Source organism: Callithrix jacchus, chromosome 10 (genome assembly GCF_049354715.1).
Source record: "Callithrix jacchus isolate 240 chromosome 10, calJac240_pri, whole genome shotgun sequence".
In the NCBI taxonomy this organism is placed as follows: Eukaryota; Metazoa; Chordata; class Mammalia; order Primates; family Cebidae; genus Callithrix; species Callithrix jacchus.
The window spans coordinates 35,462,094-35,606,272 of record NC_133511.1 but is presented as its reverse complement, the minus strand read 5'-3'; the positions used below and the strand labels follow the sequence as shown (position 1 = coordinate 35,606,272).

Genomic DNA, 144,179 nt, shown 5'->3' with positions numbered 1-144,179 from the left:
TTGTCCTGTGAGCAGCTGGAAGGCAGGTCCCAGAGAGCACCCTAGTGGGAAGTTATGGCATAGCTGATGTGGTGGTGGTGGGACCTTAGTTGTGGAATGTGGCAGTGAGGGAAGACTCGGGCATCAGCAGGTGAGAAGGAGGCAGCAAGGGCTGTGTGCAGCCCAGCCCCAGAGCCTGCTGTGGCCTCACAGCAGCTGTACTTGGAGGAATCAGGCCCCCGCAGCTGTGGGCTCTTGCTCACTGGGTGGTGAGAGGCAGAACTTCACACAGAATGAAAGGCCAGGCCCCGCCCAGCCTTGGGGGAGCTGCCTCCATGGGGAGTGAGGCTGGGAAGAGAGAAGGGGTCTCAGATGTCTCAGGCTCTCTCTGTGGGTGACACAAAAAGCCCTCACAGAACCTCTTGGTTGCAGGAGGTGGCGATTTCCTTAGTATTTTATCCTGAAGCACCAATAAATTAGAGTGAAGCCCCTAATATCTCAATGTGAAGATCCCATTAAAATGATAAATGGCCTCTCCTGCTCTCATTAGTTTATAACCCAGATAGAAGAGGCAGATGTGACCATCTCCTAAGAGCAAAACTCCAGGCCAGAAAAATAGCCCCAGAGACAGACATTGGGAGCCATGAATCTGGGTCCAGAGGGCCAAGAGTGCTCAAGGCTGGCGGCAGCACCACGGGCCAGGCTGATGAAGTGCATTGCAGAAGCAGAGGCCTGGGTTTTGGAGGTCCACATCCTCTCTCATTCTTATCCTCAGCAGCTGAGATCCCTGCAGAGCCATGGGATTGGCTCTGCCCCATATTTGGCTGGTGACTTTCTGCTGGCCAACCCTTTCTGTGAGCTTTATTTTCTTTAATTTGTAGGATGCCATCCTTCTCAGAGGGGCTGCAGATGGATTAATCCTTCCAAAATCATAAAGGGTTCCACACTGTAAGGTGTATAAGGGTCAGTCCTAGGCTTGACTGATTGGAAATTAAGATGTTGGGGTGGATTGAAGTGTACAGAGAGGGGCAAGGGAGGGGCACAGCCTTGGGATCAGTGGCAGAAGATGGAGCTGTGCGCCTGTGTTCACTTGATCTTGGAGTTGCTGGGTCTGTGATGCAGTTGTGCTGCTCCTGTTCCTGCCTCAGTGGGCCCTGGAGAGAGGGCCTGGCCCTGTGCTGTTCCCACCACACAGGGAATGTGTGGCTGTTCCAGCTTGGGGTATCCCAGGCAAATATCAGAGATGGTGCTTCTATGACCCTGCCCTCCCTGCCCTCCGTGAAACAAAGCATTGGTCCCTTGATGCACTGTCTTCTTTAGAACCACAGGAGGCACTCATCAGCCTCCACAATGTGGTCTGTGCACATGTGGAATTTTGCTTTCTAGTGTGACACAGTCACTGGTACTGGACTAACCCTCCAGCATCAATCAGCAGGTGGCACAGAAGAGTAAACGTAGAGGAGACGCATGCAGTGAGCCCACTGTCACCCCAACATCACCGTGGCTTTCTGCCTCCTGGCCACAGCAAAGGGCAGTGGGAAGCAGAGCAGCAGGCAGACTTGAAGCCTCGCTGAGCCCCGGAGCTGAGCTCAGAGCAGAGTTGCAGCCACAGAGGCAGGCAGGCAGGGCCTGTGGGTACATGGTGGGCGAGGGCAGATGTTCGCATGGATTCTACATGTCCATGCCCTCATTTCAGGGCTGGCTGCACATGTGCAGGCTCAAACTCCATCGTCTTATGGAGAGGGCCTCTGCAGCTGAGAGTTGAGAAGCAGGGCTGGAAGACATGGGAAGCCCGTTCAGGGTGGCATGCCTTGGAGTTCTACTCCTTCCCCATGTGCCTTGCCCTACAATTCTTCTCATTTGCATCCTTTGTAATATAACAAGCTCATAAACATAAGCACTTCCCTGACTTCTGTAAGCTGCTCTAGCAAATTAATCAAACCCAAGGAGGGAGTCATAAGTACCCAATTTATAGTAGCCCATCAGAAGCCCAGGTAAAACAACCTGGGTCTTGTGACTGGCATCTGAAGTGGAGGATGATCTTGTGGGGCTGAGCCTCCAAGCTGTGAAATCAGATGCTATCTCCAGGTAGATAGTGTCAGAATTGAATTGAATTGCAGGAAACTCAGTTATGTCTGCTGTGGAATCTGTAGAATCACTTGGTGGGGAAACTCCCCACACATCTTGGTGACAGGAGGTCACAGAAATATTGCATGTTGATTGTTGAGTGAGGGAATGGGAAAAGCACACTTTGGTCATCTTCTCCCTGTCTCTCCTTAGAGGGTTTATCAGCTGTATGCCCATCTCCTAGCAGCTTCTGTGTCTTTTCTCCTTCCAATGTTCTGCGCCCTCCTCTTCCCTCCCTCACTGAGATGTAAACAAGCTGCCTCATGTTTGACTTGTTGGAAGCCTGGGGCTTGACCTCAGATATTTATCATCTCAGGATGTGTGCAGCACACAGTTCTCTACCCTGACACTGTTTTTTTTTCTTACTTTGTTAAACAACATGATTTTCAGGCATTGCTGAAAATAATTGACTTTCAAAAAAATATCAAGACTCAGCTTAGATCTGGATTTTGCAATGCATTTATTACTTCATATATCTTCTGCTTATTCTCATGTGAAATTGAATTCCAGGTGCTAATTAATTCTGCCAAGGCTTTCTTCCCTTTCTAGATAACTTGCAGTGTTTGGAGAGCTAACTGCATGGTGTCCAAACTGTTTTGTCAAATGTCAGCCCCTTTATTGTCTTTGGTCCGTAAAACAAGCCCATGGTCTTTTATTTAATTTCCAAGTCTGGTTTGGGGGATGAGCAATGACCCTGATGGTCCCTCTAAGGTTGCATGTGTCGCTCTGAAGAAATGCTATGGCACCAGTGCCAGTCAGAGCAACACAGCCCAGCCCACACCCCCGCCGGCCCTGTCCATAGCCTCTCTGTCTCAAAGGCGGTGGTGAAGCCAACTTTCACCTGAGGAGCAGATGCAAGGGCGGCCAGCTGCCAGGGGGAGAGGGCATGGGGCCAGGCCAGGCCCATGGGCTCTGACAGCAGCCAGGATGAAGGGCTGTTGCATCCAGCAGAGCAGGGCAAGGTCCTGCCCCTGTGGCCACACTGCCCGGTGCCAATCTCCTTTCATTACCCACTTTCTGTGAGATCCTGGGGAAGTCCTTCCCCTCACACAGCCTCCAGCTACCTCATCTGTGAACGTCTGGACAAGGATGGCCTGATCACTGTGGGTGGGATCGCTTTGTGGGGGGAATCACTGTGGGCGGGATCACTGTGGGTGGGATCACTGTGGGCATGATCACTGTGGGGGTCAAACAAGCTGAGGCCGCAGATGTCTGCGAGCCATGTGGGGGCAGCACCATGAGGTCCACAGTAGTGGGGAATATCTGTCTGCCTTGCCCTGCTGTGTCCGCACTTAAACTGAATTGGCACCTGGGGGACCATGGCCTGCAGGACACTGTGGATGAGTTGACCGGTCCTGGGGCTGCAGGGATAGTCCTTCCATTGCCAGGGCTATCACAGCAGGGAGATGCGGCGTTAGGGGACATCCAGAGTGCTGTTTGTGAATGCTCCTTGAATGCACATGTTGTGGTCAAATGAGAGAATTTATTTCTGTGAATGAATGAAAGAGGGTGTTGGAATGATAAGAGGTGTACACAAGCAGCCACTAGCTAAACTGTGCGAAATTTATGAATGTCTAATACAGAAAGGATCACCAACTGGAAAAAAAATCACGCACTCCTCTAGTGAGAGCAAAGAATTGCTAGGCTACGGCACATGATGAGGCTTGGTGGGTCAGTGATGAGCTTTCAGTTTGGAGGATGACTTGGGTACATTAGAGACAAAATAAATCAGTACAACGCTCACTTTGTTGTGACACCTTGTCACACTGCCTACCTATTTTATCTGCAAGACAACCTCATGAACTGGGCATTATTATGTATATTGTTGAGCCCAAAATGCTGAGCCTGAGAGATGGGTTGATTATCAAAAGTCCCTCTGCTCTTGGACAACTAGAACTGCGAAGTTTGAGACAAGCCATGGTGAGAAGTGTTCCCTAAGTCAGGGAGAAGAGGCTACCTCCCAGACACAAGCCCTTAGCAAGGCAGGATTCAGGAAGTCGACAGCAGTGGTTCTGAAGGCAAAGCCGGTGCATTCTGACCCTGGACACAAGGTGGCTTTTGCTCTGCAGGATTGTGGGCAAGCTCATCCCCAGGTGTGGATGACTTTGGGAAGAGCGTCTACTGGCCTGTGTTTGAGTCAGGAAGAGAAATGCAAGGATTAAATTTACCTTGCATTTAAAATAAATTTACCAGTATTGCTACCAAGTAACATTGTGAAATCTCGTAGACCCAAGTGAGGTACCAGTGTTCACTGATGCTCACAAAGACTGACAATACATTTATTATCTCGTCCATGTAACTGTCAGAAGTGAATGTTTGCATATTCAACAACTACCCTAGACCTCAGACATAGCCATGAAGTGTCTACAGCAAGCTGAGACCAATGGCACCATGAATCTGGGGACTTGGTCTCTGCAGCAGGCTGGGCACAGCCTCAGGACTCCAGCATGCAGAATCCGATGGCAGAGGCTGGGTGAGGGCAATGCACAGCACACACTGTTGGGACACACTGACCTCTTCTGCAACCCCACTAGACCTTGGAAGACTGTGAGGGGATAACTGAAAGGAAAGCACTGAACTCAATGGACGTAAGAAAAGCTGCCTCAAATGGTTTTGTGACTAAGGCAAGTCACACGATCTGTTCTGGGTCTCACGTTCATCATCTTTGCAATAGTAATAAATAATTCCTTGCCTGTATACTCTGATATTGTTCTGATGTTTGAGTGAAACTATGCCTGTAAAAGTGCATTTTGAAAGGAACAGTGTGACACATGTGGAAGAGCACAGTTCTGAAGCTCACTCATTTTCGCCACTGTAGCAACATGAGCGCAGTGGGAGTGGTGTTTTATATCCTTCTGTGGGACTGTGAGCTCAGGGATAAGGCAAAAGGTCCTGATCCCCAGGCAGAGAGCTCTGGGGGACAAGGTCAGGGAGGAGAGGGCAGGCACAGGTGCTCTCAGGGTGACGTGTGGTTCTGGAGAGCCCAGTCAAAGCGGGGAGACTGCAGGAGCCACATTTGGGCATGTGGATGCTCTGGGTCTTATGGCTTGATACCTGAGCCAATCAGCCAATATGTGTTATTACAAGTATGTGTTTATTAACACGTATTTCAGAAACACCCTCTCCCTAAACTAGAGAGGACCTGTGGGAGGTGTCCTTTCTTCCTTTGGATTTTACAATGACACACCAGAAAGAGTGAAGGAAAACTCTCTAATCTGCAGCAGAGCCAGAATCTTCAAAGGTGAGGAACAACTGGGCCAGTCAGACCAGGATCTTATCCAGGAGTCATATCTGTCATTTTATCTAAATGAGGGCAAGCAAGATGGGAAAGATCTTGTATGTCTTTTGCTTCTAAAAGTAAAGGCAATGAGTGTTCCAGCAATACATCCTGAGCAAAATTTACTTTTTTTTGCTTGTTTGTTGTACTTGTTGTACAAAATACTTGTTTTTTAATTTAATAATTTTTTTTAATTTAATAATTGTACAAAAATACTTGTTTGTTGTACAAAAGTTCTGTAAAAGCTTGGATGTCATAGACATTCTTTAGATTGAGACAAGTAGTAATAATTGTAACTATTGCTGGGGTCATTGCTGGGGTCTGGCCACAGGGGTGGCGGCTAGCATCATCACATGTATTCTGTGTTAAGCGTAACGTGGACTGTTGGTGTGTTGATGAAGCAGAATTTATGCAGTTTTCCCCCTTCCAAGGCACTGTCATCCCTTGAAAGACTTCTCACTCAACCCTGTATGGAAAGAAACTTTGGAGAAATCTTGAAGAATGAAGAGTTGCCCAGGGTTGAGCAGCAGATTCTTAGAGAAGGCAGTCCGTATTATCCGTCTAATGCTGTGAACATCACCACAAAATTTAGCATCTTAAGACATCACACATTTATCTCAGTTTCTGTGGGTCAGGAATCCAGGCCAAGCTGGGCTGAGTCCTCTGATTCTGGCCCTGGAACAATTCTGCAAACAAGGTGTAAGCCACTTTGACTGAATTAAGTCAAGGTAACTTGTCTGAATTCAGAGACATTCAGATTGCTAGTAAAGCACTTTTCCGAGAGAGTCTGCAAGGGAATTGAATCAACAGACAGTGTATTAGCCAGGGTTCTCTAGAAAGGCAGAACCAGTAGGATATCAATATCTAGTTACAGACAGAATTTATGAGAGAAGAGATTTATTAGGGGAACTGGATCACGTGATTATGAAGGCTGTAATGTCCCACAATAAGCTATGTGCAAGCTGCAGACCCAGGGAAACCCATACATAACTCTCAGTCCCAGGCTCCATGTCTGGAAACCAGGAGGGGTGGTGGGGACCAGGGGATCATTCTGGGGTCAGTTCTAAGGTCCATAGGCCAGAGAGCTTGGAGTTCTGATGTCCAAGGGCAGAAGAAAGGTGTCCTCACTCTAGCAAAGAGAGCAGGATAATTACCTTTCCTCTGTCTTTTCCTTTAGGATTCTTTCCAGGTGATTGGACAGGACCTACCCACATTCAGGCCATCTTCCCCACTCAGTCAACAGACGCACACAGCAGTCTCCTCTGGAAACAGCCTTAGGCACACCCAGGAATAATGCTTTACCAGTGCGTTAGGTATTTCTTAATCCAGTCAAGGTGACACCGCAAATTAACCACCACATTGAGTAAAAACTAATTGCCCTCACCAATGTGGGCTGGCATCACCCATAAAACATAACAGAAGGCTGGGGAAGGGTGGATCTGTTCCCTGAGCTGAGACATGCGTCTACTCTCTCCTGCCATCATAGGGGCTCCTGGTTCTCATGCCTCTGGCTGCTGACTGGTCTACACCGTGGGCTTTCCTGGGTCTCCAGCTTGCAGAGGACAGGTCATGGGGCTGACTCCTCAGCCTCTGTAACCACAATTTCCATAATGAATCCCTTTCTTATGTCCACATACATAAGCTAGCGATTCTCTTTCTCTGGAGAACCCTGGCTAATCCATACCTGAGATCTTGGCTGGGACGGGGCTGTTCCCCCCTCACATGGTGTTGGCAGGACTCAGTTCTCTGTGAGTTATTGTGCTAAGCCCCTGGGCTTCCTGCTAGCTGTGGCTGCAGGGGACCCTCAGTTCCTGGCCACATGGGCAGCTCACAGTGTGGCAGCTAGCATCATACAAGCCGGCAAGGGTGAGTGTCTGCTGTCACCAAAAATATTACAATCTCATGTGATTCAGTCACATTTGTCACAAAATTGGCATCCCCTTGACCCTGAGAGATCCTATTGTCATGGCAAGTTACTCAAGAAGCTAGAATTGCACTAGGCTGTGAATACCAGAAAGCAGGGGTCACTGGGGCCATCCAGAGGCCACCTACTGCAGCCTGCCCACTGTCCCCTAGTGATGCCACCTTCTGGCATCCAGGTCTTTATGTTACCTCCTCCCCTAAGTGTGGGCAGGGCTTGTGGCCAATTCAACAGCCCACAAAATGCCAGTCCTCCAAAGACCACATGAGCTTGGCAGTGGATCTCTCCCCAGTCAAATTTTGAGGTGAGACCTCCAACCATGGTCAACATCTTAACTGAAGGCTCATGAGACCTCCTGAGGAAAAGAACCTGGGTGAGCCCAGATTTCTGCTTCCCAGAAACTGTGAGCTAATGATTGCAAGGAGTTTAAAGCTGGTAAGCTTGTGGAAATGTGCCACACAAAAATGATAGCTGCCATAATTTCTGCCAATGGCAGAAACTGCCCACAAGAGGTTTGGGATGCTGGCAGGATTTCTGCTACCAAGATTCAGAATCTGTACATCTAAACTTCCAGGAGAGACTTAGTGTAGAGATAAACCCTGGAGTCAATGAAAAGAGAACACTGTAGCAAGTCTATGCATAAAGCACTGGCCTATGTGATAAGCCGATTTACAAGTCCACCACGTATTATGTAATATTATAGAATATCCTGCTTTTCTGTGCCTCCTGTTAATCTTTTGTATCTCTAAATGGTGAACTATGCACTTGGCAAAAAGTTCCTGGTGTGCAAATATAAATGCGGAAGGCATGGGTCCAGCCTCTCCTTTCCTTAGAGTTTTCACTATTTATCACCAGACATCAACTAGCTTTGAGTTTGGCACTGGAGATACTGACCTGAGCTGACCTTCTGGGTGTAGTTTTTTTGTTGGGGGTAGCTTTCACCCTAAAAATGGCATTCCTCTAGCAAGGGGTTATGTGTCTTAAATCCTAGTTTTGGCTCAAATCCTGGCTTGCGGCTGTTCTTGGCTGAGGAAAAGTCCTCCTTCGCTGCCTTTGAGATGTTTGTAAAATGTCATGACCCCCCAGCCTGGCCTGTTTACCCTAGGGGGCCTCCCATGGACCGGACATGCTGTGTGCTTTTTACACCTGGCAGGGTTGCTCTTGCAGGCCATGTGAAGTGTTGGGCGATGGAGCCTGGGAGGGAGGGTGTGGGTCCTTATGCTTCCTGCCTAGTGCTCAACAGTTCTCCTTGGGACCCAAGTGGCCCCAGATGTTTTTTGTTTCTTTTTTTTGGGGGGGGTTTCCTGGGACCATCTGGGGAGAGGGAGAAGCTGGGCTCAGACCTCCCTCCTTCCGGGGAGCTGCAGCATCGAGCTTGTGCCGAGGGCTGAGCACAGCAGGAGGAGGTTGTAAGCAGCCAGGGGCCTCCCCCTTGGCATCTGCAGCAGCTAGAGCTCCTGCCAGGCCCTGGCACTCCCTTGCTTCTAGCTGGGATGGCCCTGGCCCTCCACAACCCAGGGCCCTCTCTGGTGACTCAGCACTGGCCACAGGCCCCTTTGCAGGACCTCTTCCTGTGCAGTGCCCAGGGATTGTGGGGAGGGGCCCCAAGGCCTGACCTCCAAAGAGCGAAGCAGAGAGCTCTACAGGGCAGCCCCAGGGACCCTGAACTTGACCCTTCCTGTTTCCCTCAATCTCTGAAGGGCCACGAAAGCAGCTGGTCCAGGAAAAACGAAGTTTTATTTTCATAAATACTCCTGTTCTCACTCACACACTGACCCCACTTCTGACCACAGACAGATGGATGGACAGACGTGAGATGCCCATAGGAGGCCTCAGCAGAGGCCAATGAATGAAGGAGACACACTGAGAACTCTAGGACCCCCAGATCCCCTTGCTGGGACCATAAGCCTCTGGCATTACCCTTGGGCCCCCATAATCCCTCAGGGGGCCCAAAGGCAAAGGGGGACCCCCAGGAGGAGTAGGGGCCGGGTGGGGATCCCACAGCCTGGCCCCGAGGCTGTGACCACAGGGCCAATCCGGAAGAAAAGCAGAGTCAAACAGCACACCAGAGTGCAAACAGCTGGGGGTGTAGGCGTCACCCCAGTCACCAGTTTCTCCCCTTTAGCCCCCTGAGGCCTGCCTGCCCTCAGCCAAGACAGTTGGGCAGCCAACACGTTATGAGCGGCAGCTGGCTGTGCAGCCGTCCACACCCCACACCATCATGTTGCAGCCATCTTCCTTCCAAAAACTTCGACTCCCCAAGAGGCTGCATATTGTCTACTTCCTGGCCCGCACCCGTCTGGCACAGTGCCTAATCATGGCTGGCACTGTTGTCTGGATTGGCATCCTGGTGTACACTGACCCAGCAGGGCTGCACACCTACCTCGCTGCCCAGGTGATAGAACAGAGCCCACTGGGTGAGGGAGCCCTGGCTCCCCTGCCTGTGCCTAGCGGCATGCTGCCTGCCAGCCACCCGACCCTGCCTTCCATCTTCCCACCTGATGCCACTAAGCTACCTGAGAACCAGACGTTGCCAGGCTAGCCACCTGAGCGTGGAGGTCTGGCAGAGCTTGTCCATGACAGCCCAGTCCCAGAGGTAACCTGGGGGACTGAGGATGAGAAACTTTGGAGGAAATTGTCCTTCCGCCACTGGCCGACACTATTCAGCTATTACAACATCACAATGGCCAAGAGGTACATCAGCCTGCTGCCTGTCATCCCAGTTACGCTCCGCCTGAACCCGAGGGAGGCCCTGGAGGGCCGGCACCCTCAGGACAGCCGTAGTGCCCGGACCCCGCCGGGACCTGTGCGGGCTGGGCACTGGGAGGAGGGACCCAAGGGCCCAGGTGGGGTGCAGGCCCACGGAGACATCACGCTTTACAAGGTGGCGGTGCTGGGTCTGGCCGCGGGCATCGTACTGGTGCTGCTGCTACTCTGCCTGTACCGCGTGCTGTGCCCGAGCAACTACGGGCAGCCGGGCGGTGGGCCGGGGCGGTGGAGGCGCGGGGAGCTGCCCTGCGACGACTACGGCTACGCACCACCAAGACAGAGATCGTTCCGCTGGTGCTGCGCAGCCACCTCATGGACATCGAGTGCCTGGCCAGTGATGGCATGCTGCTGGTGAGCTGTTGCCTGGCGGGCCACGTCTGCGTGTGGGACGCGCAGACTGGGGACTGCCTCACGCGCATCCCGCGCCCGGGGCAGCACCGAGACAGTGGCGTGGGCAGCGGGCTTGAGGCTCAGGAGAGCTGGGAACGACTTTCAGATGGTGGGAAGGCTGGCCCAGAGGAGCCTGGGGACAGCCCTCCCCTGAGACACCGCCCCCGGGGCCCTCCGCCGCCTTCCCTCTTCCGGGACCAGCCAGACCTCACCTGCTTAATCGACACCAACTTTTCCGCACAACCGCAGCCCTCAAGAGTCCACTCAGCCCGAGCCCCAGCCCCGGGTGGTCTGTGGCCGCACTCGGGACTCCCCAGGCTATGACTTCAGCCGCCTGGTGCAGCGGGTGTACCAGGAAGAGGGGCTGGTGGCCGTCTGCACTCCAGCCCTGCGCCCACCCTCGCCTGGGCCGGTGCTGCCCCAAGCCCCTGAGGACAAGGGTAGCTTCCCTGAGAAGGGCTCCCCTTCCCTTGCCTGGGCCCCCAGCGTGGAGGGTTCCTTCTGGAGCTTGGAGCTGCAGGGTGGTCTCATCGTAGTGGGGCAGAGCAGCGGCCAGCTGGAGGTGTGGGACGCCATTTAAGGAGTGCTGTGCTGCAGCAGTGAGGAGGTCTTCTCAGGCATCGCCGTTCTGGTCTTCCTGGACAAAAGGATTGTGGCTGCGAGGCTCAACGGTTCCCTTGATTTCTTCTCCTTGGAGACCCACACTGCCCTTAGCCCCCTGCAGTTTAGAGGGACCTCAGGGCAGGGCAGTTCCCCTCCCTCTCCGATATACAGCAGCAGTGACACAGTGGCCTGTCACCTGACCCACACAGTGCCCTGTGCACACCAGAAACCCATCACAGCCTTGAAAGCTGCTGCCGGGTGCTTGGTGACTGGGAGCCAAGACCACACGCTGAGAGTGTTCCGTCTGGAGGATTCGTGCTGCCTCTTCACCCTGCAGGGCCACTCAGGGGCCATCACCACTGTGTACATCGACCAGACCATGGTACTGGCCAGTGGAGGACAAGATGGGGCCATCTGCCTGTGGGATGTACTTACTGGTAGGCGGGTCAGCCACATGTTTGCTCACCGTGGGGATGTCACCTCCCTGACCTGTACCACCTCCTGCAACATCAGCAGTGGCCTGGATGACCTCAGCAGCATCTTGGACTGCAGCATGGGCATCAAGTTCTACTCCATTCAGCAGGACCTTGGCTGTGGTGCAAGCTTAGGTGTCATCTCAGACAATCTGCTGGTGAGCGGTGGCCAGGGCTGTGTCTCCTTTTGGGACCTAAACTAAGGGGACCTGTTACAGACAGTCTACCTAGGGAAGAACAGTGAGGCCCAGCCTGCCCGACAGATCCTGGTGCTGGACAATGCTGCCATTGTCTGCAACTTCGGCAGTGAGCTCAGCCTGGTGTATGTGCCCTCTGTGCTGGAGAAGCTGGACTAAGTGTGGGGCCTCCCTGCCCAGGCAAGGGACTGGGGTGCTGTGTGGGGCCAATGCACTGGACCTGGACTTGGGGGAAGGAGCTGAGTATCTTCTGGCCACTGCCTCCTAACTGTAATAATATTAAACTTTTTTTAAAAACCACACACACAAGAAAATCCTTGAATGGCAAACAGTCAGGCCACGTGTCTAAAAACTGTCCTGTAGCTGCAGCTTCTCCCCTGGGCTGTGGGAGCCCTACGGAACACGGCCTGCATGGGAGTTGTGTCCACAAAGGCAAAGTAAAGGGGTGGAATCATAAAAAAAAAATCACGCACCAGGAAGGATCCCAAAACAGCTTGGCTGGACCCATGTTCTACCTCGTGGGTTTCAGGGCAGTGAGGGCTGGACAGTCACACTCTCATGGCAGCCCAGCAAGGCCCAGTAGAGTAGTGGGTGTGGGATGACAGGGCTTTCAGGGTGGAGCATTCTGATGGGCCAGGGCTCAGCTTAAGCAGGGCTGCTCTGTGGGCCCATATCCACAGGAGTGGCTGTGGCTTCGGCCAAGACCCCTGGGCTTCCTGAGCTTCAGCCAAGACCCCTGGGCTACTTTAGGGAAGATGGACAGTTACCCCTGAGCAGGGCCGTGTGGGGCAAAGCACAATGGTGGTTGTGAAATCCACACATGTGGATTTCTGCTGTAGGAACACCCAGTGCATGTTAAAAGATACGTGCATTTGGAGTGTATATGGGTGTGGCATTGGCTTAGTGGGTTCTCCTTATCTTCTTTTCTCTTTCTCCTCCTGCTTGCTGTGAGCCTGAGGGCAGGACCTGAATTCAGCAGCACCAGAACCCAGGTGGCCTGGCTGTCAAACAAATAGAAAGGAGAGCTGAGTGGCTTTTCCCCTGGTGTCAGCCGAGGGGAGGAGTCCAGTTCTGGAAGCAAAGATGCTGGTCCAGGAGGCATGGGCCTGTGGGGTCCGGGGTCCACCGAGGCGCCGGGCCTGAGGCTGCAGGGTTTGCATTGCTGCCACCCTTCCCTTCTTTCCGGAGACTTTCTGGCAGGCTCTTCCTTCTTTGTCTCATTCTTTCTCTTCTCCCCTTCCCCAAATCCCTCCCTCTGCCTGCTTTCTTCTCAGGAAGAGAACAGGGAGGGGACAGTGGCTCCCTCCTCCCATCACCTCCTCTTCCAGCCTCTCCCTTCTGGTGTTTTCTCCTGTCCTCCACCTTCCCAGTATTCTCCCACCACAGGCCACACTTGTTGATCTCACAGAATAAACCACATGGGTCCAATCGGGCTGCTTCTCTCCTGTGGGGAGGATGTTGTGGCTGGGTGATCTCCCATGGGGAAGAGCCAACTGCTGGGTAGGGGCTAACAGACCAGACGAGTCTGTTTATCCATCTGGTTGGTGCCAGCTGGTGATGCAGGGTCTGCAAAGTATCTCAAGCATTGGTCTTAGGTTTTACAGTAGTGATGTGATCCCCAGGAGCAATGCGGGGAGGTTCAGAATCTTGCAGCCATAGTTTCTCATCTTTTGGCTAATGTGTTAGTCCTACAAAGTCAGTCTACTCCTCAGGCAAGAAGGGTCTTGTTTTGGGAAAGGGCTGTTATTATCTTTCTTTCAAACGATAAACTATAAACTAAGTTCCTCCCAAAAGTAGTTCAGCCTATGCCGAAGAATGAACAAGGACAACTTGGAGGTTACAAGCAAGATGGAGTTGTGGGTCGGATCTCTTTCACTGTCGCAGTTGTAATTTTGCAATGGCAATTTCAGAATTGCTGAGGCCTCAGTCAGTCCTGCACCCAGGTGGTGGTGATAGTGCGGTGGTGTTGGATGTGTGTGGCGGACAGCCTGCATTTCTGTGGAGATGCACAAACTGTCCGAGGAGCCCCAGCTCCTATCACAAAATCCAGACACACCTGCATCTTTCTCAGCCTCCCAACAACCTTGCCTGGTGTTGGGGTGTGGGGGTCTCACCCCTCTCTAAAGCTGATCTCACCCCTCGATTGGGCACCCCCTCTACAGATTTTCTGCCACTCCATCTGCTAAAATGAAAGTTCCACTGGATTCTGCATCTCTTTCCAAGTGTTGTCCTGTTTTCCTCTGCCCTTCACAGAAAGGCTTTCCAAAGCAGCCCTGGGGCTGCCTTTCCTCGCCACCCAATTCTGTCCTTGGCCCAGGCTGCTCTGGGGAGGTGACCACCTCCTGTGTGCCCACACAGGGATCCCTCACATTTTTGTCCTGGATCTAGAGGTCTCAGCCACAGCCAAGGCTGCTCCCAGAACCTTCCATCCCGGGCCTGGGTGCCCCACACCCTGGCCCCTGAAGACCTCCTGGCTGCTTTGTGGCTTCTCAGTCTCTGTGGTTGATGCATCTTCCCCTGCAGACATCAGCAGACCGGAGTTCCCCCAAGGCACTCCTGTCCATACTATCCCTTCTCACACCTTCCTCCTGGATGGCTGCCTGCTTCCTGCCTTCCCAGGCTTTGCAGACCCTGTAGCTGCAGCCCCTCCATTCCTATCCCCAGCTCTTCCTCCAGCTGGGTGCCACACTCTGCTGGCCCAGGTCCAAACACAACCCCCGCCACACCGCACCTTCCCCCAAAATCCTGTTTCTCCCTCACAACACTGCACCCTCCCTGAATAATGTGCCCTCCCCAACAATGCACCCCCACCCCCACAAAGCACCCCCCACACACCACAATGCACCTTTCCCCAACACGCTGCACTCTACTCCCTACAAAATGTACTCTCCCTTCCCACAGCACACCCTCCCCAGCCAGAATGCACCCCCAACACATCGCACCCTCCACCACCACAATGCGCCCTCTTGCCGCGATGCACTCCTTCACCAGCAGCCTCACAATGCAGCCTCCCCCACACCTCATTCTCCCCCACACTCCATTCTCCCCCACACCCTATCCTTCCCCAGTCTCTTCCATTTAAGGTAAATTAACTATTCAGGGTCTTCACCCATTTTGCCACCCATCAGATCCAAGCCTCCTCATGTCTTGTGTGCACCCTGGCAGGAGGACTGAAGGCCCAGCTTCTCTTCCTGTCCCCAGGCCCTGCCCAGCCTATGTGCACCTGCTTCCAGCTTGCCCTTCTCTCTGCTTCCCTTATGCTTAGGACCTTTCTGGTCTAGAAGGACCTGCCCAACCTGCCTTTTCCACGTCTCCATGCCTCTCCATGGTGGCTGCCCTGCCTGCCTTCTCCTCTTCAACCATAGCTCTCCCACTGAGGTCCCACCTGCAATGCTCTTTCCTTGCATTTTGTGAGGTTGCTTCCTTCCCAGCCTTTGGGGGCGTAGCTTGAATGACATGCCACAGGACGGGTTTCTTCTGAACAAGGTCTGCTCTCAGCCTTGCTTCTCAGGGCCACAGCTCCCTGGTTCATCCCCTGGATTTCAGGACAATGCTCTGCCTGCCTGCACACTTAGCGATTGCCGTCCCCCCTCCCCCACAATGAAGCTATGCCAGGAACTCTGCCTCCCCTGCTCCCTCTGTGTCTCTGGCAGCTGACACTGTCCCTGGAGTAAAGCAAGTGGCCCACACCAAATTAACTTATTACGTTCATATTGTATCCATGTCTCTTAGGAAATATTTGACACATTTATCTCATATATACTCAAAGAATGAAGAAACTGAAGGCCAGGGACATGTCATACTACACATTTACAGAGCTCAGAAGGGGCAGCACCAGGACTTAAAGTGAGGTCTGAATTTGGTTCCAGGCACTGAGTACAGCGCAAGAGCTGTTTGTCACTCGAGGGGATAGCAGGCCACTGCAACTTCAACCTGGAACACCCCCTGAGGCTACACTGGGAGGAGTCCGGAGGGTTATTAGTGAGGGCACTGACACCCAAGAAGTTACTGAGCTGCAGCTTTTCTGGTAAAGGCCACTGGGGGAAGCTGAGGGGAACCCTAGAGAATGGGGTCAGCAGCGAGCTGGGTCAGGAGCAAGTGCAGGGGGTGTGACCTGCTTCACAGGCTCTCTTCCTTAGCTTCCCATTCTCATCTTAGTGCAGTCCAGGGACAGAGGCCTCCAAAAACAAAATTCAGAAAAGAAATAACTTTGAAAGTTGTCAAAGATCAGACCCCTTTTGCAGTCTAGGAAACTGGAAGATACAGAAATCAAACTGCCTAAAGTCACAGGAAAAGCAGACTAGCCTCTGCAGTGCCCCTGGGATCTGCCTGTGTTCAGTGTCCCAAGAAGGCTGGACATTTGAAGAGAGGAGCAAAGGGGCCACTGAGGTTTGGCTTGGCCAGCTTCCAGGACACAGTGGACTCCTAATGCTGGGAACGGCTTAAGGGGCTGCTTGTGACTGGGCGAGGTCAGCGTGAACACCCCAAACACCCTCCTCCCTGAGGCCAGCCTGAAGCTCAGTGCAAGTGTGGGACAGTCCTGGACCTCAGGGTGAAGCAAAGAGGAGTGAGGGAAGCAGAGGTGCTGAGAGGAGAATGGGGCTCTTGGGAGCTGAGCAGGGAGACTGGAGAGGGGCCGGCTGGGGCTGCCTGACCTCAAATGCCCTTTTGGCCCCTGACATGCCCAAGTCACCAATCTGATCTTCCTTTTTGGTCCTCTGTCTTGTTCTACCTTCTGGGTAACAAAGACACAATAAAGCAAGTCCAGGACTTCTCAGATGAGTTGAATGATACGTCCTTTGAGATAAATACTCCCTTTTCTTCAGTGTTGTGTTAAATAACCTTTTTATCAAGCTGTCGAATTGGACTCAGCTCCTGTACCAGACCCAACAGGCCAAACCAATATGGAACCATTCATTCTAAGTGAAACTCATGAACCTGGCAGGGTCCTCAGGTGCAGGATGGCTGAGCATCAGGCATTTGCGGCCGCCAGCAGGTTCTAACAAGGCTGGAGCCCTCAGGCCCCACACTGCACTTCCGGCTTCTGCCCTGGACACTGCCTAATCACGCTGCTGGCTGGAGTTCTTTGAACCTGTTCTGGTTCTGAGGGTTGCCCGATTCTAGAATGGTGAACAAAAGCTAATAAAGAACTTTAAACTAAAGTTATTATAGTGCTGTCCTTTGACACCTGCTGCCCCCACAGCCAAGGCTGAGAGACCAAACACAGGGACTGACCCTCACATGTCATTACACGTGGCTCTGTGATTAATGCAGTTGTCACTAGTGATGAGTCATCCAAACAAATGCTTGCACTTCCTAAGTGAAGAGAAAAGGGGTCTCTGGCCCACATGGAAAGCTGCTCGCACTAGGGCAAGTTTGGTGCTAAGAACTTCTGGAGAGAGGAACCAACGGGGCACTGTTCCTGTCCTCTAGGAGCTTGCAGCCCAGGAGGGGACAGGCCCCCAGCTGACTCCTCACCGCGCACTGAGCAAGGGTGGTCCTCAACACAGAACACACAGCCTCAAGGACAGTGCACAGGGAGCATTCCCCCATTGGGGAGTCAGCAATCGGCTCCCTGGTGCCGAAGACCACAGCACCAGGCTCACTCACACGCCTCTCCTGTAGCCCAGGCAGGGAAGAGAGGTCGGGATGTTAGAGGAGTTGGGCACTGTGAGAGATTCAGGATGAGCAGCAGCCACACTTGGGACCCATGCTCAGGGGAGAGGCACTGCCGGGCAAGAAGTCTACAGCCCAGGGGAGGGAGACTGCAGGAAATGTGAGTTATCAAGAGGGCACTTTGTTCCCTCTAGAAGGTACCCCCTGCAGCTATTTTTGGGCTAATGGGAGGCCAGTTTGCCTGCATATCTGGAAGATCTGAGGAGGGAGGGCAGGGCCACCCTGCAGAGTCGCTTGGGCTGATGGATCAGCTGTGAGCCCAGCAGCAGAGAAGCTGCTGTCACCAACACAGAAGCACAAGAAGAGCTGCAAACCGAAGAACACAGGCTCTGGGAACACGGAGATGCCCTTAAACGCGGAGAGGCCCGGGAACATGCCTGCACCTGCTGTGGATCTCTTTTGTTCATTCTCCCTTTAACTCATTTGCCACAGCATTAGAGAAACAAAGGGCAGATCAACTGCAGAACACCTCAGATTGGCCCCAACAGGGCTCCCTACCACCCTGGTGGAGTGTCTGTCAGACAAATTGAATCACTGCCTTCTATTCCTTCATGAATAATGATGGGTTCTCACAGGGAGAGACACAGGGCTCTCTCCAGTCTTCAGGAGCCAGGCCCATGGCAGTTTTTTGCACGCTGTTCTGAGAGCACGCTGTTTCCCTGTTCCTGCCCTTTTTTATGTCCCGTGTGCAAGGCCAGCTGGGGAGGAGCACACAAGATCACAAAAACAAGAGCTAGTAAGGCAGAAAGAAGTAGAAAATGCTCCAGGCAGAGGGCCCAGCACTGCCTGTCCCCAGCACTGCTCATGCATCCAGAGTGCTCTGATTCCAGCCCCAACCTAAGACGACCACAGACAGTGGGAGGCAGAGGTTCTCCTGGTCCTGCACTGTGTGGTTTTAAGTGATGTTCTCATGTGGGCCTCTCTCCTTCCTGGTTGCTAACACACACTCCAGTTAGCAACCAGGCAGCTAGCTCTGTCTTAAATTCCGTCACCCCTGCATCCCAGCACACACTGCTCCACATGCAGATGAATTCATCCCCATGGATGTGGGTAGGTTTTAACTGGGGATTAGCCCCAGTGCTTGGCTCTCCCTCAAGAGCCTGTAAACAGTCTGCCTGGAGGTTCCAGAACCTCCTCTGTCAGCGTCCAACCTCCTAGGAGGTAGCAGAGGCCCCTGGAACTGTAAGGCAAGAGGTGGCCATTCAGTCAGCACAGTGGACGCTGCCGGGCAGGGAACACCTGGTCAGCACTCAGCAATCTCCTACTACTGGAATTATTCCCACACTCCATGGCAACCTCAGGTTGGAGCTGGGCACGCAGATTCTGCCTCTCTGAGGCTCAGTTCCCTCCTTTATAACATGTGTTAAGAAACAGCATTTGGGGAAGACCTCAGGGCAGCCTGGTTGAGACATTCATGGGGTCCAGCCACAGCTCAATTAAGGGTCACGGTGCTTGACACCTGAGTGAGAGAGGAAGGCATCATAGAAAAGTGTGCATTTCCAGAATGTGTCCACAAGCTTGTCAGGACACCTTGATAAAAACCGTCATCTTCCCTGGTGTTGGGCAACTGCAGGCAACATGAGCAGCACTGATGTCACCACCTGGAGCAGCCACACTGGAGTTTCTCCTTGCTGATGAGAGACCTCTCTCCCCTCCTTAGGGTGGTGAGCTTGAGCACACACAGGCTGCCTCTGTGGCGGGAGGTGGCCAGGCTGGGGTGGGCAGTAGAGACTCTCTGAGAACAGGAGATGTCCCCAAATCCGAACTCTGTCACACACTGGCAATGTGAGCTTGGAAAGTGCCTGAACTGCCCTTGGCTCTAGTTTTCTCATCTATAAAATAGGGACAAAACATGTCAGTAAGTAAATTAAATAGAAGACTGCGTGGAAAGGTGATTTTACGGTACAAAGGTCTGGTCTATGTGTAAGCTTTCTTTCAGGCGCATACTTTGGAGTAGAAGTGGTGGGCCATAGGTTAAGTCAAGCTTGTCTAACCCATCGTCCACTGGCCGCAGCAACCAAAGATGGTTTTGAATGTGGCCGAACACAAATCTGTAAACTTTCTTAAAGCATTACGAGATTTCCTTTTTTTTTTTTAAAGCTCATCAACTATTGTTAGCTCATCAGCTATTGTTAGTGTTAGTGCATTTTATGTGTGGCCCAAGACAATTCTTCTTCCAATGTGGCCCAGGGAAACAAAAAAATTGGACACCCCGGGGTTATGTCATTTCAGCTTTAGCGCTGCCCAGTTGCTCCCTCAGGTGGCTGAACCTTTTTGTACTCCAAGCAACAGTGTATGAGAATTCGACTTAAATGTCCAGTAACCTTAAACAATAGACTGTGGCAGATTCTTTAGTGGAATATTTCAAGACAGTGAGAAGTAATTAAATATATGTCCATATAGATGTTGGTCCAAACATCATGGAATGAGAGAGGAAATAAGAGGAGGAAAGAACCAGTGTTGCATCATTTCTTCAGGTTAAAACCCTAGGGAACAGCACAGTAGGTCACACAATGGACACACAGGCCTGGGGAGGATCCTGGCAGTGGGGAGGGTGAGGCTGGTGCAGACTTTCCTTGCACTGTGGCATTTTGTGTCCTGAGCTCTGTGTGTAGGCACACACACTTATAACAATATTCATGTCCCTTTTTCCATGTCTTCAAGATTGCATCATTTTTTTGAAAAGTTAATAAAAATACAGTGTTCTGCACACATATATACTTTCTTATATTTGTACCTTGATCTGTCTCCCTGAATAAAGAGAATGAGGTAAAATTTTCCCTGCCTCATGTCTAAAAGAGAGGTGGGCCCTGGGTGGAAAATTAGACCCTGACCCCTCCTCCTGAGAAGGACAGGGGTCCTGGCTAGGACTTCCGCAGGTGATCACCTTCATGGGATGTGTTCTGGGCTCGGCAAGCCCAGAAAGTATCCAGGGAGCTGCAGCAGGGAAGCTAGCTCTCCCACATGATGACTCTTCACTGGCACACAGCTGGGGAACCTGGAAAGACTGGGGACTTGCACACTCAATTGAAAGGGCAGAGATGGGCCTGCGAGGCTCTCCTGAGAGCAGCTGAATGGGGCCAAAACTGAGAGGTGGAAGATGCCCCAAATGTCACCCAGCACACTGCTTTTCTTTCACAGATGAAGATACTGAGGCCAGTGATCCCTGGGCTGTGGGTGGGACCTTCAGGAGGATGAAACATGACTCTGTGGAATGCAGACACCGTGCTGTCAGGGGGGCTTGCTCCACCTTCTCTCACGGGTTTCACTACCTGCAGGGGAAAGTGCAAGGTTTCCAGTTGTGCTCTCCAGGTCTCTCGCTATCTGTCCCCAGCCTGCTTTCCAGATCCATCACCTGGCTGCCCCCAATTCCCTGCACACGCCTCCTGCTGGCACCCTGAGGCCAGCAGCATGTTCCACCTTCTTACTTCGTGGTGTCCTCTCTCGGCCTATGTCTCATCTCTGCTAGACTTTCACCTGCTGGCACTCAGGGCTACCTTGGCCATGCCCTCTCCAATTCCATCTTCATGATAACCCCATGGATTTTGTAATAATCGTCCTTTATTTTTGCATCTTTAGAGTGTTTGTTTGCTCCTCTGAGCTGCCTTCTGAGGCAAGTGTCTTCATTCACGCTTTACAGATGAGGACACAGCATAGCAGGCTAAAAGCACGTCCTGAGGCTCTGCAGTGAGGCTGTGGCTGAGGCTGTTCTCCTGACTCCTGTTCTAGACATACAGCTTGTCTCTGAAATCATCCCAAGCTTTCGTTTTAGTACATGCCAGTATCACCTTGCTTGTCAGTTATCGGTGCATTTATCTTGCAACTCTTTTTAAAAGCCTTGTGGGCAGTGTGTTAGTCCATTCTCATGCTGCTAATAAAGACATACTCAAGACTGGGTAATTTATAAAGGAAAGAGGTTTAATTGACTCACCGTTTTGCAGGCCTGGAAAGGCCTCAGGAAACTTAAACTCATGACAGAAGGGGAAGCAAACATGTCCTTTTTCACGTAGTGGCAGCAAGAATTACAGAGTGAATGAGGAAAAGCCCTTTATAAAACCATCAGACCTCATGAGAACTCACTCACTATCATGACAACAGCTTGGAGGTAACAGCTTTTATTATTCAATTATGTCCTTCCTATGATATGTGCAGATTACAGGAACTACAATTCAATATGAAACTTGACTGGGGACACAGCCAATCTATATAAGGCAGGAACCAGTTTTTTCTCAGCTTTGCATTCCTTCAGCTCTTCTCAGCATTTGGTTTATAGTTCATGTCTACTACTAAATGTGTTTGCTTACTGATGGGATCTGTGCTCAGCACGTGTGTGTTTATGTGCATGCATAGGTATGCGAGCTCATGTATATATTTGTGTGCACACGTACATGTATAAATGTGTGTGAGCATATGTATCTATGTGTGTGCATATGGGTATGTGCACATGTATGCACATATGTGTGTGTGTGTGCACCCATGTGGGTATGCTGTGTTTGTGTGTGTGTCAGTGTCATAAGCTGGAAAGGGGAAATTCGGAGTGACAAGGCAGAGTGAATGTCTCTAAAATCGAGGACATGTGTTTGCATACAAACAGACACTGGCATTTGGAAGCATTAAGGCTGGTCTTCCTCACTCCTGCCCTCTCCACTCCTGCCTTGATTCTCTCATAAAGGCACCCACATCCACAGCATGGGCCTGCCCCCCTCCCTCTGGGTGTTCCTTAACTCATTTTAAGAGGGCCAAGTTCTTGATAGCTTAAAAGAGTCTCTATTGTCTACGGTGACAGAGATGTCTCCTAAGCAGCAACCGATGGTTGTCATGAAGCCTACTTGGAAGGAGAGGATAGGAGAGAGCTAAGGGTGAGGCCTACAAGCAGCATGCATTTACACCCTCCCACCTGACAGGCTGGGTCTTTCCTTGAAGAGCAGCAGATCTCACTGCTTGGCTGGATCCTTTCGTCAGCATCAGAGAGGTGGGTCCCAGCTGACAAAGTAGCTTCTAGACAGTTAAAAGGCATTGTTTTAATTTTACACCTGTTCCTCTTAAGAAAACAGAGGGCCACATTACTCACAGCACCATGTTACTTCAGCCTACAGGGTCCTGTGGCAAGTGTGTGTCAAGGCAGGAGTTTGGCAAATAGAAAAGCCTTTCCTCAGAGCTTTTGGGGTGGAGGAGCATGGGGCTGAGCAGAAGCTGTGGGGTTGTCCTTCACTTGCTCCTGAGAGCCGCCGTCCTGTCCCCAAAGACAGAGACCAGGTCCTGAAGGCGGGAAGCATATTACTCTACTTTTACTTCTTACAGGGCACTGTGGTGATGGCTTTAAATGCATTATCTCATAAATTCTTAGAACATTATTTATACAATTGGTACAATTAAACTATTTCTAAAGCTAAGGAAACTGAGGTTTAGAGTGACAGTGATTTTACTGGGTGGTCTAGCTAATAAACTGCAGCATGAGAACTCAAACCCAGGTCTGCAGGAATTCAATAATGTGTGCTGCAGTCATGCATTGCTTCGGGCAATAATTATGGGCTGCCCAGTTAAACTAAGAGGCAGAGCTGAGCTCACTGACTGTAGGACATACGGCTCACCACCACAAGTTGGGAGAACAGGATCTTGTGTTGGCTCCAAGTAAATATCATACACATCTGTTGACTCACAGGACTTGTGCCGCCAGGAGTCCCTGCAGAGGATGCATGCCCTTCTCTGTTTATAAGATCCTGACAGGAACATTTGCTGCGGCAGAAGGAGCAGGCCCTCAGCAAACCCAGATATTGCCAAGTGTCTGCCCAGGAGAGAACTGGTGCAGAGGGCCCCAGCTGTGCATCAGGTCTCCTGAGAGCACCGAGGCCGATGTCTGAAGACAGAGATTTAGGTGAGCACGAGAGAACAAGTCAGAAAGTGAGCAGACCTCTTCCTCCCACATCAATCCTTTTCCATTACAGTCTGGGATCCTTTCAAGACCAGGGGCAAGATTGTGGCCTCTCTGTGAAGCTGAGCAGTGGCTCCTTGTCTGCAAGTGCCCTGAGGAGAGTAAGAGAAGCCCCAGGCTGGGCCTCGGCTATGCGGGAGTGTGACAGATGCCTGGAAGAAGGTGCTTCCCCTGGCAGAATCTGGCTCTGGTTTCCTGCTTTAGACTCTCTTCTGTGAGGTTAAATCTTCAGCACTGCTGAACAAGGCTGGCTGTCAGACAGATCCCATTCTCAGGCCATAAGCCAGTGGAGGCTCTGGGGGCTTAGACAAATACATGATCCAGGTACTTTGGGTGTGGCGTTTTAAATATGTGTGCAAGAGCAGGCCAGGTTCTGCAAAGATTAGAGAGACCTGGCATTATTCACCAGCAGCAAAATGAGGCACACAAGAAAGGAGGAAGGAGCTTCATTATCTCCATCAGACAATGCAAAATCCTCCATGAAAGTCACCAGTATTTCCCTCAATGTCATCCTGCTTCCCAAAAGCTGACAGTCTAAAACCGCAGAGTGACTCAGACCTGATCTGAGTTTCTTCAGGCCTGGGGCTTCCTAAGAGCAACAGGTAGGTCCTGCCTCTGGCCAGACCCAGGCCCCAGGCTGCAGGGAACAGGAGAAATGTAGTTCAAGAAGCAAGGAAGCCAGGAGCTACCAGTTAAGGTCGCTCTGTGGCCTGAAAACCAGGCCATTTCTCCGTCATGGAATAAGAACCAGTGTGAGGATCACAGAATCGTGGACGTTGGAAGTGGAAGGAACCCAGGCTCAGCTCCCTGTGGATCTGGAGTCAGAAGATCCAATTTCAAGTCTCTTACCAGTGGGTGACTCTGGCTGCATCTGAGCCTCTTTGTCTCCACCTGCATAGTGGGTATATGGCGCCTTCTTACAGCCCCACTGTGAGGATTAAGGCAAGCGCATGGCCAGGTCATCCAGAGCTCCTGGCACGTGGTGGATGGCTGATGCATGCTAGCTTTCATCACTGCTGTCTGTGAAGAGCGACTGCCTACGCAGTCACATGCTTCATTTGGAGCAGATTTCAGTCAGCTCGGGTAATCAGAAGGAAAACATTTCCATCGGGAGGCATTATTCTAGATGGGCCTGCTCTGTGTGCAGCCCTAGGAGCTCACCCCTGCTCACAGCTGAATCCCCGGCTCATGCTTGGATCCGCTACAGGGAAGCCTGGGGAGCTAGGGGTATGTGGGGAGTATGGGGAAGTTACTGTGGAAAAGTAACAATATCAATAGATAATGTTCACTAAGCATCTGCTAGATACAAGGTATTTTTTTTCTGTGTTTGTCCTACATGTGGAGACTATGCAGTAGCACAATTATTATTCTCATTTCACCGATGGAGAGTGAGGCCTGGAGTATGGGTTATGGGCAGCAGATCTGGGGTTCAGCCCCGGGCATCCAGGCCATAGAGCCTGAGCCCTGAGCCCTGCCCTGCACTGCATGTGATCTCCCCTACATGCTGCCTACTTGGGGCTGATAGGATTCTTAATAATGGGATCTTTCTATAGAAAACAGGGAGCTGAAAGACCAATGGGACATGATGAGGCAAGAGGCCAGGTAGCAGGGCCCGGAGGTGTCAGAAGGGTCTGGAGACAGAGAACAAGTGAAAGGGGAAAGGTAAAGGGACAGAGGCTTGTGGGAGCATGTGGGGGGCTTGGGTTGGACAGAGAGGGATACAGAGAGAAAGGTCTCATTGCATTTTACCTTTAAGCAGTAGAAGAGTGTTTACTGGGATGATCATTGAAGAAATTTGTCTGGCTAAGTCTCGGACAAAGCTCTGGGATCATCAGTTCCTGAAGCCATCAAAGCCCAATGTGAGTGGCTGTGTTAGGTCCTCAGAGTCAGTGCATTGAGCAATGCCTTGACAGAGAGGCAAAGGAAGCAGGTTACAGCTCTGGATCCACCTGCAGGGTCTTCCTAAAGATGCTGGTGCTTTTTAAAATTAGCTTTAGGCAAATAACTATAAGAAATGAAGCAATGAGGGGGAATAAACCTTATGAAACTGGCAGTGGCTCTTTGACCATGCAGCCTCCAGGACCTCAGCATGTCTGGGAGTGCTGGGATGAGCCACAGCATTTTCCACTGTCTGCCAGTGGTCACCCCAGGTCATGCCAGGAGCTGGAATGGCCCCGCAGGAAATACCAGGAGAGTCACTTTCTCACAAGCCAGAGAAAGACTGGAACATCGTGTTTTGCAGTCTAGAATTTGGGGGTAGAATTTCATCTTAGCCTTCTCAGACAAAAGACAATTTATTCTTTCTTTTAAACATTTTATAAAGAGAAATCAGATGATCTTCCCTCTGTAGTATCACATCCCTTGTAATTAAATAGCGGTTCTGTTTGCATTGACTTCCTTTGGCTGTTGTCTTTTAAAAACAGAGTGCAAATAAAGGAGGATCACTCTTAGAGCCAAAATTTATGGGCTGCAGGACTTATTGAAGTTTTCATAGGACTTTCTGAACCTTAATTCTTTCATCTGTAAAATTTGAGTCTCCAGAGGGAGATTCAAAGGCAGGAAAGAAAAAAGCTACGGTAAGTTCTCTGAGGGTCAAAGTCACATCTTACCTGTTCTTTTCTCTAGAGCACGTGCATAGTGACTGGCACGTGCTGTGTGCTATCTAAGTATTTGCTGAGTTGAATTGAATTAATCCACTGGGACAGAGGGAAGAGGGAGAGAGAAGTAGAGAGAAAACTGGAGAAAGAGGTGAAGATAGAGGTAGAGGGAAGGGAGAGACACCAGGGGGAAGAGCATCTAAGTGGAGTGGAGGCCAACTGAAAAAAGGTAGAGAAGGATGAAAGGGGAGGATAAGAGTGAAGAGAGTGGGTGATAGAGAGAGGAAGGAAAGGAGGAGGAGAAAGGGGGGAGGAGGGTGGACAAAGCGATTTATTCCGGGACTGCTGTGGGTCCTAGTGAAGGCAGTCCAGGAATGGAATAGACTCACAGATCTGGAGCTGCTGTCAGAGCCAGGGCAGTCATTCAGGCTTCCTAGTAGGAACTCATCTCAGGAACCTTGAGTTCCCACCCAGTGCCTTCCTGTTACACCTCTGCATGGTCTGAAATGAGGGCTATGCAGCTCAGAGAAACCGTGCCCAAAATGCTGCTTCAGAAGGCACCCAAAGAGCACCTTCACAGCTCCACAGCCACTTGCAGTGATGACATGGAAATGTCTCCAAGAGATACTTAGACCAGATGCCAGAAAAAGACCCAGAAATGTCAGGTCCCCACTTTTCAAACTGCTGCCCTGTGGCCAGGGACAGCGCTCCTGCTCTGGGGAGATGTGACAGCTACTGCTGCAGTCTGTCTCCCTGCCCCTTGTCTCAACTTCGAGCAATCAGTGTTTGTTAATCTCTCCTGCATTAACAATAGGGAAAAAGAAAGGGATCAGGCCAGCCTCATCTTACAATCTGGTGAGAGGAGAGAAGCCTCTGTGTATTGGGTTTCTGTCGTGTGCCATTTCCTTCGCAAATATCATTTCATGGAACACTCACGATTCTCTAAAGAATTGTTACTGTATTTATTTTTATGTATGCTCTCACATAAGTCCCATCAAGATACAGAGGCCACTGTGTCACCCAGGTTCTCACTAAGAGGCAGATCTTCACCTAAACTTTGTGAGTTCAGGTTCAGAGACGCTGCTCATGCACCTTGTTTGCCAAGGCTAACTCAGCATCGTTCTCTGTCCAAGCCGTGCTGTCCACACAGCACGACTTCTGCCTCTTCCAGGAAGCTCTGCCCAAGCACCCATTCTTGGTCTGCACCTTCTCACTGTCTGTAGTCAGGGTTAGCCTTTGGTGTTGAGCATCTGCCGTCTGCTACTGGGGTTGTCTAATTATTCTTGTGTGCACAAGTTCTGTCTCACGTGTGCCAACAAATTTCCTATGAGCCTCCAACAGTATAAAACAAGCCAGGGAGGATTTTTGTTTTGTGGAATCTCCCACTATCCCTCCCTCTCTTTTGCTTTCTACTGCTCTTCCTTCTCTCCTCTGCCCCATTCTGTCCGCTTCTTCTTTTCTTTTTTCTCTCTTCTTCTCTCCTTCTTGTCTGCTTGTCTCTTTCTATTTTTCTTTCTGCTTCTTTTTTGCCCTACTCTACCTTTCTTCTGAAATGATGTCACCAGAGTCCTATAATAAAACTAATCTTATAGATTATAAGGTTGCATTCTGCTAATCATGTCACATTTGATATAAGTGAATATAATGCAAGCAAAAAGTTGTTTAATTCCACAAATTACAAAATTATGCATCACAGGGTCTGTTTGATTGCTTATTCATAACCAATATAAAACCTGTGGCAGTATAAAGCATTTCTTCTTCAGTTATATGTGTGACTTCTATTGTTTTTACATTGACAGGTTTTCAAACGGAGTGATCTTCCATCACTCCTCCCTTCTTTTCATAACCTGGTGGCAGGCAGGACAGCATATTGTCCCTTTTTTACTGTTGAAGCTCAGTAGGGCCAGAGGCCTGGCAAGTGGCTCTTGTCACACTCAGAGCCTTCATTTCTGCCTCAGCTGAATATCTAAGGGCCCAGAGCAGAAGAAAAGTTGAAAATCATCTTGAAATCACTGAGTGGTCAGCAAGACCCTGGCGCAGAAACTTGCTTCCAACAATCTCTTTTGCTAACTCCAAGAGCCAGGGCAGTACTCACAGGGGGCACTCTTGGCTCTGAAGCCCAGCAGGGGAGGCTGCAGAAAGAGGAGGGTCTCAGGGACAGCTGTGGACCAGGTGCCTTCTCCTCTCACTATCTTTGCTTCTCTCCAGCTTCCTCCTGAAATAAGAGAATATTCAAACCTGTAAGGTCTCTGGCAGGGCTGTGGTCTATGCTGTCCCCAAGCTTCCTGAAGGTAAAGATAAAAGGGGCTCAGGCCAAAGGCAACTCTGCAGGGTCAGTCCCCTGTCCAGATGGAGAGAGCAGTGAGGCTCAGCTTCCTGACAATGTTCTCGACAGGTGCACATTTTAATGAGCCTGCTGGGATTCTTGGCTGACACCAGGGCAGAGGGAGAGAGAATGATTAGAGCCCCCTGTCACAGGCACGGGAGAAACCCTGCCCCTGGACAGAGAGACAGCTGGTTCAACTAGGCCATAAACCTGTCGTAGAAATTACTGGCTCCTTGGGGGTGGTGGGTGATTGGCAGGTGCCGGAGAGAAAGCAGTGGGGAGCTGCAGAGAGGGGCATGCAGGCAGCGCTGAGCTCTACAGCAGGCCCTGCTGAGCTTACAGCACCTCTGCCTCCCCATTCAGGGAGGCTCTGCAGGCTACTCTGAAAGCTCAGCTTGACCTCCAGAATTTATTGGATATGCCCCTCTGCCTTCACCACCTGTCGTGGTAAGGGTTGAGGTGGATGGAAAATGTCAACTCTTAGCAATGACATTTGAGACATCAAAATCCCCTATTCCAATGACTCTCGAGGGGCAGACATTACTGCCAAATATTTTTGCCCAGTGTATAGGTTATATGTATGCAGAGTAGGCAGAAGAAAATTATGTCAATCCTTCATATGAAGGGTTAGATGACTTTTTTCTGCTCTGGGACCTTAGCTGTTCAGATGGGCAGAAATGCATATTATGTGGGATTGTGCAACTTCATGTGCATATACTTTGTACTAATCAGTTAATTTACAAGTTAAAAGTCAACAGTAAATTAATAAAAAACTGTGTTACTAGCATCAACCTTTATATGTAGCAAGCTGTTTCCACACTGGTGAAATAATGTAACAGATAAATAAAGCAGGACATTTGAGAGAACCAGAAGTAGAAGTTGAGGTAGGCAGCCAGTGTAGAACAGCCGGTCCAGGGCAAGAGAGCCCAGCACTGTGCCCAGTCTACAAGCCCACCCTCAGTCATTGAACAGACATGGTGTCCCTGAACATCTGCCTCCTTGCTGAGAAAACGGGGCAGAAGTGTAATCCCAGCACTTTGGGAGGCTGATGCAGGTGGATCACGAGGTCAGGAGTTTGAGACCACCCTGGCTAACATGGTGAAACCCCATCTCTACTAAAAATACAAAAACTTAGCTGGGTGTGGTGACACGTACCTGTAGTCCCAGCTGATCAGGAGCCTGAGGCAGGAGAATCACTTGAACCTGGGAGGTGGAGGTTGTAGTGAGCCAAGATTGTACCACTGCACTGCATCCTGGGCAAAAGAGCAAGACTTTGTCTCCAAAAAAAAAAAAAAAAATGGGGCAGATGCAGTAAATGGCCTCTACGGACTTTCCCAGGTAACAGTAACCACAGCATCTGCTTCTCTTTTCCTGGGTCCCTGTATTGTGAAATCCAACCTGAAGCCTCTCCAGGAACCTAGGCTCTGCCAGGCAGCCTTCCCACTACCTTCCTCCTGGTCTTCTTCACAGGTTGTGTGCTTAACTATGTTCTATCTTTGAGAAACCTGTTAAAGATTTCTAAGCTGCTGATAGCCCCATCATGATTTTTTACATTTTTATTGGGTTACACCACTTTAAATATTCTTCTTATTATTTTAAAGTAGTCTTAGAATAGAGGAGAGATAGATGCAGGAAATTGGTTTCCCAATTTGGAAGAGATTAAGGGAGTTCTTGGCCTTTTTGTTTATTTGTTCTGTCTTTAGATGAGATCTACCTAAGCTTGTTTAAAAGCGTATAGTAATGAACAAGTACACACACACACATGTGAAAAGACAAGTCTCAAAAAGAAAAATAATAAAGAAATTCAGCAAAGTCTCAGAATACAAAATCAATGTGCAGAAATCACAAGCATTCCTATACACAAATAATAGACTAACAGAGAGCCAAATCAAGAGCAAATTCCCATTCACAATTACTACAAAGAGAATAAATAACTAAGAATACAACTAACAAAGGATGTAAAGAACCTCTTCAAGGAGAACTACAAACCACCACTCGAGGAAATAAGAGAGGACACAAACAGATGGAAAAACATTCCATGCTCATGAATAGGAAGAATCAATATCTTGAAAACAGCCATACTGCCCAAAGTAATTTATAGATTCAACACTATCCCCATTAAGCTACCAAGACCTTCTTAACAGAACTGGAAGAAAAAATCTTAAACTTTATATGGAACCAAAAGAGAGCCTGCATAGCCAAGACAATCTTAAGCAAAAAGAACAAAGCTGGAGGCATCACACTACCTGACTTCAAACTATACTACAAGCCTACAGTAATCAAAACGGCATGGTACTGGTACCAAAACAGAGATATAGACCAATGGAACAGAACAGAGGCCTCAGAGGCAATGCCACACATCTACAACCATTGATCTTTGACAAACCTGACAAAAAGAAGCAATGGGGAAAGGATTCCCTGTTTAGTAAATGGTGGTGGGAAAACTGGTTAGCCATGTGCAGAAAGCAGAAACTGAACTCCTTCCTGACACCGTACACTAAAATTAACTCTAGATGGATTAAAAACTTAAGCATAAGACCTAACATCATAAAAACCCTAGAAGAAAACCTAGACAAAACCATTCAGGACATAGGCATAGGCAAGGGCTTCATGACTAAAACACCAAAAGCATTGGCAACGAAAGACAAAATAGACAGATAGGATCTAACTAAACTCCAGAGTTTCTGTACAGCAAAAGAAACAATCATTAAAGTGAACCAGCAATTAACAGAATGGGAAAAAATTTTTGCAATCTACCCATCTGACAAAGGGCTAATATCCAGAATCTACAAAGAACTAAAACAGGCTTACAAGAAAAACAAACAAACAAACAAACAAACCCATTTCTTTCCTTAGTAAGAACCCATTCAAAAGTGAGCAAAGGATATGAACAGACACTTTTCAAAAGAAGACTGGGGATGGAGGCTGCAAACCACATTGCCATGTATGTACCGAAGCAACAATCCTGCACAGGTGCCCTAGAACCTAAAGTGCAACTAAAAAAACGAAAAGGAAAGTAAAAAGAAAAATTTAAAAAGCAGTTGGTACAGCAATCAGAAAACTGTGTTTTACAGTATATAGAAAAGTATGTCTATTTAGACAAATTGTGACAGAAAAATATCAATTCAATATTCAATAAAAACTTGAACTAGTGAGAATTTTAGATGTTTCTGGAAACAAATTTCATGTTTCTATGATGCCACACACACACACAAAAAAAAGAAACAAACAAACAAAAAGAAATTGAGAAGGGATGGAATCCAAACCATGTGGGTAGGTTTGGCCATCTGTAGTGTGATTAGATATGGTTTCTGAAGTTCAGTTTTGTGTTTTCAGATTTTACCTCCAGCATTTAATGGCTGTGCAACCTGGGGGAAATTATTTCAACCTCATGTGATTCATTTCTTTCATTAGTAAAATTAGTATAATAATGATATATCACAGGGTTCCCATGAGGACTTAATGAAAAAATATGTGTTATCTGCTTAGCACAGTGACTGAGACACAAGTGCTGCATAAATGTCGGCCATTCCTCATAAAATGGAAGCCACTTCTGTTGGATCAGGAGGGTAGAAAATGCACGCAGTGCAGGAAGCCATAGGTTTTGTTTCTCTTCTGGACATGGAGGGAGTTCCTCTCTGATAACTTCTACATTCTCAGTGAGTTGAGAAGAATATGGCAGCTAAATTCATTGAATGTTTCCATGGGAGAATTCTTTCCTGTGACTTTTTTGAGGAAATTGATAAATTTATGGTAAATTTCTCTGAATCCTAAGGCAAATTATTTGAGTAATAAGGATTTTTTTGTTGTTGTTGAGAAAACTTAATAATCAAGACAATGACCTTACCAGTTTGAAAGAATTCACTGACACCCAGCCAAAACAAGAACAGAAAATGCTGACACACAGAGGGCAGTTAAGGGTGACATTCCTGGAGATAGAGATGGGGACCCATATTTGAGAAGGGACTCACCCAGTTTGATCAGCTATGGTTGCTGATAGCTGCTGTCATGCTGTGGGTGTGTGTTCATGGCCTTGTCTGCTGCAAATAGGGGCCATTCCTGCAATAAGAGAATATTCATGCTTTTATACACCAGCATACTTATAAAAACCCTATGAGTGAGGTGAGCACAGCTCCAAGAAACACCAAGTTTTAGGGAAAAAAAAGCTTTGAAATTAGCAATTTCAACAAGCATTTTCTAGTGTTATATTGCCATGAAATATTTAAATATAAATCAGAAAATTATATCTGAATTTGTAAAGCAGTCTTATTGCTTTTTCAAGAAGAAACACAAATCAGGGCAGATAGAAAAAAAGTATTGAAATATAAATTGACTTTATATGAAGCAATACTTTCCCCAGCACCCAATCTGAAGATGCTATTGGGTACATTCTTATCAATTCAGTCAACACGAATAGAAAAATAAGAGACTTTTTTTTTATCTGACATATTTGTCAGATAAAAATATATAAAAATATATCTGACATATTTGTCAAGAACCACAAAGATCAAGGGCAGACTATAGGCCAATTAAAATTTGCATCTCAAATTTTATTTTTAGAATAATAACTTTTATTATATATATTATTATTATATTAAATATTTGTGCTATAATCTTTTACATTTTTAACAATTTTTATTTGACATTCATTTTCTGTTTCTATTCCTTTTGGTTTAACATTTTCTATAATTGAATGTCTTTAGCACATAGAAATCATTCTAATTGTTATTAATGTTACCTTATCATGATATACTGTTGCTTTATAACAAAGTTATGCATTTATTATTATATCATCATTGTTCAGAAAAGTTCTTAAGCTTATAACTCTACCACATATAAATAATTCACTGTTTATGATCACTTGTCATTTGAAACTACATATAAGTGTTATGGAAAGGAAAAATTAATTTAAAATTTCAGGACATCCTCAGAATTCGGGAAAGTTTCAGTTCTTATTCCTAATCCTTAGTGATTGATGGCACACAGAGTGGAAATGCTATGCATGTGTATGTGGTGAGGTGTCAATTTTGGGTAATGTAGAAAATGTAACAATACTAATCAAGGGAAGCATTAAAACCAGGCTATTGAGGAAACATAGTAGGATGGCCAAGAAATGTTGAGTAGATAATTATAAATTTATAGTCATATGGGTCTCCTACATTGTGTGGTTTATTTTTCTCAAGCTATTTTTTGTTATAGTAGTGTAAATATTAAAAAAGACAGGTTTTTCCAGGGAAAGCTTAGTGAAATAACTATAATGGAGTAACATTGGTCAGGACAATTGAGTTTACTCATAAGGAAGTACAAAGTAAAGATGGATTTAAGATAAATTTAAATAAACAATGAAGTAAATACCAGGGGGCATATTTATATAGATCTAGACAGAAAGTTGGAGAATTCAAGTTTTCATCAGATTGACTAATTATGGGCTTGAAGGCTGAAGCTGTAGGAGAAATCAGCCATTTAAATTCATTTGAGGAATGGAATTATCCCTGGAAATGGGTTGCCGGAACCCCTGGGAGGCCATGGTACTGATGGGTCACTGACTGAACATGGTGAGGGGAGTGATGGTGAGCAGATCCTGAAATCTTTATGGGGAGGAATGAGGAAGAGGACCCTGGACCTCAATGGAAAGAAATGACAAAGAGGAAGGTGACATAAATCCCCAAGAATTAGGGCATAAATCAGAGGGAGAAGGAAAATAATTAATATTGGATATTCAACATTGGAGAAGATCCTCCAGCCATGGTAGAAGAGAGCTGTTTATTTCTATTCTGTCTCCCTTCTCTCCCTTTCCCATTAGAAGCCTATGGCAGCCTAGCTCAGTGCATCTCAGGGAAAGTAGACTATTCACTCTAATCTGATGGCACTCAGCCATAAAAGGAAAAACCAATGTCCAGCATAAGACAATTACATTTGCTCTCACTCCCACTGTTTCTCTGACCTGACTTCCCCATTTTGACTTCATGTTTATTGTATATTGCACCCAATACTCATGTTTTGTCTTAATTTCAGAAAAGACTTTCTGTAATAAAATGTGAATATATTCAGCTTACTGTATTATTTACATTCTCTTAATTACCTTTTCTTAATTTTTATGCATTACCCTTGTAAAATTACCAAAGAATGAAACAACTGCAGATGACCCTGAATAACATGGAGAATACGGGCACTGAACTCTGCTCTGTCAAAAATCTGAATACAATATTTGACTTCCCAAAGCCTTAACTAGTAATAGCCTACTGTTGGCAGAAAGTCTTATGAGTAACATAAATGGTCAGTTAACACGTAGTTGGCGTACTATGTGTGTTACATGCTGTATTCTTATAATAATGCAAGCTAGAAAAAAGAAAATGTTGTTAAGAAAGAAAATTGTAAAAAAAGAGAAAAAGCATTTACTGTATCTGGAAAACAGCTTGTTACATAGCAAGAGTGAGGCCATCTTGAAGCAAAACTGCCATGAAGCCCTACATTTGATTTCTGCATAGTACGGTTGTGTTCTGCAGCAAGGTCTTTAAACAATTCCTGTGAGATAGATAATCCCTCATAAAGATGCTGATCTAACGTCCATGGTGGTCACCACTCTTAGTAAGAAAAAAGTCAGATGTGACCAGCTGCACAAGTCTTTACCTTAAGAGCTTGTTATATAAAAAATACTTTCTGGGGGGTGGGTGTGGGGATCCACTGCCTCACAGCCATCAAGATATTCCTTCTGTCCATAGTTTCTATTATGTGTTTCTTTATGAGAAACTAGATTTGTCAGCCTCTATCTTCAGCATCTCAGCAACCTTGGCCTTTGAGGGCAGATTTGCATGTACCTGCTCACTGTGGAACACTGTTCATTAAGTGAAAGGGGATCACCTCTATCCCCACTGTCTTTACAATGAGTAGGCTGAGGAGGAGAAGGAAAAGAAGGGGTTGGTCTTGCTGTCTAAGGGTGGCAGAGGTGAAGAACAACTCACATGTAAGTGGTCCCATGCAGTTCAAATCCATGTTGTTCAAAGGTCAACTGTATTCAATTTCTTTCTGATCATGACAAAAAAATAGATGTCAGAAATACTCTACTGAAAGAAATGGAATTAATGTTTCCCTCAGCTTGACTGAATTTAGATAGGTGTATTTCTCGCTATGAGCCCCAGACCTTCATTTTCACTGGGTGCTAATTTTAGAAAACTTCTATCTGCAAGTTTGTTCACTGCCTCTTTCAAATATAGATAAATCTTCCAGACTCTTGACAATTATACAACCCAGAAATATCTTTGTTAAGGACCCAAGAACCATCTCTTTGAAAATTTACAACAAAAACAATAGAGAGATTGCACACCTATGTTCCAATTTCTGTGGTACAGTAGAAGCCTGACTTCAATACGTGACTGCAAACATGGTAGCCTAATCACACTGACCAGCCTCCCCATTAGTGATCTCCAGTACTTTACCATTAACCCACTTTAGCATTTAAAATTCTTCTTGCCTTTTGTTTTGGTTGCATTGAGTTCAATCTCTCCCCTTTGTTGCAATAGTCTTGAATAAAGTATTACTTGCCTGTTTAACTCTGTCTAGTGCAATTTTTCTTTGATATTACCATTGCAAACAATGATGAATTTTAAAAAAATATGAAGAAAATGTTTTTAGGCATTGAAAAGCAGGTGGAACAGGACTGAGATATCAAAAAAAAGGGGAGACACAGAGATGGTCTCCACATTTATACTAGCTTTCACCCGGGGGCATCTTTCAAACCATACACTCCTTGATACTGCTGTAACAAATGAATACAAGCTTTAAGATTTAAAACAGCATATGTTTATTATTATACAGTTCTGAGTGTCAGAAGTCAGAAATGGGCTAAAGTCAAGGTGTCAGAAATACTGCATTTCTTTTGGAAACTCTAAAATATAACCTTTTTTCTTCCCTTTTCTGGCTTCTAGAGACAACCTTTTTTATTTGGCTCATGACGCATCCTCATCTTCAAAGCCCGAAGTGTAGCATCTTCAGATCCTCCTGACTCTCACCTTTCGCCTCTCTCTCCCACACTTGAAGCTTCCTTGATTGTATAGGTCCAACTGGAAAATGCATGATAATCTCATAATCTCCAAGTCACCCAATTATCAGTTTTAATTCCATCTGCAGCTTTGATCACCCTTGCCATGTAATATACTGTATCTACACCTTCCAGGGATGAGCACATGGCCATCTGTTGGGAGGGCTATTATACTGCCTAGCCCATTATGACCCCCTCACAAAAGTAACTACTATGGACTAAATGCGTTCTCCCAAATTAATACGTTGAAACCTAATTCCCAATGTGATAGTATTAAAAGTTGGGGGGAGGGAACTTTGGGAGGTGATTAGATTGCCCTCATTACTGGGGTTAGTGCCCTTATGAAAAAGACCCAAAGGAGCCTGTGCCCCTTGTACCATGTGAGGACACAGCAAGAGAAAGGAACCCTCACCTGAATTTGCTGGTGCCTTGATTTTGGACTTCCCAGCCCTCAGGACTATGAGACATTTATTGTTTTTAAACCACACAATTTATAGTAATTTCACTGTAGCAACCAGAACAGACTGAGACACTAGCCACTTCTTGGAGGAGAGAAGAAACAGAGTAATCTAGGACTTTTTGGTTTGCTGTAAAATGCGGGGCAGCTGTACCAGAGATGAAGGAGCTAAGCAGAGAAGGTGGCATAGAAATATTCAGGGGTTCTCCTTAAGTTTTTAGCTGATCAAAACTCTTCAAAGATCTGCAGAAAACACTTCTGGGACCTGTGAAATGAACAAATTATCACATTGTGTTGGCAGATGTTAACATTTTGACCAATTAGAGTGAAGGGATTTTGCGGAAAATCCTTGAATTCAGTTGGAACCTCAAATCCCACAGTTTAAGAGTGGGGCTACATTAGCTCAAGAGTAAAGATCAATTCCCCTTTGCCTGAGAAAACCCTAAAACCAAACCTGAAATAGATTAAACTGATTCACCGGTAAAGTATGACCTTTAAACACAAAACTCTTTGAAAAAAGAAAACAAAATCCAGCCCTGCAGAATATACATTCTTTTTTTTTGCATGCCTATAGAATATTCATCAAGTAAAATATATGCTGGGTTATAAAAGCATTCTCAGCACATTTAAAATGAATAAAATCATGAAGCATGTTCTCTGCCCACAACAGAAGTTAATTACAAATCAATAGCAAAACAGTATTAGGAAAATCGCCAATATTTGGAAATTAAACAACCCACATAACCTAAGGACCAAACAAAAAAATTAAAATTTTAAAGTATACTTGAAATGCAAAAAAGTGAAAGCACAACGTTTCAAAATGTGTAAGGTGCAACTAACACAGTGATTATCAAGGAAATGTGCAGCTCCAAACTCTTACATTAGAAAACAAGACATGTTTAAAAACAACAATCCAAATGTTCACTTTTAACATCTAGAACATGAAAAGAAAATTAAACTTAGGCTAAACAGCAGGAGGGACGTAAAAATAATGGGACTGAAAATCAACAAAATAAAAGATGAACAAATAGTAGAATTTGCATTAAGTAGTTCTTTGATGAGATTGATAAACCTTGGCTAAACTGCTCAAGGAAAAAGAAGAAAATGTAAACTACCAACACCGATAATGAAAAAAGAGACATTACTCTATTCTTCAGACATTGAAAGGTAAATAAAAAAAATATTTTGGGCAAGTTTATACAAATAAATTCAACATTGTAGTTGAAATGGACAACTCCCTTAAAAAAATCAAAACCAAAAGCAGTTTACCCGAACTGAAAAATGGTAAAATAGAAATTGTGTATTGCCCTACATATACTAAAAAGGAATTGAGTTTGTTTCAAAAGAAAAAGGAATCTTCCCAGAGAGAAATCCTCAGCTTAAAGAGAATATGTATGTGTGAGTATTGTGATGTGTGTGTGAGTACTGTGTGTGTGTATGCATGTATGAGGACTGTGTGTGTGTGAGTACTTTGGTGTGTGTGAGTACTGTGGTGTGTGTGAGTACTGTATGTGTGCATGCACATGTATGAACAGTGTGTGTGAGTATTGTGTGTATGCATGTATGAGTACTGTGTGTGTGTGAGTACTTTGGTGTGTGTGAGTACTGTGGTGTGTGTGAGTACTGTATGTGTGCATGCACATGTATGAACAGTGTGTGTGAGTATTGTGTGTATGCATGTATGAGTACTGTGTGTGTGTGAGTACTGTGGTGTGTGTGAGTCCTGTATGTGTGCATGCACATGTATGAACAGTGTATGCATATGAGTACTGTGTGTGTATGCAGGTATGAGTACTGTGTGTGTGCACATGCACCTGTGTGAGTACTTTCTGTGTATATGTGTGTTTGTGTTTGAGCCTATGTGTAGACTCATTGTTGTATATGTCTTTTCTCTTAAAAATTGTACATGTTCAATGATCCAACACAGGCGCATTTTCCAAAATACTCGCAATATACACATTGGGTATTGTACTATTGTGTTGCTATAAATGATTACCTGGGGCAGGGTAATTTATAAATGAAAGAGGTTTATTTGGCTCACAGTTTTGCAGGGTATTGAGGTGGAGGAGCACAATTTTCATTATCACCCACTGCTGTCCTCTGCGCTGTACAAGAAGCATGGCATCAGCATCTGCTTCTGGTGAGGTCCTCAGGGAGCTTTCACTTCTGGTATAAGGGGAAGTGAAGTGGGCTTCACAGAGGGAGTTAAGAGGAAAGAGAGAGGGGGGAGGGGGGTGCCAAGCTCTTTAGAGCAATCAGTTCTCCTGGAACTCACTCATTACCACAAAGCAGGCACCAAGCCACTCGTGAGGGACCCGCCTCCATGGCCCAAACACCTCCCACTGGGCCCCACTTCCAACACTAGAGATCACATTGCAACATGAGGTTTGGAGGAGACAAATATTTAAACTCTTCACGTTGTAATAATAAGACTAAGAATCATAAGCACATGACTGATGCTCTTTCAGATTTCTCTGGAGGAAGGAAAGAAGGTACTATTTCTGAAGGGAATATAGTTTGAGAACTGAAGAATAAGATGTATATTTTCAAGCCAGTTCATCAGGTTTCCATTTTAAGCCTTTCTTCACATGTGGCCGAGGTGAATTTTTCACTTTCTAGATGGGGACTGGTAGAGAAGTTTATGGATGCATTTTAATGGCACCACAGCGTCATTCTGGAACTGCTCACATGGACCGGTCACGTTGTGAGCATAAGAGACCTGCCCCATGCCTATGGAAATACTCAAGGCAACTTAGCATTGTTGCAGTTTTATCACGTATTGATGTCCTCTGGGCAACACACTCACAATGTCAATGATTTCTTCTAAATTTGCCATCCATCAGCCAGTAGAAACCTCAACCTTATACGAATAGTCAGTTTTAATTTTAATTTATTCTGGTGGGTCATTGCAATTTTTTAAGTTGTTTCAAGGATCTGGAAATACAAATTATCAGTATTAATCTGCAGGAGTTTTGCCTTTTTCTGCTTTTTCTTTGTCTTTTCAGGGTATCTTTGGAAAGTCAAGTACCGCTTGTTTAGGAAACTGAAATTTTTGTGTTTGTTTGTTTGTTTCTTTTTGAGACGGAGTCTCCCTCTATTGCCCAAGCTGGAGTGCAGTGGCACAGTCTTGGCTCACTGCAAGATCCGCCTCTGTGGTTCAAGTGATTCTTGTGCCTCAGCCTCCTGAGAAGCTGGGATTACAGGTGCATACCACCATGCCTGGCTAATTTTTGTATTTTCAGTAGAGACAGGGTTTCACCATGTTAACTAGACTGGTCTCAAACTCCTGACCCCAAGTGATCCACTTGCCTTGGCCTGTCAAAGTGCTGGGATTACAGGAATGAGCCACCATGCCTGGCCCTGGAAAGCAGATTTTGCAGGGTACTGAGGTGAGAGAGCACAGCTTTCTTCTTGACTCTCTGAGGTTTTGCTGAGTGCCTTTATTCTCAATCTCAAGCCTCTGTTCCTCACCCCTGCCCTGGCAGCCTTCATTCAGCTCCTGAACAATGGAGGGGCCTTTCCACCAGCAGTGAGTTTATTGTCCAACTGTGCGGGGTTCTCGGGGGCTGAAATGGCAGATGAAGGAGACAGGGCTAGCCCCTGATCTGCAGATCTGTGTTTTTCTTCTGATCTAAATGTTACTTATGTGAGTTTGGGATTTTATCCTTTTATTCCATCCACCAGTACACACTGCCTGTCTGGCTGGGAGCCAGACACCGTGCTGGACTCAGTTCATGATGTCTATTGGTTTGGTGCAAAAGTTATTACAGTTTTTCCCATTAAAAGTAATTGCAAAAACTGCAATTATGTTTACACCAACACAGTAGAATGATAAAGGAGCATTCTAACTCCGAAGCTTTCACATGCTCAGAAGCTAGAAAGAACAAGCACCTTACATACCTACATATATTTCTTCCTCACAATAACCCTTTGATGACAATGTTGTTATAATTTCCATTTAGCAGATGGGAAAACTGACGCCTTGCTTGCCAGTGGTGGCATCTAGTGAACAGACAAGACTCCATTTTCCAAACTCCAAGGCTGAGCTCCCACCCTTGGCTGCTCTGCCTGGAGCTTGCTATCCTATCCACGTCTCCCTCAGCCTGAGAAGATCTTCACATGCAGCCTCCAACCTGGGTGTCCAGCTGGAACACTTCTCAACTAGCTACACCCTGGGAACCTCTGTTACACAATCCATTTCCCAGTATTTGTGGTGAACCTGTCCTTCTGAACACAACGGTGGGCTCTTACCCTGGACCCTTCACCTCTCCGCTTGGATTAGAACCCACATCCCTGTTGCCTCTGGGGTAGATGGTCTCCTGTTTTATAATTAACCATCTTCAGAAATGTGTCCAAAATACCCCGACAAACACAGCGCTCTGATATTAGCACCATGCTGGTTCCTGAAGCCTTAGGGTGCACTTTTAAGGAGGAGAACTTAGCTAATAGTTGATTTAATGGGGTAGGGGGCAGAGTATAATAGTGTTTCTAAATAGTGTTTCTAAAGAGGCTCAAATCCTAGTTCTTCTGCTTGGCAATCATGTGACCTAGAGCTGTCTGTAAGAGGAGAGTGAAGGTGGAACCCACCCCAGAGACTTGTGAAGATCGCAGGACACAAGCATTTATGAGGCATGGGTCCTGGCTGCTGCAATTCATTATCTGGGGTCAAAGTGGGGCCTCTGTTACTGGCCCAATGCAAAAAGTCACCCAGGGTGCAGAGCAGGCAACCACACTCTGCTGCCTCTCTGTTCCCCTCTCCACTCTAGCTTTTTCTTCTCCCTGTACATGGAGCTGGGAAAGGGGCTTGAGACCAGATCTGCTGTGCCAGCCAGACCACTGTCTCCCCTCAGGACCCTCTGGTTTGGAACAGGTTTTTTGATTGTACCTGGGATTTGATTTATAGAGGAAACTGAGTGATGACCCAGAGAAGTCAATGCCACTGAAAGAAGCCTTATCAATGATATCAGTGACAGTTTCCAAGAGAAGCATGGGTGAGGCAGTGAAAGGAGTTAGGGGCAGTGTGGTCCAGAGACTTTGCTGTGGTTTCTGAGGGAAGGAACAGGCGAGGCAGGACAGGGGATTAGAGCAAGTTTAGGGCTGGGTAGTCTGAATGATTTTACCAGGTCATGGGCTACGCAGGTGCTCTCTAACTTTCCTGTCTGGCAGCTGGCCATCGGTGACATGGTGCAGGGGTGCTATTGCTTTGGTATGTGAGTCAGACAAAGGAGGGAATGGAGGCAAGATCTTTGAAACAGGTGTTTGGCAAAAAAAAAGATGTGATTTTAGGCAGTTTGATTAACATCTCTAGGAATTAACTAGCACCGAGATGGCCAACCCCTCCAGGATTGGCAAAGAGTCCCTAAGACATCAAACATCATACAATATAGAAAATAACAAACACAATTAATACACAAGGAAAGAAAGACATGGCCTAGAAATGCATGCATTTGTAGGCTTCCTCCCATAGAACCACCTAACAGTACAATCCACCACTCTAATCCTGCCTTATGACACTATGCAGTCTGGCAGAGTGGTTCAGAGCATGTGCTTCAGTGCCAGAATGCCTTGGTTCAAATCCCCACCCTGCCACTCATTAGCTCTGTGACCTTGGTTGGTTACTCTAGTTCTCCATGCTTCTGTTTCTAAGCTGTGAAAGAAACATATTAAGGGCACCTGCCTCTCAGGGGTTGTTAGTATACCACCATGTGGGAGGTGCTAAGAGAAGCACCGGCCCAGTAGGCACCATGTGACCATTGGCTTTGACAATCTTATAATTTCTTATTGGCTAAGATGTTCAGGTCTTCCCACACTGAGCAATACTTCCCATATTGATCAATTGTTTTATATTCAACTGCAGGAGTTTCTATTGATTTATTTTTTTTATTTCATTCTCTTGTCCTGGGTTTGTTGCACCAATGTATTGGCCTACACACATATTAGCATAGATCCTGTCTTTGGGTAAAGTATTTCTCCTAGCATGCCGTCTGCATGTTTGATGGACTAAGTGCTCTTTCTTGCAGGGTGACTGGGCAGCAACCGAGGAATCCCACTTGGTGGGTCAGGAAGGCCTGAGGATGAGAGTAATTTGTCCTTTTCAGGCAATAGGAGGTGCCATAGCCTGAGGCTGGCCTCAGCCAAAGTCCTGCCAGAGAACCAGAGAGAAACCCATGAGAAGAGGATTGAGGAAGAGCACGAGTTTCTTTAGAAGACATGGGAGCAGCTGGTGGGGTGAGGAAGGGCTTGGGGTCATTACTGCGGCTGCGGCAGTCACAGTGAACGTGGCTTCCTACACAATGCTTGGACTGGTTTATTATGCCATGTTACCTAAAATGTCATGTCCTGTGTCTTCGTTCATTCTGGTTGCTATAAAAAAACCATAGACTGGGGGGCTTAAACAACAGAAATTTATTTCTCACACTCCTGGAGGCTGGCAGTGCAGGGCTAGGATGCTAACCGGTTTGGTGTCTGTTGAGGACCTGCTTTCCTCATGGAGGGCCATCTTCTCACTGTAACTTCACATGGCAGAGGAGTCTCTCTGGGGACTCATTCATAAGGGCACTAATCCCGTTGATTAGGCTCCAGCCTCTTGACCTAATCACCTCATAAGACTCTAGCTTCTAAACTGTCAAATTGTGGGTAGGGCTTCAATGTAGGAATTTGGGGGGAAAGAAACATTCAGACCATTGCAGTTCCATTGCCTCTCCTGGCATTCTGGTGGGCCATGAGGTAAGGCTAGGGCTGGAGGAAGGACCAGCACCAGCCAGGCAAAGGGGGTGGGGGCTGTGACTCTGAGGAGGCCTGAATGACTCCAGGAGTGGTGTCAGCAGGGGGTGTGGGAACGCTCATTCTTTCCACTGCTGGACTAAGGGTGTCTTTCCTTTTATGCTTAAAGGTTTGATTTTCAGATTTAAAGTGCCAGGAAGGTGTTTTCCAAAGAGTCATGAAGAGCTGTGGTGAGATAAAGAAGAAAGATTGCTATTGGTGTGAAAAAGTGAATATCAAGGAAACCTGCATCTGGGAAGATAGGAGAGAAAGGCAGAGGCGGAGACCAGAGCTGGCAGACAGACCACACCTGAATGGAAGAGGAAGGCTGCAGTGGAGAGGAGGGAGGCTGCTGTCTGGGAAGGGCTGATAGTAGGGTGAGAAATGGGGAGGGAAACTTCTAGGAAAGAGAGGGATGCCACTGCAAACCTGGAAGCCCAGGCTCCAACCATACTGTGGGAGGAGGTTTTATATCCTCTGTATGCCAAACTGGCCCATCTGATGGCCTCTGTCCCCTGTGAGCCCAAACTTAGTGGCAGGGAGGTACTGAGCTCAGCCCCTGGAATTGATTATCAAATCTCAGCCAAGGGAAGGGCTCCCAGTTGCTGGTCTGCTGAAGCAGTGGACAGCCATATCCCCTGACATTTGAGCCAGTGAAGCCACTTCAGAGGAGGATCATTATAAACTTTAGAAAGTTATGGTTTCTTAGTACAAAACACAATTTACCAACTCTGCTGTTTTGATAGCCTAGATGGCATCTGGTACAATAACAAAATGTGTAGAGGTTTACAATCAATGGCTAGAGGCTTTGTGAAATGGCAATATGCATTAACCTGGGTATTATAGATGGAGACTTATGAAACTGAAAAAAAAGTGTCTCTTCTTTACTGCTTTTAAAATAGATGCCTTTATATTATACATTTGGTCTCTGGAGACTTAGGGTTTCAGTGTAAGTGTTTCAAACCTCCATCTTCAATTCTATACTGAGCACCTCCTCCCAGCCCAACAGCTTATTTATTTGTACCCCAATATCTAGATTATATAGCCTTTTTTCAATCAAGCTGCTTCGCTACTCAGTACATAAAATTTGTGAATGTATGCAAGTCATTTAGGTACTTACAAGATAAATATTCCCATAACGTCTATTTGCCGCAAAATACTAAATGTTTTGTTATTAAGTATATTTTTCAATAATTAACTTTTGCTAGTGCCTAAGCTTTGACTGCCATCGCAGAATATGATACCATAGTCTGTGTGGCTTAAACAAGGTATATGTATTTCTTAGAGTTCTGGAGGATGGGAAGTCCAAGATCAAGACACTGGTAGATTTGTTTCCTCTTCCTGGCTCACAGAAGGCCATTATTTCACTATGTTCCTATGGTGAACAGAAGGATCTCTAGTCTTTCTGATCCTTCTTATAAGAACACTAATTCCATCATGGGTCCCACCCTCATAACCTCATTTAAACCTAATTACCTCCCCAAGACCCCATCTTTAAATAATCTCACACTAGGTTAGGGCTTCAACATATAAGCAAAAATCTAATCCACAGTAGCCAGTCTGCAAGAAAAATACATAAGTCTGATATTGTATGTGTATCTCTTACCCTGTAGGAATGGGTTAAAATGTGCAGTGCCTGGCTGGGTGTGGTGGCTCACACCTGTAATCCCAGCACTTTGGGAAACCAAGGCAGGTGGATTACTTGAGCTCAGGAGTTGGAGACTAGCTTGTGAAACATAGTGAAACCCCATCTCTACAAAAAATACAAAAATTAGACAGGCATGGTGGTGCCTTCCTGTAGTCCTAGCTACTTGGAAGGCTGAGGTGGAGGATCACTTGAGCCCAGGAGGTGGAGGTTGAAGTGAGCTGAGATCATGCCACCACACTCCAGCCTGGGTAACAGGGCTAGAACACTGGCCACAGGATCTGGTCTATGAATCTTGGTGTCTAAGCTCAGAGAAAGCTCCTTGGCTGGGAAGGATGGTGGCAACAGAGGTTTTGAGCTCCTGCTTGGCTGCCCAGAACAACTGGAAGAACTTGGGAGTGAGGAGCAATAACCAGCAATCCCTCCTGCAGCCATGCCCTTCACCCAGACACAGCCCCTGGCTCAAGTCTGTACCCATTCCTTAGGGGAACTGCCTGCTGCCACATTTGACCCCATCTTCCTTCTCTCTTTATGAGCAAGTCTGACCTGAGGCAAGAGGATGTTTCATTTTGCTAAAATAATTTTTTTCATTTAGAAAGCAATACATATTCATGGTAGAAATCATACAAAAAACAGATAAGCAAGCAGGAAAAAGAAACGGAACTCACTTACCATCTATCACCCAAATAGAGTCACTCTTGGCACCTCTGGCCTATCTGCTTTCCTGTGGATGACCTGAAAATGAAAGTCATATGATCGAATAAGTTTCAGAAACACTAAAAATTAAGTGCTTTGAAAAAGTTAGAACTAAAAGATGTGTTTTACTGTATTCCCCAAATTTATTTGACCCCAGTCCCTTCACTTTAGTAATAGATTTTTAAATAGAGCTTTTGTTTTGTAGAACATTCTCTGTGGTATGCTGATAGATATGTGTGCACACACACTCCCTCATGTCACTCATCCATATGCACACACTCACAGACACACACTTTCCACATAGGTGTATGCAACACATATACCACACGTGCACATAACACCGGACACACATGCACACAACCCCTTTTAGACATTGATTTAGAGTATACAAATAACATACTTCTGCTTATAAAGACACTGTGTTTCTTATAACTACTTGAACTTTTTTACTAAACCAGCCCATCACAGTGAACTCATTCAGACATTCAGTTGCAGCCTCTCCCTGCTGAAAGACTAGCTCAACCTCCAGAGCTCTCAAGTATGACCCAGGCTGTATAAGGAAAGACCGCATTGAGCACTGTAGGTGTGAATTTCAGTAAGCACTTTGGCAGAGGATGCTGGCTGTGTCTCACCAGGCAGTAAAACTGCCTGGCTGCTCCTGGGTAGGGTCATCTGCCCCAGGAGAGTTAATCCTCAGAGTCACAGGTATGGAGGACTCACCTGAATCTGCAGAGCTGGGCCTGATAGGTTCTTTCAGCTTCTCCAGACACTCATGTTCCTTTGATGGTCTCTCACCAAGTGTTGTTGACTTCAGAAAATGGTCCCCTCCACTGAGTGATCAGAGTCAAGTTTAGAGATCTGAGACCAAAAGGAAACTGGGTCTGTTCCTGGAGACTCAGGAACCTGGAGAAGTTAAATCCAGTAACTCATAGAGTTGATCTCACTTGTTGGATGTGCCTAGATGGACCATGGAGGTGATTCAAAAACGACGAGGAAGACACTGTTTTGAAAACATCTTCTTTGTTCACACTGTTAGTGAAATGGGATGCTACCATGATGATATTTCAACCAAGAGATGCAGGAATCCACAATTTTCATCATGTTTTATTTAATGTTCCTCTCCATACTCTGTCCCAAGGTGATGCATAGGCGATAATGAAAGGACACCATAGTAACATAGACTTGGGATTGTGGCTTGGAACTAAAGCCCTAATTAATATTCATGGTTTAAAGTCTATTACACTAGTTTCATCTATCTTGGAGAGCTTTTTTTTCTTCTTTTGAAAGAGTCCTGCTCTGTCACCCAGCCTGGAGTGCAGTGCTGCAATCGGGTTTACTCTAGCCCCAAATTCTGGGTTCAAGTCATCCTCACATCTTAGCCTCCCAAGTAGCTGGGGCTACAAGCATGTGCCACCACACCCAGCTAATTTTATTTTTTTGAATGAGTTCTTATGAATGTTTGGGGCAGCTTAGAGCAAAAAATCAAAGACTGGACAAATACACCTCCTGCACCTGCCTCATCCTCAGACTTAGAATCAGCAAATACACCCCACTGCAGAAGACACTGTCAAAGCTGACCAATGAGCCATAGACCTACTTGTCACTTGGAGGAAGAGAGAACAATTAAAGAGGAAAAGCTGGCCCTTGGGAATTTACCACTCAAGCCATGTGGGTAGGTGAGAAAGAAAGTGAGCCACACCCACCCATGCCTGACCCCTGCACTTCTGAAGGCTCTGTGCCTTACACAGTCCAGCCAATCTCAAAGGGCAGCCTCTGCCCAGTAACAAGAACATTACCTGGGCAGATGGTAGAAATGCACATTCTCAGGCTTCCCAGGGCCTTTGTGATCAGACACTGTGGGGTCAGGTCTGCAGTCTGTGTTTTTAAAAGCTCCCCACCACGTACTCCATCTCCCTGAAAGGGATCGAATGCAGCAGAAGCTTGTGAATCACTGTCCTCCAGCTTGATTCACCCTGTTCTTGATTGTGATGCAGCTTGGAAGGTAATACAATGTATGGAGATTAGGACAGGATGGAAGGAAGGGCAAGAGATGGAAGTAGTCGAGTTCCTCTGAGATATCAAAACATACTTGCACAGATTCCCAAAATTCCACTTTGGGACACTCTTCCAGATTGCAGTGTGGGGCCTCAGGGAGGCCTGAGTTATCAAGGCATTATTTCTCAAGCTTGGCACCATCGATCCCATTGGCTGTGTGCCATATTAGAAATCAAACAGGAGAACTAAAAAGCAGCCCAGCAGATGAATTCCAGCAGGGAGGGTGAGAAGGCTGGAGATAAAGGGGCAGGGGCACAGATCTGGAGAAAGCAGAAGGCACATGTCACCTCTTCATGCTTCACCAGGGCCCTGGAGTATTCTCAGAAATTTTGTTCAGGCTGGGCAGGAAGTGTCAGTCATTCCATCAGACCTCCTCTGAGTTTCTCTGCACAGAGTCAGGCCTACTGAAAAGGCAGGGAGAAGTCTATGGGTTCCTTCAGCCCCAGAGCTCTGTAAGAAAACTGTGAAGAGAGGGTGTCCTTACATCACATAAGGCTGAACATCTTAAGGAGTATTATACATTCCAAGCTGAGACTATCAGTTATGTGTCTTTATTTGAAGGTGACAGAAGGCTTTTGAGAGATAAAGAGACACTGACAGAGCAAACATCCAGAAACCCAGGCTCACAAAAGGATAAGTGGCCCCAGGGATCTGGGTCTCAGCAGCCAATGACAGTGTCTTTGAGGTGTCATCATAGACACAGCACATAAAGCTCAACCATCTTAAGCTCCGGATTTGAGGCTAAAGGAAATTTGTTTAGCCATATTTGCTCATCACTTGGCTGAAAGAGAGGAAGGTTCCTTAGTACTTCCTCCAAAACCCTGGAGGATGGTGAAGGTTCTCAATCGTTCTTTACCCAACAGAAAGAAAATCAGGAACCTTTTTGGCAGGTTGCACATTGAAAGGAGGCTGATCCAGCAACACCTGCTTCTGGGTACCCCAGGGGCATTCTACTCCTTGATTGTCTTGTTACCTGCAGCCAGCCATCAAGCCTGACCACAGTCACAGGCCGAGAGTTCTATGGGAGCACTGGGTTTATTGACAGAAGGCCGGGGACCAAGCTTTGTTCTCCAGTTGTTTATATATTTATCTCAATTTCCAATCTATCATAGACTGCAAAATATGATAATCAAAAAGAAAGATAAGACAGAAAAGGAAGAGTAGTTAGAAAAAAGTAAAGCCAAAGTAAAATCAAGTGTAAAGAAAGATTTGAAAAACAAGAGATAATAAAAGCAAAACAATTTCTTGATTAGTTGGAGGTAGCAGCAATGTCAAATTGCTGTAAAAGTTCCTCAAAGCTTATCCCACCTTCTGTGTGTATCTGGTCTAAGGATGATAACTTCACTGGTCTTGACCACCAGTTCTCACCAGTTCTTTACACATTAGGATGACCTGGAGAGGTCTTTCAAGTATTAGTATATGGGTTTCTTCATCCTTTTGATGTAATTAGTCTATGGTGAGACCTGTGAATTATGGTTTTAAAACACTTTTAAAAAAAATTTTTTTATTGCATTTTAGGTTTTGGGGTACATGTGCAGAACATGCAAGACAGTTGCATAGGTACACACATGGCAGTGTGTTTTGCTTCCTTTCTCCTCTTCACCCACATTTGGCATTTCTCCCCAGGCTATACCTCCCCAGCTCCCCCCCACGCTGGCCCTCCCCTTTTCCCCCCAATAGACCCCACTGTTTAGTACTCCCCTCCATGTGTCCACGTGTTTTCATTTTTCATCACCCACCTATGAGTGAGAATATGCGGTATTTCATTTTCTGTTCTTGTGTCAGTTTGCTGAGAATGATGTTCTCCAGATTCATCCATGTCCCTACAAACGACACGAACTCATCATTTCTGATTGCTGCATAATATTCCATGGTGTATATGTGCCACATTTACCCAATCCAGTCTATCGTCAATGGGCATTTGGGTTGATTCCAGGTCTTTGCTATCGTAAACAGTGTTGCAATGAACATTCGTGTGCATGTGTCCTTACAGTAGAACGATTTATAGTCCTTTGGATATATACCCAGTAATGGGATTGCTGGGTCAAATGGAATTTCTATTTCTAAGGCCTTGAGGAATCGCCACACTGTCTTCTACAATGGTTGAACTAATTTACACTCCTACCAACAGTGTAAAAGTGTTCCTTTTTCTCCACATCCTCTCCAGCATCTGTTGTCTCCAGATTTGTTAATGATCACCATTCTAACTGGTGTGAGATGGTATCTCAATGTAGTTTTGATTTGCATCTCTCTGATGACCAGTGATGATGAGCATTTTTTCATATGATTGTTGGCCTCATATATGTCTTCTTTTGCAAAATGTCTGTTCATATACTTTGCCCATTTTTGAATGGGTTTGTTTGTTTTTTTCTTGTAAATCTGTTTGAGTTCTTTGTAAATTCTAGATATCAGCCCTTTATCAGATGGGTAAACTGCAACAATTTTTTCCCATTCTGTTGGTTGTTGATTCACTCTAGTGACTGTTTCTTTTGCCATGCAGAAGCTATGGAGTTTGATTAGGTCCCATTTGTCTATTTTGGCTTTTGTTGCCAATGCTTTTGGTGTTTTGTTCATGAAGACCTTGCCTACTCCTATGTCCTGGATAGTTTTGCCTAGATTTCCTTCTAGGGTTTTTATCGTGCCAGGTCTTATGTTTAAGTCTTTAATCCATCTAGAGTTAATTTTAGTGTAAGGGGTCAGGAAGGGGTCCAGTTTCTGCTTTCTGCACATGGCTAGCCAGTTTTTCCAACACCATTTGTTAAACAGGGAATACTTTCCCCATTGCTTGTTTTTGTCAGGTTTATCAAAGATTGTAAGGTTGTAGATATGTTGTGTTGCCTCCGATGCAATATGTTTTGTTCCATTGGTCTATATCTCTGTTTTGGTACCAGTACCATGCTGTTTTGATTACTGTAGCCTTGTAGTATAGTTTGAAATCCGGTAGTGTGATGCCCCCCACTGTGTTCATTTTGCTTAGAATTGGCTTGGCTATGCGGGCTCTCTGTTGGTTCCATATGAAGTTCATGGTGGTTTTTTCCAGTTCTGTGAAGAAAGTCAATGGTAGCTTGATGGGGATAGCGTTGATTCTGTAAATTACTTTGGGCAGTATAGCCATTTTCACGATATTAATTCTTCCTAACCATGAACATGGAATGTTTCTCCATCTGTTTTTGTCCTCTTTTATTTTGTTGAGCAGTGGTTTGTAGTTTTCCTTGAAGAGGTCCCTTACGTTCCTTGTGAGTTGTATTCCTAGGTATTTTATTCTTTTTGTAGCAATTGTGAATGGCAGTTCATTCTTGATTTGGCTCTCTTTAAGTCTGTTATTGGTGTAGAGGAAGGCTTGTGATTTTTGCACATTGATTTTATATCCTGAGACTTTGCTAAAGTTGCTTATCAGTTTCAGGAGTTTTTGGGCTGAGGCGACGGGGTCTTCTAGGTATATTATCATGTTGTCTGCAAATAGAGACAATTTGGCTTCCATCTTTCCTATTTAAATACCCTTTATTTCTTTTTCTTGCCTGATTGCTCTGGCTAAAACTTCCAGTACTATATTGAATAGGAGTGGTGAAAGAGGGCATCCTTGTCTAGTCCCGGATTTCAAAGGGAATGCTTCCAGTTTTTGCCCATTCAGTATGATATTGGCTGTTGGTTTGTCATAAATAGCTTTGAGTACTTTGAGATACATTCCATTGATACTGAGTTTATTGAGGGTTTTTAGCATAAAGCGCTGTTGAATTTTGTCGAATGCCTTCTCTGCATCAATTGAGATAATCATGTGGTTTTTGTTTTTGGTTCTGTTTATGTGGTGAATTACATTTATAGACTTGCATATGTTGAACCAGCCTGCATCCCCGGGATGAATCCTACTTGATCATGATGGATAAGTTTTTTGATTTTCTGTTGCAATCGGCTTGCCAATATTTTATTGAAGATTTTTGCATCTATTTTCATCATGGATATTGGCCTGAAGTTTTCTTTTCTTGTTGGGTCTCTGCCAGGTTTTGGTATCAGGATGATGTTGGTCTCATAAAATGATTTGGGAAGGATTCCCTCTTTTTGGATTATTTGGAATACATTCAGAAGAAATGGTACCAGCTCCTCTTTGTGTGTCTGGTAGAATTCGGCTGTGAACCCATCTGGACCTGGGCTTTTTTTGTGTGGTAGGCTCTTAATTGCTGCCTCGACTTCTGACGTTGTTTTTGGTGTATTCATAGTTTCAGCTTCCTCCTGGTTTAGGCTTGGGAGGACACAGGAGTCCAGGAATTTATCCATTTCTTCCAGGTTTACTAGTTTATGTGCGTAGAGTTGTTTGTAATATTCTCTGATGATGGTTTGAATTTCTGTGGAATCTGTAGTGATTTCCCCTTTATCATTTTATATTGCATCTATTTGGTTGTTCTCTCTTTTCTTTTTTATCAATCTGGCTAGTGGTCTGTCTATTTCGTTGATCTTTTAAAAAAAACCAGCTCTTGGATTTATTGATTTTCTGAAGGGTTTTTCGTGTCTCAATCTCCTTCAGTTCAGCTCTGATCTTAGTTATTTCTTGTCTTCTGCCTGGTTTTGAGTTTTTTTGATCTTGCTCCTCTAGCTCGTTCAATTTTGATGATAGGGTTAATTTTGGATCTCTCCATTCTCCTCATATGGGCACTTATTGCTCTATACTTTCCTCTAGAGACTGCTTTAAATGTGTCCCAGAGATTCTGGCATGTTGCGCCTTCGTTCTCATTGGCTTTGAAGAACTTCTTTATTTCTGCCTTCATTTCATTGTTTATCCAGTCAACATTCAAGAGCCAGTTGTTCAGTTTCCATGAAGCTGTGCGGTTCTGGGTTGGTTTCTGAATTCTGAGTTCTAACTTGATTACACTATGGTCTGAGAGACTGTTTGTTATGATTTCTGTTGTTTTGCATTTGCTGAGGCGTGCTTTACTTCCAATTATGTGGTCAATTTTAGAGTAGGTGTGATGTGGTGCTGAGAAGAATGTATATTCTGTGGATTTGGAGTGGAGAGTTCTGTAAATGTGTATCAGGTTTGCTTGTTCCAGGTCTGAGTTCAAGCCCTGGATATCCTTGTTGATTTTCTGTCTGGTTGATCTGTCTAATATTGACAGTGGAGTGTTAAAGTCTCCCACTATTATTGTGTGAGAGTCTAAGTCTCTTTGTAAGTCGTTAAGAACTTGCCTTATGTATCTGTGTGCTCCTGTATTGGGTTCATATATATTTAGGATCATTAGCTCTTCTTGTTGTATCGATCCTTTTACCATTATGTAATGACCTTCTTTGTCTCTTTTGATCTTTGTTGCTTTAAAATCTATTTTTTCAGAGATGAGAATTGCAACTCCTGCTTTTTTTTTGCTCTCCATTTGCTTGGTAAATCTTCCTCCATCCCTTTGTTTAGAGCCTTTGTGTATCCTTGCATGTGAGATGGGTTTCCTGGATACAGCACACTGATGGGTTTTGGCTTTTTATCCAATTTGCCAGTCTGTGTCTTTTGATTGGTGCATTTAGTCCATTTACATTTAGGGTTAATATTGTTATGTGTGAATTTGATACTGCCATTTTGATGCTAAGTGGCTGTTTTGCCTGTTAGTTGTTGTAGAGTCTTCATTATGTTGATGCTCTTTAACTTTTAGTGTGATTTTGGAATGGCTGGTACTGGTTGTTCCTTTCTATGTGTAGTGCCTCTTTCAGGAGCTCTTGTAAAGCAGGCCTGGTGGTGACAAAATCTCTGAGTACTTGCTTGTTCGCAAAGGATTTTATTGTTCTTTCACTTACGAAGCTCAGTTTGGCTGGCTATGAAATTCTGGGTTGAAAGTTCTTTTCTTTAAGGATGTTGAATATTGGCCCCCACTCTCTTGTGGCTTGTAGAGTTTCTGCCGAGAGATCTGCTGTGAGTCTGATGGGCTTCCCTTTGTGGGTGACCTGACCTTTCTCTCTGGCTGCCCTTAGTATTTTCTCCTTTATTTCAACCCTGGTGAATCTGACAATTATGTGCCTTGGGGTTGCTCTTCTTGTGGAATATCTTTGTGGTGTTCTCTGTATTTCCTGCATTTGAGTGTTGGCCTGTCTTGCTAGGTGGGGGAAATTTTCCTGGATTATATCCTGAAGAATATTTTCCAGCTTGGATTCATTCTCTTCGTCACATTCTGGTACACCTATCAAACAGACAATCAGGGCCTGGAGTTGACCTCAACAGTAGTACGGTGGAGGGGCTAGACTGGTAGAAAGAAAACCAAGTAACAGAAATACTTCATCATCAACAATCTGTGCATCCACTCAGAGACCCAATCGAAAAGTCAGCAACTACTCAGACGACATGTGGATAAATCCACAAAGATCGGAAGAAACCAGCGCAAAAAGGAGGAAAACACCCGAAATCAGAATACCTCACCTCCTAAAAAGGACCAAAACTCCTCACCAGCAAGGGAACAAAGCTGGACGGAGAATGACTGTGACGAAATGACGGAATTAGACTTCAGAAGATGGATAATGAGAAACTTTTGTGAGATAAAAGAAAATGTTTTAAATCAATGCAAAGAAACTAAGAACCTCGAAAAAAGAATTGAGGAAATGATAACAAGAATGAATAACTTAGAGAGGAATATGAATGAATTGAAGGAGCCGAAAAACACAATACGATAACTTCGTGAAGCATGCACAAGTTGCAGCAGCCGAATTGACCAAGCAGAAGAAAGAATATCAGAAGTTGAAGATCAACTCAATGAAATAAAATGAGAAACCAAGATTAGAGAAAAAAGCGCAAAAAGAAATGAACAACATCTCCAAGAAATGTGGGACTATGTGAAGAGACCTCAAACACTTTTTAAGTAATCACAGTGAGCAGCAGAGTGAAAAGCCACTGACCTGGACTGATGCTTTTTTACCTGGGTAACTGTGAGAGTCACCATGGAAATTTACACATATACATGAGTCCAGGCCCCACTCTAATTGTACAAAATTCCAGTTTCTGGTGGTGGTTACAGGGCAGTGGTGTATTTACAAAACACCACAAGGGATTCTAATGGACACTCTTAGAGAAGAGCTGGAACTTCAGGCCAAATACTTTATTTGACTAATAAGGAAGTAGATTCTGAAAAGTGAAATGTCAAAACTGCTCATTAACAAATCTAGTTATCTTGTGAGAAAGACAGCCAGGTAGAAGTTTTCACTAAATCACTTTCAGCCCAATGTATCAGGTCCTCTGAGTATGAGGAAAGATAAGACATGCAGCCTTGAGCTGCACTAATGAGGAGCCTGGAGACACAAGCTCACTGCAGTGCCAGCAGCTGGCCCACTCTGTCTGTCGGATTTGCTTGGTGAGTTGAATTGAAGCTCGTTTTTATACACTTTTACTGTTGAGTTTGTGCGGATCTAAAGGGTAAGAAATGGAAAAGCAAACAGGTTCATTTAAAAACTGTTGTGTCCATGTTGTTCATAACAACAGTAACACACAATTCACAACAGAATTAGATGGTTTTTGATGTTGTGATCCGGGAAACTGTACCCCAAGGACAAGACGTGTGTGTGTAGAGTCAGGCAAGGGTAGAGGCTGGCATGTTGCTTCTGAGCAAACTCAGAATAGTTGGGCTGCATGGGAAGGGAACACACACTGAGGAGGCCTGCACACTGTCTGCTCTCAGGGATGCCTTGGACTTACAGAGAGGGACGTTTGCGGGTGCTCTGGCTCAGTGAACTCACATGCATTGATCAGAAATGAGAGCCAAGACAGAAAGCTAAAGAGGTAACAAGCCTTAAATGTATTCATACATCATTTTATTTAATTGGTAAAATAATTTTATTTTCTCTCACTGCTAATTACAGGCAATAAAATAACAACTTAATAAAAGCGAGGAAACAAAATTGACTTACATGTGCAATTATTCAGTGAGCAATTTCCAAATCATAAATATAGATTGCTTTGATCTGAAGGGAATGTGGTATGCAAATGCAATTAATACATACAATTGTCAAGCTGCTCTGGGAAATAATTTGCTTTAAATAAAATAATGTTGCAGCTATCTGCAGGCCACTGGCATTGGTAAGCAATGATCTCCTCCTGTGAACTCTGTCTTGTTCCCCTCCTGCAGACTGAAGGCCAGGCTAGGGCAGTGTGTCTCCATCCAGGAGACCAACAGCAGCACGGTAAATACTGCTGTCCTGTTTGAAGGGTCAGTGCATGCATCAGGCTCTCCACGGAAAAGCTTGGCCTCTGTGGGACATTCTGCGAGGACAGCCCAGGATCCACATTCCACCCCATGTCTTTCCCTGGGCGATGCCATCTCTACCATGACATTTAGATCATCCACCTGCCAACAGTGCCCAGAACCTGGCCTCCAGCCTGGACCCAGCCCTCTTTAGATGGCTCACCCCACAGATCTGCTGGAGGAGCTCACAGGCCCTCCCAGTAAAGGTGTCCCAAATGCCTCCTTCTCTCACCATTCTGTCCTCAGTTAAGTCTTTGTTATCTCAGTAAACGGCACCACTATCCAACCAGTTGCTTGAGTCATATATAAGATAGTATTGACACCTTCCTTTTTCTTTCCCTTACTTGAAATATATCAATTCCTGTCAAACTTGCTTCCAAGATGTATTTTAAATGTCCTCACACCCCTAAGCAACAGACACCTTTTTTTCATAATAACTCTAGTTATTATGTAAAGATTTTACAGTAGCCTTCTAACTGTTCTCTCTGGTTCATCTCAAACTTACACTCAAATAATATTTTAGACCCATAGCATTCTTTTCTGCTTAAGATAGCTAAGTATCTTACTGCATTCAAATTAAGCTTAAACTGTCTAATCTGGTGTGATGATTAGTTTTATGTGTGAACTGGTCAGGCTATAGAACCTAGTTATTTGAAAAAACACTAATCTTGGTATTGTTGCAAATATATTTTGTAGACATGTTTGATATCTATAATCAGCTGACTTTAACAAAGGGAGACTGCCATTGGCCACGTGGGTATGCCTCATATAATCAGTGTAACATTCTTAAGAGCAAAATCCCAGATTTTCTGGAAATGAAGTAAATTGCCTCAAGACTGTAGCATCACTCTTGCCTGAGATTCCAGCCTTCCTGTCTGCCCTGCAAAACTTGGAATTTCCAGCCTCCACAATCATGTGATTCAACTTCTTGAATCAATCAATCTATCTAAATAAACATGTAGATGATAGAGAAATAGATTATGTATATACAAATATACGTCCCTATGTTATACACTTGAGTACAACACACTTGTATACATCCTGTTGGTTCTGTTCCTCTGCAGAACCTGACTGATATACCTGGTATGTGAGGCATTGCAGAGGCCTCTCCCTTTCACTCTGACCTCATGACATAAGCTTTCTCCACAGGTCACTGATGTCCAGCAGCAGGGACCATTCAGCTCCTTGAAATCTACAGCTCTCCTGCTTCAGCATCTTCAAGCATGCTCCACTCTCCCTCAGGAATGTAAACATGGCACCCTCTCCCTGCAAGTCTCTTCCTCACTATTCAGTGTGGCCACGGTGAGTCACCTAACCAAAGAGGCCATCCTGCCCACCTGCTCAAAACAGGTTGCCCTGTGTTCTCTCTCCATTCCCTGACCTCTTTTGCAACACTTCCCACAGTTAGAAATTATGTTTTTATTCACTTATTTACAGTATGCCTCTGCCACTAGACTGTAAGTTCCACAATGGAAGGTACTGTCTCTGTTTCTATTATCTGAAAAACTCAGGTGCCTCCCCCAGTGCCTGGTACATAATAGGCTCATAAAATATATGCTGAATGGATGAATGTCCTCTTTACTCTAGAGAAACCCCCTCCCTAGATGTACTAAGTCTTAGCCACCAACTCACTGAAAGACTTTAGGCAAATACCTTGCCTCTCCAGGTTCAATATGAAAAAGATTCTGAATTGTGAAATTATAAGAGTCTCCCTGCTCCTGGGAGGGGCATTTGAGTCTGACTGGGGCGGCAGGAACCTCCCTCAATGTGGTTTCTTATATGGCTAGTGAGGCAGTGTTGACTCGTTCCCATGTGGTTTCTCCATGACATCTTCAGTGTCTTCAGGGCATGGCAGAGAGCTCCCCGGAGCCACCAACCCAAGAAAGACCAAGGGAAGATGGCAGGTCCTGTTATGACTCAGGCTTAGAGTCCTCTCCACAGTGTTCTATTAGTCACAGGGCTGAGTCCCATTAGATGAGGAATGAGAGACATCAGGGTGTGGGGGTGAGGAGGGAGGATCACTGGGGTCACCTTGGAGGCTGGCTGCCACCGGGTTCCAACAGTAGTGCGTGTCCTCACAAGGTTATGAGCACACAGGATGTTAGCACTTAAATTCCTTTTGATTTCCAAACGATTCTACACACATATAGAAGTCATGGTAAAGTCACAAGCTTGCCCCATTCCCGACACTGCCTGAGCTATTGTCTGCTGACAAGATGGGGACATGGACCAGTCACTCCCACCTTCACTCCTCCAGACACAATCAGTTATCATTTCACAGAGAAATAGTTTGCCATCTTGGAGGATCCAATAAGGTCTCCATAGAACTAAGCTCTTGACTTTTTCTTCCTAACCTTCTTTTCTGTTTGAAGCATTTCAGACATTCTCAGATGCTCTTGCCAGACTCCAACACAGGTGTAGCATTCGGTGACAGGGAAACACACACAGCAGCAGGAAGCCCTTTGTTTTATATTTTATTTATGTTTTGAGACAGGGCCTCTCTCTGTCACCCAGGCTGAAGTACAGTGGCACAGTCATAGCTCACTGCAGCCTTGAACCCTTGGGCTCAAGCCATCCTCCTGCCTCAGCATTCCGAGTAGCTGGAATTACTGGTGTGTAGCACCATGCTCAGCTAACTTTTAAAAATTATCATGTGTAAAGACATGGTCTTGCTTTGTTACCCAAGATGGTCTCCAACCCCTGGGCTCAAGTGATTCTCTGACCTCAGCCTCCCTGTCATTGGGATAATAGGCATGAGCCACTGTTCCAACATTTCTTTCTTTATATGGTGAGACAAAAGGGAGAAAAGAGAGACTAAAAAAAAGAATATGGGATAGACAGAGAATAAAGAAAGAGAAATAAAGAGGACAAAGGTTGAAAACAAAAGGAGAATGTAGCAGATAAGATGTGAGAATTAGAGAGAAGAAAATAATGCAAATTCTTATTTTTTAAATAACATTGGGAAGATTGGCCACATTACAAAGTACCTTTTTTTATTAATTAATTAATATACATATTTTTAAATTGCATTTTAGGTTTCGGGGTACATGTGAAGAACATGCAAGATAGTTGCATAGGTACACACATGGCAGCATGATTTGCTGTCTTCCTCCCCTTCACCTATATCTGGCATTTCTCCCCACTCTGTCTCTCCCCAACTCCCCACCCCCTGCTGTCCCTCCCAATTTCTCCCCTACAGACCCCAGTGTGTGGTGCTCCCCTCCCTTTGTCCATGTGTTCTCATTGTTCAACACCCACTTATGAGTGAGAACATTTGGTGTTTGATTTTCTGTTCTTGTGTCAGTTTGCTGAGAATGATGGTTTCCAGGTTCATCCATGTCCCTACAAAGGACATGAACTCATCATTTTAATAATACAAATTCTTTATTTCTGTGCCCAGCTGTGACATAAAGTATGCTACCAGTGATAACTCTGTGTCCGCTGCCCGGCCCCCACACACCCTTTCTGCGTTAGTGAGCGGCTCCTCCCAGGCCAGGCGCAGTTCCCTCTTGCACTCTCTAATGCCCATCCGCAGCATCCTTGTTTGAGACACATTCTGAAAATACTTACAAAACTTCAGTCTGAAATATGTAACTCTTTACAAAGACATTCTGTCTTCACTGGGGGAATAGTTTCCTGGCTCTGGCTTGGAATGTCTTTCCATGTGACTAATCGTGTATTAAGAATAGGGGAGTTGTTTTTGAATCCACTTTGGCTTCCAGCTTGAGAATGGAATAATGCGCTTCATATATTTAAAAGAACTTTTTAAAAGTCTGTATCATTGAATTTTGCAATAAACGCAATATCCGTAAGATCTGTCCCAGACTCTGTCATGTGTGCCAGAGCACTGTCAAGGTGACCTCTCTTCTCTGCCTTGGGTCTCTTCCTCAGCACACACAAGCCCCCAGCTTCCTCCTGGGCACCTGGAAGGTAGCCCATGAACAGAACCCCACCTTAGAGCTGTGGCCTCTGACCAGCTCATGAACTCAGTCGTGGCCCACCCAGGAGGAGGCACGGGTCTCCTGTCTCACTGGCTCTCATCCCCTGCACTACAGACCTTCCCCATTTACTGCATAGGCAGAGGCTGGTGAGGGGTGGGATGGGAGTAAGAGGCCAAGTATTTCCGTGGGAACTGTGGCTGGAGGGTTTAAGAGAGAGAAAGAAACTACAGTTGGGAACCCTGTGAATGTTGTGTGTGAGATGCAGTAAAAGAGAATATATATATGTATATATATGTGTATATATATATATGTATATACACATATATATATCTGAAGTTATTTAAATGTGCATGAGGAAATTTTGATAACTTTGACAAAATTTTGTCACATAGTGTGCAACTTAATTGCAAGATAATTTTGTACTATAATGAGCTGAACGTGACTATAGCAAGGTTTAAGTTAGATAATGTTTGTTAAAGCTATTTTTGATCCCTAATGTGCTATTCAAATATTTGCATTTAATATATTAGTGATATTTAGTCATATTTCAATTAATAGAAGTCATATGGAATTTCACCAATGACTTAGGGTACATCTCACAAAATTCTCTGTGATAAGAGTAGGCACGATTGTTCCAATTTTACAGAAAAAGCTAAGATAAGACAAAATAAATATACATCTGAATCTGACTTAAAACTAGGTCTCGGCCAGGCATGGCTCTCAGTTGCAATCCCAACACTTTGGGAAGCCGAGGTGGGTGGATCACGAGGTCAAGAGATGGAGACCATCCTAGCTAACATGGTGAAACCTCGTCTCTACTAGAAATACAAAAATAGCCAGGTGTGGTGGCACGCACCTGTGGTCCCAGCTACCCAGGAGACTGAGATGGAAGAATCACTTGAGCCCAGGAGGTGGAGGTTGCAGTGAGCTGAGATTGCGCCACTGCACTCCAGCCTGGCAACAGAGCAAGATTTCGTCTAAAAAAAAACAAACAAACAAAAAACCCAAAAAACTAGGTCTCCTGATTCTCTACACAATATGGCTGCTATTGACCATGCTGCTTCTCAGTGACATAATTAAACCTAAAGCCTACTGATATGCACATGCAGTCTCTTCAATGGAGTAAAATCTGTGTGCAGTAACAGACACCACTTCAGAGGACACATTCATGAGCTCACAGCAGGATACTGAGTGAGGAAAGAAGCAGAGCTTGAGAAGGCCTGAGCTCCAGTTACCCTACCCTGCCATTCTGGGAAACACTGTCATTGCCTGACCTAGCCGGGATTCCCATGTACATCTTATCCTCTGTGATACACTGTGGAGAATAAAAACAAAACCATCTTTTTCACACTCTAGACAATTAAATAAAAGTATACATTTTGTTTGCTATTCCTAATAAAATGAAAAGTTGAAACAGATGCCACTCCTCCTTATTTCTTCCATGAAGGTAAGGCTGGAGCAGCAGCTGCCATCTTATAAACATGAGGCTGCAGAAGTAAGAAAACGCCAATCAAATCACAGAGCTATTTAGCCCTAACATTAGATCCAACACCAGCAGCTGCTGGGGAAAACAAAACCTTATTTCCCAAGTCTCTGTAGGCAAGGTTTTCTTTTTTTTTTTTTTTTTTTTTTTAATTTTTTATTGGATTATAGGTTTTGGGGTACATGAGCAGAGCTTGCAAGACAGTTGCGTAGGTACACACATGGCAGTGTGCTTTCTATTCTTCTCCCCTTCACCCACATTTGGCATTTCTCCCCAGGTTATGCCTCCCCACCTCCCCCTCCCACTGGCCCTCCCCTTTTCCCCCCAATAGACCCCAGTGTTTAGTACTCCCCTTTCTGTGTCCATGTGTTCTCATTTTTCATCACCCACCTATGAGTGAGAATATGCGGTGTTTCATTTTCTGTTCTTGTGTCAGTTTGCTGAGGATGATATTCTCCAGATTCATCCATGTCCCTACAAATGACACAAACTCATCATTTCTGATTGCTGCATAATATTCCATGGTGTATATGTGCCACATTTTTCCAATCCAGTCTATTATCAATGGGCATTTGGGTTTCTTTTACATGCTGCCGAATGCGTATATAACTGTTGGAAACCTTTGGTGCCATTGAGGAAAGGATATACCACCAATTATTACTGAGCTGTAAAAGTTTACAAAAGATGGTATAACCAATTAGGATCTGAAAATAATGAACTGAGAAGACATGGAAGAATGCAGCAAAGGCTGACATCCATGAGAATCTCAATGGACCTTATCCTATTTATCTTACCTTTGTTCATTGCCACTCTTTCTTACCGCCTCCTTTGCTACCCCCCACTTTCTCCTTTTTCTCCATTTCCTTCTCCTTCTTGGGGTATTTAAACCTTGTTAATGCCAAATTCAGCTGGAATGTCTTCCCTGGACATACTAGAAGCTGGGTTATAAACTTTGATGCATGGACAGATGAATGGATGGATGGATGATGGATGGACAGATAGATAAATGAATAGGAGGATAGATGAATGAATAAAAACCTTTGTATATTTACTGCAAAATGGCTAGCCAGGTGAAATTTTCATGGAATTTGCTCATTGTATTTTCTAGAACTACATCATCCAGTAGAAATACAAAAATATTGATCAGGCCTGGTGGCTCATGCCTGTAATCCCAGCATTTTGAGGGGCTGAGAAGGGCAGGCAGTTCATGAGGTCAGGAGTTCGAGACTAGCTTGGCCAACATAGTGAAAACCTGTCTCTACTAAAAATACAAAAAATTATCCAAGTGTGATGGCCAGCACCTGTAATCCCAGCTATTCAGGAGGTTGAGGCAGAAGAATTGCTTGAACCCAGGAGGTGGAGGTTGCAGTGAGTGGAGATCACATCATTGCACTCCAGCCTGGGTGACAGTGTGAGTCTCTTTCTCTCTCTCTCTCTCTCTATATATATATATCTATATATATATCTATATATCTATATATATATATCTATATCTATCTATCTATATATATATATCTATATATATATTATGTATACGTATTTATTATGTATACATATTATATATATACATTTTATATATATGTATATATATAAAATATGTATACATATATATAAAATATAAAATTATGTTAAGTGGTTCTTCATATATATATATGAAGAACCACTTAACATAATTTTAAATTTTCTAGTAGCCATACTTTAAAAGGTATAAAAGAAATAGATGAAATTGATTTTAAAGTGTTTTATTTAATCTAATACATCCAAACTGATAATTAAACAGGTAATCAACACAAAAATCATTAATGCACTATTTTATATATTGTTTCTTCGAAATCTTCAAAACCTCACATATGTTTTCCACTGACAGGATGTCTCAATTTAGACTGAACACTTTCAGTGCTCGATAGTGCCAGATGAGTAGTGGTGGTCACACCAGACAGAGCAGTTCTAGATCCCCTTTCCAACATTCCCCAAAGCCTATTTAGGCCCTTCTCCTTTGCACTTTATTCAAAAAGTAACTTACTCCAAGCTGCAGGGCACAATTCTGTCTTTTCATCATCATGCTTTCATGTTTCAGGTTCGGGCTGATCAAGGTGTAAAATGTAATTTCTACCCGGCATATTTGCATTTGAGTAGAGGTCAGAAAACTTTTGGGGTTCCCCAAAATGCATGCTAAGTATGTGGGATTTCAGCCACTGGAGCAGATGGTGACTAAGGTCTCTCGAAGAGTACTATTTGAGTGGGGAGAAGTAAAGAAGCAACATCTACTAGGAGTTCTAACATGACCTGACCCACTCAGGGCACCACTGAGGCAGAAGGCATCACCCCCCAAGTGCCCAGGAGACTGGATTCCCAACGCAGCTGAGATTTGGTTCTTTCTCTAGTGTTGACCCATTTCCTCTAGCCCAGCTGCAGTGATCATCTGGATCATCTGTCAACCCAGAACAAGGAAATTTGAAACACTATTGATAGCCTTGCCTCTTTATAATTGTTAAAATAATAATAATGTTATTATGGCATTCAAAATGATATTATTATTTATAGGTGTGTAAGGAATCCTAAAGATTTAAAACAGAGTGAAAAATAAAATGTGTGAAGCTGAGAGTCCTGTCCTACTTGTTGCCTTATGCCAGGCTAGCCATACTGGCTGGCTGATTGGGGCTGACCAAAGGCCGTTTTATCACTGGGCAGCAGCCAGCAGGGCCAGGGTGGGGGATGTACAGAGCCATGTAAGGGTCACAGCTGAGGGTTAGAGCAGGGAAAGGAATTCACCCTGGAAGGAGGAAGTGATCAAATGGCCAGGCTGGAGAGAAGGAGAAAACAGAAATGCACCAGGAGTGGTGATTTCCATTCCTTGTGAAATCTTAGTACTTTTCTTTCCTAAGTACTGAACAGATTTTTCTTGTCTTAATTTTTTGTTTTCCACATTGTCACCACCACATCATAAAAATTCCCCTTCTCTGTGTTTCTCCCATTTGTCTTTTTCTATCTGGCTCATATCAAGTTTTGCTGTGATCTATAGATTCTTCTATGTTCTCTATTTCTTTAATTGCATTTTAGGTTTTGGGATACATGTGAAGAACATGTAAGATTGTTGCATAGGTACACACATGGCAGTGTGATTGCCTTCACCTATATCTGGTATTTCTCCCCATGCTATCTCTCCCCAACTCCCCACCCCCTGCGGTACCACCCCTATTTCCCCTGACAGACCCCGGTGTGTGATGCTCCCCTCCCTGTGTCCATGTACATTCTCTATCTATTTTCTCAAATTCTGTGTGTCTCATCGTGATGGTTACTTTTATGTGTCTACTTGGCCAGGTCATCATAACCAAATATTTTGTCAACACTTCACTATATGTCATGGTGAAGAGAGATTTTACGTAAGAGTAACCTTTAAATCAGTGTATTTGAGTAAAATAGACTACCCTTTGCAATTTGGGTGGGCCTCATCCAATCAGTTGAAGACCTTAAGAGAAAAGATGAGCTTCAGGAAGAAGAGGGAATTCTGCCAGTAGACGGCCTCCCGCAGTAGAGGAAGGAGGTGAAGAGCTCCCCGGCCTGCAGGGAAGCCTCCTGTGGGAAAACAGCCTGTTCTTTCTCTTCAGTGAGATTCATGGGGCACAGGGGAAGGAAGGAGATGGCCCTGGCTTGGCTGGCCCAGTAGACTCGCAGGGACTGAGCCAGCAGGCAAACTCATTGTCACAGTCCGACACTGTGAGTGTGGGACTCTCCCTCAAGCCCATGCAGTGAAGGGCAGCTCCCTTGCCCTCACTAGCCAGCCCCAGGCATTACACTGACTGCCATTGGAAGCTGGTGTCACAATCACTGTTCTCATTATTTCTGAAAATTTACCAAAATCAGCTGTAAATTGTGATTGTGATGAAGTCATGATTATATCCGTGATTGCATTCTACTTCAGCAGGTATGGCTCAAATTAATCTCTCCTACTTATTGTGAAGAAAGAGAGCAGGAGTCTAGTTCAGAAACCTCGAAACCTCCAGACACCACCTCGGGAGCTCCCTCAGGTGGGCACTGTGCACGGATCTTGGGGTGCCTGTGAATATTTAGGAAGCTCAGACAGCTGGCATCTGGTAAAGTGGAGCTGTCCTCATAGACGGAAGAGATGGTAAGGCTCTCTCCTTTTTTTCCATGGTGCTGAGTTTTTCTTCCGTTTTCTATTTCCATCAACTGTATTATAAGTGCTATAGTAAGTTTCTCCAAGCCCTTTTGGGGAGGAGGCAAGAAGGAGGGACATGAATACTATCAATATGTTAATAAAATGGTCAATAATAACGAATCCAAGTCAAAGCAGGTACAATTTGTTTTCTTTTGTTTGTTTGTTTTCTTTCTGTTGACACAGGGTCTTGCTCTGTCACCTGGGCTGCAGTGCAGTGGGGCAATCTTAGCTCACTGCAGCCTCGACCTCCCACGCTCAAGCAGTACTCCTACCTCAGTCACCTGAGTAGCTGGGACCACAAGCGTGCACCATCACAACACAGCAAGCAGAGAGCCCCAGAGACAATGAGTAGACTGAACACCCACTCCCACCCATCTTGACCGTCACTGGGCTCAGCTGGGCTCTTCCTCAGGAGGGGCAGATTCCAGCCCTTGATCAGTGCTCTGATGACACTGGGGGAGGGCAAGAAGGGGGTGTTTGCTCTGACCCCTAAAAGACAAGTGTATTAGTCAGGGTTCCTGAGAGAGAAAGAACTAGCAGGAGTGTGTGCGGGTTGGGAAAGAGAAAGAGAGAGAGAGAGAGAGAGAACAAGAGAAAATTAATTTTAAGGAATTAGTTCATGCAGTTATAAGGACTAGCAAGCTCAAAATACTCAGGGTAAGCCAGCAGGCCAGAGACCCAGGGAAGAGTCTGGGTCTGCATACTGCGATACTGCATACTGTGCTCACTGCTTTCCCCTTGAGGGCCTCCTGCAGTGGAAACAGCAGGGGACTGCAGGTCAAGAGGCCTGGGTGCAGGTGCCTTCCTCGGTAAAAGCTGAGGTCCCCGCATTTATTAAAGGAGGAGTTAGGGCTGGTTGACCCTGAGGCCTTCTTCAGTTCTGACATTCAATGAATTGAGCATATGGCCCTCTTTTGGAAGCACTGGGATTTATCTATATAAATAAATTGATTAACATGCCAAGCTTCCTCCTAAGCTTCATGATCCAAAATAAGCCTCTTCTTCATTCTCCATGATCTTTCTTGAGAAGCAGCCTGGGCTTTTATGTTTCCGCCACACCGTGACTGTGAGAAGAGATGCCCATCTTACCTAGAATTCAATAGGCCGAAGGCCCAGGGAGACTGGACCGTCTGCTCCCATCTCCTCCAGCAGGGTCCACCTCTCCACAGCATTTAAGTGTCTCCAGTTTTCTGGAACATTCTGTGTTTCTCTGTCCAGGAATGACCCACTGTAATTTCTTCCCCTGCTATTTTTGGTGCAGATGCTGTTACTTATCAGCCCTCAAAGCTCTGCAGAAGAGCCCTGGAGAAGGGGCAGGCAATGATGACCCATGTCCAGTGGGCACATTCCATGGGCGCTGCACTCAAACAGCTCCATGGAAGCTGAAAGACTGGCCCTCTAAGGAAATGATGGCTCTACCACTAGCATCTGTTGTCTGTACCCTGGAGAGCGCATGGTGTCCTTGTGTGACCCCTAAAGCCCTATGTTTATTTTGAGGGGGCAGATAGCAGGAAGATAGTGTTTGTGAGCTCAGAAATGTCTAGCAGGAACCTGATCATATTATCCTGAGTCCAAGGCTGGAGGAGCCTCCGCTCCTGGCCTCTGCTCTCCAGAGGTTTTGGTGGGTACTAGCTTTACTGGGTCTCCTGTGAGTGCGGGGGTTTTCTCAGCACCAAGCAGTCCTGGGTTGAGAGGCAGAAAGAACTGTCAGTGTCCTGGACAGTGAGTGCGACAGGAGAGAGCAAGCGGTGCAGGTGAGGAGCACCTGGGGTCAGCAGCAGCACATGCAGGGACAGCCCTGGGTGCCTGGGGGGTCCCCAAACCTTGGAGCCCAGGCTTCTGTGAAAGGGATTCAAGAACATCCATCTCAGTTGTCAGGGGGCCTGGGCACAAGTCCTCACCGGAGAGTGCTGTGCCATTTCTCCTGTGGTGGTCCCACAGTACTAATTAGACAAATAGTGACTAGCATAGTGAGCCCAGACCAGGGCAGCCAAACAGAGACAGCAGAGACCAGGATCCTGTTTGTGAGAGACAAATGGGATGAAGGATCATGTGAAGGTTGTGGGGAACCTAGCAGGTGAGGGCAGATGGCTCCCTAAGTGACACAGCTGTGATATGCAGACTGTCACTGAAGCAGGAAGTGCTGGAGCAAGACACCAAGACACCAGGGAGCACTTCCAGACCAAGAGCATTGAGAGAAAGCACCCACATAGCAAAGCATGTGCCTGGATTAGAAGTCCCCCTGCTCCCCTCCACTGTCATGTTCAATAGTCCAAAGTGAGTGGTGGAGAAGACAGAAAACAGAGTGTCACGTGCCAAAGAGACCACAGGGTTCCACCGCATCTCTCAGGAGGCCCTGTGTTTCCTCCGTGGGTGCTGATCAGCATCCCAGTGGCACCTGCCTCTCTGGTACCCCCACACATTGGGACTAGGAGACCACAGTTTTTTCTGCTCCTCTGAGGCAGCAGAGAGCCCCCTGGGCTCAGAACTTCCTTTCAACAATAGGCATCTTAGAGAGTGAGGGGCAAGAAAGGCTCAGTGCACAGATACATAAAAAATGGGAGAGGGAGTCACACCCCAGAAGCAGTGGGACAGCTGCCTTTGGAGCAGTGGGCTCAGACCTAAATTCTGTTTACAGCACTGCTGAGACAGATCACTGAGGTTGAATTTGGGCAGATGCTTATGATCATTGGAAGTTGTCTCTCACATGGGCAAAGCCAGGAGCCACGTGTGCAGGAGACCAGCTGTGCTCCATCTGCTAAAAGAGGAGCCAGAGAATATCCCTGAAAAGCAGTGCGAAGGACTGGAATTAGCAGAGGTGAGTTCTCACTGGGGTGGGTGGGCTGGGGAGGTGGGGGAAGGTGTGTCACCAGCTCGTGCCCTCAAGTCTTCCTATGTGACCTGCGAAGAGGTGACAAGTCCACCACATTCCACCACAAGCCAGGCATTTCTGAGACCGCTCCTTTTAATCTCTGCAAGAGTGTGAGAGACAGGCAACTGCTGTCCCTGTAAAGACAGCCTCCAGGTCTGTGTCCCTGCCTCTGAGAAGCCCCGGGTCTCCAGCCTGTGACTCAAGGAAGATCCCAGGGTAACAATGAGCAAAGACACCAAACTGGAGCCCTCCTGCAGCCACCAGTGCCGGCCTCCATCACCCAGGGCCAGGATGCGCAGGGCAGTCCCAGATCCAGAACCCCTCCCAACCTGGGCCCTGGCCCTCCCAGGATCCCGCACGGTGGGTAGAGATGAGGAAGGCATTGGGCCCCTTCCCCTCACCCCCTGGGAGGCACAGGAATAAGGAAGCCCGAGTCCTTACCCTACCTGGGGCCTTGCCATAGAGCCCAAGTTGATCCACGTGAAACTAACACTGGACACAATGCTCACTCAGCGAGGGCTCTCTGGATTCGCCATTTGAGCCCCAGGCTCAAACAGCGCTCCTGTGCCTCTCTAGGCCTGAAATGTCTGCCCCCAGAACAGGCCAGACATGCATTCTAGCTCAGTGTTGTCCTGGATAAAAATTTCAAATTGGTCACTTGATTATTGCTAAGACTTAGTTTCTTCTGTCTGCAAAGTGAGAATATTAATAAAAGCTTCCAAGGAGGCTATGGTGCTGATGACATTTAAAAATATATATGTTTCAGCAGGCAGCACAGTGCCTAGGACGCACTTGTTAAACGGCAGCTATAATTTGGATCTTAACATCACTGAAGACAGCCCCGCGTTGTCTCAGGATTTCGCTCTATGCCATGTGTTACTTCTCTCCTGTGTGCTAGGCGCGCCCTCTAGTGCCAGCCTTGTCAGTTGCAAGGAGAGACCCCGAATTCTCAGCGCTGCAACTTCCTCAACGGCAGTCCTGTCACTTAACAACAGAGATACATTCTGAGAAATGTGTCAGAGGGTGATTTCATAGTTGTGTGAACACCATAGAGTGCACTTACACACACCTAGATGGCACAGCCTACTGCAGACACTAGGCCAGTGTACAGCCTGTCACTCCTAGGCGGCACACCTGCACAGCACGCGACAGTACTGAATATCGTAGCCAACTGTAAATGATGGTAACTATTTATGGATCCGAACTTATCTAAACATTGCAAAGGTAAAGTATTCGTTCATTTATGTAGCAAATATTTATCGAGCACTGCCCCTCTAAGGCTTGGTGCCAGGTGGGAAGGTGGACATGGTGAATAACGTGAGCTGAGAGGAAAGGTTTTCTAAACGGAGCTAGAGGTAGGGCTGAAAAAGAAGTGAGGAATCTTGGTTTCACTCCTAGGCGGTTTCTAGAAAAAAGCAATACAAATACATATTCATACCCACCTCCCCTTTCATGTACAAAATGTAGCATATTATACACTTTTCCTGAAGATCATTCCATACCAGTAACTGGAGGGGTCCCTCACTTTTAAACAACTTTTAACAACGGACCATAAAACTCACCCTTTTAGAGTGTACAATTCAGTGTTTTTTGGTGTCTTCACAGTTGAGCAGCCATCATCACTACCTGATTTTAGGTACAGTGGTTTATAAAACATCTTCATCACCCCTAAAAGGAACCTATGTGAACCAAAAAGTATCTGAGACATGTCTCAAGTCAATTTAGAAAGTTTACAGTATTGCAATCTTGTGGGACCACCATCATACATGTGGTCTGACGTTGATTGAAACATTGTTATATGATACATGACTGGATTCTGGGCAATAAATTTACTAATTTTTTATTATATAAATCTCAAAAAGATAAATGTTTTCAAGTTTGTGTCTATTTCTAGGCTTTACATAAAACAGGCAAAACAGGAGGTAACTTTGCTCCAAGGCTCAGGAATGGGTAGGTGTCTGTCCCAGCAGAGCTCACACCAGGAGACACGCTGTGGTTTCATCATCAAGGCTAATAATGTATTAAGTTCCCTTTACGGGCTGGGCATGGTGGCTCATGCCTGTAATCCCAGCACTTTGGGAGGCCAAGGTGGGCAGATCACGAGGTCAAGAGATCAAGACCATCCTGGCCAACATGGTGAAACCCTGTCTCTGCTAAAAATACAAAAATTTCCAGGCATGTTGGTGGATGCCTGTAGTCCCAGCTACTCAGTAGGCTGAGGCAGGAGAATTGTTTAAACCTGGGAGGCAGACGTTGCAGTGAACCGAGATCATGCCATTGCACTCCAGCCTGGCAGCAGAGTGAGATTCCGTCTCAAAAACAAAAACAAAAAAAACTCCCTTTACTTCTATTTTTAGTGCATTGTCTGGATATGCTTCATTGTCTTTAGTAGGTTCATGGAACAAAAATTAAAGAGGCTTACCCAGCACAGAAAGTAACAAGTAGTAAAACTTCTTGTTTTCTGACAGATACAAATGGAATTTATTTGCATAACAAAATTTTTATTTCCTTCTCTACTTCAAGGTCACATATTTGTTCCAGGGACTTGCCCATAGACCATCCAGAGTGTCTCCTGTGATAAGCCAGAGAGTGGCCCCGAGGATGTCCAGCAGCTCCCCTTATCCAAGATTTTGCTTTCTGTGGTTTCAGTTACCCTGGATCAACTGCAGTCTCAAATTATCTAACAAGTATTTCTGGAAATAAACAATTGCTAAGTTTTAAATTGAGTCCTGAGTAGCATGGTAAGATCTTGAGTCATCTTGCGTAGTACATGAATCGTCCTTCTGTCCAGAGTCTCCACAGTGAATACAGTACCTGCCTTTCACTCATGCAGCAGCTGTCTCCATCATTAAATCAAGAAAACAGCATACACAGGGCTCTGGTGCTGTCCACAGTTTCAGGCATCCACTGGGGGTCTTGGAGTGTATCTCCATCAGATCAAAGAAGGCTGCTGTATTCACTTTCTGATTTCTGGAACCTGTAAATGTGACCTATGGCAACAGAGTGAGCATTGCTTTTAATTGTAAAAGATGTGATTGCATCAATAATCTATCCTGTAGGAGCTTACTCTGAGTTACCCAGATGGGCCCCAAATGCAATCATATGCTTTTTTTGTAAGAGGGAATCGAGAGAGATTAAACATACATGGGAAAAATAGACAGGCAGGGGAGACATGCAGCTGAAGATGGAGGAGAGCTTTGCAAGCTGCAGCCCTGAGTCCAGGAGTGGAGGGGCAGTTGCCAGAGACTGAAAGGCAAGGAATGCATGCTCCTCTGGAGCCCTCCAGGGAAGAAGCCTCCACCAGGCTTCAGACCTTTGGATTCAGATTTGTAAGCGAATACATTTGTTACTTAAGGCACCTAGTTTACAATGATCTGTTACAGCAGCCCTGAGAAGCTCGTGGACTTATCCCCAGAATGCACGTGTTTCCCGTCCTCAGTTTGGTAGCAATGCTCTGTTCTTTGATCAGGGATTTAACTTTGGGAAAGAATCAAAAGTCACTTGATGCCAAATCTAGCAAACAAGGTGAGTGACCAATGCAGGTCAATGCATGGGTGTGACCTTGAGGTCACAGTGCAGTTTTCTGTGTGAGGGCTCCTCATGCAGCTTCTGGGTTCCCCTGTGAATTCAGGATGCACTACACTTCCAGTGTTTTTGTATGACAATATGCAGTGTGTTGCCACCAGGGAAGCTCACTGGAGCTTCAGTGCCCACATGTTTGATTGGGACTTAGTTATATAGTCAGTATCGATTGACTGCTTCATCATCGACATGGTTGAACTCAGTTTCCAGGTCATCTGATAGTGTATTACCCACAGTTCCCATCTTAAGTGATATGGTCCATCTTTCTGGCCTGACCAGACCACCATAAACAGACACACTGCCACCAGGTGTGACAAATACGACCTCCCAGAAGTTAAGGGCATGGGGCAAAATCTCTTTGGGCAAGGCTGAATTCCTTACTACTGGGATGAGAAGGCTGAGAAGCGTCTCTTCAATGCTGGGGAACGTGGTTGTGGAGTGAATTTCCTGCCATGGCTGTATTTTGTTTTGGAGTCATTGGGATGACATGGGCGGTTTTGGATGTCAGTGATACCTCTGACTCATCTGCATCATTCTGTGGGCACCTTCATCCCTGTGCTGAGATGGTTATGGAAACGGTATTTTGAAAGGAGTGGATACAAAGCCATCTGCCAAGGCCTGGCTGCAGCTACATGGCACCTCTTCCAGGCAGGTCACATCCTCTCGAGGCAGGTTCATCAGCCCTTCCTCTCAGACACCACCCGCACTGACCCCCAGCCCTGCCTGTGTGTGGGAAATTGTCTCTGACTATGCCCACTTCCAAACCCTGGTATGAGGCAAAGCTAGAACACAAAGCCTCTGCCACAGACCCTGCAGTCTTCTTACATGTGTGGGAGCTGGTCCCCAGGGAGGTGACCACAGGCCAGCACTCGGAATCCCCAGTGGCTCAGCCAGCCTTGCTGCTCCACGTGCTCCTCACACTCTGAGCTAACTCCATGCTTACATGTAAACAAAAATGCCAGGTCAAAAACCTACTTCTCTTCTTCTTACAGTTCCCAGCTGCTCTCCTGAGGTGTGCTTGGACTGTTTTAATGCAACACCACCTCTCAAACACCCTTGCCTGCTTGAGGGAAGCAGATCCCTACCTTTTTAAGCATGGGGAGGGGTCAGTGAAGAGCTGAGTGGAGTAGACCAAAGCAGGAGGGCTGAGCATGCTTCAGTCTGCAGGGCAGGACCCTGTCCAAGGTCCCAGATCTTGCACCTTCAGGCTCCAGGAGGCACACCAGAAATGTTAGGAGAGTGAGCCTGCTGGGAATGAGGTGGTTCAGTTCCTGGTCCTCCAGATAGAAAGAATCTTGATCATGCAGCCTCCAGGGAAGGGAAACCCTGCCTTTCTTCAGGCTCTGTTTGGAAGGAAATAGTGAGCAGATAAGCTCTTAGGAAATGTGTCTTCATGCAGTCACTGAAGAGGCTGCCTGCTGAGCCCTGCCTGCTGGAATCTGGAAGGTGCATGCTCATGTAACTAGCAGAGTTTATGCCTGCACAGTCCCACACCTATTTTTTCACTCTGCACCTCTGTCTCTCCCATTTCCCACCCATCAATCCATTATGAAGCAACAAGACAAAACGTATCAGGGCTTTTGTACTTTACTGTCCTTTCTGCCTGGGACCCTCTTCTCCTAGGTATCTGCAAAGCCCACCCTCATTCTCATTTTATCTTTATTATTTATTTATTTATTTATTTATTTATTTATTTATTTATTTACTGAGAAAGAATCTCACTCTGTTGCCCAAGCTGGAGTACAGTGGCATGATCTCAGCTCACTGCAATATTCACTTCCTGGGTTCAAGCGATTTCTCTCCTCAGCCTCCTGATTACAAGAGTATGCCATCAGGCCTGGCTTATATTTTGTATTTTTTTTTAGTAGAGACAAGGTTTTGCCATGTTGGTCAGGCTTGTCTTAAACTCCCGACCTCAAATGATTCACCTGCTTTGGCCTCCCAAAGTGCTGGGATTACAGGTATAGACCTGGCCTCATTTTATTTCTGCCATCTGCTTAGATTTCCCTTGTTGAGAGAGCCCTTCCTTGGTTACCTGATGTGCAATGGGAAGTGATAAATAAAACCAACATGATAACCTATGTTTGACTCTGGCAAACCCAAATGTTCCCCACAAATGTCTTTAATCAATGTCTGCAGCATAGGTGACCTTCCAAAAGAAACATTGCCTGTAGCATAGACACCCTCCTGAGAAACACTGCCTGTCACATAAACACCCCAGAAAAATTTCTCCTGTAGCATAAATACCCCCCAGAAAAACTCTTCCCATAGCATAAATATTCCCTAGAAAAACTCTTCCTGTAGCATAGATACCCCCCCAAAGAAACACCACTGCCTGTAGCATAAACGACTCTCTTAAAGGTTTTTTTGTAATCTCCTCAGTGATTATGCATTTCAGTAAGAAAGTCTGAAGCATGACTAGCCACGCACGTTGCACACTAAAAGTTTGCTATACAGAGTATATTTCTGGAGGGCGGGTCCAGGGATCCACCATTCTGTGGCTGCCTGAGACATTACTTCTTTTGTCAAGTTTGTATTAAAGATTTCTTTCTGAGAAACTGAATTTGTCAGCCTTCTCTTTCAGCGTCTCAGCTGCTAGGCCTTTGTGGGTAGGTTTGCACAGACCTGCTCACTGTGCTACGGGGGCAGTTTAATTATTCTGCATCTTAGTGTAGTCTTATTTGGGCTTAATCTGTTTGATGATGTTGACCTTTCTGTACCTGGTTGTTTATGTTTCTTTAGTTTGGGAAGCTTTCTGTTATTATTTCTTTGAAACAGCTTTCTAAGTTTTGCCATTTCTTAACACCTTTTAAAGGCCAATGACTCCTAGATTGGCCTTTTTGAGGCTATTCTCTAAATCTCATAAACATTCCTCACTCCTTTTCATGCTTTTTAATCCTCTGTGTATTGTCACATAGGGTGCCTTTAAGTTCACTGATTCTTCTGCTTGACCAGTTATGCTGTTGAAACCCTATAATGCATTTTTCAGTTTGTCCAGTGTTTTTGTTTTTTGAGACAGAATCTCGTTCTGTCACCAGGCACCTGGCTGGAGTGCAGTGGCACAATCTCAGCTCACTGTAACCTCCACCTCCCGGGTTCAGGCAATTCTCCTGCCTCAGCCTCCTGAGTAACTGGAATTACAGGCATGCGCCACTATGCCCAGCTAATTTTGTATTTTTAGCAGAGACGGGTTTTCACCATGTTGGCCAGGATGGTCTCAATCTGTTGACCTCGTGATCCGCCCACCTCGGCCTCCCAAAGTGCTGGGATTACAGGCTTGAGCCACAGCACCCGGCCCTGTCCAGTGTCTTTCTTAGCTCCAAAATTGCTGCTGAATATTATTATTATTGTAATCTATTCCTTAAATTTCTCTGACAAATTGCTTCATTTCTTTTATGTGTTGTCTTGGAGCTTGCTGAGTTTTTTTTAATAGCTTTTCCGATACTTTAAGAGCATCACCATCTGGTTAGGCTGTCACTGACACCTTGCCTAGCCCGTTTCATGTCTATTCTGATTTCTTATGGATGTGCATCTGTGTATTTGCATTGGATACTTCATTTGCCTTTGTTGTCTCTTTCGGTCTTCCCTGTCCGATTTGTGTTGATTTTGCTAGAGTATGTCTGTCTAGGGGTCCTGATTTTTGAGTTCCCTCACCCCGAGACTGCTGCCTTCCTCTCAACACTAGATGGAGCCCGAAGCCCAGGCTTCCTGAGTCTCTCAGGCCACTTCCCAGCATAGCCTTTTCCAGATGGAGAGGGGCAGTCCCCTAGGGGATTCCTGACTCCTGGGCAGTGCGGGGAGGCTGGCCAGGGCTTCCTGCGGAAAGCACCCACCCTGGCGGTGCATCTCCTGCAGTACGGGGCTGCTGCCAGCCTCTCTGGCCTGTGGCTGCGATGAGGAGCAGTCAGAGAGCTCTGCCCTGGTGTTGCTAGCCCACGCCTGCTGTTCTTCCCTGGCCGCCCTCAGGAATTCTCACCCTACAGGCATTGAGGGTGCTTCCTGCCGGTTGAGAAAGGAGTGGCTTTCCTGCAGAGGAACCCAAGAAGGTGAGGAAGCTGGCTACCACCTGGATTCCACTTTTTCCAGTGCAGAAACTGTGAGTCCAGGGGACCGTTCTGTGCAAAACCTGTCAGCCTGTGGGAGCAGCAGCCTGTCTAGATGTCTCTTCTGCCACCCTCCGTTTGAGAGATTTTACTTCTCTGTTGTCTCAGGGATGGGAATAGCCTCAGTTTTGTATTCTGAGATGTTTCTGGTATATGCTTGTCACTGGATAATCACTGGTTTTGATTTTCAGTGAGAGGGTAAAGCCAGATTTCTAGTACACTGCCATTTTGATTGGTAATTTTTGTTGTTGTTTTCATTCCAAGGTTATTTGGATGAGAGTTGGACCCCGTACAAGGTATGAAACAACTTCAGTCTATTCCATTTGATTTTAGGCAGTCACAAAATCGTCATATTGTAAGATATCTGAGAGGCAATCTTGGGCACCCAGCCCATCATCACACCGATACAATCTACAACCTTTTCCTTGCTTTCTCTTCCACTCACCTCCTGAATTGCTTAAACCTAAGAGTGTTTTCATCGGCAACTTCTGCTCTCTTGTAAACCATGCAGAGTATCTACAGTACAATTTGCAGCTCAGATTCTTGGTCTTGTCATCCAGTCTGCCCTGGTAGTGCATTCCTCCAGCCTCCATGCAGTGCTTCTCACTGGCGTCCTTGCTTTGAGTTCATTGTCCTCTGGGGTAGGCTGGAAACTGAGTCTGTCATCCCTGGGTTTGGGTTAGGGAATCCCTGCTAATCCTTTATCAAAATCCTGGCAGAGCCTGGCATGGGCAGAGCGAGGCTGCTGAGGTGAAGCTTCCACTTTACAGTAGGGAAGGGCGCCACCTCGAAAATCATCCATGAGCCCCTCCTTCCAGGGAGAGGGATATAAGGTTTGTAGAAAACACAATATTAAGAGGCTCTCATGACCCCACAGGCCATTAGGGAATCTGCCAGAGAGCTGATGGTTTCCACAGAAACACTATGAAAAAGTTTAGGAAGAGCTCCCCTCCTGCTGCCCAGCTCCCAAGAAAGGCTTACGTAGCAAACAGCGAGTGAGTTTGTGGACAGAAGTCACTCTCCTGCTCTCAGGATGTCACAGAATATGCCTGTTAGACAAGGTTTCCACCTTCCCTGCTCTTGGAAGTGAGCACTTTTCAAAACCCCATTTCAACTGCATCTTTATGTCCAACTTGAGTCAACTCTGATAATCCATTAAATTAATAGCAAAAAAAAAAGTCAAATTAAAATGAACCTTAAAAAACTAAATTCTTCTTCCTTTTGCCTTCTCTTGCTTCAGGAATCCTTGGCTGAAATGTGGCGGTTGGCTATTTTTACCTCTTTCTCTGCTTCCAGGAAAGTTGCTCTCTCCCTCTTAGGAGTGCTCCTGCTGGTCTCTCCCAGGCCCCCTGCCTTCGTTGTGATTGTTTTACTGACAGTTTACTTGCTGTCATTTCAGTCTGTTCTCTCTGGCTCTATCCTCAGTGGAATCCAAAAGGAGCTGTTGAGCATGAGTTCACACACAGAACCTCATGAGCCAAGTGCCCCCTGTGGAGAGCTCCCAGCCACACCCAGCTTCTCCCTCCTTAACCCAGATACTTTTCAGAAATGTCTTCTCTGCTTTGGGCAGCCCAAGGAGACTTTCATGTTTGGATTTCAGGGTCCTGGAACTTGAAAATGAGAAGATTTTAGAATGTTTTAGCCCTTCAGAGTGCTTAAATATGTTTGCATCAATTCCATTTGATCCTCTTAAGAAATGTGGAAGAAGGCTGGAATTGCTGTTCACATTTACTTTGGGGTCATCTGTGGTTAATAGAGACAGCCATTTGACCAGAGTCACATCGCTGGTGACCAGAGAAGCTGCAGTGCAGGCATTGTGCTCTAAAGTTGGTCTGCTTCCTCCACTGTGAAGGCCATCCTCATTCATGGATTCAAGATGTCGAGCTGGTTAGCACAGGCTTGGCTCTGGCTCTGCGGTACTCAGTTGCTTAATCCAGTCTTCCAGTTTCATAATGCGGAATGCACAGGTGATCCTAACTCTCCCCTCCCAGCCCTGGAGCCCAGGACCAGAAGCATAAATGGTGTGGGGAGAAGAAAGCACATGCCCTGTGCCACTTTCCCCCCAATTCCCTGGATGCTTTGACTACTCTCAAATGTCAGCTTCAGTGCCCTGCAAGTCCTACATCATCCAGCCTTAGTTCCCTCTCCCATCTCACCCCCTCCCTCTCTCTTCTCCATTGCTCTGCTGCAGCCATGCTAAAGTAACCAGCACAGTCTTGCCTTGGGGTCTTTGCATTTGCTCTTCCTGCAGACTGCGCATGCCTTCCTATCACCCAGTGAGAAATCACAGCAAATGTAGCAGCTTCACATTGCACACATTTCTTAACTCACAGCTTCCCCAGGTAAGGAACCTGAGAATGGCTTATTTAGACTCTCCAAATCAGGGTCTCTCCCTAGCCTGCAATCAAAGCCCCAACATGCTGGGGCTCATTTGAAGGCCCAGTTGGGGAAGGATATACCTTGAGGCTCATGTTGTTGTGGGCAGGACTCAGTTCCTTGTGGGCTGTATGTAGGGCTTAGGGCTTCATGTCCTACTGAGTGTCAGCCAGAGACCTCTCTCCATTACTTGTCACAGGGCCTTTCCAATGGGTAAACTTTCTTTACCAAAGTGTGAAAGTGAGAGAGGCTGCTAGAAAGAAAAAAGTCAAATCTATTTTAACCTAACCATAAAAGGGACATCTCATGGCTTTTGCCACATCCATTTGGTTAAAAGCAAGTCACTATACCCATCACACTTTCAAGGGAAAGGGGCTTCACAGTGTGTGGTGCTGGAGGTCATGTCTGCTTGAGAACGCCTAGAACACCCCTTCCCCAGGTAGCCTCAGGACTTGCTCCTTTATCTCCTTCCAATCATGGCTTACATCTTACCTGTGCAGTGATGCTTTCCCTGACCACCCTATTAAAATTGCGTTTTTATTTCTCAAATGAAAACACAAAATGACACACAAATACATGAAAAATGGTTAAACATCACTAATCATCAGAAAAATACAAATGAAAGTAAAAGTAGAATATAACCTCACACCTGCTAGAATGGCTGTAATGAAAAAGACAAAAGGTAGGAAGTGTGAGTAACGCTGTGAAAAGAGGGAAGCTTTGGACACTGTTAGTGGGAATGTCAATTAATACAATCATCATATGAAGCAGTATGAAAGTTTTTCAAAAAACCAAAAATAGAATAATCATTAGATCTAGCTATGCCACTACTGTGTATATATCTAAAAGAAATGAAATTAGTCTGTCAAATAGGTATCTGCCCCAAATGTCCACTGAAGCACTATTTGCAGTAGACAAGATAAAGGAACAACCTAAGTGTTTCTCAAAGAATGAATGGATGAAAAAATGTGGCATCTATACACAGCATGTACAATGCTTTTTCTTAAAAGAGAAAGACATGCTGACATTTGCTACAACATGAATGAACCTAGGAAATATTTTATGAAGTGAAATAAGCCAGGTACAGAAAGACATACTGTATGATCTCACTTATATGTGGAGTCTAGAAAAGTTGAACTCATAAAATCAGAGAATACTAACATGTTTAAGCACCTGGGTGAGGGGAAAATGTGAACATGCTAGTCAAAGTATCCAAAATTCCTATCACCCTCCCCAGTCACTGTCTGCCCCCCACAGAGGAGTGCTGAGGCCAGCTCTCACCACTGCACAAGAGCTAATTGTTAGCATTTTCTGAACATTTTAGACTCTGAGTTTTTTTTCTAAATATATATTGGCAGTTTGAGTTTGACAACAGCAGGGACATTTACACCACAAATATTGACAAACACAACAAATCAGGGATTTATTTTTAGTAATGGAAGAACAAGAAATGATAACGTTGGCAAACACACCGCGATCTCCATAGCACTGACCACCATCTGCTATGTGTCATAGGTGACTTATCTATTTGGTTTATTATCTGTCTCTCCTAATTAAAATGCAAGTTCATGAGGACACATAATTTTGTACTTTTAGTTTAATGTTGTGCCTGCAACACCAAGAGCAGTGAATGCTTAATAAATATTTATTCAATGTTGGCTAAATCAGTGGATAGAATATTACTTCATCAGGAAGGGCTTTCCCTGACCAACTACTTGCCATAACCTAATTTAGATCTGCCCTGTAATGCTCTCTTTCTCTCAGCACCTGGTTCTCTCCATCGAAGAAACATATATAATACAAATGTAAATGAGTATTTATAACTGGAAATGCTCATTTATATTTGTATTGTATATATATGCCTCCCCAAGAAGATTGTAAAAAACATGTTGAGTGAATGTACTGTGTATGACTTAATTACCACTACCTAGCACCATTTTAGGCAGATTATAGGTGGTCATTAGATGTTTCTAAACCACATAATTAGCAAAAGAAAAATGAATAAAGACATAACTTATACCATGACCAGGTCTATCACTTTGCAGACAGTTACAATTTTGACTTTTGGAGGTGGAAAGTTAGCATGGGAGGGTAAAGGGTGAAGAAGAAATCAACACCTAGGCACAGGTACACACACATGCATGCACATGAACACTTACACATGCACACACTCACTTGTGTACAAACACGCACATAGGTGCACACACAGCAGAATCAATCATTTAAGGACCTGAGGGATGTCTTAATTCCTAAAGGCATGGTCTGTGAGATGTGTGTGAGCCACAGGAAAAACAAGAGGAAGCTCAGGAAGAAAGTTCAGTGTGAAATGTCCTCCCTTGCTGTTTAAAATGTGAGAACATTCCCTCTCCACCAGCCCAGCCTCTCTAAGTGGACTCCCCCAGCATCTCTCAGCACTGCCCCTCCCCATTTGAACTTGGAGCCCAGGAGAGGAGGCCAGGCCTGAGCCTGCATCTTTAGTGAAGAATCCCAGGTGTATCACTTTGCAGAGAGTTACAATTTTTCTTTTGGGAGGTTAAAAGCATGCGATAGTAAATGCAGAGAAACCAACACCTACACACACACACACACACATGTGTGCACATGTACACTTACACAAGCACCGCCACCTTCCTCGCCCTTGCTCCCTGCAGTCCCAGCTCCCACCTGGCCCAGAACCTGGAGCACCCACCACTGAGCCTGCTACTGTCTCCTGGGCAGCCTGCCTAGCAGAGCAAGACAGGAGCTGCCAGCGCTCTCCCTGCAGCCTTTTCTCTGGGGTGTCAGAGCTGCACCAGGTTGGGGAGGAAGGGCCAGACTCAGGCATGCAGGGCAGCAGTCCTGGTGGGCTGGAACCTTCCTGCAGAGGTGGGATTGAGGTCACTTGCTCCCCACATGCCTATTCCACAATCCTGTCAGCTGTCACTTCTGACAGTTGCTTGTCCAGCACATTCAAGATTGTTAGACAAGGCAGGACCAGAGACTTCCACAAAGTCAGGCAAGCCTGCTTGGCATCACACATGGGCCTTAATTAGAAAATTAGTCTTGCCTGGCACGGTGGCTCACGCCTGTAATCCCAGCACTTTGGGAGGCAAAGTCGGGTGGATCACAAGGTCAGGAGTTCCAGACCAGCGTGGCCAATATTATGAAACCCTGTCTCTACTATAAATACAAAAATTAGCCAGGTGTGGTGGCTGGTGCCTACAGTCCCAGCTACTGGAAAGGCTGAGGCAGGAGAATTGCTTGAACCCAGGAGGCGGAGTCGCAGTGAGCCAAGATCTCACCACTGTACCCCTTCCTGGGCAACAGAGTGAGATTGTCTCAAAAAAAAAAAAAGAAAAAAAAAAAGAAAAGAAAAGAAAAAAAGAAAGAAAGAAAATTAGTCTTAGCAACACAACAAAATAAAATTGAGAATTTAGTGACAACTGATCATCTGCAGGAAACAACAGATACCTATACAATGAAAATACATTTTGTAGTGTTTGAGGTTCTTGTTTTGTTTTTTTGGGGGGGGCAGGAAGTGAGGATCCAGCTCTCCTGACTAACTGAATAATGCATTACAATAATTACTCGGCTAGCTCAAAGTTGGTTTTAAAATGTATGAAGCAATTTGGTCTCCAATGACTTTAGGCAGGTACTAGAACAGCAGTTAGGACAGAAGTTTACAGTCTTTTTCCCACACCTCCACACATTTTCTCCCTGTGGCTCCAGATGGTTCCGATAGAGAGAAGACTCCCAGGCTAGGAGGCAGGGAACAGCAGGAACTGCAGTGAGGACTGACTCTCAGAGTGCAGTGACTACACAGCCAGCCAGACAGTGACAAGAGGTGGACCCCCCGGCCACAACCAGAATCAGAGACCACTGGTGCAGGCTGAAGCTGTGGGGACTCAGACTAGACCTCCAGATGGAGGCCCCTGCTCTAACCTCAGGCCTAGGGTGGAGGGTGTGGCCCAGTGAGGTCAGGCCCACCTAGGCCAAAAGGTCTGAGACCAGGGATAGGGATGGTACCAGTGAGGCCTGCCCAGAGGTAAAACTTGGTTAGCTGACCCAGCAACAGGGAAGGAAGAGTGTACAGGTGCAAGCAGGTGTATGAGTACAGTGAGTGTGTAAGGGCTGGCCCATTGGAACTCCCCTGAAGGTTTAGAATTTCAATAGATCTCACTGATCTCCAAAGAACTGCTGCTTCTTGCCCCTGCAGTTCAATCCCTATGAGTAAATCCAGGAGCTGGGGAGGAGAAAAGAGAGTGAATGCAGAGTTAGAAAATCAAATTTTTTTCAAAATGGGACAGGTCTCCATGAGGAGCATGCACAGTAGCCAGGCTGCAAATTACCCTTAGCATTGGCCCCCAGCTTGGGGGCCAGATTTTCCCCCAACACTTAGAAAGCTTGGGTTGAGAAAACCATCATTCTCAGCAAACTGACACAAGAACAGAAACCCAAACACCATATGTTTTCACTCATAAGTGGGTGTTGAACAATGAGAACACGTGGACTCAGGGAGAGGAGCTTCGCACACTGGGGGCAGCTGGGGGTGGTAGGGAAGAGACAGCAGGGGGTGCGGAGGGAGGGGAGGGTGGGGAGGGATAACATGGGGAGGAATGCCAGATATAGTATGCACTTAAAGTAAAATAAATAAATAAATAAAATACATACATGTATATATATATATATATAAATTAATTTTATATATAATATATATATAATTAATTTTAAAAAAAAGAAAGCTTGGGTTGAATTACACAACAGCTTTCCTAGGTCTCCAAGTAGCAGACAGCATATTGTGGCACTCCTTGGTCCCCATAATTATGTGAGCCAATTTCTATAATAAATCTCATATTCACACTACACTATTGGTTCTCTGGAGGACCCTGACTAATACGACATATTCCTGGTGAGTTCATCACTACAGTCAAACTGATCAACATATCCATCTCTTCATATACTTACTTACTGTTTCTGTGTGTGGTGAAAACACTTAGCATCTACTCTCTCAGAAAATTTTAAGCATACAGCACAGTATTATTAACTATAGTCCTCATGCTATTATATTAGATCTCTAGGACTTATGCATCTTACATAACTTAAGCTGGATTTTTTAAATTAAAGTGTTTATATTGAGGGAATTATTGAATCACATCTAGTTGAAAGAAGCAATATGGAGAGATCCTTTTACCCCTTATCCAGCTTCCCCAATGTGAATAACTTGAAAACCTATACTGCAGTATCCCCACCAGCAGAATGCCACTGACATAGTAAAGGCACAGAACTTTTGCATGATCGTGAGGACCCCCTCATTCCACCCTTTCATAGGCACACCCACTTCCCTTGTACTTAACCCCTCAAAGCCCCTAGGATCTTTACATTCCTCTGATGATACCATTTTAAGAATGTTATGTTTTATTATTGTTATTATCTTATTATTGCTAATGTTATTATCTTTTTGTTAACTGCTATATTAAGAAAAAATTGATACAAAATAAACTTTACATGTTTAAAATGTGCCACTTAATAGGTTTTGGCACATGTTTACTCCCCTAAAACTGATACTGACTCTCCCATCCCAAATAAACCACTGATCGACTTCCTGGCCTTATCTATTAGTTTACATGTCCTAGAATTTTGTATAAATGGAACTATACAGTGTAAACTTTGTTGTTGTGCTTGTTTGACATATTCAGACTGTGTTTTTGAGATTCATTCACATAGTTGTGTGTATCAATACTTCATTCATTTTAACTGCTTGATAGTATTTCATTTCATGGGTATGCTACAGTTTTTATATTCAATCATCTGTTAATGAACATTTGGGTTGTTTCCAAATTTGTGCTGTTACAAATAAAACTGGTATGAACTTATATGTACAAAAAAAAGAATGTTGTATAAACATATCATTATTTTGTGCTGCTTATAACAAAAGCACATGACACTGGGTAATTTATGAAAAACAGAAATTTATTTTCTCACAGTTCTGGAGGCTGGGAAGTCCAAGATTCAGCTGCTCATAGATTTGTTTGTTTGGCGAGGGCTGCTCTCTGCTTCCAATGTGATTACTTCAGAGGAAAATAGAAGACAAGAAGGGGTGACCTTCCTCTCAAGCCCTTTATAAGGGCATGTGGTTCCATTTATGAGGTATTCTGTAAAGATTTGTATACAGGTTTATGTGTGTGAATATACATTTTCTTTTTTCTTTTGGTTTTTATATTATTTATTAATTTTTTAGAGATAGGGTTTCTCCAAGATCACCAGTTTCTGATGGCTTTACTATTTGATTTAAAAATAATGTTTAAACTTATAACAGTAAGAAAATGTTTCAAGTAATACATTTTGAACCAGCAGTTAAGGAAAGGCTCCCTAATTACATAGTGAGCCCCCATCTCTTTGAAAGACCATTGTTCTGTCTTAATTAACATGAAGTAAAACAGTCCTAAAACAACAGGTCACATTCCCATTAGGACAAATTACTCAGACCTCAGTAAGGCAGCAAAGAATTCCCTAGAGTAGAATCTGTCACTGCTTTTCCACCTGCACTATATCTATCTCTCAAAGGACTCTGCAAGAGCTGGGAGCCTCCCTCTGGAAGGGGCATCTCTTCCATATTGAATTTGCTCCATTTGTGGCCATGGGTGGAGGGTGCAGCAGATCCCCAGGTGGCCAGCAGAAACACAGCTGGGACAGGACAGATTCTCAGCAGCTATGGCTGCCTTCGAAGCACTTTTATCCTGCTCATCCTGGTCTCAAATCTTCCATGTGGATATTTAAGTCTGTTGTTGCTTGACTGAATATAGGGAAGAATGGGATGTGTAGTCATTAGAAAAATGCTATTTTCGTTTTTCTCCTTTTTTTGAGACAGAGTCTGGCTCTGTCACCCAGGCCGAAGTACAGTGGCAACATCTCAGCTCACTGCAACCTCTGCCTCCCGGGTTAAAGTGATTCCCCTGCCTTAGCTTCCCAAGTAGCTGGGATTACAGGTGTGCCTCAAAACGCCTAGCTAATTTTTGGTTTTTTAGTAGAGGAGGGATTTTGCCATGTTGGCCAGCCTGGTCTGGAACTCCTGACCTCAGGTGATCCACGTGCCTTGGCCTCCCAAAATACTGGGATTACAGGCATGAGCTCACTGCACCCTGCCCTGAAAAATGCTACTTTCTTAACAGGATCCATAAACCAGGCACAGAAGCTAGTTAGGAGGCTGGACTCTAGAGTTGGGAAGACCTGACTTTGCTGCTTAGAGGCAATTCAGCTTGCCCCACTTCTTTCATCTCTCTCTGTCTCAATTTCCTCATCTGTAAAGTGGTAAACTCAGTGGTATCATCTAACAGGTTTAATGCTCGATAGTTGTTGGCAATTATGATCCACATATGAGATGAGTCTGAGGCCTCTGCGCACATTAAAAAAAAAAAACACATTCCCCAAACACTTGCATGAGCCATAGGATACCATGCAGAGCACATTTTTCTTTTCAGTGGGCCTGTGTGTTTGTATGTGCACTGCACCCTATATTAGGAAGACCCAACTAATTAGAAAAACCCCCAAACATATCCTGTTTATTTTATACTACCTATTCATCACTAATGAAATCTGGTTTAAGCCTAAAGCAATATCAGTATTTTTTTTAACCTTTCTTCATTTGGTTATCATGGTTCTTCCCCAATTACTTAATGTCACAGATGGTAGGACAAATAACTTCTGTGCCCTTCAAGTAACTTTGTTTGGAGTTATACACATTAACTGGCATTTGCCATATGTTGGGGGAGGAGTAGGAACAGTGTTTAATCAAAATAAATATGGAATATTAATTCATGTCTGAGGACAGTTACAATACTAATGAAGCTGCCTTGAATGAGTTCTTATTATTTATTTGGGACAGGGTCTCATTCTGTCACCCAGGCTGTGCATTGTGGCTCACTGCAGCCTCTACCTGCAGTTTCTACCTCCCAGACTCAACTGATCCTTCCACCTCAGTCTCTTGAGTAGCTGGGGCTTCAGGCATGTGCCACTATACACAGCTAATGTTTTATATTTTTTTTGTAGAGATAGGGTTTCATCATGTTGTCCAAGCTGGTCTGGAACTCCTAGGCTGAACCAATCTGCCCACCTTAGCCTCCCAAAGTGCTGGGATTAACAGCCATGAGCCACTGTACCTGGCCAAATTTTTATTTTTATTTAATTTATTTATGTAATTTTTTAGAGGGGGGACTCTTGCTATGTTTCCAGGCTAGAGTGCACTGGTTACTCACAGGTGTGATCAATCATACAGCACTACAGACTTAAACTCCTGAGCTCAAGGAATCCTTCTGCCTTGGCCTCCCAAGCAACTGGGACTACAAGTATGTGCCATCATGCCTGTCTTTAAATTAATATTTACTTCTTTATTAATTAATTTCTTTATTTAGTGGCATTTTTGTTTGTTTTTGTTTCTGCCAAGTGCACAGTATGATAAGTGAATTCTTAGGGAATTTGTTCTAGGCTTGGAACAGTTGCTCACACCTGTAATCCCAGCACTTTGGGAGGCTGAGGCGAGAGGATCAGTTGAGCCCAGGAGTTTGAGACCAGCCTGGGTAACATGGTGGGACCAGTTTATTTATATATATAAAATACTATATGGTAATCACCTGTGAGTGTGTGTGTGTGTGTGTGTACAAGGCAGATAGTAGAGAAAAAGCCACCTTTTCATCACAAAAACTAGGACTATATTCCTAGTTCCTGAACTGCAGGGACTTCTATAACCCATAAGAAATAGAGAGAATCTGAATCCCTTGTTTTCACATTGTCTCCATGCTCTGAGGGCTAGTGGTTTTGTTTTTCTGAGATGGGTCTGGCTCTGTCACCCAGGCTGAGAAGCAGCGGGGCAATCTCAGCTCATAGCAACCTCTGCTTCCTGGGCTTAAACCATCCTCCCACCTCAACTTCCCAAGTAACTGGGACCCCAGGCATGTGCCACCATCCCTGGCTAATTTTTATAGTTTTTTGGTAGAGACGGGGTTTCACCATGTTGCCCAGGCTGGTCTGGAACTCCTAGACTTGAGTGATCCACCTGCCTTGGCCTCCCAAAGTGCTGGGATTACAGGCGTGAGCCACTGTGCCTGGCAGGGCTAACAGTCATGTGGGAGTAGAATGTTTCTTGATCTGAGAAGATTTTCCCACAGATGCTACAGGAGCAGCACTCATCCTCCTTGGGTGAACGTTGGACATGGCTATCATGGGCAGCATGGGATGCAAACGATTTACCACAGTACTTGCATTTGTAGGGCTTCTCCCTGGAGTGCTGCCTGATGTGTGTGCAGAGTATGCTGGAGGCCGTGAACCTACCTCTTAGTACAATACACACACTGGCATGGTCTGTCTCCAGAGTGGATTTGCATGTGTTTGTTTAGGCTGGAAGACTGAGAGAAACATTTCCCACACGTAGAACACTTGTGAGGCCAGTGCTTCTCATGAACATGAAGAATGTGGATCCGTAGCCGGTCCCGTTTCTCAAAGGATCGTTTGCAGAGAAAACAGGGAAATTTCCTATCGCCCTTGTCCACACAGGGGGTGTACTTGAGGTGCTTGTCTCTGTAATATTTGTAGGTAAATACCTTTCCACATCTTTCACATCTGTAGCCTTCTGCAGACTCTTCAGAGGGCCCAGATGGCTGCTTCCCCAGCTCTGTGACCTGAAGGCTCACAGGAATGTCCAGAAATGTCTCATAGTAGTCTCCATACCACACAAGGAGACCTTGGTTCTGGTGGATCTCTTTGCAGCTCTCATAAAATATATGCCCTTGACACTGCACAGCAACCAGGTTTTGCTCCTTGGGGAAGCCGGCACAGTTGACATAGGACATCCAATTCCCCAAACCTCCTTTTCCATCTATAAAGTGGCTCAAATGACCATCTTCAAAGATCTCCCACATCACAGAATTGTCTCCGTAGGTCTTCACTTCACTGGCGTTGACCACTTTACCTTGAAAGGGCCCAAACCTGACTCCTTTGGCAATAAAACTACTGCAGAACACGCCAAAATGTGAGACTTTACCAAACAGGTCCGCATGAGGCACAGACCTTCTGGAAGTTGAAAGGAGTCTTTATCCGGAGTTTGAGGAAGAGAATCAGATCCAGAGCTGTCTGTGGGGACCAGGAGGCCTGAAATCGCATGCTGCAGGCTGGCTGGGTGCTCCAGGCTTGGAGTGGTCCCGTACAAAATGAAGTGCAGGTCTTCCTCCCTGAAGTGGAACCGAGCAGGCCATGTCCCCTCTTGTTTGGAGGATTTGGGACCATCCTCAGACTGCTTGCTGGGTGAGCAAGGTAATAACTGCGAGGTCCTCAGCCCATCAGGTAACAGAGAGGCATCCACAGGGGGCGGTGAAATGAAAGTTTCAGGTCCACAACACAGGTCACTCTTGTTGCGGCCACCAATGATTTGGTGGCCCAGACCTTCACCGCTGGCCCCCATGTACTCGCGGCTGCAGCTCAGGAAGGGCGGCACTTCCCTGGGGACGTGGGGAATTGGGTATCACGGTGGCAGCTTGCCGTACCAGGGCAGATCGTAGAGGCTCCCTCTGTAGGCCCAGACTCAAGCTCAGCACTGGAGGCACCATGCGGAAGGCGAAGAGGGGCACGGCCTGGGCAGCAGTCGCGGCGGCCTCCAGCTGCCAGAAGGGTTGGAAGTCTTCCTCCGCGGTGGCCAGGCCGTCTCTGTAGTGTCCATAGGCCGGGAAAGGCGTGTAGTACACGGCCAGGTTCTGCAGGCTGCTCTCGGAGGGGCAGCACACCTTGTCCGGAGGGGCGGCCTCACCTGGCCGGGGAAGAGCCATCCTGGGCCCACGTGCTAGGAGGCTCTACGACACCACCTCCGAGAACGCTGCCACGGAGTGGACACCTCCAGGACGCTGCAGGGCCACTCGGGCTCTGTAGACTTCCGTGAACATAAATTTTCAAGTGCCCAGAAGTGCATTCATTGGTCATATGGTATTTCATGTTTGGAGTTTTTGTTTAAGAAACAGACTGAGTGTTTTCTAAAGTGGCTGTACCATTTACCACCCTGCCAGCAATGTATGATATGAATGACCTCCTTTCCTAGCATTTTCACAAGGATTTGATGTCATTTTCTTAAATTTAGCTAATCTGTTAGTGATAATACAACGATAGCAAATAATTTTAATTTTATCGATTGATAATGATTTTAAGTAGCTTTTTACGTGCATATTTATCATGTATATCCTTTTTAATAAAATATCTTTTCTTGTATTTGCCTGTTTGCTACCTGGATTTCTTTTAACTTGTATTTTAAGTGTTTTTTTAAAATGTATTCTAGATACTAGTTCTGGATTAAATATATAGTTTGCAAATATATCCTTGTGGTGTGTGGCTTATCTTTTCATAATTTTATGGGATTTCTCAGCAAGCCAAAGTATTTGGTTTTGATGAAGTCCAATCTATTATTTTCTTTTTTTTCTAAGATACTTTCTATTTCCTTTATTTATTGAGCCCATGTTGTTTTTTCTTTTCATTATTTAACTTTTAAAAAAATTTATTTATTTATTTATTTATTTATTTATTTATTAATTATTGCATTTTAGGTTTTGGAGTACATGTGCAGAACATGCAAGATAGTTGCATAGGTACGCACATAGCAGTGTGTTTTGCTGCCTTCCTCCCCTTCACCCACATTTGGCATTTCTCCCCAGGCTATCCCTCCCCAGCTCCCTGCCCCCCCTCCGCTGTCCCTCCCCTATTCCCCCCAATAGACCCCAGTGTGTAGCACTCCCTTCCCTGTGTCCATGTATTCTCATTTTTCATCACCTGCCTATGAGCAAGAATATGCGGTATTTCATTTTCTGTTCTTATGTCAGTTTGCTGAGAATGATGTTCTCCAGATTCATCCATGCCCCTACAAAGGACACGGACTCATCATTTTTGATTGCTGCATAATATTCCATGGTGTATATGTGCCACATTTTCACAGTCCAGTCTATTATGGATGGGCATTTGGGTTGGTTCCAGGTCTTTGCTATTGTAAACAGTGCTGCAATGAACATTCGTGTGCATGTGTCCTTATAGTAGAACAATTTATAGTCCATGTTTTTGGTGTTAAGTTGACGAACATTATTAGACCTAAATTTTTCTCAAATTGTTTTTCTCTAAAGTTCTATAATATTATGGCTTAAATTTAAGTCAGTAATATAAATTGAGTAAACGTTTTATAAAATATGAGACTTCCACTGAATTAATTTTCTGGCCTATGGATGTTCAAATGTTCCAACATCATTTAACCAAAAAAAATTGGTTATTGTTTCTTTATAAAACTACCTTTGTTCATTTGTCAAAATTCTGTTGAGCATGTTTTCACAAGTCTATTTCTGAGTTATGTATTCTTTTCCATTAATCTATGTGTCCCTTGTCCAATACCAGCCTTAGTATTATAGCCTTACAAGTCTGGAAACTGAAAATGTATTCATCCTACTTTGTTCTCATTTTTCAAATCTATTTTAACCGTTTTAGTTGGTTTGTGTTTACATAAAAATTTTAGAATGATATTTTCAATATGTATTGACAATCCTGCTGTGATATCATAAAAATTGCATTCAATCTATATGTCAGTTTTGGGAGACATCATCTTTTTTATGTTCTCTTCTCTAAATGATTAACATGGTGTGTTTTTCCATTTATTAGGATTTTCTTTGACTGCTTTCACAAGCATTTTTTATTTTTAGCATACAGTTTTATACACCTTTTGTTAGATTTACACCAAAGTAGGTCTTTTTTTGAGCAATTATAAAAGGTGTTGCATATTTAATTTTGATATCCATGTGTTCATTGCTAATGTACAGAAATAAAATTTATTTCTATGTATTTATTTTGCATATTGCAACTTTGCTGAACTCAATAATTTTAAACATTTTTTGTAGATTTATTGTAATTTTCTTCCTGAGAAATCATATCATTCTGCAAAGAGGCACAGTTTTATTTCTGTCATTTTGATCTATGGTCTTCTTATTTTCTTCTCTTGTTTTACCACACTTGCTAGAACTTCCAGCACGATGTTAAAGGGGTGAGAGTGGACATCCTTGCCTTGCTCACAATCTTAAAAGGAAAGCACTTAGTCTTTCACCACTAACTATAATGTTAGCTGTGCTATTTTTGTCAATGCTCTTTGTATTAGTCAGCTTGCGCTACCATAAGAAAATATCATAACCTGAGCAACTTCAACAACAGATTCTTATCCTTACAGCTGTGGAGGCTGAAAGTCTGAGAACAGAATGCCAGCATGCTTGGATTCTGGTGAGGGCTCTCTTCCTGGTTGGCAAACAGCCATCTTGCTGCCACATCCTCATGAGGCCTTTCCATGGAGCATGTGTGTGAAGAGAAAGCAAGGAAGCTCTCTGTGGTGTATTTTCTTGGAAGAACTTTAGTCCTACCCAAGTAGGACCACTTGTATGACCTAACTTAACCTTAATTACCTCATAAAAGTTCCATCTTCACATACAGTCACACTGGAAATAAGGAGCTCAATATTTAAATTTTTGGGAAACATAATCTAGTCCATAGCGCACCTTCTTAAGTTGAGAACATTCTCTTTTATACTTAATTTGTTGGGAATTTTTCCTATAAATCTGTGTTAAATGTTTTCAAATGTTTATTCTGCATTGGTTGATATAATTTTTTTTAGTGTATTAATAAATGGATTTCATGGATTGACATATAAATATAGAATTAGCCATGTATTCCTGGAACAAAAACCCACTTGGTCATGGTACAGTATTATTCTTTGTATATAACACTGCATTTGACTTGCTAATATTTTATTAACCATAATTGGGAACTATAGTCATGAGGGATATTCGTTTGTAGGGCTTTTTTTTTTCTTTTGTGTTTTTTCTGATTTTAAATACTAGCTCCATAAAATGAATCCTAATATACTCCATTCTCTTCTTTTTTATGGAAGAGGTAGTACAAAATGGTGTTAACTCTTTCTGAACATTTCATGCAGTTCTCCAATAAGGCAATATGGGTCTGGAGATTTCTTTATGGAGAGTTTCTTATTTTCAATTCAAATTCTTTAATAATTGTAAGAATGCTTAAAATATCTATTTATTTTCCCAATCCAGTCTATCATCGATGGGCATTTGGGTTGATTCCAGGTCTTTGCTATTGTAAACACTGCTGCAATGAACATTCGTGTGCATGTGTCCTTGTAGTAGAACGATTTATAGTCCTTTGGATATATGCCCAGTAATGGGATTGCTGGGTCAAATGGGATTTCTATTTCTAAGGCCTTGAGGAATCGCCACACCGTCTTCCACAATGGTTGGACTAATTTACACTCCCACCAACAGTGTAAAAGTGTTTCTTTTTCTCCACATCCTCTCCAGCATCTGTTGTCTCCAGATTTTTTAATGATCGCCTTTCTAACTGGCGTGAGATGGTATCTCAATGTGGTTTTGATTTGCATCTCTCTGATGACCAGTGATGACGAGCATTTTTTCATATGATTGTTGGCCTCATATATGTCTTCTTTCGTAAAGTGTCTGTTCATATCCTTTGCCCATTTTTGAATGGGCTTGTTTGTTTTTTTCCTATAAATCTGTTTGAGTTCTTTGTAAATTCTGGATATCAGCCCTTTGTCAGATGGGTAAACTGCAACAATTTTTTCCCATTCTGTTGGTTGCCGATTCACTCTAGTAACTGTTTCTTTTGCTGTGCAGAAGCTGTGGAGTTTGATTAGGTCCCATTTGTCTATTTTGGTTTTTGTTGCCAATGCTTTTGGTGTTTTGGTCATGAAGTCCTTGCCTACGCCTATGTCCGGGATGGTTTTGCCTAGATTTTCTTCTAGGGTTTTTATGGTGCCAGGTCTTATGTTTAAGTCTTTAATCCATCTGGAGTTAATTTTAGTGTCAGGTGTCAGGAAGGGGTCCAGTTTCTGCTTTCTGCACATGGCTAGCCAGTTTTCCCAACACCATTTATTAAACAGGGAATCCTTTCCCCGTTGCTTGCTTTTGTCAGGTTTATCAAAGATTGTATGGTTGTAGGTGGAAAAAACCACCATGAACTTCATATGGAACCAAAAGAGAGCCCGCATAGCCAAGTCAATTCTAAGCAAAAAGAACACAGAGGGGGGCATCACACTACCAGATTTCAAACTATACTACAAGGTTACAGTAATCAAAACAGCATGGTACTGGTACCAAAACAGAGATATAGACCAATGGAACAAAACAGAGGCATCGGAGGCAATCTTTCTAATTTGTCTTTCATTTATGCCTCGTTTCCAACCTGGCTTTCCCTGGGGTCTTTGAAATGACCTGACATTTCCCTCAGTGATTGCCTCTGGCATTTCCTACCTCTGAAGTAGAGAAGAGAGTATGCCCTGAGGATCTATTAAGTGCTGCTAGAGAATCCAGAAGGGAAAGGCCACATGTACCTATAGGTTCCTCAAGAACTCGTCCCCCACTCACCCTGCCCACGTGGAATGGTCACTAGGCCATGGGACCCTGGTGACGACTGTCCCCCCTCACCCCGCACCCTCTCCAAGGCTCCCAAGCCCAGGCGGGTGGCTGTGGATCTGCCCTGAGGAAGTGAACCTTCAGGAGTGAGGTACCAGCCCTCTGTGGTGGCCTCCATGCTGAGGGAAAGCAGCCTCTGCAGCTGGGACAGGGGAGCACAGCGGAAGGTCTGGGGTTGCCCTGGGAGAGAGGAGCCCCACCTCCACACTCTACCTGTAGGGGTGGGGGGCCTTGGGCCCATTTCTCTCCTGCTTCTGCCGCTGGCCCTGGCCCTGGCTTGATCCTCCCCAATTCTTCTCCCACACCCCACCCTAACAGCCCTCGGGTCTGTTCAGATGGCTTCTGCACAGGGTGGGTATTTGTCCCTGGGCGCCCCTCCACTGTGGGGTGAAAAGTCCTGTCCTGGAGAGTGAGGTAAGAGAGGCTGAAGGGGATGCTGTGGTGTCATCAAGGCTGAGCCAAGAGGGTTGATGGGGCACATGTCCATCCCAGACCTCAGCAGGCAGAGAAGGATCCAGGGCAGCCTCCTCTGTTCCCACTTTGAGCTTCAGAGGGCACAGTCTCTCCCATTTCTGACCCAGAGCCAGCACAGGACACCCCCTAAACTTCCAAGGTGACTTGAGGACTGTGAGGCTGGTTGGCTGGGACCTTCCTGAGCCCAAGAGGAATTCAACCCTGTGAGGCCCCTGCAGACCATCTCCTACAGCTGCACAAAGGTCAGAGTATTGGAAATCAAGGAGGCCAGCATGAGCCAAATCCCTGGGTGGTGTCCCTTAGGGCTCATGTCCTGAAGGCTTTCTGTCAAGACTCAGTTAGAAACCAGGTGCAGTGAGGGAATCCAAGGGGAGGGTGCGTCTGTGACACCCCCCAGCCTCTTCCATGCACTGGCCTTTCTGGAAGCTGCACTTCCGGAATGAAAAGGGGATGCTGACCCTTTCCCTAAGCCCCAGCACAGCACAGATGGAAGCCGCCACCTCTCCTCAGGAAAAACAGATATATTTGGAAAGAAAACATGAATTGGTAAGAAGACGCTTTTAACACAAAGAGGACGTGCTAATCTGAAACAAAACAGATTTTCTCTGCACAGGACAGACCAATATTGTCTGGGAGGAAACTTGTTCCACCCAGGAAAGGCATTAGAATCATGAATGGGTTGCCCAGATGTGAGTCACCTTTGGAGCAGTGTTATGTATAATAGTGAAGGTGGCCTGGGACATTTGCCACCCTTGGCCTATGCTGTCAGGCACTGGCCAGGCAAACAGCCTCCCTGGCAGCAAAGCACAATTGCTGTTGCTGTCCCTGATCCTCCTTTTAACAGAATAGCTGTGGCTCATGGGGGTGTCTTGGTGACTGCAGGCCATCTCTCTGGGAATTCTCTTTTGTTCTGGGTGGGATGGCCTCTGTGGTAGCAAGAACACCCATCTGCCTGGGCTTGGAGTTCCCTTTGTGCCAGTTTAACAGTGAAGGACCACATCCATGCCAAGGCCTCAATTCATCCTCCAGGATTTGTCCAGCAAGGGTGAGAGCTGCCTGTGCACAACCTTCCTGTGCCTGGGCACCGGCTCTGGGCAGTGGCTGAGCAGGGCTTGACTTTTTGCAGGGGGCCTTTCTGCTCTATGCCTTTTTTCCTGGTGTTAAGATACTCCAGGTTATGAGTGATCTGTTTCTAGAAGTGGCTTTCTGGAGGTGCCCCTCTGTTCTCTGGCAGGGGCTGTCCTGAGTCCTGCACACCTATGTCCCAGCTCCCTTGGTCTGGGCCTCCTTCCAGGGGCACTGCCATCAGTAGGGCTGTGCACCTTGGTCTGACTCTTCCATGGGTCCTTCCCTTTTGGGCCCACAGGTTCCAGCTGTCCCACGTTGGTCCCTCACTTCCATGGGAGCAGGTGTCTGCAGCAGACTTGAAGCCACAGGCCAGTGGCACAGTCCTGGAGGAGGATGCCAGAGGCACAGCCTGGAGGCTGCTTCCCTGACTCTACCTCCACTGTGAGCTCACACTTAGGAACAAGCTGTGCTTTCTGGCATTGCTCTCCTGGATCCAAAGCAACAGAAGTTCTAGAGAGTTGGAGACTTGCTGGTCTCTACAGACCCCATACTCCTCAGATTTATATGAACACTTTGGGCATTTGCGATCACACTGAATCCTGAGGTGACTTCAAAAGGAGAAGGTTTCTCCTCCTTGGCCTCCACTGGCTTCATGGTGTCTTCATCCCTTGCAGATCAGGATCCTGGGCCGAACTCCAGCACAGCTCTGCCACCACACGGGTCTCAGTCTCCTCCCATAGCTGGTTCCTGGCCATTGCTGAACTCAGATGCAGCTCTAGGCTGGCTCTCCAAATTCCCCCTAGAAGGCCGCATGTGAGGAGCTGAGAAGGCCACCTGCCCTCCTGTCCAATCCGAGAAGCAACTGAGCACCTGTGATTGTCACCAGATAGGGTCCCTCTCATAGGTGAGGGGGCAAGGAGAGGACTGTCTAGGGTAGGGACTGACATTTTTGTCATTCTTTTCCTCCTGGACTAGGAGCCCTCCATTCTGACTTTTCTCTTGTTCTAGTTTCTGAGGATATCCTCCCAGAAATTTGGCAACCTGGGCTGTGAAGGAGACAGCCCCAGATTGGCAGGTAGCCAAAGAGGTATGCCCATCGATGTGTGTGGGAGTGGGGGGGGGGCGCTGAGCCTCACCAGCCTAGAGAATTAGGGGCTCCAGGGACTGGAGACTTGGACCCCACCTGTGCATTGCTTGAAACCTTTTAATATGGGCTTCCAGCATCTGTTGGGTATAGGGATGGAGGAAGGACAGCTGCTGTGGGGCATCCACGTGAGATTTCCGAGCCCTCCTGGATGCTGGGTTCCTGGGTCTCTCATGGCTGCCAGGCTTGGGAGCAGCATGGCCAGCAATGAGACACACTCACGGGAACCACACCTTCACTGACCTCCTCACCGTTTTGCCCAAATGGACTTGCAGGTTGTTTTCCAGATGCTTCTAGTTTGGGCCCCTGAGTGAGAAACTTACTAATACTTCAGGGCCTCTTGAAGTCCCCTTCTGACTTCTCATCGTCTTTCTGCAGAATCATCACTAATGTCCTTTCTAAGCTTCCCCTTGGATCTCCTGGGGCTCTCTCCAGTCCTCCATCCTGGCTTTTCTCCTGTTCTAGTTTGAAGCTTACAAAGCCCTCTCCAGAGAACATTTCAGAGCTCTTGGACCCCATCTTTTGCACATCCTTGTTCTCCCTGGAAAATTCAGAAGACTTGGAGGGCAAGACATCTTCCTGTTGCTGCCACTTCTCTGGGACTTCACCCTGAGGCTGCATCAGGTGCCAGGTGCCTGGACTCTGCAGGGAGGGCTGCACAGCTGTTCATCTTTGGTGAAAATCCTTTGACTGCTGCTGTGTGTGTGTGTCTGTGAGATAACAAGCTTCATAAGTCTTTGTGTATCTTTTATAACTCAAAATTATGATTCTAACACAAAAGTAACATTTAGAGGTGTAATTATTTGTATTATTGTTAAACTTAGTTTTATGAATTTTAAATAATATGTTTGACATTTTGTGTCATTCCCTGTGTAAAGATAGTAAAAGTTAATGTAGTCATAACAACTAAAATATTAAAATTTCACAAAATTAAGTATAAAATAAAGTTCAACTTCTGGGTTAATGAGAGTAGAAAAGTTATTGTATGTGAAAATTATGAAGATGAAGGAGGTTCTTGAGTAAAAATCCTTAGAAAATAACCAAAATTCCTAGGAGAGTTTCAGGCTTTCAAAGGCTGTGAAAGGGGTGAAAATTTCAATGAGTCTATAATGTGCTACCTATTTTCAGCATTAAATTTCTGCTACGTTCAGGTCTGACTGAGGTATCACAAGACAAGAGACGAGAGAATCAGGGCAGCAGGAGGTTAGAAAAAGAGGCAGGGATGAAATAGAACATATTCAGGAAGGAGAACACTTGAGGTTTATATTGGTGCTCTGTTTATAACAATGACAGTATGTTCAAGAACATTTATTTTGCTAAAATCTTAGTAAACTATATGAACACTTATGTATTGCATTTGGTTTTTATTTATTTAGATGTTTTTACATTTTCGAAAACTCAATTTTAAAATTATTTATTGAACATCTGTTCAATAAATATGCACATGTATGTGTATACGTGTGCTTACTCATGTGTATGAGTATGTGCATGCATTATTAGGTATAGGTATGCATACACATGCATGGATATATGTGTAAGTAGGTGTGTATGTGTGTGTCTATGTTTACATGCATGTGTGTGAATGTTTCTGTGTATGCCATTGTTTGTCATTACATGTATGTTCATATGCATATTCATATACATAAATCTATGTGTGTAAGTGGGTGTGTATTACTGTGCATACTTTTTTGTCTGCAGCATATGCACCTAAATGTCACAGATGTGACAAATGTTACAGCTACCACAAGATCTACAAGTTCACAGTGGTTACATTAAAGTTCATAGTGGTTACATTTTCAGAACACCATAATCCTAACTTTCTGCAGTGTTTATTGAAACACCTAAAGCTACAAAACCCCAAATGATCTGGTTTGTACATGTTACTAACAATATTCATTTGTTGACAGCTTCTATGGAATTGAATATCATCTTTTCTTTTTTTTTTATTGCATTTTAGGTTTTGGGGTGCATGTGCAGAGCATGCAATACAGTTGCATAGGTACACACAGGGCACTGTGTTTTGTTTGCTTTCTCCCCTTCACCCACATTTGGTATTTCTCCCCTGGCAATCCCTCCCCACCTCCCCCTCCCACTGGCCCTTCCCTTTTCCCCCCAATAGACCCCAGTGTTTAGTACTCCCCTCTCTGTGTCCATGTGTTCTCATTTTTCATCACCCGCCTATGAGTGAGAATATGCGGTGTTTCATTTTCTGTTCTTGTGTCAGTTTGCTGAGAATGATGTTCTCCAGATTCATCCATGTCCCTATAAACGACACAAACTCATCATTTCTGATTGCTGCATAATATTCCATGGTGTACATGTGCCACATTTTCCCAATCCAGTCTATCATCGATGGGCATTTGGGTTGATTCCAGGTCTTTGCTATTGTAAACACTGCTGCAATGAACATTCGTGTGCATGTGTCCTTGTAGTAGAACGACTTATAGTCTTTTGGATATATACCCAGTAATGGGATTGCTGGGTCAAATGGGATTTCTATTTCTAAGGCCTTGAGGAATCGCCACACCGTCTTCCACAATGGTTGGACTAATTTACACTCCCACCAACAGTGTAAAAGTGTTCCTTTTTCTCCACATCCTCTCCAGCATCTGTTGTCTCCAGATTTGTTAATGATCGCCATTCTAACTGGCGTGAGATGGTATCTCAATGTGGTTTTGATTTGCAACTCTCTGATGACCAGTGACGATGAGCATTTTTTCATATGATTGTTGGCCTCATATATGTCTTCTTTCATAAAGTGTCTGTTCATATCCTTTGCCCACTTTTGAATGGGCTTGTTTGTTTTTTTCCTGTAAATCTGTTTGAGTTCTTTGTAAATTCTGGATATCAGCCCTTTGTCAAATGGGTAAACTGCAAAAATTTTTTCCCATTCTGTTGGTTGCCGATTCACACTACAGACTGTTTCTTTTGCTGTGCAGAAGCTGTGGAGTTTCATTAGGTCCCATTTGTCTATTTTGGCTTTTGTTGCCAATGCTTTTGGTGTTTTGTTCATGAAGTCCTTGCCTACTCCTATGTCCTGGATGGTTTTGCCTCGATTTCCTTCTAGGGTTTTTATGGTGCCGGGTCTTATGTTTAAGTCTTTAATCCATCTGGAGTTAATTTTGGTGTAAGGTGTCAGGAAGCAGTCCAGTTTCTGCTTTCTACACATGGCTAGCCAGTTTTCCCAACACCATTTGTTGAACAGGGAGTCCTTTCCCCATTGCTTGTTTTTGTCAGGTTTATCAAAGATTGTATGGTTGTAGCTATGTTGTGTTGCCTCTGATGCCTCTGTTCTGTTCCATTGATCTATATCTCTGTTTTGGTACCAGTACCATGCTGTTTTGATTACTGTAGCCTTATAGTATAGTTTGAAATCCGGTAGTGTGATGCCCCCCGCTGTGTTCTTTTTGCTTAGAATTGACTTGGCTATGCGGGCTCTCTTTTGGTTCCATATGAAGTTCAAGGTGGTTTTTTCCAGTTCTGTGAAGAAAGTCAATGGTAGCTTGATGGGGATAGCGTTGATTCTGTAAATTACTTTGGGCAGTATAGCCATTTTCACGATATTAATTCTTCCTAACCATGAACATGGAATGTTTCTCCATCTGTTTGTGTCCTCTCTGATTTCGTTGAGCAGTGGTTTGTAGTTTTCCCTGAAGAGGTCCCTTACGTTCCTTGTGAGTTGTATTCCAAGGTATTTTATTCTTTTTGTAGCAATTGTGAATGGCAGTTCATTCTTGATTTGGCTCTCTTTAAGTCTGTTATTGGTGTAGAGGAAGGCTTGTGATTTTTGCACATTGATTTTATATCCTGAGACTTTGCTGAAGTTGCTTATGAGTTTCAGGAGTTTTTGGGCTGAGGCGATGGGGTCTTCTAGGTATATTATCATGTCGTCTGCAAATAGATACAATTTGGCTTCCACCTTTCCTATTTGAATACCCTTTATTTCTTTTTCTTGCCTGATTGCTGTGGCTAGAACTTCCACTACTATATTGAATAGGAGTGGTGACAGAGGGCATCCTTGTCTAGTGCCAGATTTCAAAGGGAATGCTTCCAGTTTTTGCCCATTCAGTATGATATTGGCTGTTGGTTTGTCATAAATAGCTTTTATTACTTTGAGATACGTTCCATCAATACCGAGTTTATTGAGGGTTTTTAGCAGAAAGGGCTGTTGAATTTTGTCAAATGTCTTCTCTGCATCAATTGAGATAATCATGTGGTTTTTGTTTTTGGTTCTGTTTATGTGGTGAATTACGTTGACAGACTTGCGTATGTTGAACCAGCCTTGCTTCCCGGGATGAATCCTACTTGATCATGATGAATAAGTTTTTTGATTTGCTGTTGCAATCGGCTTGCCAATATTTTATTGAAGATTTTTGCATCTATGTTCATCATGGATATTGGTCTGAAGTTTTCTTTTCTTGTTGGGGCTCTGCCAGGTTTTGGTATCAGGATGATATTGGTCTCGTAGAATGACTTGGGTAGGATTCCTTCTTTTTGTATTATTTGAAATAGTTTCAGAAGAAATGGTACCAGCTCCTCTTTGTGTGTCTGGTAGAATTTGGCTGTGAACCCATCTGGACCTGGGCTTTTTTTGTGTGGTAGGCTCTTAATTGCTGCCTCGACTTCTGACCTTGTTATTGGTCTATTCATAGTTTCAGCTTCCTCCTGGTTTAGGCTTGGGAGGACACAGGAGTCCAGGAATTTATCCATTTCTTCCAGGTTTACTAGTTTATGTGTATAGAGTTGTTTGTAATATTCTCTGATGATGGTTTGAATTTCTGTGGAATCTGTGGTGATTTCCCCTTTATCATTTTTTATTGCATCTATTTGGTTGTTCTCTTTTCTTTTTAATCAATCTGGCTAGTGGTCTGTCTATTTTGTTGATCTTTTCAAAAAACCAGCTCTTGGACTTATTGATTTTTTGGAGGGTTTTTCGTGTCTCAATCTCCTTCAGTTCAGCTCTGATCTTAGTTATTTCTTGTCTTCTGCTGGGTTTTGAGTTTTTTGATCTTGCTCCTCTAGCTCTTTCAATTTTGACGATAGGGTGTCAATTTTGGATCTCTCCATTCTTCTCATATGGGCACTTATTGCTATATACTTTCCTCTAGAGACTGCTTTAAATGTGTCCCAGAGATTCTGACATGTTGTGTCTTCATTCTCATTGGTTTCGAAGAACTTCTTTATTTCTGCCTTCATTTCGTTGTTTATCCAGTCAACATTCAGGAGCTAGTTGTTCAGTTTCCATGAAGCTGTGCGGTTCTGGGTTGGTTTCTGAATTCTGAGTTCTAACTTGATTGCACTATGGTCTGAGAGGCTGTTTGTTATGATTTCAGTTGTTTTGTATTTGCTGAGCAGTGCTTTACTTCCAATTATGTGGTCAATTTTAGAGTAGGTATGATGTGGTGCTGAGAAGAATGTATATTCTGTGGATTTGGGGTGGAGAGTTCTGTAAATGTCTATCAGGTTTGCTTGCTCAAGGTCTGAGTTCAAGCCCTGGATATCCTTGTTGATTTTCTGTCTGGTTGATCTGTCTAATATTGACAGTGGAGTGTTAAAGTCTCCCACAATTATTGTGTGGGAGTCTAAGTCTCTTTGTAAGTCATTAAGAACTTGTCTTATGCATCTGGGTACTCCTGTATTGGGTCCATATATGTTTAGGATCATTAGCTCTTCTTGTTGTATCGATCCTTTTACCATTATGTAATGGCCTTCTTTGTCTCTTTTGATCTTTGTTGCTTTAAAGTCTATTTTATCAGAGATGAGGATTGCAACTCCTGCTTTCCTTTGCTCTCCATTTGCTTGGTAAATCTTCCTCCATTTCTTTATTTTGAGCCTTTGTGTATCCTTGCATGTGAGATGGGTTTCCTGGATACAGCACACTGATGGGTTTTGGATTTTTATCCAATTTGCCAGTTTGTGTCTTTTGATTGGTGCATTTAGTCCATTTACATTTAGGGTTAATATTGTTATGTGTGAATTTGATACTTCCATTTTGATGCTAGCTGGCTGTTTTGCCCGTTAGTTGTTGTAGATTCTTTATTATGTTGATGCTCTTTAGCATTTAGTGTGATTTTGGAATGGCTGGTACTGGTTATTCCTTTCTATGTGTAGTGCCTCTTTCAGGAGCTCTTGTAAAGCAGGGCTGGTGGTGACAAAATCTCTGAGTGCTTGCTTGTTCGCAAAGGATTTTATTTTTCCTTCACTTCCGAAGCTCAGTTTGGCTGGCTATGAAATTCTGGGTTGAAAGTTCTTTTCTTTAAGGATGTTGAATATTGGCTTCCACTCTCTTCTGGCTTGTAGAGTTTCTGCCGAGAGATCTGCTGTGAGTCTGATGGGCTTCCCTTTGTGGGTGACCCGACCTTTCCCTCTGGCTGCCCTTAGTATTTTCTCCTTTATTTCAACCTTGTTGAATCTGACGATTATGTGCCTTGGGGTTGCTCTTCTTGCGGAATATCTCTGTGGTGTTCTCTGTATTTCCTGCATTTGAGTGTTGGCCTGTCTTGCTAGGTGGGGAAATTTTCCTGGATAATGTTCTGAAGAGTATTTTCCAGCTTGGATTCATTCTCTTCATCACATTCTGGTACACTTGTCAAACGTAGGTTAGGTCTCTTCACATAGTCCCACATTTCTTGGAGACTTTGTTCATTCCTTTTTGCGCTTTTTTCTCTGATCTTGGTTTCTCGTTTTATTTCATTGAGTTGATCCTCGACTTCAGATATTCTTTCTTCTGCTTGGTCAATTCGGCTATTGAAACTTGTGCGTGTTTCGTGAAGTTCTCGTATTGTGTTTTTCATCTCCTTTAATTCATTCATATTCCTCTCTAAGGTATGCATTCTTGTTATCATTTCCTCAAATCTCTTTTCAAATCTTTTTTCAAGGTTCTTAGTTTCTTTACGTTGATTTAAAACATGTTCTTTTAGCTCACAAAAGTTTCTCATTATCCACCTTCTGAAGTCTAATTCCGTCATTTCGTCACAGTCATTCTTCGTCCAACTTTGTTCCCTTGCTGGTGAGGAGTTTTGGTCCTTTCTAGGTGGCGAGGTGTTCTGGTTTCGGGTGTTTTCCTGCTTTTTGCGCTGGTTTCTTCCCATCTTTGTGGATTTATCCACCTGTCGTCTGTGTAGTTACTGACTTTTTGATTGGATCTCTGAGTGGACACCCAGATTGTTGATGATGGAGTATTTCTGTTACTTGGTTTTCCTTCTACCAGTCTAGCCCCTTCGCTGTACGACTGCTGAGGTCCACTTCAGGCCCTGCTTGTCTGGGGTGCACCTGTAGCGGCTGCGGAACAGCGAGGGATGCTACCAGTTTCTTTTTCTGCTATCTTTGTCCCAGGATGATGTCTGCCGAATGTCAGTCTTATGGATATAGAGGGGTCAGGGAGTTACTTGAGGAGACAGTCTGTAGGAGCTCAAGTGCTGAGCTGTGAGCTCTGTTGTTCATTCAGGGCTGCTAGGCTGCTATGTTTAGTTCTGCTGCAACCTAACTCGTAAGAAAACTCCTTTTTTTTCTCAGATGCTCTGTCTGGGTGGGGGTTGGGGCTTTCCTTGTGAGTGTCCGCCTCGCTGTCCTGCCCAGCTAGGAGGCAGTCTAGTCACTTTTTGCCTGCCGAGGCTCCGCCCTGCTGGTGTGAGGTTCGCCCTTTTCCTGCAGGCTCCGCCCTTCTGCTGTGGTCTCCGCCCTGCTGCCTCAGGCTACACCCTGCGGCAGAGTCTCTCTGTTGTACCGGGTTGCCTCGGCAGCAGCAGGCTGCGTCAGCAATGGGCGTGTACCTCAGTAGGGGCTGATTACCTCGGTAATGGCTGAAGCCCCTCCCCCGCGGAGCTGCACTTTAAAAAAAAAACCTATTCACCGGGAGCGTTTGGAATCGCCGTTTTGTTGGTCGCACTGCGCTCCCCCAAACGCTGAGTCCCTGGGATTTCCTGGGCTGGGTCACAGTTCAAGACCCATTCAGTCTCAAGTTCAGCCCTCTCAGGTCTTAGTTTGCTGGTTCAACAGGGCACCTGTAACAGTGCGCTTTTGTATGGAGCGCTGTGGAGGGCCTCTGCGCTCCGGCACGGGCCGGAGCTGCACTGGCTGCCGGCTACGCCAGCGGAGACCTTTGCCTGGCGTCCCGCGTCTCTTTTATACCTGGGAATTTCCCCGTTCTGTGGGCAACTAAGATCCGTCTGGAAATGCTTCCCCGACTCACCCTCTCTGTGCGTCCAGCGAGAGCTTCAATCCTGGGTTGTTCTCACAGCGCCATCTTGAGTCCTCCTCCGAATATCATCTTTTCTTAGCTGCATATCAGTTAAGTGGCTTCAGAAAAGTGCACTTTGTTTTAAAAATCATACTAATTTGAACATCATTACTTACCAGGTTTGAAAAAATATAATATTTTTTATTCCTACAAGCTTTATTAATATACTGATTTCATATTTTCCCTTAGCACTTTGGTTTTGGTGGTGGTTGAAGTCATGCTATTGAATGATACAATGACTAGAGATAGTTTTAAAAAGTTTTACTTTATAGCTTCTGAAACCAGGAGTGTGAAAAGTGCTCTGGGCATAGACTGTGGGCTAAGAAAATGTCTTCAGTCCTGTGGTGTCTGCTCCTTAATGTTCGAGGAATTAATTAGATGTTCATACAACTAGTTATTTTAAATTGGGGAGGTATTCTAACTCGTAAGTTTATAACCTCACAAATAATTAGGTGCATCATCTTTATCTTTCCAATACGAAACTTTAAAATAAATGCTTTGGATGGAAAACAGCATGAGATGTGGGTTTGTGACCCCATGTTTGGTGGGGTGCAGGCCAGGTTCTCTTCTTTCCTGCCTAGACTTGCCAAACCCCTTGATAGAAGGTTTTTAGGTCATAAGGAGAATTTTCAAAATGCTACGTTATTAATTTTTTAGTCTTTCCAAGAACCACCTTGTGTCAGTGTTAGAACTGCTTTCTACTTAATTAGTTTCTGGTCTTAACATTTTTTCTTAATCTTTTCTTCCTTGTTTAGCTTTTCTCTTTCTCGTTTACACAGTTGGATGCTTAGATTGCATTTTTCAGCTATTGTTCTTTTTATATGTGCATATATAAGCCTATAAATATCCCTCTAAATAACGTCACAAACTTTGATTTATTATTATTTAACTTTTAATTCATGTGTTCTAATATCTTTTGTTTTCATTTTTCAACATTGGATTAGTTAGATTGGTGTTTCACAAATTTCAAGCATATGGATGTTGTTAGGCACCTCTTTGTTATTGAAGTCTAGCTTTTATAGAAAATACAGTTTATGTTTTTATTTCTTTGAAATGTGGAGGCTTAATTTCTAGTCCAGCATTAGTCCAATTTTTGTATATGTTCTACATATACACAGAAAGGATGTGCATTTGGCAAGGAATGGGTACACTTTTCTTTCTGTACATGTCCATTAGATCAAGTTCTGTCTAATGTACTTATTAATATTTAACCCATCTACTGAGTTCTGAATTTCAATAGTTACATTTGTAAGTTCTAAAGCTCCCATTTTATTCTTTTATATAAGTTTACTTCTTTGGTAAATTTTTTACAACAGTTTATTTTCAGGTACATTTATTGTTTTTTCAATGTCAGTTTTGTTTTTCACTTTATTAACTAGATATTCATTATCATTTGGCTTTTATCTCTTTATTTTTGTAAACCATTTAATTGATTTGTGATCATCTTTAGACCTTCATTTCTTGTTTTAACATATTTATATTATGGTCTTCCTCAAGTTAATAATTTTTAAATAAATTCTTCATTTTCTAGTGTTTTGTATGCAGAGTCCTTTAACACCTCTCTCTTCATAAGTCCCTGCATTGTTTTTAATTTTTAATTCAAATTCATTATCAGTGTTTTTGGTTTGTCTCTACAACAGTCTTCTATAATTTGTGTGTGAGGTCAAGAATTTGATTTTACTCTATTAAAAGATAACAACTTACCCTCATTCCACTTATGTAAAGCTAGTCTCATATTTGAAAACCAATCAATGCCATCTACTGTGTTAATAATTTAAAGAAAACAGAATAATTATATCAGTTGATACAGAACCATCATTTGATGATATTTAATACCCATTCATGATACAAACTCTCGGCCAACTAGGAACAGAATGTAACTTACTCAACCTGATAAAGAACATCTTCAAGGAAATATGCAGCTAACATCACATTTAATGATGAAATAGTTAATGCTTTTACCCTAAGATGAGGCATGAGGCAATAGCTGTCCTTTGAGGACTCCACAGTGAGACTGTGAAGTAAATTATTTTGCAATTCAGAAAACCACTGTGTGTTTAATTGTCAGTAATATCCAATATCCATCCTTTGGCTTTGAAAAATGAGGTATTTGGGGATTCATGGAAGCCTTTGGTTTTAGACCATCATCTAAGCTGAGAGAGGGCTAAGCTTGCTACTATCTCTACCTAAGTCACACTCAGAGTAAACCATCCTACTCTGTGGTCATCATCACTGACATATGATCAAGTGTAGCCCCCAGATGACCCCGAAAGCCCATGATACAGGTGGCACATCCCCACAATCAACCACAGGTGATTCACATGGCTTGATTAAATGTGATGCCACTGCACAATCTGAATGACCAGTATCTCATCTTCCATTAGGCAGGAGTTCTGAGCCATGACCATGAGCAATGACATGAGCAAACTAAGCCCAAAAGCCCATACTTATGGTTTGTCTTCTGGGACCACTGTTGGTATAAAGTTGGGTCTAATCACAGGACAGAAACAACAATTATTTTCATGGGTAGAATCTGTTATAAAGAATCAGCCAGGTGTGGCTGCTCACACTTTTAATCCCAGAAATTTAGGAGCTCAAGGCCAATAGATCACTTGTGCTCAGGAGTTTGAAACCAGCCTGGGAAAAATGGCAAAATCCCATCTCTACCAAAAATACAAAAAAGTTATCTGGGTGAGGTTGTGCATGCCTGTGGTCACAGCGACTTGGGAGGCTGACAAGCGAGAATCGCTTGAGCTCAGGAGGTGGAGGTTACAGTGAGCCAAGATTGTGCCACTGCATCCCAGCCTGGGTGACAGAGGGAGACCCTGACTCAACAAGGAAAAAAATAAGAAGAAGAAGAAGAAAAAAATGAATCATTAAACTATGATGGTAAAGAACTCTAGAAATGGAAGAGATACTCCAAACTGAACCTTAGGGTTTAGGGAGAGTACCTGAGGCAGGTAAAATTTGGAAGGGAACATTAGGCCTTGCTGAATAAGGTATGGGTACAGATCACCATGTGGCAGAGAAGTTTTCTGGGTTGCACAAACTGAAGCTGACCCACCATCCTTGGACAGCATGAACATACCCTGGGCACAGGTGAGCTGAAGATTGTAGGTAGGCAGGCAGAAAGAGTTGGGCACTGCTACTAGAATTTTTGAAATTTGAAGTTATATTGGCCTTCCTCTTCAGAAAAAAAAAAAAAAAAACTGTTGGGCCGGGCGCGGTGGCTCAAGCCTGTGGTCCCAGCACTTTGGGAGGCCGAGGCGGGTGGATCACGAGGTCAAGAGATCGAGACCATCCTGGTCAACATGGCAAAACCCCGTCTCTACTAAAAATACAAAAAATTAGCTGGGCGTTGTGGCGCGCGCCTGTGATCCCAGCTACTCGGGAGGCTGAGGCAGGAGAATTGCCTGAACCCAGGAGGCGGAGGTAGTGGTAAGCCAAGATTGCGCCATTGCACTGCAGCCTGGGTAACAAGAGCGAAACTCCGTCTCAAAAAAAAAAAAATCTGTTTATGGCTCAGGTCCCTGTGGCTCTGGACATCTGTGCCCAGACGTCAGGTGTCTAGTTTGCTGAAAGGACAGCTAGGTATGGTCCCTGACTGAGAAAAGAACACAGGAAAGTAATGTCCTTGGCTGACAGTCCTCAACTTTCTGACCTTTCTGCCATTCAGCTTCTGCCTGAGCCAAGGCTTGGAAGTAACACACTGAGAAAACTACATTCTGAAAGCATTGAGCACTGGAGAAAACTGTGCAGTTGGTGCTGGAGAAAAATCATACTCTCCATGAGCCTGGTGAACAAGCACACAGGATCCAGGAAGAAAAACCTCTTTTCCCTACCCGATCTCTTCAGAGAATGCTACTGACAAAGCTAAATATTATGCCAGCTGGTAAAAGAAACGTATTTCAAACTTGTCCAGCTCCAGTTTTATGGATTGGAGAATGAAACATCAATTTAAGGCCTAGAGTTATTAAACTGATAACTGCTAAACACATCTTTTACACTTTGCAATTACAAATATTATCTATCTACACACACACACACACACACACACACACACGTATACAGTATTGCACATATAGTGTGTGTTCATGCATATATGCACACACATACATGAATAGACAGAAGGTCTAGATTCATGTACATACAGTATTTTAACCTATAAAAGTATCTATTTAAACACCCAGAAGCTGACTGTGGCTATACCATATGGAACAAAATGTGCAGCATTCCTGATCCTTACCCACTCAGTGTCTATCACTGGGCCAAACAGAAAGAATTTTATAACCTTACAAATGACGTGTGGGGTCCCTCCCTCTGGAAATCACTGTCCAACATCCTCCAAGCTTCTTTGCAATTAATTCCCAATTTCTTTCATGTTCCCTTACAGCACTCAGTCCACTGTGATGTTTAGAAGGAAGCTTGGTGGGGAGTGGCTGCCTCCCATACACTCAGTTATACCTCTGCACACAGGGGTAATGTGGGTACTCGAACACTCAGTCCAGGACCTCTCATCCTCATGCCTGTCATCACTGAGGAAAACTAGGGCCATGGCCCCTCCTTACCATTGCTGACTTATGACGTCTTTTTCTCTTCACAGAAGCTGGTGAAATTTAAGTTAATAATAGATGCTTATATTAATAAACTTTATTCATAACATACTATTGATAATAGAAGTTGGTTATCAATGTAAATTTCTATGAATTTAATTATGCATTTTGATATATTAAATTACAATATACAGTTTATATAAATATCACTTATAATATAGTTTATATTTATACTTTGTTATATTTATAATATAAAATTTATCATATAATACATATATACATTATAATTTAAATATTTTAATATAATATATTGTAAGTTTATATTTTAATATACATTTTATTATAATACTAAATACATTATAATATAAATTTATATTATTAATATAAATTTCACCAGCAACTGTGAAGAGAAAACAAATCATGAGAGAGTAATGAATTTGAAGTCAGAGTGAACTAATTGAACCATTTGTCTACCACTCAGCATGTGTCCAACTTTGGCTAAGTCATTGCATATCTCTTAGCCTGGTTTTTAATATGCCTAAAATACAGATATTTCCAATGGATCAGGATTACTGCATGGGTTTTTATAATAAATTACTCATAAGAGGTCTACTGTCATATCTGGAACAATATAGCAGCTCAATAATACATAGTTTTATTCTTATTGATACTATTATTAATATTAGGCCAGCATAACCATAAATATATCCCCTTCTCCAACACATAAATATAGGCAAGGATATCAGAGGATACCTACTAACAATTTACCAAACTCCATTCCTCATTTTCTAGTGAACACGAAAGTTAATATTTCATGAAGCACTTTAAAATTTTCAGCTAAGCTCCAATGATGTCCAATATTTGAAAATGATTCATTAAGTTTCAGAGTCTTTTGGTGATTGAGAGGCTTTTCTGCTTGTGAGATATTAAGTGTAGGTGAAAGTAGATACTATAGGAAAGGAAAGTCTTATGTGCTTTGATTACAGTTGTTCAATTTGTAATTTAGAATATTTTCTAAGATTTTACATGTTAAATCATATTTGTATGGTTTATATCTTGGCAATAAAATAAACTTTTATTTACATATCCTTCCAAATTGGTAATTTAAAGTAACCTGATAAAAATGCTCATACTGTTATTTATATCAGTTATGAGTTTAAATGGCATATGATAAAGAGAATATTGTTAAATTTGAAAACTTTTTTTAGATTTTAAGAATAATTTCATTGAGTTGAGAATATATGCCTACATACGCATAATAAACAAATCTGTATATTGTATAAAATGTTACCCCAAAGTTTTGCATCTTAAAGCAGTAAAAATTATCTTACAGGTTAGTGTAAGGCATGGCTTAGCTGGATGGGTTTTGCTCAAGACCACAATAAGTACATGTAAATTCATGGACAGAGGCTGCAGTCTCATTTGAAGACCTTACTGGGACTTGGTGTGATCCACTTCCAAACTTACAATGTTGCTAGCCTTTTTCATTCCTCATCATGGGGTCATCTCCACAGTGCTGGCCCTGACCATGACAGCTGGCTTTCCCATGTGAGTGGCTTGAGAGAGAGTGAGCAGTAAGATCCTGCACAGATTCAGCCTGTCTTTCCACGCTCCCTGCGCTCCTGGCTCCTCTCCCGTGCCCTGCCCTCCAGCGACCCCGCACCCTGCAGAAAGAGCCAGCAAGTCCTGGCTGTCCCACTGGCCACGTGGGCTCCCTTGGTGCCTCCAGGCTCTAGGCCAGGCACAGAGCCAAGAGTCCTGGCAGCCCAGCGGGTCTCAGCGCTGCCGCTGCTCCTGCTGCTCCTGCTGCTCCTGCTGCTCCTGCAGTGGTGACTCCGGACGTGGTGGCTCCCGGCTGGGGCTGTTCCCAAGGTGGCGACTCTGGCTGGCAGCATCTGCTGGAGCTGGCAACCACCAGCAGTGGCTGCTCCTGGAAGGTAGGTGCTCCTGCGCTGAGCACTGTGACCGGCAGGGGGCAAACCGACTTTTCTGCCCCCACGGTGTGCGCATGCCCGTGTTCTCGCTGCAGCCGCAATGTGGCGTGCGTGCGTGACGTGACGTGGCGTGCGTGGCCTGACCTGGCCTGGCATTGCCTGGAGCGTGTACGGTGCGGAGAACTAGAGTTCGGGTTTTCTCAGTAGCCCCGGGTGCCGCGGCAGCTTCGGGATGACCTGAGGCTACACCCTGGGGATGAAAAATCTGTAGCTGGTCCTGAGTGAGGACGGGGCCTCAGTGTGGCTTCTTTGGGGGCATTTTTCCTTCATGGTGAGTACAGAAGCTTTCGTTTCTGGAATGTTCTACGTATTCCTGTTAGGGTCTCCTTTTCTTCTCTCTTGCCATCTTAATATTAATTTTACAATAGGGCTCATTCCCCGAGGGCTTTTAAGGTTGGAAAGTGTAGGAGGCTTTAGGACTGTTTCTGAGGGAAACTCCCCGTGTAGATGGAGAGAGAGGAAAGCCCTGGCTGTGGGAGGAAGGGGAAGCGCGGCCCAGGTGGGCTGTTGGGGCCAGGCCTTGCATCCAAGCCTCAGGTGCAAGGAAAGGATCCCAGCCACTTCCAGGGTTTGGTGATTTTTTTAACCTTTTACAATATTTTTGGAGATATGGTCTGGCCCTGTTACCCAGGCTAGAGCGCAGGGGCAGAGCTCAGCTCTTTCCAGCCTCCACTTTCTGGGCTCAAGGGATTCTCCAGCCTCAGTCTCCCAAGTAGCTGGGCCTGTGCCACCATGTTCAGCTATTGGATTTTTATTTTTTATTTTTTGTAGAGCTGGGGTTTTGTCATGTTGCCCAGGGTAGTGTCGGACTCCTGAGCTCAAAGCAATCCTCCCGCCTTGGGTTCCCAAACTGCTGGGATTACAAGCCATCAGGATATAGGGGCCACTTTTCTCCACAACCGCAGTCCATGTCTAATTCTGTCCCTCCAGTCACGGCCTCCTGACTGGGGGAAGGGAGCTTCCATGTGGTTTAATGTCCTCTATGCAGAAACGTCTATTCAGGGTCTCTGCTCAGTTTGGGGTGGATCATTAGCGTTTTTGTTGTTGTCGTTGTTGCTACTTAATACTGTTAATGTGTAGCACATTTTCCATAATACCTTCTTAGCCAATATGTGATTCCCCAAAATGTTCTCCCAACCATTCTCCTTCATTTATTATTTTTTTTTTTTGCCTTGCAAAGACTTTGACGTAGCCACGCATGACTTTTTATGTCCAGGCATGGTGGCTTATGCCTGTAATCCAAGCCCTTTGGGAGGCTGAAGTGGGCAGAGCACTTGAGCCAAAGAGTTTGAGACCAGCCTATGCAATGTGACAAAACTTTATCTGTACAAAAAATACAAAAAATTAGCCAGGTGTGGCGGTGTGACAGTGTGTGCCTGTAGTTCCAGCTATTCAGGAGGCAGAAGTAAGAGGATCACTTGTGCTGGGGAGGTCAAGGCTGCAGGGAGCCATGATCGTGCACTCCAGCCTGAGTGACAGAGTCCCTGTCTCAAAAATTAAAAAAAATCTTTTCAGTAACGTTCATTTCAATAAGAGTGAAATGACATCTGAGTGTGGTTTTGAAGTACATTTTTTTTATGAATAGTAACATTGATCTTTATCTGTAGGTCAGTTTTATGTCCTCTTCACAGATATTTCTATTCAAATTCTTTGTTCAATATTAGTTTGGATATGTATTTTTATGCTACTTAGTATTGCTTTTTTTCTGTGTACATGTTTGGTAACAACAAGTTATCACTTTTATGATTCCCTCAAATTTTCTAAATGTTTTTTGAGACAGTCTCATTCTCTCTCGCGCAGGCTGGAGTACAGTGGCATATCATGGATTGTGAGTCCTCCAACTTAGTTTTGGTCACTAGAAGTAGTCTAATTTAAAGTTTAGTGAGAGTTTGAGGGTCTGGATTGTCATTCAGTGTCAGTTTGAGATAATGACTTCTTGGTCTGTGCATATAAACATTGTTGTGGGCATGAGGCTAATGATGAAGGCACATGCAATAGATGGTTTTACGTAATTTGAGTGTGACTTTTTTGTAGGTGATGGTTAAGTTAACAGTAATTGGTAAGATTAAGGAGACTAGGGCTATGGTAGTAGTGGAAGAATACATGTGTGTTACTTTTATTTGGAATTGCACCAACGTTTTTGGTTCCTAAGACCAATGGATGACTCTTATCCTTTAAAAGTTGAGAAAGCCATCTTGTTAAATATGGGGGCATGAGTTAGCAGCTCTCGCATACTTTCTCAGTAGATAAGAAGTTGCCAGCGTCTATGGTTAGATCCACAATCTAATGTTTTGGTTAAACTGTAGCTACAGTGTGCAAACCCCAAAATAATTTTAGGATCTCTGGTTAACAGGAGGATAGGCGCTAGATGTATTAGTATAATGTGGTTTCTCATATAAAGGAAGTTTGATACTGTTGACAGAATATGTAAGTGCCCCACATTGTGTTGTGATTAGCATATACAGGGAGTAAAGGGCTGTAATTAACATGTTAAGTGTGGTTTCTTAGGATTCCTTAGATACTCAGGGCCATTTGTGGTTCCATGTGAACATTAGCATTATATATTTACATTTCTTACATTTCTGTGTATAATAAAGTATATAGTTAGCATGCTTGGCCTTTTTTTCCTCTGGAACATTTTGATAGATGTATGTTTTTAGTAATGATCAAATCAGGGTACTTAGCCTATGTGTTCCTTTATACAGGTATTATTTCTCTGTTGTGAAAACATTCGAATTGCTTTCTAGCGTTTTTTAAAAATGCACTGTTTTGTTAACTAGAGTCACCCAGCTGTGGTATAGAGCACAAGCATGTATTTGTCCCAACTAACTACAACTTTGTTTCTGTAATCAATCGTCCCATATATGGCAATGGGGCTGGTGGTAGCATCTCCCACCATGACCGCTCTCTCCGGTGACGGCTGCTGGAGATGACTAGTGCTAATTGATTAATACTGACATGGTAGTCAGGGTATGTGCTGAGAAGGAATTCAGGGAATAGTTTAATTAGAATTTCAGCTTTGGGTGTTGACGGTGAAGTGGGATGCTTTTTCTCTGAGTTGTCCTGGGGAGCGGCCTTCCATTTCTGGTTTACAAGACCAGAATAATTAATTATATTACAATGGGATCTTCATTTGAGTATCTTGTTTTCAATTAGGCCAGTGAGTAGTATAAGGGTGAGGGTAGTAGATAGGTATATGATAGATGCTGTTTGGCCAAGGATAATAAAAGTGTATTTGATTGGCTGTCCTCCAGTTTATGTAAGTGTAAATAGGTCGCTCATTAAGATTTGGCATAGACATTGACTTAATGGTCGGAATGTTATGCCTTGTTGTTTGGTTGTGTGAAGTACAGAAATAATTGCTGGAATGAGAATGGAGAATACAAGGGCTAGTATGCCTCCCAGTTTATTAGGGATGGATCGTAAGATTGCATAGGCAAACAAAAAGTACCATTCTGGCTTAATGTGGGGTGGGATGTTTAGGGAGTTAGCGAGGTGTAGTTACTTGGGTCACCCAGAATGTCAAGCAAAAATAGTACTAGAATTATTAGAAGGAAGAGGAGAAAAGTTAAACCTAAGATATCTTTAGTTGAATAGTAAGGGTGGAAAATAATTTTGTTAGGTTCTGGTGAAACCCCTGAAGGGTTGTTAGATCCTGTTTCATGTAGGAATAAGAGGTGAACAGCTCCTAGAGCTGTGATGATGAAGGTTAAGATGAAAGGGAAAGCGAAAAATTGTGTAAGCATGGCTTTGTCAACTGAGAATTCACATCAGATTCATTGTATAAGGTCAGTTCTAATATATGGGATGGCTGACAGTAAATTTGTAATTACTGTAGCACCTCAGAATGATATCTCTGAGTTGTCCTGGGGAGCCGCCTTCCATTTCTGGTTTACAAGACCAGAATAATGGAAGCATGTAGCCTGTGAATATTGTCACTATGGTTGTGAGTAGGAGGATAGTGCCAGGATTTCAGGTCTCTAGGAATGCAAATGAGCTGTAGTATAAGCCTCAGCCGATTTGTAAGAACAGACAGATGAAAAATATTGAAGTGCTGTTAGCATGAAGATAGTTAACCATTCAACCATAGTTTACATCTTGGCAGATGTGAGTGACTGAAAGGAAGGCAGTTGAAGTGTCTGATGTGTAGTACCTGGCTAAAAATAACCCTGTAATGATCTAGAGGGTTAGGCAGGCACCAAGAAGTGACCCAAAATTTCATCATATAGCAGTGTTAGTTGGTGTGGGAAGGTCAATGAATGAGTGATTATTAATTTTTGTTGGTGTGTTTTGCAAGCATTGGTCATTAATGTTCTTATAATTGAAATACAATGATGATTTTTCCTGTCATTAGTTATGGTTATAGTCCATGTAGGACTATAATGGCATATACTATGTTTTTATTAAGTATTATTTTGGTTGTAGGGTTTGTAGGTTTCTCTTTGAAACTTTCTCCTATCTACGGAGGTCTGGGACTCATTATTAGTGGTACTGTAGGTTGTGGTATTGTGTTGAATTTTGTTGTCTTTTTTGTGGGGCTGATAATCTTTTTTATTTATTTGGGTGGCATGATGGTTGTTTTTGGCTATACTATGGCGATGGCTACTGAGGAGTATCCTGAAACATTGGTTTCAAAGAGGATATCAAATATAGTTCTGTGGCTGTAAATGTTATATGTAAAAAATCTGTAGGAAGATCAGTACAGAAATACAGTTTTTTCTTGGGAGCGATTCATTGGACAGATGAAACTGGCTTGCTAGGATTGTAAGAGGCAGCAGTCAGGCTGTTAAGATTAGAAGGAGTAACGTCAGTGGGTCAGAAGAGAAGATTAATGAGAAGTTGGATGAGTTATTGGTGAATTTATTAAAAAATAGTAGGCTGATGAGTAGACTGTGGGTAACCATGTGGATTCAGATTATAGAATTTTTAGAGCATCATGTCATTGGTAATAGTATAATTATTGGAATAACAAATTTTAGTAATGAGTCAAAATCATTTATTTTGACTTACAATTCAATTCAGTCAATAAGCCCTTTTTGGGCTTATTCATAGGTCAAGTCTAGGATTAAAATGGTCACTAGTATAAGAGCTGTACTGATTATTAGTTTTAGGTTGATTGTTTAAAGGGCTCATGGCAGAGGCAGTAGTAGAGCAATTTCTAAGTCAAAGAGTAGGAACGTGATGTCCACTAGAAAGAATTTCATGGAAAAAGGGGGGTGGGCAGAGGCTATTAGGTCAAATCTGCATTCATAAGGGTTGGATTTTTCTATACAGATATTAAATTGTGGGAGTCAAAATGCAATTATTATTAGTAAGATGGCCAGTAAGGTGTCAGTCACTAGGGCTAGTGTTAGGTTAATTACTCTCTTTAGGGCATTACTGAGGATAATTGACCGAAACTCAGTGGCAGTGTTTGTACTAAGAGAGTATGACCCTCAACAATAGAGACATATAAGAATAGTCATACTACATCTACGAAGTGTCAATATCTGGCAGCAGCTTCAAAAGCAAAGTGATTGATCTGTAAAGTGGAATTTTAATTGGCAGAGGAGGCAGATAGTGAGAAATGTTGATCCAATAATGTGATGTCGGTGAAAGCATGTGGCTATCAATAATGTTCAGCTGTTGATCCCCTCAGAGATAGTAAAGGGGGCCTCGAAATATTCTGAGGTTTGTAGGAGGACAAAGTAAATATTTAAAGTAATTGTGATTGATAATGCTTGAAGTATTTGTTTTCACTTACCTTCTGTTAAGCTGTGGTGGACTCAAATAATTGAACCTCCTGATGGGAGTAATACAGATGTATTTAGGAGGGGGACTTCTAAGGGGTTGAGGGAAAAGTTCCTATTGGGGGTCAATACCCTCCTAATTTTGGAGTCAGGGCTAGACTAGAGAGGTAGAATGCTCAGAAGAAGCCAGCAAAAAAGAATACTTCTTAGAAAATAAATAGAGTTATTCCATATTGGAGGCCTTTTTGGATGATGAATGTGTGGTGGCCTTGGAATGTACTTTCTCGGATAATGTCACGTCATCATTGGTATATTGTCAGTGTGTTGGTCAGTCAGGGTGATAGAGTTAAAGTGAAATCACATGGCCAGACCAGATGTTATTAGGAGGGCTGAGAGAGCTCCTGTTAGTGGTCAAGGACTGGGGTCGACTATATGGTAGGCATGTGTTTGGTGCCTCATTATGTATTTTTGAGTAAGTAAAGGCTTACTAGTAGTGTAAAAACATAAGCCTGAATCAGAGTTACAGTGAATTTGAGAATCGTCAGTAGGATTAGAATAATGAAAGTGACTGAAACTGTGGGAAAACTGATGGTTGATAGTACTGTTGTGGCTTCTCCAATTAAACGCATTAGTAGGTGTCTGGCTGTAATGTTGGCAGTTAATCACATAGCTGGTATCATTGGTTGAATGAGCAGGCTAATAGTTTCAGTGATCCCTAACATAGGGATAAGTGGAATGGCTGTGCCTTGTGACAGAAGGAAGCTTTCGTCTTAAAACAGAAGTCTATAATTACTGCGCCAGCTTGTAGGGGGATTGCTATACCTAGATTTATTGATACTTGGGTAGTTGGTGTAGATGAATGGGGTAGGAGCCTGAGGAGGTTGGTTGAAGCAGTAAAAAGAATTAGGGAAATCAGTATAAGGGATCAGGTTTGCCCTTTACTATTATGAATTTGTTTTAGTACAAGTTGGATTAGTCATTGTTGAATGGAAGTTAACCGGTTACTGATTAAATGACTAGAGGTTGGAAATAGTATGGTGGGGAATAAAATTATTAATATTACTATGAGTAGGCTTAGAATTTTTGGGGTAATAAAAGAGGTGAATAGATTTTCATTCATTTTAATTCTCAGGGGGTTTATGTTTTTGCATTTTGTTTTTGGTGCAGGAGGTATGTAATAAATGAAATTTGGTAATTTACTGAATAATGAAAAATAAAGTTACAATTATTGGCCGGATGACAGTGGCTCATGTGGAAGCATCTAGTAGAGGCATTCACTACAGAGAGTTGCAGATCCCCTCAGCCTTTAACTTAAAAGGTATCTAATGCTAGATTAGCTTAATAGTGATATTATAGTGTAGATGTTGAATTATTTATAATTATAGTATAATTGATTTGGGGTGTGATATATTGGGGCAGGTGCTTTCAGAGGGGAATGCTCAAAGTACTGTATTAGCATTAGGACAGAATTTTAGTTTATTTTTATATACATAATGGAAGATTTATTTGGTTAGAGAGCTTTATGATTTTTAGAAAAATTGCATCAATCATGGGTAGATGTTGGGGTGTTTGTGGTTAAAATATGATTTTCAGGGCTCTGACTGAGTTACATTTTAGTCTCTTGTTTTGGGGTTTGGCTAGAGTATGTTCACCTAAGTTGATAATGAAGTCAGAGGTGGGGGAAGGGGAATTTGCAGATTTAATGGGAAATAGTCCCTCAATTGTATGTACATGTGTGCACATGTGTGTCTATTGATTAATACTGTGTTTTTGAAGCATGAATTAGCACCTTATGGTTGGTTATGTCAGTACACAATATTCAAGATAAGTTCAGCTACAATGGATTTGGCAGGAACCAGGCTTCTGTCATGTTGAGTCACAGCACCCCCAAAGTTAAAAAAATAAAGGGGAACATGTGGGTGGTCTTAATTTTATGGCCCTGAAGTAAGAATCAGATGCCCAGGTACAGTTTCGGTATCGTCACTCCCTAGTGGTATGGGCCCAGAGTGAGGAGGGTAGTACTCCCAAGTAGGATGATGATTTCTTAGAGGCTAGTAGATATATGTGCTATGTAATATTAAGGATTTATAGTTCTGTTCAGTATCTATGTGGAATAGATTTTATTGTACAGTTAATGATAGTTAATGTATGATAGTTGATTAAGTAGAGTCTGATACTTGCCTATATGAATGTGGACTAGACCTGTAATGTGTTATTATATGTGAATGTACTATGATTGTCAAACGTTTATAGTACTATATGTTATTCATGGGACCAGGAGTAATGCATGAATCCCCTCTCCTCGGAAAACCACTACTGTACCTTTTACTTACTGAAAGCAGAGGTTTTGGGATTCCATATAAGTGAGATGATTCTGTGCTGGTCTATCTATGCCTAACTTATTTTATTGAACATAATATTTTCTTGGTTCAGGCATATGGCTCCCAATGAAAATTTCATTTTCTCATGGATGAAGAATATTGCGTTGTGCAGATATACTGCAATTTCTTTTATCCCTACATCTGTGGATGGATGGGTAGGTTGATTTCACATCTTTAATATTGTGAATAGTACATCATGAAACATGGGAAGGCAGATAACTCCTTAAGGTACTGATTTCCTTTGTTTTAAATGCATGCCCAGTGTGAAGGACCTCCAAGTTGTTTTCACAATATATAAATTAATTTGCGTTGCCATGGCTCAAGCCTGTAATCCCAGCACTTTGGGAGGCCGAGGCGGGTGGATCACGAGATCAAGAGATCAAGACCATCCTGGTCAACATGGTGAAACCCCGTCTCTACTAAAAATACAAAAAATTAGCAGGGCGTGGTGGCGCGTGCCTGTAATCCCAGCTATTCAGGAGGCTGAGGCAGGAGAATTGCCTGAACCTAGGAGGCGGAGGTTGCCGTGAGCCGAGATGGCGCCAGTGCACTCCAGCCTGGGTAACAAGAGAGAAACTCCGTCTCAAAAAAAAAAAAAAAAATTTGTGTTGCCATCAATAGTGTGTAAGAGTTTCCTTTTTTGTAAGTCTACACTGTCTGCTGCCTTCCAAAATTATTATTGCCGTTTTTGGTAATGTTCATTCTCAGGGGAGTTTGAGGGTATCTGATATCTGAGGGTGATTCTGACTTACATGTTTGGAGTGATTAGAGATGTGGAGAAGCTTTTGTTTCACCTGTGAATCAGTTTTATGTCTTTTGCAGAAGTGGTTGTGCAGGTCCTTTGTGCATTTTTAGCTTGTGTAATTTAAAGAAATCTTTCCCCACTTAGTAGCTTTAGTGCTTGAATATGTTAGATAACAACCCCTTCCAAATGTATCATTTTTCCATAATTTCCCCTCAAATCATCCTTTTTACCAAGGCAGGATGCTCTCTCTTTGGGTTCATTGTTTTCTCTCCCGTTCAGAAGCTCTAATGTGTTTGTCCCAAAGGTTTATGTTTGCTTTTGTCAGCATGGATTTCTGAGTCCCATCACAGATTAAAAAAAAAGATGGCAAAGTCATTGTATTGTCTATGCGTATTTTCCCCCTAAGTGAGAACATGCAGTGTTTGGTTTTCTGTTCTTGCCTTAGTTTGCTTAGCATAGCGGCCTGCAGGTCCATTCTTGTTGCTGGTGAGGGCATGAATTTTTGTTTTTAGGCTGTGTAGGATTTTGTGGTATCTATGTACAACATTTTAAAACATCTAATCAACTGTTAAGGGGAACACAGGTCGATTTTATTTTATTTTTTCTTGTGAATACCAATTCTAAAAATGTACCCATGCCTGTGTCATTTTGAAAGAAGGATTTATCATTTATTTTCCTTTGTGTAGATACCAAGTTGTATGATTGCTCATTTGGGTGGTAGTTCTGTGTTAAGTTGTTTAAGGAATCTCCAAACTGCTTCTCATAGTGTGAGAATTAGTTTTTATTCCCACAAAGAGTGTAGCAGTGTTCACTTTCTTCCACTGCCTTGCCAGTGTGTAAATGTTTGGACTTAGGACAGATGGTCATTGTGACCAACGTGAGATGATATCTCAATGTACACGTGAGTTGCATTTCTCTGATGATGAGTGATGTTGAGATATTTTTCTTGTCTGTTGGTCACTTGTATATATTCTTTTGATAAGTGTGTGTTCATATCCTTTGCCCATTGTTTTATTGGATTATTTTTTTGCCTCTTGGTTTATTTTAGGTCATGTTAGAGTCTAGCTATTTGGTCAGAATCATAGTTGGGGAACATTTTCTCCCATCCTATAGGCTATGTGCTTACTGTGCTGGTGATTTATTTTGCTACCTGGCAGTGTATTATTTTCTTAGGCTCAACTTACCCATTTTGGTTTTTCTTGATGTTGCTTTTAGGGACTTAGTTATCTAAATTCTTTATCAAACCCCATGTTGAGAAAGGTATTTCCTAAGTGTTCTTGGAGAACTTTTATAGTTTGAGGTCTTCTATTGAAATCTTTCACTCACCTTGAGTTAGCTTTTGCATCTGATGAGAGGTAAGGCTCCAGTGCTATTCACCTACACGTAGCCTGCCATCTATCCCAGTGCCATTCATTGCATAGTGAGCCCTTTCTCCATCTGACCATTGGTGTTTCAAAGGTCAGATAGTTGTAGGTATGCGAGGTTACTTCTGGGTTCACTATACTGTCTAGGTGGAGGCAGCAGGTCTGTAGCACTTTTGTGAAATTTGAAATCAGAGGGTGGTTCATCTGACGTCTTCTGGATCTCCCAGCATGGCTTTTGAGTTTCAGAGTGTTTTGTGGTTCCATGGGAATTTTAGTATTGTTTCTTTATGTTGCTTTCAAAAGCAAAATTGGCTCCGTCATAAAGATGTACAAGTAGAGGGTAGAGTGGGACATTGGGGTCCATACAAGCATCACATAGTGATGAAATCAGGGTATTTAGCATTGTTTCTTGCCTTGTAGAGTTTTCATGTCCTTGAGCTGAGGAGAGCCAGAACCCTCTCTTCTGGCTGTCTTGAAAACTATTCTCTGGTCAAGTTTTTCCTAGTCACTCTGCTGAGTGATGGAAGAGCAGGTTTCATTCATCTTATGGAACATGTCACTTTGTACTTGTTTCCTGTCTTCACCTATGCCCAGACTTCTACTCCAACCCTGGCAAGCACGATGGTGCTTTGTAGATCTATGTGAGATTAAAGTGTCTTAGATTCCTCATCAATGAGGTGATATGGGGTTTGCCTTTCTCTGCATAGTGTGTTTTATTTACCACAGTGCCCTCCAGGTTCCACCGTGTTGCCACAGATGACGTGATTTCAATGTCTGTGTCTGGCTGAAGAGTATCCGGTTGTGACTGGATACTGAGGTTTCTGGATCCTATCCTATGTGGTAGACAGGTAGGTTGATCCTTATCTTGGCTGTTGTGACTGGTGCCACAGTCAGTGTGGGAAGGTGGGTATGTCTTCCACATACTGATTTCATATGCTGCCAGTGTACACCCAGCGGTAGCACAGCTCAATGAAATGGTAGTTGTATTTTTAGTTTTCTGAAGACCCTCCAAGTCTCTGTAGTGTGCATACTAATATACCTTGTCAACAGTTGTGGATAAGAGAGCTCTTCTCTCTGGAAATTCACAGCAGTGTTTGTGGTTTCCCTTCTTTTAAGATCTGTGAAGGTCTTTGTAATTCTCAATCCACTGACAGGGATAGGGTATCTGAGTCTTGTTCTGCTTTTTATTTTTCCCATGGTGAGTGATGTTAACCAGGTGTTAACAAGCAGGCTTGTTTTCAGTTTTATGTGTTCGTTGCAGAAAAGGTTATTCAGTTTCTTTTCCCAGTTGTGGTTTGGTAATTACTGCTTTCTCTTTTCTGGTGTTTTCTGCTAGTTAGCAGTGTTGGTTATTTACACCTTTTCCAAAAAAAATGCCTCCTCAGCTATGTTTTTCTGCAGACATTTCTTAAAATCCTTTGGATGTTTCTTTCTTTTCCTTCATTGTTTTCATTCTTTCTTGCCCGCAAGGCATACAGTCTGTGCAGTTTCCGGTGTGTGCATTATTCTAATTTTCCATTACGTTGGTTACTGATGAAGTAAAGGAAATTGACTAGGATACCAGTCTGTTGTGAGTTTTGCTTGTCTGTTCTTTTCCCCATGTTTTTTGTTTTCCTTTTTGCAGACTATGAGCATAGATCCTGGTTGACCCAGGTATCTGCACACAATATGCATTCTTCTTGGAATGGTTTCAAGTTTTGGGTATAGGTCTTTCATTCATGTTGAGTGGATTATTGTGAATTTTGCACAATAAGGATCCTATTTTGTTATTTTGCCTAGGGAAATCCAGTTCTCAGAAGGTATTGGACAGAATCTTCCTTCCTATGGTGACTTTTGTGGTTCTTTTTAAACATGTGCTTACTTTGTATCAATTTGAGTTTGCTTCTGGGCACCCTCATTGTGTCCATTGGCCTATGTTTCTCTGTTAGTGTCTGTCACAAACGCTTTGGGCAACAAAAGCTTTGGGAAGTAATTTAAAATGGAAGAGTTTGATGGCACCCTACTGACTTTGTATGTGTAGAAACTGCTTTAGGAATGTGGGGCATTTCGTTGTCCCATGGGACTTTTAGTAGTGTGTTGTAATTGTATTTCAAAACAAAGATTTCACATGGTCTATGCTTTTACTTCAAGGGTGCAAGGGACATTTTGATAAGTGGATCAGGGCTCTTGTGACCAAATTGGAGGACCTTGCATCTCTTTCATGCCACGGTGAGAATTTCTTGGTGGAGAGACCATTCTGAATGGTCCCTTCCTGCTATATTGAATATTATGCCATAATATTGTTAAGCCTAGTCACCCTGTTATGCTGTAGAACACCAGAATTCCTGCCGTTCATCTGAGCATCATTTTGTAGCTGTTTCTAATCCTCCCCCCAGCCTCTGGTAGCTACTATTGACATTGCTACTCTATGAGATTCACTTTGTTAGATTGGACGTGCCTGAGATTGTGCTGTGTTTGTGTTTGTCTTCCTCTGCCTGGCTCATTTCCTTTAACTCAATGCCTCCAGGTTTCTCGCTTTGCTGGAAGTGACCTGAATCTGGAAGTTTCATGACTGAAGAGTATATATATGCATTTATCCTTCAGTTCCTGCATGTCTTCCTCTGTGGATGTACTAGTAGGTTGAGTCCATACCCTGGTTATTGTCCAGAGTACTTCATGAAACATGGGAAGGCAGATATATCCTTAAGATCCAGGTTTCCTTGGCTTTGCCAATGTACCCAGTATTGGGATAGCTAGAAAAACTGGTAGTTGTATTAATAAGTTTCTAAAACCTCCAGCTGTCTCTCCCAGTGGGTATATGAATTTTTGCTCCCACCAGTAGTGTGTAAGACTTACTTTGTCTGCAAATCTATACTTCCCTTATCTTCAAAATGTTTATTGCTGTTTCTGGTCATAGTTGTTCTCTGGGGAGTTTGTCAGTATCTGAGTGTGGTTGGGATTTACATTTAGGGGATGGTTACTGATGTGGAGAAACTTTGTTATTACCCGTGAGTCTGTTTCAGGTCTTTTCAGAAATGTCTATGCTAGTCCTTTGGGCATTAGCATGTGTATTTTTAGCATGGTTTTTATGTTCTTGTCTACCTTGAACCATTCATTTCATTTTAGATAAAAGCCCTTCCAGATCAACAGTCTTCAGTAATTTTCTCCCAGTCTGCAGGATACCTTCTGTTTGGGTTCACTGTGAAGCTGTAACATTGTTCTTAGTCTCACATGGTTACATTAGCTTTTGTTAGCAGTGATTTCTGTGTCCCTTTGAGAAGAAAAGCGAGATGGTGAAGCCATTGTATGGTCTACAGGTATTTGGTTCCTATATCCTCCTTTTCTTTTTGTAGCTTAGGTTCACAGATTCACGTTTCCCCACAGTAGACACTCACTCTATGCATTTTCCTTGGAGATTCTGGTTTCAGGGTTGCACTTAGGTGTTCATTTTATTTTATATTACTTTTTGTGTCTTGTCCAAAGGAAGGGTTTATTTCAGTCCTTTGCGTGTGACTCCCCAGTTTCCTCAACCATTGTGCCTTTGGTGTGCTTTTGGATGGAAAAACTTTTGTGTTCACTGTATGTAAATTTGGGTAATGATTATTTGGCTCCTTTGTTGTGTCAATTCAGTTATCTTTCTGTGTTCATGCCACTAATGGATGGATTGGGTCACTGTAGGCTTTTTGTTTCATTTTGTGTGTTTTCTTGTATTTTCTTTCTTCTATTTTTATTTCCAAAGCTGGGCTTGCTAAAATGATAGTTACTTTTATTGTTATCGAGGGGTACACCTGCAGGTTCACTTTACTACATGGCTATACAGCAGAATTTTGATGTGTTCACCCAGGTGGTGAACACAGCACCAGTTGGGTTATTGTTCCTTCAAGGCTCCCTGCCTCACTCCTTTTTCTGTCTGGTAGTGCCCAGTGTCAGTTGATTTTATCTTTATGTTTGTGTGTGTTCAGCGTTGAGCTTCCACTTATAAGTGAGAACCTGCAGTGTTTGGTCTTCTGCTCATGCCTCAGTTTGCTTAGCAGAGCAGCCGCCAGTTCCATCCATGTTGCTGCTGAGGGCATGATTTTGTTTCTGTGTTTGATTTTCCTTGGTGGCTCTTTAGTATTCTGTGGTGTATAGGTACCACATTTAAAAACATCTGATTTTCTGTTGGTGGGCATCCAGGTCTGGTCCACGTCTCTATTCCTGTGAGTGGCACTCCTGTGAACATGCAAGTGTCTGTGTCTTTTTGATAAAAACATGTGTTTTTCCCTTGGGTAGATAAACAGGGTGGGATTTCTGGGTCAAAGAATAGCTCTGCCTTTTTTTTGAGAAATCTTCAAACTGCTGTCCACAGTTTGACACCTAGTTTGCATTACCAGCATGAGTGTAACTGTTTGCTTTTCTCTGCTGCCACACACGAGCATGTTATGTTCTGACTTTGGACAAATGGCCACTCTGACCAGTGTGTGATGGCACTGCTACCTCATCTCTGATGATTAGTGATGTTGAACATTTTCTGATGTCTGTTGGTCTTTTTGAGGTATTCTTTTGACCAATGTGTGTTCGTTTCATTTGCCCATTTTTTACTTGGATTATTTTTCTGCTTCTTAATTTATGTAGGGTCCTTCTAGATTCTGGCCATTAGAAACTAGTCAGATGCTTGTTTTGGGAACATTTTTTCCCATCAGCTAGGCTGTGCATTTAGTGTGTTGGCAGTTTCTTTGCTGTGGAGCAGGTCTGTAGTTTCTTAGGCCAGACTTGTGCCTTTTGGTTTTTCTTGCACTTCTTTTGGGTACTAAATTACCTAAATGGTTTGCAAAGGCCTGTGTTGAGAAAAGTGTTTGATAGGTTGTCTCTTAGGACTTTTATATTTGAAGTCTTCTATTGAAATCTTTGGTTTATCCTGAGTTATATAATGAGAAGCAGGGCTGCATTGTTGATTATTCTGCTAGGTTTAGAGGAATTAATGATAAGGTGGTATTTGAGTTCGGTCTGACCAATGTGAGGAATAACAATTTTGTTAACCCTGAGGTCTTGAACAAATTGGTAGTCTTACCCATTTGGCTGCTTTATTGGAAGGATGGGGCTGTTACCAGGGTTAGGGCAGAGTATGGAAAGACCTTTGAATATAAGGCTTTCAACTTTAGCTGTGATGACTTCTTTCAGTCTATCTTCAAGGAATAATGGGGACATTTAGGTAATGTCTAATAGGACCTGTCTGAACTTTTATAGTTTTTGTTCCTATGTAAGTAGAATTTTTAGTCCCTACAGTGCTTGGTGCAATGTCAAGAGTCTTATCTGGGGTATGTCTCATAGATGATAGAAGAGGGAAGAAGGCATGTCAAAAGCAGACACAACTTCATCATAAATAGAGCAGACCTCTGGGATCTTTAGAAATCATCCCTTTGGTATGCATTTAATGTGCATGTAATTCCACAGGGAAAGTCAGTCTTATTGCAGGCAGCCAGGAGGGATTAACCCAGTCTCTGTCCCTAGTCGGCAGCAGCTCTGGCTGTTCTATGGGTACTTCGGTCCATTGGGAGGCTGCTGACCTTTGTGGATGCACCAGGCCAATAGACCAGTCTCCTCTGCTACCTGAAGCTCATGGAGTCATGATCACAAAGAGGATTCCTCTGTAAGAGTTACTGATGATGCGGGGTCTGGTAGGCTTTTAGGAAACTCCCAGCCCCAAAACAGCCAAGCAACTCTGTCCTGGGTTGTGAGTGGCATAGCCCCTATGCACACTGGTGCTTGGCTCCTGGCATACATGGCACTCACAGGAGGCAGTGCCCCCTCCAGGGTACCAGTTGGTAGGATCCTGTCTCCACACACACAGGTAGCAGGCACACCCACACGTTCTCTACTTCTCCCAGTGCCAGTTGCCCAGGGGGTTCATGGTGGGACCCAAGGATCCAACCTGCAGGCTGCAACCTTTGTTTGAGGCAGAGTGCAACCTTAGTGGGAGGCAGAGTGAACCTGTCAGAGGAGGACTGCTTGCCCATTGGCCAAAATGGCCTTGAATGAAGTGTCCATTACAGTGTCTGCTGCTGCACTTCTCCTGAAAGCTCCCAGCAGGCACCCGGCCTGGGCCACAGCTCACCCCACACTCAGAGGTGGGTAGCACAGCTGCCCATGCAGGCCTCAGGGAGGAAAGGGAGAAACAGAGATGACAGAAACAAGATACAAGAAACGCAGCAGCAGCACACAAACAAACACACAGGCACTCATCTGAGCAGGCCATCCTTTCACCCATGACCAGTAGTGCAGGCAGCCGAGAGCTGGCAGGAGGCAGTGTCACTTCTTCCTGAGTTAGGGCCTGGATCCAGGGCAGAACATAGAGTTGAGGGCCACTGACCTCAGGACCTGCAGGTTGCAGGGAGGGGATGCTGTGAGAAGAACTGGTCCAGGTCACAGCTAGGTATGTCTGACTTCAAGAAATTATTTCAAATCAAAGTACATTTATGAAACCCTTCTGATGATGTAAAAAAGCACAGTTTAGAAAATATGAAAGCAGTCACCCAATATATCTGTATATTTTCATCTAAATTTAGATAGAAAGTTTTTCTAAAACTGGGATCAAGCTAGGTAGGGTGGCTCAGGCCTGTAATCCTAGCACTTTGGGAGCCTGAGGCAGGAGGATCGCTTGAGGCCAGGAGTTGGAGACCAGCCTGGGCAACATGGTGAGACCCCTTATCTCTACCAAAACTACAGAACTTAGCCAGGCATGGTGGCATACCCTTGTAGTCCCAGCTACTCAGGAGGCTGAAGTGGGAGGATTGCTTGAGCCTGGGAGGCTGAGGCTCCCAGTTGTAGGGTACATGCAACTGCTTGTTACATGCCTAAAATACACATTTTAAATAAAATGTAAACCTCAGTAAGATATGCCATGAGAAGAACATCCCCAAGACACATAATCATCAGATTCTCCAAGGTCAAAATGAAGGAGAAAATGCTAGAGGCATCTAGGAAAAAAGGCAAGGTCACCTACAAAGGGAATTCCATCAGACTTAACAGTGGACCACTCAGCTGAAACCCAGAAGCCAGAAGAAATATTCAACTTCTCAAAAGAAAAGAAATTTCAACCCAGAAATTCATGTTCAGCAAAACTAAGCATCATACACGGAGGAGAAATAAGATCCTTTTCAGGCAAACAAATGCTGAGGGAATTCATTACCACCAGATTTGCCTTACAAGAGCTCTTGAAGGAAGTACTTAACATGAAAGGAAAATATCACCAGCCACGACAAAAGATGCACTGAAGTACACAGACCAGTGATGTTGAAACACTAACCACATACACAAGTCTGCAAAATTACCAGTTAACATTGTGGTCACAAGATCAAATCCACACATGTTATTACTAATCTTAAATATAAATGGGCTAAATGCTCCAATTGAAAGACTCAGGAGGGCAGGCTGGATAAAGAACCAAGACCCATTTGAGTATGCTGTCTTCAAGAGACCCATCTCACATGAAATCCCACACATAGGCTCAAAATAAAGGAATGGAGAAAAACCTTTCAAGCAAATGGAGAACAGAAAAAAGCAATTGTTGCAATCCTGGCTTTTTTTTTTTGAGATGGAGTTTTATTCTTGTTGCCCAGGCTGGAATGCAATGGCACGATCTCAGTTCACCACACCTCTGCCTCCCGGGTTCAGGGGATTCTCCCGCCTCAGCCTCCTGAGTAGCTGGAATTACAGACGAGTACCGGCTAATTTTGTATTTGTAGTAGAGACAGGGTTTCATCATGTTGGTCAGTCTGGTCTCAAACTCCAAACTCCCGACCTCAGGTGATCCACCCCCTCTTAGCCTCCCAAAGTGCTGGGATTACAGGCATGAGCCACTGCGTCCAGCCCCAATTCTAGTCTCTGACAAACAGACTATGCCAATAAAGATAAAAAAAAGACAGAGAAGGACATGTCAAAGGTGGCCCTGACCTTGGTAAATCTCATTATTGCTTGGTACAAACCTGGGCCATTCTTATTGCTCAAACCAATAGGTTAATTTGCTGAGATTGGGGAGCTTTTTCCCTCCAGAGTCCCTGATCTCCCAAAATTTGGTTGAGATCTAAGGTTCATTTTGCTTTACAACTCCTCAAGTTTTACTCATTTCCAACAAGAAAGGCAAGTTTTTCCTGCTTTCATGATGATGGGGAGCAGGCACCTGCGTTCTTCAGTTTCAGCTTGCCTCTAACAGGGAAGGTGAGTGTGAGTTTTTTTCTGCTTTTAAGATGGTAGAGAACAATCATCAGCCTGAGCCTTATTTCCAGGTAAATAGCTAAATTAGAGATTTGTCTTAAAAATTTTTTCAGTGACGAAAACTTAACCAACTAGCTGGTTTTAATTTCTTCTTACCATTAGAACACCGAGTAATCATATGAATTGTGCATTTGCTTCCTTTGCTTAACTGTTTTTATGTCTGGGGTTTTGTTGTTTCACTTTTCTTCAATCAAGTATGGCCATCTCCTTCTGACTTGGTCACATCCAAAGGAATGTTCCAAATTGTGGAAAGCAAGTCATCTGAATTGGCCAAAACTCTTGTAGCTGCCAAAAAAGAAAAAAAATTCCAGTTAGCAGAAATTATATTTTTAAACTTTTTAAAAGAGGTTTTGTCTACATAACAAGGCCTTTTGCCATCCAGGGCCATACTGAAGGAGCAGTGGTGGCCTCCCAATCCAAAGAGTCTGCCCTGTTCAGTACAGCAACCCGAGTTTGATTCCTAAGTCTAGTTCTTTCTGGTTTGGTATTTGTTACTTTGAAAATATCAGCAGTTTATCCCAGCTGTGATGTGGTAGTAAGAGATTCAAAAGGAGTTATTTAAAGATCTTTATAATTAAAAGCAGATTTATTTTTTTATTATACTTTAAATTCTGTGGCCCATGTGTAGAACGTGCATGTTTGTTACATAGATGTTTGTTACAGCATGCCATGGTGACTTGTTGCACCCATCAACCCGTGATCTATGTTAGGTATTTCTCCTAATGCTATCCCTCTCCTAGGCTCCACCCTGACAGGCCCTGGTGTGTGGTGTTCTCTCCCTGTGTCCATGTGTTCTCATTGTTCAGCTCCCACTTATGAGTGAGAACATGCAGTGTTTGTTTTTCTGTTCTTGTGTTAGTTTGCTGAGAATGATGGTTTGCAGCTTCATCCATATCCCTGCAAAGGATATGAACTCATTCTTTTTGCTGGCTGCATAGTATTCCATGGTGTATATGTGCCACATTTCCTTTATCCAGTTTATTATTGATGGACATTTGGGTTGGTTCCAAGTCTTTGCAATTGTGAACAGTGCTGCAATAAACATATGTGTGCATGTGTCTTTGTAGTAGAATGATTTATAATCCTTTGGGTATATACCCAGTAATGGGTTTGCTGGGTCCAGTGGTAATTCTGGTTCTAGATTTTTGAGGAATTGCCACACTATCTTCTGCAATGATTGAACTAATTTACACCCCCACCAACAGTGTAAAAGTGTTACTGTTTCTCTACAGCCTCTCCAGCATCTGTTATTTTCTGATTTTTTAATGATTGCCATTCTAAAATGATAAGTGATGAGCTTTTCTTTACATGTTTGTTGGCTTCATAGATGTCTTCTTTTGAGGAGTATCTGTTTACATCCCTTGCCTACTTTTTGATGGGAGTTTTTGTTTTTTTGTAAATTTAAGTTCTTTGTAGATTCTGCATAGTATCCCTTTGTCAGATGGATAGAATGCAAAATTTTTCTCCCATTCTGTGGGTTGCCTGTTTACTCTGATTTTTTTTTTTTTTGCTGTGCAGAAGCTTTTTAGTTTAATTAGATCTCATTTGTCAATTTTTATGTTTGTTGCTATTGCTTTTGGCGTTTTAGTCTTGAAATCTTTGCCTGCCTACCTTCTAAATGGTATTGCCTAGGGTTTATTTATTTATTTTTGTTTTTATAATCTTAGGTCTTCTGTTTCAGTCTTTAATCCATCTTGAGTTAATTTTTGTATAAGGTGTAAGTAAGGGGTCCAGTTTCAGTTTTCTGCATAAGGCTAGCCAGTTTTCCCAACACCATGTATTAAATAGGGAATCCTTTCCCCATTGCTTGTTTTTGTCAGATTTGTCAAAGATCAAATAGTTGTAGATGTGTGGCGTTATTTTTGAGGCCTCCGCTCTGTTCCATTAGTCTATATAAACTACTTTTGGTACTAGTACCATGCTGTTTTGGTTACTCTAGGCTGGCAGTTATAGTTTGAAGTCAGGTAGTGTAATGCCTCCAGCTTTGTTCTTTTTCCTTGGCTATGCGGGCTCATTTTTGGTCCCATATGAAAGTAAAGGTAGGTTTTGCCAATTCTATGAAAAAAGTCAATTGTAGCTTGATGGTCATAGCACTGAATCTATAAATTACTTTGAACAACATGGCCATTTTTACAATATTGATTCTTTCTATCCATGAGCATGGATTTTTTTTATTTGTTTATGACCTCTCTTATTTCTTTGAGCAGTGGTTTGTAGTTCTCCTTGAAGAGGTCCTTCACATCTTTTGTAAATTGTATTTCTAGAAATTTTATTCCCTTTGCAACAATTGTGAATGGGAATTCACTTATGATTTGGCTCTTTGTCTATTATTGGCGCATAGAAATGTCAGTGGGTTTTGCACATTGATTTGGTAGCCTAAGACTTTGTTGAAGTTGCTTATCATCTGAAGGAGATTTTGGGCTGAGATGATAGGGTTTTCTACATATACACTCATGTTTTCTGCAAAAAACTAAATTTGAGTTCCTCTCTTCCTATTTGAATACCCTTTCTTTCTTTCTCTTGACTGACTGCCCTGGCTAGAACTACCAATACTATGTTGAATAGAAGTGGTGAGAGAGGTCATCCTTGTCTCGTGCCGATTTTCGAAGGGAATGCTTCCAGGATTTTCCCATTCAGTATGACATTGGTTTGTCATAAATAGCTCTTAATAGTTTCAGATACATTTCATCAATACCTAGTTTACTGAGTTTTTAGCATAAAGGGGTGTTGAATTTTTCAAAGGTTTTTTTCTGCATCTATTGAGATAATCATGTGGTTTTTGTCATTGGTTCTGTTTATGTGATGGATTACGTTAATTGATTTGTGTATGTTGAACCAGCCTTGCATCCTAGGGATGAAGCCAACTTGATCTTGGTGGTTAAGCTTTTTGATTTGCTTCTGGATTCAGTTTGCAGTATTTCATTGAAGATTTTCACATCAATGTTTATCAGGGATATTGTCCTGAAGTTTTGTTTTTTTTTTGTTGTTGTCTCTGCCAGGTTTTGGTATCAGGTTGATGATGGCCTCATAAAATGAGTTGGGGAGGATTCCCTCTTTTTCTATTATTTGGAATAGTTTCAGAACTAATGGTCTCTGCCCTCTTTGTACCTCTGGGAGAATTTGGCTGTGAAACTGAGTGGTGCTGGACTTTTTTTGGTTGGTAGGCTATTATTTACTGCCTCAATTTCAGATGTTGTTATTGGTCTGTTTAGGGAGTCTACTTCCTGGTTTAGACTTGGGAGGGTAGATATGTTCGGAACTGTATTTATTTCTTCTAGTTTATTTGCCTAGAGGTGTTTATAGTATTCTCAGATGGTAGTTTGTATTTCTGTGGGATCAGAGGTGTTACCTTTTTATTTTATCCCCCCTTTTTTATTGTATCTAGTTGCTTCTTCTCTCTTTTCTTCTTTATTAGTCTGACTAGTGGTCTATTTTGTTGATCTTTTCAAAAAAACTGCTCCTGGCTTCATTGATCTTTTTTGAAGGGTTTTTTTGTGTCTCTTACCTCCTTTAGTTCTGCTCTGATCTTAGTTAATTTTTGTCTTCTGCTAGCTTTTGAATTTGTTTGCTCTTGCTTCTCTAGTTCTCTTAATTGTGATGGTAGGGTGTCAGTTTTAGACCTTTCCTCCTTTCTATTGTGAGCACTTAGTGCTATAAATTTCTTGCTAAACACTGCTTTAGCTGTGTTTCAGAGATTGTGGTAGTTTTTGTCTTTGTTCTCATTGGTTTCAAAGAACGCCTTTATTTTTGTCATCATTTTGATATTTACTCCATAGTCATTCAGGAGCAGATTGTTCAGTTTCCACGTAGTGGTGCAGTTTTGAGTGAGTTTTTAAATTCTGAGTTCTAATTCGATTGCACTGTGGTCTAAGAAACTATTATGATTTTTATTTTTTCATTTACTGAGGAGTGTTTTACTTCAAATTATGTGGTCAATTTTAGATTAAGTGCAGTGTAGTGCTGAGATGAATGTGTATTCTGCTGATTTGGGGTGGAGAGTTTTGTAGATGTCTATTAGGTCTGTTTGGTCCAGAGCTGAGTTCAAGTCCTGAATATCCTTGATTTTCTGTCTCACTGATCTAATATTGACAGTGGGGTGTTAAAGTCTCCCACTATTATCGTGTGGGAGTCTAAGTCTTTTTGTAGGTCTCTTAAGAACTTGCTTTATGAATCTGGGTGCTTTTGTATTGGGTGCATATATATTTAGGATAATTAGCGCTTTTTTTTGCATTGATTTCTTTACCATTGGGTAAAGAAATTTGTCTCTTTTGAGCTCTGTTGGTTTAAAGTCTGTTTTACGAGAGACTAGGATTCCAACTCCTGCTTTTCTTTTCTTTTCATTTGCTTGGTAAATATCCCTCCATCCCCTTATTTTCGGCCTATGCATGTCATTGCACTCGAGATGGGTCTTCTGAATACAGCACACCAATAAATCTTGACTTTTTTTCATATTTGCCAGTCTGTCTTTTAATTGGGGCATTTAGCCTGTTTATAGTAAGGTTAATATTGTTATGTGTGCATTTGATTTTATCATTATGTTGCAAGCTGGTTGTTTTGCCTGTTAGTTGATGCAGTTTCTTCATATTGTTGATGGTCTTTACAATTTGATACGTTTTATCTGTGGCTGGTACCAGTTGTTCTTTTCCATGTTTAGTGCTTCCTTCAGGAGCTCTTGTGAGGCAGGCCTTGTGGTGACAAAAACTCTCCATTTGCTTGTCTGTAAAGGATTTTATTTCTCCTTCGCTTATGAAGCTTAGTTTTGCTGCATATGAAATTCTGGGTTGAATATTCTTTTCTTTAAGAATGTTGAATATTGGCCCCACTCTCTTCTGGCTTGTAGGGTTTATGCAGAGATTCACTGTCAGTCTGATGGGCTTCCCTTTGTCGGTAACCCCACCTTCCTCTTTGGCTGCACTTACCATTTTTTTCTTCATTTCAACCTTGGTGAATCTGATGATTATGTGTCTTGGGGTTGCTCTTCTCAAGAATTATCTTTGTGGTGGTCTGTATTTCGTAATTTGAATGTTGGCCTGTCTTGCTTGGTTGGGAAAGTTCTCCTGGGTAATACCCTAAAGAGTGTTTTCCAGATGGGTTCTATTCTCATCACTTTCATGTACACTAATCCAATGTAGGTGTGGTCTTTTCACACAGTCCTATATTTTTGGAGGCTTTTTTTAAATGCTTTTTTTCTAATGTTGTCTTTACACTTTATTTTATTAAGTTGATCTTCATTCTCTGATATCCTTTCATGCACTTGATCAGTTTAATTACTGATACTTAGGTATGCTTCACAAAGTTCTCGTGCTGAGTTTTTCAGCTCCATCAGGTCATTTATGTTCTTCTCTGAACTAGTTATTTCAGTTAGCACTTCCTCTACCCCTTTTCAAGGTTCTTAGCTTCCTTGCATTTGGTTTAGAACATGCTTCTTTAGCTCAGAGGAGTTTGTTATTACCCACTTTCTGAAGCCTATTTCTGTCAATTTGTCAAACTCATTTTCTGTCCAGTTTTGTTCCCTTGCTGTTGAGGAGTTGTGATCCTTTGGAGGAGAAGAGGCATTCTGGTTTTTGGAATTCTCAGCCTTTTTGTGCTGGTTTCTCCCTATCTTCATAGATTGATCTGCCTTTGGACTTTGATGTTGAGCCCTTTGGATAGGGTTTCTGCGTGGACATCCTTTTTGTTGATGTTGATGCTCTTTTTTTCTGTTTGTTAGTTTTCCTTCTAAGAGTCAGCCCCTCTGCTGCAGGTTTGCTCGAGTTTTCTGGAGGTTCACTTCAGACACTGTTAGCCTGGGTATCGCCAGTGGAGCTGCAGAACAGCAAAGATTTCTGTCTGTTTTTTTTTGTCTGGTAGCTTTGTTTCAGAGGGGCACCCACCAGATGCCTGCTGGAGCTCTTCTGTATGAGGTGTCTGTGGACCCTGCTGGGAAGTATCTCCCTGTCAGGAGGCATAGGGATCAGGGACCCTCTTGAGGAGGCAGTCTGTCCCTTAGCAGAGCAGGAGCGCTGTGCTGGGGGAACCATTGCTTTCTTCAGAGCTAGCAGGCAGGATAGTTTAGGTCTGCTGAAGCTTCACCCACAGCCTCTCATTCCCCCAGGTGCTCTGTCTCAAGGAGAAGAGGATTTTATCTATAAGTCCCTGACTGGGACTGCTGGCATTTTTTCAGAGATGTCCTGCCCAGAGAGGAGAAATTCAGAGGCAGTCTGGCTACAGCAGCTTTGCTGAGCTGTGGAGGGCCCTACCCAGTTGGAACTTCCCCATGGCTCTGTTTACACTGCAAGGGGAAATCCACCTACTCAAGCCTCAGTAATGTCTGATGCCTCTCCCCCCATCAAGATTGAGCACCCCAGGTTGATTTCAGACTGCTGTGCTGACAGCAAAAATGTCAAGCCATTGAATCTTAGCTTGCTAGGCTCCATTGGGGTGGGATCCCCTGAGCTAGATTACTTGGCTGCATGACTTCAGCCCCTTTTCCAGGGGAGTGAATGGTTCTGTCTTGCTGGTGTTCCAGGCACCACTGGGGTATGAACTCCTATGGCTAGCCTGATGTCTCGATGTCTGGGAAAATGGACACCCTGTTTTTTGCTTGAAACCCCGGGAACCTGGTGGCATAGGCACCCAAGGGAATCTCCTGGTCTGTGGATTGCAAAGACTGTGGGAAAAGCATGGTATCTGGGCCAGAGGGCACTGTTTCTCATGGAACAGTCCCTCGTGGCTTCCCTTGGCTAGGGGAGGGAGTACCCTGATCCCCACCCTGCTTTGGCTTACCCTCCATGGGCTGCACCCACTTTCTTTTTTTTTTAAATTTTAATCTTTTATTTACAGATAAACAGTTGTTTCAGCATTATATATTAAATGATCCCTTCTTTCCCAGATGATTTGTAATATTCACTTTGTCATAAATCAGTTTCCATATATGCTTGGGTGTCATAAATTAGTTCCCATATATGCTTGGGTGTTTCTTAGTGATCTAATTACTAATTACTCTGGTTTTGTAATAGATCTTTCTATAAGTTAGGACATCATGTCTCACTTTATTCATCTTTTAGGGGCATCTTGTGATTCTTTTTTTTTAATTTTTTATTGCATTTTAGGTTTGGGGGTACATGTGCAGAACATGCAAGACAGTTGCATAGGTACACACATGGCAGTGTGTTTTGCTTCCTTTCTCCCCTTCTAACCAGTACCAATGAGATGAGCCTGGAGCCTCAGTGGGAAATGCAGAAATAACCTGCCTTCTGCATTGATCTCACTTGGAGCTGCAGACTGGAGCGATTCTTATTTGGCCATCTTGGTAAGTTGGGAAATTTTATATACATATATATTCATAAATTTATTTAGATATAATTATGTATGTTAGAAGTATGTAAATATATGACATAAATATACATAGGTATGTTAGAAATGTATGTTTATATATTATTATGTTTCTAACATATATAGTTGTGTGTGTCTGTGTATGTAAAAGTCCTTTTTCTCTTTGGATCTTGTTTTTTGAGAAGTATTTGTTTTTGTTCTCAGTCAACTAAATTCTATCTCTCCATTTTACTTATCTGTCCCTTTTTCTCTTGTCGCCCTTGATGCCCACATGAACGATGTAACATAATTTCTGATGCCTGGTGATTTCTTAAAACAGAAAAGCCACCAGACTTCTTTTTGGGAGGAGCCATTGTTTTTGTTTATCAGATCCCAAGATTTGTAAACACACACGTTTTTTGCAGATCTTAAACTGCTCACTTGTTAAATGAATTACTGGATCTTAATGGCTTTCAAGGGTTTCAAAAATGACTTTGCACACTGAGAAAATTTTGACCTTTGTGTGTGTAATAACCAAGTTGGAGATATACTTTTAGGGCTGGCTATTGGAAGAGATATTTGTATGCTTTTAGCCACCTGGAAGATACGGAAATATTCCAATCCCCCACTGAATAGTGAGACTGCCATAGGAGGATATGGGCTGATTGTTGAATGCGCGAATTGGATTTTGTTGGCCACCAACCTTAGAAGAAATGTACTTGAAGTGATTTGCGTGGTACAGACGTGGCACTGTCTCATCCCATAATGTTTTCCTCTTTCGAGGGACAGGATTTTTTGTAAAAATAAAATTCTTGATTTTTGGAGATTTGTTCTGCCTTCCAGGTATGCCTGCATAGTAAGCCCTAAAAGTTGCATGCTTTCTTGGCCCTGTTTCTTAAAAGGCTTCATCCCAAAGCCAGTAAGCCAATTACAAAAAATCTTTAAGGAAATCACGTTTAAGGGTGTCTGCTTTCCCTGACCATCTTAACTCAATGTTTACACAGTTTTTTCTTGGCTTGCCTGAACTATAAATCCTCCATCTTGTTTCACCTAAAAGTTGTTTTTTTAGAAATGCAAACTTGTAGTTGCCTCACTGATAACTGTTTACAGTAGGAAACTGTTTGGAAAACTCTGCCCCTACCGTGAAAGCTCTCTCTCTTTCCCTCCCCCACAAAGAGGCTCCCTTATCTCTCACTCTACATACCGCCCTAGCCCTCCCGCCTGGCCACAGCCACCTCCCGCTGCTTCTGCCTCATCAGCACTCCCCAGCTTCCCGCCGCCCGGTTTCTGCCTCATCAGCTCTCCCCAGCTTCCTGCCGCCCGGCTTCCCGCCGCCCGGCTTTTCGCCCAGCAGTTCAAACTGACCAACAGTTGCCCACCACCTCGGCTCTCGGCTTCCCCACTCCCTCGGCCCTTCAGCCCCCTATAAAACAACCCTGCCCCTCTGAGCAGCACGGCCATTTTTCCTTTTCGTCCCGGCTGGCCCGCCCGGAGGCTCTTTTCTCTCAATAAAGCCTGAACTTAAGACTTTCTTCTAGCCTGCGGTCCGGTTTCTTTCCCAACGAGCTCAGTCTTCCCGCAGAGGGTAGGTCAGATCAGTGGTGCTGAAACCCGGGAAAGGAGGGGCCATTGGCCCGGCCACGGCCCCCCTCCCCGACCTACCCAACACTGGCCCTGCCACCTCCACCCTCCGATTAAGGTAAGCCAAGTTGTTCTTGCTTTGCCTTCCCCCCGCCCCCCCTCCTCTTCCTATGGCACGGTGCAGTTGCTCCCCTCCGGCGTTCCACACAGAGTCCTCGCCTAGTCTCGGCCGAGCCGAGGAAGTCCTCCGTTCCAGCTCCAGGAGCCTTCCAAGGGATAGCCACCAGACAGGGGACGCCCCTCTGACCGCTTCCCTATCCGTACTTAACCGTACTCCGGGGATTTTGCAACGAAAGGGGACGCCTTTTCTTTGCATCTGCCCATCCGCGCCGGAGAGTCTGTAGCTGCGCCTGCCATGGGAAATTCGGAGTCCAAAATACCTCTCAGCACCCCCCTTGGGTGCTTGCTGCGAAATTTTACCAAATTGGGATACTCCCAAACCCTCAGAAAGAAAAAGCTTGTCTTCCTGTCCCAGGTGGCTTGGCCTCAATACAAACTCAGTAACCAGTCACATTGGCCCCCTACTGGCACTTTCGATTTCAACACCCTCCGAGATCTCGACGATTTTTGTTGCCGCACGGGCAAGGACAATGAAATTCCTTATGTTCAGGCTTTTTGGGACCTCCATACCCACCCCGACCTATGTTCTTCCTGCTCCACCTACCAAATCCTCTTAGCTCGTACCCCTCGTAAATCTTCCTCCACTACCTCTCCGCCTCCCTACTCCTCACTGGAGGATCTACCTGAACATCTGTCCTCTCCTGCCAATCTCAGCAACCAGTCGCCATCAACAGCACGCTCTTCCTCTGCTCCCTCTGCACCTCCTACCTCAGAGGCCATGACTCGCTCTTCCTCTACTCCCTCTGGGCCCCCTCCCTTGGAGGCTGCACTTCCTCTTGCCTCTCCAGTGGCGGCCCACACCCGCTCTCACCAACCAAATATCCTGGCCCCACTCCGAGAAGTGGCAGGCGCTGAAGGTTTAGTCAGGGTCCATGTTCCTTTCTCACTCCAAGACCTGTCCCAAATTGAGAAACGTTTAGGATCCTTCTCAGCCGACCCATCCACCTATATTAAGGAATTCCAATACCTCACTCAAGCCTACAGCCTCACTTGGCATGATATTCGCGTTATCTGTTCCTCCACCCTCACAGTGGAAGAGCACAAGCGCATCCTAGCTGCAGCCAGAAACCAAGCAGATAAAGACCATGCTATAGATAACCAGATCCCCCTAGGCCCCGAAGTAATCCCAGGTGAAGACCCCCAATGGGACTATCAGGCTAATCGAGGGTCTGACATACCCAAGAGAGACCGCATGATTAGATACCTCCTCAGGGGAATGGATGCTGTATCTAACAAAGTTGTAAACTATGATAAACTGAGAGAAATCACCCAACTACCCGATGAGAACCCCGCCCTCTTTCTCGCCCGCTTGCAAGAAGCCCTAGTCCGGTATACTCAACTAGATCCAGCCTCCCAAAATGGGGCACACTTTTTCAGGCTGGATTGAAGCTTACCCCACAGCCTCTGAGTCTGCCGGGACAGTGGCCACTCATCTCATTCAAGACATCATCCCACGCTTTGGACTCTCAGCCACCATACAGTCAGACAACGGCCCAGCCTTTATCTCCAAAGTTACTAATACCATTTCTACCTCTCTAGGAATTCAGTAGAAGCTACATGCCGCCTACCATCCTCAGTCCTCTGGTAAGGTGGAACGGGCCAATGGCCTAATAAAGGAGCATCTGACCAAGCTCATGCTTGAGCTCCACCAATCCTGGGTAACCTTGCTTCCTATCACCCTCACCAGGTTGAGAGCAAGCCCCCGGGGCCATCACAGCTTAGCCCATTTGAGCTGCTGTACAGTCGCCCCTTCCTACTTTCAACTCCCCCACCGCCAGAGACCACTCCTCTAGACAGCTACCTCCCCTACTTTACTCTCCTTCGCAGCCTTCTCCGAGAACACGCCAATGCTTCTCTTCCCCAACCCACCCAGCCATCTGAAAATACACAGTCTACCCCGGGGACTCTGTTCTTAATCAGGTCCCTCTCCCCAAAGTCCCTCACCCCCAAGTGTGAAGGACCATACACAGTCCTCCTTACCACTCCATCAGCTATAAGAATTGCTGAAGTCCCATCTTGGGTTCACCTGTCTCAGGTAAATAAAGCCCCTCATGGACCCTCCCTATGCTGGAAGGCTGTTCCTACTGGCCCTTTATCTGTCAAACTTAACAGGGCCTAGAAGCCACACCCCCTACAGATGGAGATTTTTCCTAACTGAAAACTATACCAAAACCACCTTCATCTGTAATACCCCCCCATACAGCCACAACCATCTTCTTGCAACTTCCGACTGCCCCGCAGCCGGATGCCAAAGTGCCATATATCTGAACTTCACCAAATTCTGCAACGTCCATACTAAACCTCTCATGTGCTTCAACCATGACCAACCATCAGGAGCATGCAATAATACTCCTTGGTGCTCCTGCATGGGATGTACTTGGATGGGCTGTCAAATACATATAGCTATCGAGTCCACAGTACCTGCTCAATCTCAGCTCAAAATCATCCCAGACGTAGATGAAGAAGGAAACACCATTATCGGTTCTACATGGTATTCCCTTCTCATACCTGACCCCTGGGACAACCGGTGGAAAAGCCCCCAGAAGGCTGCCGTGTATGACCACATAGATACCAAATATCCCTCTTCCCACCTGTACATCTGGCGGGCATACGTACGTACAGTCCACCAAGTCCACTCTGATATTAGCCTACAAGAAAAATCTCTGAATGACCAATTGCAACCACATTCGCCTCCGTTTTCCTGGTTAACCTTTCTCCAAGAAGGAATCAAGTTAGCCAACCTCTCAGGATTAACTGACCTAACCTCATGCCTCATGTGTGCCTCCTTAGGACAGACTCCCTTCGTTGCAGTCCCCTACCCCATCCCTCTCAACCTTTCAGCCTCAACTTCTTCCTTCTCCCCCATCAAGGAAGTCAATCGCTACATTCCACCTGATTTTGAACAGCTACCTGTGTGCTATTCCCTAGGCTGAAACTTCCCTAGCTGTAACAGAACTATACTAGTAACCACTGATATAACAGCCCCACGAGGAACGTTTTTTTGGTGTAACAGAACCTTAACAAAAACTCTCTACATTGGCCTTTCCTCATCTCTTTTATGCCTCCCAGTAACCCTAGTCCCTCGACTCACTATATATTCCCCAGCTGAATTCCAGATGCTGCAAACTCCCCATCACCGCACCCAACGAGCTGCCTTCCTACCCGTTGCCCTTAGAGTCTCCCTTGCTGGTTCAGCACTTGCAGCAGGATTAGGAGAAGGGGCACTAGTCCACTCTCACCTGGCCATAGCCCGACTGACCTCACAATTCCAAGCAGCTATTGATGACTCTACTGAGTCTTTAGCATCACTCCAACGACAGATCACCTCAGTTGCCCAAGTTGCCTTGCAGAACCGAAGAGCCTTAGACCTGCTCACTGCTGAACGAGGAGGGACCTGTATCTTCCTACAAGAAGAGTGCTGTTACTACATCAATGAATCCGGCCTAGTAGAAACCCGAATTGAGAGCCTCCAGAAACTCAAAACTAACCTGCAAAATGAGAAGTTTTTGGCTGAAGCCACAGCGTGGTGGTCTTCCTCTATGTATACCCTCTTGTCCCCATTGCTTGGGCCCCTAATAGCCGTTTGCCTAATCTTACTTATTGCTCCTTGCTTTCTACAGTTCCTACAGCGGCGCTTTCAAGAACTGACTAGAGTCACCATCCACCAGATGCTGCTCCAACCCTACCCTGAACGAGTGCTGGAAGCAGACCTCTCCCCGAACATCCAGGCTCCTTAAGAAAAGAGACCCCTTCAGAACCCCCCGTCGACCCTTGTCAGCAGGAAGTAGCCAGAGAGACAACCGACGCCCCTGACTCCCTCTTTTTCTTTTCTTTAAGGAGTCGGGAATGTTTGGAAAACTCTGCCCCTACCATGAAAGCTCTCTCTCTCTCTTTCCCTCCCCCACAAAGAGGCTCCCTTATCTCTCACTCTACATACTGCCCTAGCCCTCCCGCCCAGCCGCAGCCACCTCCCGCCGCTTCTGCCTCATCAGCACTCCCCAGCTTCCCGCCGCCCGGTTTCTGCCTCATCAGCTCTCCCCAGCTTCCCGTCGCCCGGCTTCCCGCCCAGCAGTTCAAACTGACCAATAGTTGCCCACCACCTCAGCTCTTGGCTTCCCCACTCCCTCGGCCCTTCAACCCCCTATAAAACAACCCTGCCCCTCTGAGCAGTGCGGCCATTTTTCCTTTTCGTCCAGGCTGGCCCACCCGGAGGCTCTTTTCTCTCTTATAATAAAGCCTGAACTTAAGACTTTCTTCTAACCGGTTTCTTTCCCAAGGAGCTCAGTCTTCCCGCAGAGGGTAGGTCGGTCAGAAACAATCTGAAGACTAATGTTGTAAAGTGTAGAAGAAAAACTGGCAAATGAACAATCTTATGAATCTCTAAGATCTACTTCTGTGTGTCTATATTTCTATTTATACGACTTATGTATGTGATGTTTGAGTACTAAAAATATCTGAAAGGGCTCTAATTGTCTTTTTTAAAAGTTCTTAAGTATTTTATCAGCAAATTGGAGACTTATTTCCAAATACTTGTCAAGTCCACGTGACTTAAGTAGATTTTTAACGAATGAGTTGGCTTTAAATTGATAGGTAAAAAGAAAATTCAAAATATCTTCACAATTGTCAGTATACATTATTGCTTAGATGTATTGGTCAATTGGTTTTTTCTTTTTTAAAAAAAAATTTTTGGTCAAGTGGTTTTATATTTATCTGTGCTAGCTACTAAGATGTCAAAATGTGGCACAAAGGTTTTAAACTATAAACCCAACCCGAGACAATGATTTTTGTTCGTGTGATTTTTTTGATAAATAAGGCATTTAACATTGTTGATTAAATGAAAACAGCCCAATCCAAAGTTATCAGTAGAAAAAAACTATTAATAATAAATTAGGTAAAAGTAACAAGTGTAAAATATGAGGTTGTCATATAAGTTAAATCTTAACATTGTTTTAAATCAAATAATGGATATTGAATGTCTGGGTAATTATCAATTTTTAAACTAAATTATTAGAAACATTTGTAATAACCTACCATGGGCTAGCATAAACAGACTCTAATTTAGCTG

The 144,179-nt window shown here is 44.1% G+C and overlaps 1 long non-coding RNA gene and 3 pseudogenes across 4 annotated transcripts; 2 read left to right on the top strand and 2 right to left on the bottom strand.

Moving 5' to 3' along the window:
- The first annotated feature begins 9,510 nt into the window (after window positions 1-9,510).
- Window positions 9,511-12,031, top strand: LOC100393204 (sterol regulatory element-binding protein cleavage-activating protein pseudogene; annotated as a pseudogene).
- Window positions 12,032-75,939: 63,908 nt separating this feature from the next.
- LOC144577975 (uncharacterized) lies at window positions 75,940-143,784 on the top strand. 4 transcript variants are annotated; one of them, XR_013522846.1, is made up of 4 exons: window positions 111,680-111,880; window positions 119,772-119,874; window positions 137,152-137,351; window positions 142,735-143,784. It is a non-coding gene; the product is annotated as an uncharacterized LOC144577975 (long non-coding RNA). The 4 variants fall into 4 exon arrangements; XR_013522849.1 differs by lacking the exons at window positions 111,680-111,880; window positions 119,772-119,874 and adding an exon at window positions 75,940-76,225; XR_013522848.1 differs by lacking the exon at window positions 119,772-119,874 and having other exon boundaries at window positions 137,242-137,351.
- Window positions 87,714-89,554, bottom strand: LOC100393560 (PR domain zinc finger protein 14 pseudogene; annotated as a pseudogene).
- Window positions 116,739-117,797, bottom strand: LOC144578009 (cytochrome c oxidase subunit 3 pseudogene; annotated as a pseudogene).
- Window positions 143,785-144,179: the final 395 nt, after the last annotated feature.